Source organism: Nicotiana sylvestris, chromosome 1, assembly GCF_000393655.2.
Source record: "Nicotiana sylvestris chromosome 1, ASM39365v2, whole genome shotgun sequence".
Classification (NCBI taxonomy): Eukaryota; Viridiplantae; Streptophyta; class Magnoliopsida; order Solanales; family Solanaceae; genus Nicotiana; species Nicotiana sylvestris.
Window position 1 is genome coordinate 103055721 of NC_091057.1, and position 144179 is coordinate 103199899.

At 40.5% G+C, this 144179-nt stretch overlaps 1 protein-coding gene across 1 annotated transcript; it reads left to right on the plus strand.

The window, feature by feature from the left end:
* Window positions 1-21214: 21214 nt before the first annotated feature.
* On the plus strand, window positions 21215-22255 carry LOC138872656 (uncharacterized). Its single transcript, XM_070151004.1, has one exon. The coding sequence runs from the start codon at window positions 21215-21217 to the stop codon at window positions 22253-22255; it is 1041 nt and encodes a 346-aa protein (XP_070007105.1).
* Window positions 22256-144179: the final 121924 nt, after the last annotated feature.

The following is a 144179-nucleotide window of genomic DNA, read 5'->3' on the forward strand; positions in this document are numbered from 1 at the left end:
TATTTCCTAGAAATTGCTCATGTACTTGTGACACCGGGTTCTGGGATGATCACGGGATTTTTCAATAGTTAAATTTTGTAAAGACATCCTTATTTATCCAGCGGAGTTTATTATTTATTATTTATTGGTTTAAAGGAAATGATTTCAAAATAATTAAAATGAGAAACTGCTAGTAAATTGTGGTTGGCTTGCCTGGCAGTGGTGTTCGGCGCTGTCACGACCCTTAGTGGATTTTGGATCATGACAAATAATACTGCCGCAAATCCTGATACATCTTAGTGGCGCCCATATGAATATTGTACCGGGAGCTATGGGCCTCCTCTAAAATAAACTCTCGAAGCCCATACACATTAGGCACACAAACTCAACCCTGCAATCTCTAAACTTCATCATCTCCTAAGGTAACCTGCTTGGCACCTCCATGCTGCACCGTGTCTCGGAGGACACACAAATGAGGATCATCATACTGCCGATCTCGGATACGCTATAATAAATAAGAACGAGCGACTATGCGAGCCAACACACAGCTAGGCTTAGAAGCATCCAACCTCACGAACTGATTGGCCAAAGCCTGAACATCCAAAGCAAGCGGTCTCTCACTGACCGGAATATAAGCAAGACTGCCCATACTAGATAACTTCCTACTCAAAGCATCGGCCACCACATTGGCCTTTCCCGAATGATATAAGATGGTGATATCATATTCCTTTAATAGCTCCAACCACCTTCTCTGCTTCAAATTTATCTCCTTCTGCTCGAGCAAATACTGCAGACTCTTAAGATCCGTGAACACCTCACATGACACGCCATACAGATAATGCCTCCAAATATTCAACGCGTGAACAATGTCTGCTAACTCCAAATCATGAACCAGATATTTCTTCTCATGAATCTTCAACTGTCGTGAAGCATATGCAATCACTTTGCCATCCTGCATCAATACCGTACCAAGTACAATACGAGATGCATCACAATTAACTGTATAAGGCCCTGAACCTATGGGCAAAACCAACACCGGTGTCGTAGTCAAAGTTATCTTAAGCTTCTGAAAGCTCGCCTTACACTCGTCCGACCATTTGAACTGGGCACCCTTTTGGGTCAACCTGGTCATCGAGGCTGTGATAGATGAAAACCCCTCCACAAACCGACGATAGTAGCCTGGCAATCCCAAGAAACTCCCGATCTCTGTAGCTGATGCAGGTCTAGGCCAGTTATTGACTGCCTCAATCTTTTTGGGATCAACTTGAATACCTTCTGCTGATACAACTTGACCCAAGAATGCAACTGAGCTCAACCAAAACTTACACTTCGAAAACTTGGCATACAACTGACTATCCGTCAGAGTCTGAAGAATCACTCTATGATGCTGGTCATGCTCCTCCCGACTATGGGAATATATCAAAATATCATCAATGAAGACTATCACGAATGAATCCAAGCAAGGCCTAAACACTCGGTTCATCAAATCCATAAAAGTTGCTGGGCCATTTGTCAACCCGAATGACATTACCAATAACTCATAATGCCCGTACCGAGTGCGAAAATGGTCTTAGGGATATCTGATGTCCTAATCCTCAACTGATGGTAGCCAAATCTCAAGTCAATCTTCGAAAATACCTTGGCACCCAGAATCTGATCAAACAAATCATCAGTCCTCGTCAATGGATACTTATTCTTGATTGTAACCTTGTTCAACTGCCGGTAATCAATACACATTCTCATCGATCCGTCCTTCTTCTTAATAAACAACACCGGCGTGCCCCAAGGCAAAACACTAGGTCTAATGAGACCTTTTTTATCAAGTAAGTCTTGCAACTACTCTTTCAACTCTTTCAACTCAGGTGGGGCTATACGATACTGCGAGATAGAAATGGGTTGAGTGCCCGGAGCCAAATCAATGCAGAAGCCAATATCCCTGTCGGGTGGCATACCTGGCAAGTCTAAAGCAAATACCTCAGGAAACTCACGAACAACATGCACAAAATCAATAGAAGGAACCTCAACACTAGAATCACGAACATAGGCCAAATAAGTCAAACACCCCTTCTCAACCATATACTGAGCCTTTATATAAGAGACAAAACTACGGTAGAATGACCAAGAGTCCCTCTCCACTCTAAATGAGGTAAACCTGGCAAGGCTAAGGTTACAGTCTTGGTATGATAGTCCAAGATAGCGTGGTAAGGCGATAACCAGTCAATCCCCAACATGGCATCGAAATCAACCATGTCCAGAAGAAGCAAATCTACACGAGTCTCAAGACCCCCAATCATAACTATACAAGAACGATGGACTCGACCCACCACAATAGAATCACCCACTGTTGTAGACACATATACAGGAGCACTCAAAGAATCACTATGATAACTGCATCGGAAGACTCAGCCTCAGGTCTGGCTGGAAGAGTATAACATCGGGGCTGGGCCCACCACTCTGAACTACATCTCTAGGATGGCCTGCTGCTCTGGCCTCCACCTCTAGCGGCCTGAGTTCCACCTCTAATACCTCTACCTCTACCTCCACCTCTACCCCTACCTCTAACTGGCTGGGCGGGCTGTGGAACACTCGGTGCCTGAACCATGGCACGGGAAGCCTGATACTGAGAGCTGCTCGATGCTCGAGGGCAATACCTAGAAATGTGCCTCGGGTTGCCATAATTAAAACAAGCCCTCGGCTGCTGGGGCTGACGACCGTAAGAATTCTAAAGTGGCGGTGTAGTGATAGGAGCTGGTGGTGCACTGTAGGACTGTTGGTCAGAATACTGCATATGATAACCATGGCCACCTGAAGCACTGTGAGAAACCTGAAGTGCTGACTAAAAAGCCCTAGTAGGATGGCCTCTACCATACGAATCCCTGCCTCTAGACGAGGTACCACAGAATCTGCCTGAATAGCAAGGCCTCTTGTCAGACCCCTGACCACCGCCATGCGATAGAACCATCTCAACTCTCCTGGCCACATTGGTCGCCTTCTAAAAAGAAATTTCACTCCCTGTCTCCTTGGCCATTTAAAGTCGAATAGGCTGGATAAGTCCCTCAATGAAACTCCTCACCCTCTCTCTCTCTTGATGGGAAGTATGATAAGAGCATGACGGGCCAAGTCGATGAATCTAGTCTTATACTGAGTAATAGTCACAGAACTCTGCCGGAGACGCTTAAACTGCCTCTGATAGGCCTCTCTATGAGAGATAGGGAGAAACTTCTCTAGAAATAGCTGAGTAAACTGCTCCCAAGTCAAAGCTGGCAATCTAGTAGGTCTAGCCAAGCAATTATCTCTCCACCAAGTCTTGGCGGATCCCGACAAGTGAAAAGTAGCAAAATCGACCCCATTGGTCTCCACTATCCCCATGTTCCTAAGAACCTCATGACAGCTATCTAAATAATCATGGGGATCCTCAGAAGATGCACCGGTGAAAGTAGTAGTGAAGAGCTTGGTGAACCTATCCAATCTCCACCAAGCATTGGCAGACATAGTTGCTCCATCACCGGCCTGAGCTACCATGCCCGGCCGAACTTCTCCAACTGGCTGAGCTGCTGGAGGCTGAAACTAGGGAGCCATCTGCTCCGGAGTGCGAGTAGCAGGAGTTTAGGCTCCTCCTTCAGCCTGAGAGATGGCTGGTGCTACAGGAAGCAAGCCTGCCTAGGTGACACTCTCCATAAGGCCATTTAGACGGACCAGAGCATCCTGGAGTATGGGGGTAGCAAGAAACCCCTCTTGGTTCTGAGCAGGGCCCACCGAAACTGTCGGGGCTGGAACCTCATCATCAATGTCAACCCGAGGCTCCGTCGCTGGTGCTACTGCTCTAGGCTAAGCTCTGCCCCTACCTCGACGTCTAGATCGGCCTTAACCTTGCCCTCTACCCCTCATGGGAGCTGCTGCTGGGGGCTCGGGCTGCTGTTCAGCGGATGAGGAAGCACGTATTCTCACCATCTGCGAAAGAAAAGAGTAGAAATTTAATTAGCATTGAGAAACCAAGCAGCATGACAGGAAAGAATAAATGTGAAGTTTTCCTAACTCTGTAGCCTCTGGGGGATAAATACAGACATCTCTGCACCGATCCATCAGACTCTACTAAGCTTGTTTGTGAATTGTGAGACCTATGTAACCTAGAGCTCAAATACCAACTTGTCATGACTCGAATTTCCCGCCCTCGAGAGTCTTGATGGTGCCTACTAATATGAGCGAGGCAAGCCGATTGTTTGAACCAATTATGTTTTTACCCCTTTTATATTCTTTAACAATTATAAAACAATAACGTGTATATAACGAAATTTACAATAAGCGGAACAAAGCAATAAATTATCTGAATATGTATCTAATACAACTCTTTAAGCATAAACTACCCAGAACTGGTGTTGCAGTTTCATAGACGGTCTAAGAATACTACATACAAAGTTTGAAAGATAAAATATACACTGTTTCTAAAAAAATTAAAGGAAACAGGATAAAGGAAAGATAGGATATGACGCTAAGGCCCACGGACGTGTGCAGAACTACCTAGGGTCGCCTGTTGGACTGAAGGCAGCAACCTCACTGCGGTCCAAATGCTCCGATACTAGTATCTCCATACATTGCAGAGTGTAGTATCAGCACAACCGACCCCATGTGCTAGTAAGTGTCTAGCCTAACCTCGGCGAAGTAGTGATGAGGCTAGGATCAGACTACCAAATAAACATGTGCAGTTAAATCATATACATCGGAAAAATAAAAGCATTTAATTACATGGGGGAAAACATGCTTCGGGAAATAACATATAACAACAGAATATCAAGAGGAATATAAAGAAACCAAAATCCAATTACTAACAAGGATAAGGAAAACAAATACAGAAATTACTTTCATTTCACATCTTGTTGCAGGCGTGCAACCCGATCCAATTTAATGTATCTCGTTGTAGGCGTGCAACCCGATCCCATTTCATATATCTCGTTGCAGGCGTGCAACCTACTCCCATTTCATATATCTCGTTGCAGGCGTGCAACCCGCTCCCATTTCATATATCTCGTTGCAGGCGTGCAACCCGCTCCCATTTCATATATCTCGTTGCAGGCGTGCAACCCGCTCCCATTTCATATATCTCGTTGCAGGTGTGCAACCCACCCCCATTTCATATATCTTGTTGTAGGCGTGCAACCCGCTCCTATTTCATATATCTCATTGCAGGCATGCAACCCACTCCCATTTCATATATTTCTGTGGCGACGTGCCACCCAATCCAAGTTACAAATCAACAACAGTCACAAAAGAATCTCGGCAAGGGAACAAGAGCAATATAACAATATCTTGGCAAGGGAACAATAATATTTCAACAACTTCACGGCAAGGAAACAATAATATTAAAACAAACATCCGGCAAGGGAACAATAATATGATAATAACATCCCAACAAGGGAACAATAATGATAATAACATGTGAAGCGCAATAAACCACAACGGAATCATAACAATTATTATACAAGACTCACGGGCATGCTTGACACCGATATATAGATACTCGTCACCATGCCGATACATTGTACTCCACAATTAACATGTAGCAAATAAGACACGACTCCTAATCCCTCAAGCTAAGGTTAGACCAAACACTTACCTCGATGCCATGAACATAATTCAAGCCTCAACTATCGCTTTACATGTTGATTCCACCACCAACTCGCTCGTATCTAGCCACAAGTTACTTAATTACATCAATAAACGCTAAATGAATCAATGCCAATGCATGAAAATAAGTTTTCCAAAGTTTTACCTAAAAAGTCAAAAATCGCCCCGGTCCCACATGGTCAAAACCCGTGGTTCGAACCAAAACCCGATTACTCATTTCCCCATGAACCCAAATATATAATTTATTTTGAAATCAGACCTAAAATCGAGGTCCAAATCCCCAATTTTGGAAAACCTTAGGTTATACCCAGAACACCCAATTTTCTCCATAAATATTATTGATTTTGAGTTGAAATCATGTGAAAAGATATTATAGATTGAAGAAAAATAGTTCGGAATCATTTACAATTGATTAGGAAGAGAAGTTGCTTTTGAAAAAAATCGCCCTAGAGAGTTTATGTTATGAGAAGATGTGAAAAATAGTTGAAAATGCGTCTAAGTGTGAATTTATAGGTCTCTGATATCGCAATTGTGACCAGGGTTCGCAATTGTGAACCCTTCAGAAACTGGGACTTTTGCATTTTCGACCCAATCAACTTTCCGGTCATCTTCGCATTTGTGAGAGACCATTCGCAAATGCGAAATCGCATTTGCAAGACGACAGTCGCATCTGTGACTAAGGCTGCCTAGGTCCATTCTTCGCATTTGCGAAGCCTGCAGACCTGACAATACCAGTTGAAAACCTGCAATTTTCCCAAGTCCAATTCTACTCCGTGGCCTATCCAAAACTCACTCGATCCGTCGGGGCTCCAAACTAAACATGCATACCAACCTCAAAATATAATACGGACTTGCTCGTGCATTCAAATCACCCAAAATAATATCAACAACTATGAATTTAACATCAAAATCATGAAATTTCTTAAGAACTTCAAATTTTCCAATTTTCTCAAATACGATCCGATTCACGTCGTTTCAAGTCCGTTTCTTACCAAATTTCATAGACTTATCTTAAATCACATATAAGACCTGTACCGGGCTCCGGAACCAAAATACGGGTCTGATACCAATGGTTTCCAACATAAATTCTCTTCTTTACTTCATAATTAATTTAGCAAAATATTTTCTTTCAAAAATTCATTTCTCGGGATTGGGACCTCGGAATTTGATTTCGGGCATACGCCCAAGTCACATATTTTCCTACGGACCCTCCGGGACGGTCAAATCATGGGTCCGAGTCCGTTTACCCTAAATGTTAACTGAAATCAACTTAATTTATTTTAAAGTCAAAATTCATCATTTTTCACAGATTTTCACATATTGGCTTTCCGGCTACGCGCTCGGACTGTACACACAAATCGAGGTGACATAGAAAGAGGTTTCTAAGGCCTAGAAATGCAGAATTTTCTTTTAAAATAAGTGATGACTGGGTCATCATAAAAAAACTCTTTAATTTTTTTAATTCAAAGATAATAAAAAGATAAGATATTTTTGAACATTCGTAGAGAGTTTAAAATTATTATAATAGAATTTATATCATGGATAAACTCAAAAAATCGAAATCTTATAGAATATTTACATAATAATCGACCATATTTATTGTTTACTTTTTATAGCTAATATAAATAGATGATATACCGACAACATATGATTATACACATATTATATATGGATTATATATAAATTACATATCATTCAATTTTTTAATTTAAGTGGTAGGGTGAGTACCTATTTAGGCTGATTAGATAAAGCCAAAAGAAAAATATGAAATAACTTCAACCAAAGACTAAAAATGTAATTAAAGTTCATATGTAGACAATTTTTATAAAAACTCGTCCTTTTATAGTGAAATAAATTAATTTTTTGTAACAAAAGAAATAATGACATAAAAAAGTAAGATAAATGAACATTGAAAAAATGTTAGAAAGATCTGAAAACGTGAAATAAAAGATGACAACAAATTTCTTCTTATGTTTCATCTTTGTTCAGTATAAATTTTTTTAAGGTTAATCTCATCGATTTTAAATATTTTTTTTTACTCAAACACATAGATTATAAGATAAGGATATCTTAGAATATTTTTATAATTTACATTATATGTTATTTTTAAAAAATCACTATTACTAACAAGCTGATATGATAGTCGAATTTGAATTGGAATGCAATTTGAGTAGTTTGCATTGATGTTAAGCCAAGTATGATGTCGAAAATAAACTACTTGACAATTTTAAGACAATATATGCAATATTTTATAATAATAATAATAATAATCAACTAATTTAATATTTAATGATTCAAAGAACAATTTTTTTTGTATATATAGGGTATAAAAAATTTAAATTCTAGGGATAGAGATATCGATAAACTTAAAGTGGAGTCATACTGAAATAAATCCGGCCAAAGAATCATTTAAATTTTTAGATAGCCGATTAAAGTGAATTTTAAATTAAGGATAATATCTTCACTAGCATCATTATAAAGACAATCATTATTATAATATATATAAAGTTTTAGAAACTGAAATTTCAAAAAAGAAATATTTTTTGAAAGATAAAATCATACCAAATAAGTGTTCAAGTCGTAGTATAAGAGTCACGTCGTAACCAAAGAATCGTTTATATCGTGTCAACTTTTGTGCTTTGCCATAAATATGAGTTATTATTTCACTTTGTGGCTATTTTTAGGTTCCAATGACACCTATGAGAATAGTGCAAAAATAAAATTATTACTACGATAATTGAGAAAATGTTAGTGTTTTTTCATGTAGTGTTTCTTAATTAATATCTGACGATTATCTATAATTATTTAGAAGGTTTAAATTTTAAGGTTATTTACATATAATTCAAATAACTCAAATATTTAACATGGTTAATGTCAAATATCAAAATGGAATAAAAAGAATTCACTAGCTAAAGAATTTTTTATATTTTTAGATAGCCAACTAAAATGAGTTTTGAATTAAGAATAATATTTTCAATACATTATTATAAAAATAATTATTATTGAAAAATAATGTTTTAGAAACTGAAATTTTAAGAAAGAAATATTTTTTAAGAGATAGCAACACACTAAATAAGAGTTCAAGTAGTAGTTAAAGAGTTAAGTCTTATCCAATGAGTCATTCATAGTCTCAAAATATAATTATTTTGCAATAAATATGAGTTGTTCTTTTGCTTCCTAACTATTTTTAGGATTCAATGACACTGGCAAGGATGGTACCAAAAATGTCACGACCCGGCCTCAGGAGTCGTGATAGAGCCTACTAGTGAAAGCTAGGCAAGCCAACCAATTGAACTATTTACCGTATTTTCATTTTTAATCCGATAACAGTTTAGAGCCAACAATTAGATAATAACATAATTGAATAAGCGGAAGACTACAGTGTAAAGATTTAATAATACTGCCAATACAAATCCATAATAAATCTACCCAAGATTGGTATCACAACTTCACAAATTGTCTAGGAGTACTACAAACAAAGGTCTGAATGAAATAAATACTGTCATGACCCGGATTTCCCACCCTCGGGAGTCGTGATGGCGCCTACTCGTGAAATCTAGGCAAGCCGTGTAATATAGAATCACTAACTCTTTTATTTATCACTTTTAACAATTTAAATTAACATGTGATCAACAATGAAATATTAACGATAAATAAATACATGCGGAAGACTTAATCCGATAACATAGCCAAACCAGTACGACAATACCAACATACATCTCTACCCGGATCCGGTGTCACAATATCACGGACCAACTACGAATACTACATTCAAATGTCTTGAAACAAAAGTATAATTTGTCTCTGAAGTAAATGAAAACAGAATACATATAAAGATAGAAGAGAACGTCGGGCCTACGAACGCCTACAGGACTACCTCGGGATCTCTAACTGGACTGAAGGCACCCGCCCAATGCTACTGTCCAAAAGCTGCCGCTCCGTGATTTGCACATAGTGCAGACTGTAGTATCAGCACAACCGACCCCATGTGCTGGTAAGTGCCTGGCCTAACCCCGACGAAATAGTGACGAGGCTAGGACTAGACTACCAAATAAACATGTGCAGTTATATATGTGCTACGGAAAATAAAACAGGAATAAACAAGTAAAGATGGGAGGGGGTACATGCTGTGGGGGAATATCAATATCAACAGTAAATTAAGAGAAAGACATAAGGTTTAGAATTTACGGTAAAACAATAAGGAACTCGTAACCAATCCATTTTTCCCAAAACACAATAACCTACAATTTTTCCTAAGTTCAAAACCTTCAGAAACCCATCCAAAACTCACCCGATCCCTCGGGGCTCCAAACCAAACATGCATACTAACTCAAAAGTATCATATGAACTTATCCGTGTGTTCAAATAGCCAAAATAACCTCTTAAACAACGAACTTAGCATAGAAATCTAAGAAAAAATTCAAAACTTTCAAAGTATCAATTTTCACAACTATGGGTCCGAAACAACTCAAACGACTTCCGTTTCTTACCAAATTTTACAAACTTATCTTAAATCACATATAAGACCTGTACCGGGCTCCGGAACCAAAATACGAGCCCGATACCATCAAATTCTAAATGCATTTCATTTCCAAAACTCATAAATAATTCCTGTCACGACCCGGATTTTCCACCCTTAGGGGTCGTGATGGCACCTACTAGTGTGAGCGAGGCAAGCCAATCCTTTAAACTAATTACTTCATTACCCATTTGTTTCTTTTTTTTTAAAACATAAACAATAACACATAAACAACTGAAATTTAAATTAAGTAGAAGGAAACAATAAAATATCTTAAATCTGTATCTATTACAACTGCAGAAGCCTTAATCACCCAATCTAAGACTGCTAAATACAAGGTCTGAAAGTAAAAGACACACTATTTCTGAAGTAAAATATGAAACAAGATATAAAAGATAGAGGAGGTGTCAGGGCCTGCGGATGCCTGCAGGTCTACCTTGGATCTCCGCGTGGACTGAAGGTAGCCTCCAACTATAGTCCAAGAGCTTCTCCGGGATCTGCACATAGTGTAGAGTGTAGTATCAACACAACTGAACCCATGTGCTGGTAATTGCCCAGCCTAACCTCGGTGAAGTAGTGACAAGGTTAGGACCAGACTACCAAATAATCATGTGCAGTTATATAATATACAACGTAAAGTAAAGCAGAAATAAACAAGTAAATATGGTAGGAGGAAAACATGCTTCGGGGAATAACAGGTAAAAACAGAATATCAAGAGAATTATAAAGGAACCAAAAACAAAGGCAGATTTCACCTTTATTTTACATCTTGTTGCAGGTGTGCAACCCGATCCCATTTCATGTATCTCGTGGCAGGCGTGCCACCCGCTCTCATTTCATGTACCTCATGGCAGACGTGACACCCGCTCTTATTTCATTTATCTCGTGGCAGGCGTTCCACCCGCTCCGATTTCATTTATCTTGTGGCAGGCGTGCCACCCGTTTCCATTTCATTTATCTTGCGGCAGGCGTGCCACCCGCTCCCATTTCATGTATCTCGTGGCAGGCATTCCACCCGCTCCCATTTCATTTATCTCGTGGCAGGCATGTCACCCGCTCCCATTTCATTTATCTTGTGGCAAGCGTGGCACCTGCTCCCATTTAAGTTATCTTGTGGAAGGCATGCCACCCGCTCCCATTTCATTTATCTTGTGTCAGGCGTGCCTCCCTCTCCCATTTCAATTATCTTGTGGCAGGCGTGCCACCCGATCCCAGTTACAAATCAACAACAACCACAAAGAATCCCGGCTAGGTAACAAGAGCAATATTGCGACTTCCCAGCAAGGGAACATTGATATTTCGACAACATCCCGGCAAGAGAACAATAATATTTCAACAACATCCCGTCAAGGGAACAATAATATCAAACAAACATACCGGCAAGGGAACAATGATATCAAACAAACATCCCGTCAAGGGAACAATGATAATAATAACATGTGAAACACTATAAACCACAACGGAGTCATAACAATTATAATACAAGATTCACAGGCATGCTTGACCCTAACGTATAGATACTCGTCCCCATGCCTATACGTCGTACTCCACAATTAACACGTAACAAATAAGACACGAATCCTAATACCTCAAGCTAAGGTTAGACATAACACTTACCTCGATGCCACGAACACAATTCACGTTTCAATTATAGCTTTACCCTTTGATTCAACCACCAATTCGCTCGAATCTGGCCACAAGTTACTTAATTACATCAATAAACGCTAAATAAATCAACCCAATGCATGAAAATGAGTTTTTCAAAGTTTTACCCAAAAAGTCTAAAATCGCCCCCGGGCTCGCATGGTCAAAACTCGAGTTTCAAACCAAAACCCGATTCCCCATTACCCCATGAAACCAAATATTTATGTTTTTTTTAAATCGGACCTCAAATCGAGGTCCAAATCCCCAATTTTTGAAAAAACTTAGGTTCTACCCAAAACACCCAATTTCCCCCATGAAACTCATTGATTTTGAGTTGAAATCATGTTAGAAGATGTTAAGGATTGAAGAAAACTAGTTAAAAATGACTTACAATTGATTTGGAGAAGAAGAAGCCTTTGAAAAATCGCCTTAGAGTGTTTATGTTTTGAGAGGATATGAAAATGGGTTAAAAATTCGTCTAAGTATAAAAGTTGTAGGTTGCAGATGTGGGAATTGCTATGTTGGCAAATGCGAAGGTTGGGCCGCATTTACGACCTCCGACACAAAAGGAGAACTTCGCATTTGCGAAGCAGGCATCGCATTTGCGACTGGGCCTTCAAAATTTGCGAGCCAAGTGGTCGCATTTGCGATCAGGCTTGCCCAAGTCCTTTTTTTTCATTTGCGATGGAGGTCTCGCATTTGCAATCCAAGCTTCGCATTTGCGAAGCCTGCAGACTTGGGACCTCGAAATTTGATTTCGGGCATTTTCCCAAGTCCCATATTTTCCTACGGACCCTCTGAGACCGTCAAATTACGGGTCTGGGTCCGTTTACCCAAAATGTTGACTGAAGTCAAATTAATTCATTTTATAGTCAAAATTTATCATTTTTCATAGATATTCACATAATATCTTTCCGGCTACGCGCCCGGACTACGCACGCAAAAGGTCATCGCATTCTCCACCTCTAAAACAACTGTTCATCCTCGAACGAACATAAGAAGGAAGTACCTGTATTGGGGAAAAAATGGGGATAACAGCTCCGCATATCGAACTCGGACTCCCAGGTTGATGCCTCAACAAGCTGACCTCTCCACTGAACACGAACAGAAGGAAAACTGTTCGATCTCAACTGACGAACCTGTCGGTCTAGAATAGCTATAGGCTCCTCCTCATAAGACAAGTCCTTGTCCAACTGGACAGTGATGAAATATAACACGTGGGATGGATTGACGTGATACTTTCGAAGCATGGACACATGAAACACTGGATGCACGGCTGCTAAGCTCGGCGACAATGCAAGTCTATAAGCCACCTCTCCTACTTGATCAAGAATCTCAAACGGGCCAATGAACCTAGGGCTAAGCTTGCCCTTCTTCCCAAACCTCATCACGCCCTTCAAAGGAGACACTCGAAGCAATACCCGCTTACCGACTTGAATGCCAAATCACGAACCATGTGGTCGGCATAACTCTTTTGCCTGGACTGAGTTGTACGAAGCCTATCTTGAATAATCCTAACCTTGTCCAAGGCATCCTAAACCATATTCGTACCCAACAACCGAGCCTCTCCCGTCTCAAACCATCTAACTGGCGACCGACCCTACCTACCATACAAAGCCTCATACGGGGCCATCTGAATACTCGACTGGTAGCTGTTGTTGTAGGCATACTCTGCTAAAGGCAAAAACTGATCCCGTGAGCCTCCAAAGTCAATGACACAAGATCGGAGCATATCCTTCAAAATCTGAATGGTCCGCTCGGACTGCTCGTCCGTCTGAGAATGAAATGTTGTGCCCAACTCAACCCGTGTGCCCAACTCTCACTGAACTGCTCTCCAAAAAAGTGAGGTAAACTACGTACCTTGGTCCGAAATGATAGACACAGGCACACCATGAAGACGAACAATATCCCATATATAGATCTCAACTAACCTCTCAGAAGAATATGAGACTGCCACATGAATGAAATGTGCTGAGTTGGTCGGCCTATCAACAATAACCCACACTGCATCGAACTTTCTCTGAGTCCGTGGGAGTCCAAAAACAAAGTCCATATTGATACGCTCCCACTTCCACTCAGGAATCTCAATCACAAAGTCCATATTGGTACGCTCCCACTTCCACTCAGGAATCTCAATCTTCTAGAAAAAACCACCGGGCCTCTAATGCTTGTACTTAACCTGCTGACAATTCAAACACCGAGCCACATATCCAACGATATCCTTCTTCATTCTCCTCCACCAATAATGTTGCCGCAAATCCTGATACATCTTAGCGACACCCGGATGAATAGAGTATTGGGAACTATAGGCCTCCTCTAAAATCAACTCTCGATGCCCATCCATATTAAGCACACAAACTCGACCCTACAACCTCAAAACTCCATCATCACCTAAGGTAACCTGCTTGGCACTCTGCACCATGTCTCTAAGGACACACAAATGGGGATCATCATACTGCCGATTTCGGATCAGCTCCAATAATGAAAAACAAGCGACTGTGCAAGCTAACACATGGCTGGGCTCAGAAATATCCAACCTCACGAACCGATTGGCCAAAGCCTGAACATCCAAAGCAAGAAGTCTCTCACCGACTAGAATATAAGCAAGACTGCCCATACTGGCTGACATCCTACTCAAAGCATCGACCACCACGTTGGCCTTTCCCGGATGATATAAGATGGTGATATCATAGTCTTTCAACAATTCCAACCACCTTCTCTACCTCAAATTCAGCTCCTTTTTCTTGATCAAATACAAAAGACTCTTGTGATCCGTGAACACCTCACAAGCCATGCCATACAAATAATGCCTCCAAATGTTAAACGCATGAACAATGGCTTCCAACTCCAAATGATGAACCAGATAGTTCTTCTCATGAATCTTCAACTACCGCTAAGCATAGGCAATGACCTTGCCATCCTGCATCAACACTGCACCAAGTCCAATACGAGATGCATCACAATAGACCATATATAGCCCTGAACCTGTGGGAAAAACCAACACCGGTGCCATAGTCAGAGCTGTCTTGAGCTTCTGGAAGCTCGCCTTACACTTATTCGACCATCTGAACTGGGCACCATTCTGGGTCAACCTGGTCATCGGGGCTGCGATAGATGAAAACCCCTCTACGAACCAACAATAGTAGCCTTCCAATCCCAAGAAACTCCGAATCTCTGTAGCTGATGCTGGTCTAGGCCAGTTCTTGACTACCTCAATCTTCTTCGAATCAACTTGAATGCCCTCTACTAATACAACATGACCCAGGAATGCAACTGAAGTCAAATATAACTCAAACTTCAAGAACTTAGCATATAACTAACTATCCCACAAGGTTTGAAGAACCACTCTAAGATGCTACTCGTACTCCTCCCGGCTGCGGGAGTATATCAAAATATCATTGATGAAGACTATCACGAACGAATCCAAGTAAGGCCTGAACACTCGGTTCATCAAATCCATAAAAGTTGTTGGGGAATTTGTCACCCCGAATGACATCACCTAGAACTCATTATGCCCGTACCAAGTGCGGAAAGCGGTCTTAGGGACATCGGATGTCCTAATCCTCAACTGATGGTAGCCAGATCTCAAGTCAATCTTCGAAAATACCTTGGCAGCCTAAAGCTGATCAAATAAATCATCAATCCTCAGCAATGAATACTTATTCTTGATTGTAACATTATTCAGCTGGCGGTAATCAATACACATTCTCATCGATCCGTCTTTCTTCTTAACAAACAACACCGGCGCACCCCAAGGTGAAACACTAGGTCTAATGAAACCCTTCTCAAGCAAGTCTTGAAACTACACCTTCAACTTTTTCAACTCAGGCGGGGCTATACAATACAACAGGATAGAAATGGGCTGAGTGATCGAAGCCAAATCAATGCAAAAGTGAATATCCCTGTCGGGTGGCATACCTGACAGGTCTGAAGAGAATACCTCAGGAAACTCACGAACAACGGGCACAGAATCAATAGATGGGACCTCATTACTAGAATCATGACATAGGCCAAATAAGCCAAACACCCCTTCTCAACCATACGCTGAGCCTTCACATACGAAATAACACTGCGGGTAGAATGACCAGGAGTCCCTATCCACTCTAAACGAGGTAAACCCGGTGAGGCTAAGGTCACAGTCTTGGCATGACAGTCCAAGATAGCGTGGTAAGGTGATAACCAGTCCATCCCCAATATGACATCGAAATCAACCATGTCCAGAAGTAACAAATCTACGCGAGTCTCAAGACCCCCAATCACAACTATACATGAACGATGGACTAGATGTACCAAAATTCAATCACCTACCGGTGTAGACACATAAACAGGAGCACTCAAAGAGTCACTAGGCATGACCAGATACTATACAAAATAAGATGACACATATGAGTATGTAGACCTTGAATCAAATAACACTGAAACATCTCTATTGTGAGCATGTGATTTTTGCCCTATATATATTACTTCAACAAATTCAAAACAAAATAATTTCTTTCAGTGTTTGCAATTTTGTGGCATTTTCTATTAATTATTTGCTTTTGTCTGTGCACGTTTATTTTATTTAATTCATGAAAAATACAAAAATATATGTTCCATCTGCATTTAGGATTTAATTTTATATTTTTAGATTAATTAGTAAATTAGTTTGTTTATAAAAAATGAAAATCACAGAAAAATAATTTATTTTGCATTTTTACTTTTTAATTTTGAATTGTATAATTTTTCTTTTAATTTAGAATTTAATTAATTATTGTAAATACCATGATGAGTGATTAATCTAATTGGATAGGTTAATTTAGCTTAAAAATTATTATTAATTAATTTAGGTTTTATTTTAATTTTTCAAAGAAAAGAATTTTGAAGTTGAAAAAAAGAAAAGAAAGAAGTGAAAGAAAATCCAAATCTAGGCTAAAACCCATTTAATTGTCCCCAGCCCAAACGAAATTACCCAATACTTGGCCCAAACCCACGCCTTGACCCAGTCGGTGCCCCCCCAAACTAAACGACGTCGTTTCAATAAGTATCAATCTGAGATATTGATCTCCCCTTGATCAAACGGCTCAGAACTGAAGCCCCAGGGATATTTAACTGTCCGAAAACCTTTCCCCCCCCAGAATCCCTTCGGCTCACCACTTTCACCACAAACACCCTGAAATCCTAGCTAAGCTGCCCCCAAATGCCGGGCCTCCGGTGGCAGCGCGACCTCCAAACGCCACCCAAATTTACACCAAATACCCTCCTCAACTCCCTCAGTCCAAATCTACGAGCACTTTCCATCGATCAAGCCTAGGACGTCTCGAATCTTAGATTGGAAGAAAACCCTAGAGCCTTCCTTGTGTTCTCTGGGGCGGCGCCACCTTGGTCTGACCCCAAAATAACACCCTGGAACCCCTTTCGTCCCCTCATCCCAAATCTCCAGTGCGTTACCTTCGAATCATAGCCTAGCTCGTCAAATCTCAGATCAAAGACCAAAGTTCCATGAACCATAATCTTGCTCCCCTTGTCAGAGTTCAAGCATTTCTAGGCTGATAACGGTACAAAGTTTATGCCAGCCGACTTTTCTCCTTGAGAACGAGTGACTAGCATGGACTTTGATTCGTTTCGAAGCTCATCGGCCTCATGCAATACACAAAACCAACAAGTTTGTTAAACGATGCCTGTCTCTGATAGCTTTAGTATGTGTTTCTCTTTCTTTGTATCATTTTTTTTTCTAATTTCCTTTGAATTCTCATTAACATAGTTCATTGAGAATATAATTGTGATTAAATGCTCTTAAGTTGCCTGTTCACTGTTTATTTTGCTTGATTCATTTGTTTGGTTTTACCCGATTTTGGTTTATAAGGTTCGAATTATTGCTAAAATGATTAAATGTTTTTTTCTTTCTTTTTGGTTTAAATCATTTAAGTTCTCTGAGACTCGTTTGTTTTCCCTCCCTGCATTTTTCTTTCGTTTGACCTGAACATCCCGGGTCATTTGAGCTTCAATGCTCTTTGATTGATGGTCTGAAGTTGTAAGTTTGTGTTGTAGTATACATACCCATGGGTTTGGGCTGGGTCTTTGGATAACTTGACCTAATTTTGATTGCCTGAGGGTTAATACAGGGGTCAAGGGTCAATTTAGGGATTTGAGGTTTGAGGGAATCATTTTCTGTAAGCATAGAAGGTTCTAGAGGATAAGATGAGAGTTGAGGGTTTCAAATATTTTTTCTAAAAGGTTAAAAATGGTAAAAACAACTAAGAAAGAAGGGGTAGAGAGGGAATTGGTCAGTTGTACTAGGGCTGCCTTAGGCATGCCTATATATGATCTCTTTCCCTTTATTTCCAAGCAGCTTTTTAACACTCCAAAAATACTGAAAAGCAAAAACGGTTGAGTGACGTTATTCTGAAAATACATTGAAATTTTTGCTTCTTTTGGGGTGGGAATTAGATCTGAATCAGCTCCCTAATCTTGGGTTTCAACTGGAATTTAAAAGGCTTCAAATAACTCTGGTTTTATCTATGTAAAAATGGTTTAAAGAGCTGAAATTGTTGGATTTTTGGAAACTGTTTGATTTGGTTTTACTGCTGACCTCTGCTGCTATACCTGCTACCTTGGTTTTGCTTTAAGCTGATTCTCAAAGCTCTTCGTTTATCTTTGCTGTAACCAGGTACTTATTCGACCTCAAATGACATGTTTAAATGGAAATGAGAATGTTGATGATACCATGTTTTACAGCAGTCTATTTTTGATTATTTGGTTCTGTAATCATATAGTCCTATTAATTAACTTGTGGTTATTTACCTCTTCCAGATTTTGGTTTAGGCATTTGAACAAATTCATTGCATGTTATTATATTTTCATAGCTGATTCAAATGGCTGTAATACTCTACTAAAGCCACTATTTAGTTTCAATGTTGATTAGTAGTAGTTCAGACTTTAAGATGCATAAGATTGGTTGTTCTTTGAGCATGAAGTGTGCTATGTTGCAATACAGGAAAATCTCTTATTTGATTTAGGTGAAATCAACCCGTGTTTGCTTTCTTTTCAAGGTTTAGAGTTAGGCAGTTCCAAGTCCATTGTTACTAAATGAAGTCTTTCTGAAACTTTAAATTGTTTTCTTCTTGCTGAAAATTTGAATTGGTGACTTTCAATGATGAAACGACCTGCATATGAGCTATTGATAATCAGGAACTGTAACTTCATTTCAGCATGTATGATAGCATCAAGAATGTGTTTTGCATTGGCTCAAGGTCGTTGGTGTTTTTCAAACTCTAAATCTCCATAACAATGTAGTTTACTTCAAGTATTAGTTTTAAATCTTGAAATTGGGCTGCCATCGTTGGCCCGGTTGTGATCAATTTCCCCTTCTGCAATTAGATTATAAGTCTGGGCTTCATGAGTGAGCCTAGTTGTCTCTCGTGCTGGGCAGGTAGTAATGGGCAGCCAGTCTTTGGGCTTACAGCCAGCCTAGGCCTTTCAACAATCAAACATTGGTTTTGTCTATTACTAGCTCATTAGTTATTAAAGTTTAACTCAAACATTGTCTTAAAATAAGTAGAAATTCCCTTATGTCTTTTAATCAATTAATTACACTCATTAAATAGTTGAGGTGTGCTATATTAGCCAAACATATATTTTATGGCCCTCGAAATTAGAATCGAGGCGCACCATTTAGCGTATTTTCCATGGCCCTCGCAAAATTAATACGCGTAGTTGCTTTAGGCCGCTATTTTAATAATTTACCTTCCTAAAACTCGGGTGTGCATTTTATGTGACCCAAATCAAGTCTTAAAACATTGAATAAAATATGTTTAGGATTGCGGGTGCATTTCATGTGGCGCGATCCAAGGACATGTTTTAAATGATGTGCAATCTTCTTTAAAAATTAATTAAAAGCGGTTAAAAAGTGAATATTGGCACATAGGTTCATAATTGATTAAAATAAGATAGTTAAGCCAATTATAATAGTTGAGCGACCGTGCTAGAACCACGGAACTCGGGAATGCCTAACACCTTCTCTCGGGTTAACAGAATTCCTTACTCAGATTTCTAGTTCGCGGACTATTAAATATAGTCATTTTTTCCTCGATTCGGGTTTCAAAATCGGTGACTTGGGACACCATAAATTATCCCAAGTGGCGACTCTAAATCTTTAAATAAATACATCCCGTTTCGATTGTCCTTTACTTGGAAAAACTCCTTTGTATTTATACCCTTTACGGGGTGTAGTGAAAAAGGAGGTGTGACAGCTCTGGCGACTCTACTGGAGATCGAACCCAGAATCTCTAGTTCAGGGTTCAAGAATTCGAGCTGGGATGAATTGTTATAGTTGGCATTATCCATTATCTGAAATTGTTATATGATTTGGGCCTAATGTGCTAATTGATTGCTTTTACAGCTTTGATATTCCGTGAACTGTATATAAACTGTTGTGAAATCCCTCTTCTCTCTGAGTTAAATCATGAAGAAGTGTGCACTTCATGTGACTTCGTTTCTGTTAGAGTCATATTCCAAATTTAGAATGAGGTTCGGACAAGTTGCAAAGCCGGTGAAGCTTCTGTATTCCCGGTACGCTGCCCCCCTCGGCTCGAGCTGTCCGCTCGGGTAAGCTAGGTCTAGAATAATAAACCCAGGTTTTGAACCTAGTATAACAAGACCTCACGCCGGATCCCTGGTAGGAACGTTTGTTTGCATCATGTGCATTTTGGCTTTGGATACTCAACACAGGGGTTGGGTCTGTCTAGGACAGGTGCACCCGAAACTAAAAGACCATCTTGATGCATCCTACTTTCTACTTGTACATCTATGTGCTTCGGACTTGCATGCTGACCGATTTATGAATATTTGGAAAAGTTGAGGAAAATAGTAGTATGAGGGTTAAAGAGATTTAATCTCCTCTTCTAAAAAAAGAAGAAAGAAAAAGAAAAAAAAAAGAAGAAAAACCCAACGTCCAAACAGTGTCGAAACTCTACTGAATTTTTGAGAAAATAAAAACAAAAAAAAAGAGGAGAAACAAAGGTTGGCATTTTCAAAAATAGTTTTATTTGCCAATGAAATGGAAAAACAGTCGTTTTCAAATAAAAAGTAGCTTGTTTTATTTACCCAAACTACGCCAGTTTGATTCTCTCAGGGTATGAGATACGTAGGCAACCCCCATCGGGTCCAACTTCTTTTTTGCGAAAGTAGCCAAAAGAAAAAAATTTATTTTTAATAATTATGGTGATGTCGTTCTTGTCAAAAATAGTCGAATGTCCCTAAAAGGGCGCCAGAAGTCTGCTTTTGCAAGAACAACCACTTTTGTCGCTTTTAAAGGTTTTGGCTGGTTAGCTGACACGGCCTTAAAATCTTCGTTTTCGAAGTGCTGAAAGGTCGTGTTGGCAAGGCCGGATGTTTTGTGGAAATTTTGAAAATGGTCATTTCTCTTAAGTCAAAAGAGTCATGGTTTTCTTTTAATTACAATCACCTTAATAAATGTGCAGGATGAGCACAAATCAAAATGAACCTTTCTCAGTCCGTGAAGAGATCCCTCTGGAGCTACATACGTGGTGGCATGATTTGAGGGGCAACAGTAGGAAAGTTGTGACAAAAGAACTAGGCGGTCTTATTGGGCTTTTGAAGGTCAAGCCCAGAAAAGACGTGATTGAGGCCTTGATACCGTTTTGGGACCCAACACATAATGTGTTCCACTTCGCTGATTTCGAGTTAAATCCTACGCTAGAAGAGATAGTAGGCTATGCCGGTTTCGAAGGGAATATCAGAAGTCAATACCCGATAGCACCAAGAATAGTGACTTCCCACAAATTTTTGGATTTGTTAAGCATCAGTCGGGATATCCGATACGGAAATCTGGCTAAAGGATTTTGTACCTTCTACTTTCTGTATCGACGTTACGGGAATCGACGTGGCTTCGAAACACCAGATACCGGTCTTACTCATGTTGGAAATCAAGACAAGTGGGAAGCTCGAAGAGGATTAGCTTGCATAGTGACGTTCTTGGGTGTCTTGGTTTGCCCGAGAAAAGATGGGAACATAGAGATGGGGATAGTAGGGATAGACGACTTTATGTTGAAAAAGGCAAATGGGACTATAGTGCCGCTGATCTTGGCAAAAATTTACCGAGCTCTCACTCTCTGTCAAGAAGGAGCAAAGTTTTTTAAAGGGTGCAATATGCTGTTACAAATATGGATGGAGGAACACCTTTGCCACCGTCCCGGCTACTTGAATTGCGGTATAACTAGCCTTGAGTGCATTGAAAAACATGAAAAGAGAATAGAGGATTATGAGCTTCCAGATGGTACGGAAGCATGGCATACTCATTCGAGATCCTTGACCGCTAATAAGATCGAATGGACATTTGGGTGGCTCAAGGTCAACAAAGTAATCTATATGTCGGTTGAGGTGTGTTTGTTGCTGTTGATGGGTCTTCGGAGTATCCAGCATTATGCTCCACACAGAGTCTTGCGTCAGTTGGGCCGTTACCAGACCATCCCACACGACGAAGATTTGAGCTAGCAAGTCATTGAGTTAGATCCAAAAGTTGCCTTCATAAAAGAGAAAGTGCGCCGGATTTGGCATCAGTGCAGATTCTTAGGGCCTAATACTCAAGTACGAGACCTATCCAGAGGCGAGGTGGAGCCTAGTTACACTGCTTGGTATGGTAAAAGATCTCGAGTTCAATATGAACTTGACAGGCCCGCAAAGAGACCCCATGTCCAATGATTCACCAACGGAGCACAAGTGCAATGGGACTAGCTGACCAAAGAAAATGAGTACAGGGCTACCATAAGCAAATTGTAAAAGCAAGTCAGAGAACTTCAATTCGAGAATAGCCTGCAAGTCGCGGTGAATGAAGGAGAAAAGAAAAAGTTGATTAAAAAAAATGAGGCCCTTCGAGCTCAAATTCAGAAAATGATGGTAGTGGCAAAAAATCCATCCCGAAGCGACAGAGATGAAAAACTCATAGCTAACCTGAGGCAGAAAGTAAATGACTATAGTTTTGATTTGAATAAAGCAGAAAGTGAACTAGCCAAGGCTCGAAAGCAATTGTCTAAAAATGCAGATGAACGAGTATGCCTGGTTAAGCAGTTGAGAGAAAGGTACGACGATGAGGTCGCAGGGTTAAAGAAGAGGGTCATCGCCATGGAAAACAAAATTATCAAACAGGCAAAAGACTTCAAAGTTGAAAGGGAACATTGTTATACAACATTGGCAAAATTAGAAATAGATTTGCAACAACTTCAGGAGCAAAATCATGCGGCTGAGCAAACTTTGGAAGCCATGGCCCAGCAGATTGGGCATTTGTTACAAGAAAAGGGCGCCATAAGAGAGATAATTAGAAGCATTGCTAACTACATCGTTATGAAGTGCCAGATTTGTGAGGATATGACCCGCACTACCTTCATTGCAGCAGTAATGACATTTGTTAAACAGATAATGAACGACTTTGATTGACTTCAAAGGGAGCTTGCATATAGGCCCGTGGCGAGACCGAATGATGTCCCGCGGACACCAGGAGCATTGATGTATTCATGATTTTTTCGCTTGAGTCTGCATTTCTCTTTTGTTAAGCGTCTGTCAGGCATGTTAAGTTTTTCTTTCTGCTAGAGTCTGTCAAATTGTTTTCGAGTCTATATTTTCTTCTGTTGGAATATGATGTCTATTTTCGGAGTCTGTATTTCATCTTTGCATCGAAATCTGTTAATCTTTTGGAAGTTTCTATTTTTGAGTTTTGTAATGGAAGCATTTGTTTTTTTATGAAAACTGAAAATCCCAAAAATGTTTTATTTCGCTCTTATCTCAAAGAACTACATTTGGCCTGATTCATGCAGGGTCATGATACGTAGGCAATCTCCACAAGATTCGACCGTAACCAAAAAAAAAAGAAAAAGAAAATACGAGGAAAAACAAGACAATGAAAGAAAAAGAGAAAGGAGAGAGAGAGAAAAAAAAGAGAGTAAAGAAAAGAAAAGAGCGGAAAAAAAAGAAAGAAAAGAGATAAAATAAGAAATCAAGAGAGAGTAAAAACAAAGTGAGAACGGAGGAAAGATTGAAAGGAAGGGAACAAAAAAGAAAGAAAAAGGGGGAAGTTTGCAATTAAAAAGAAAGAAAAGATCGGGATGATGCATGCAACCGATCAAATACATAATAGAGACGGTTAACTGTTTAGGTGCATTCATGCCCAATGTGTGGTTGCCAATCTGTTAAAGCCTAATCGCTAACAAGGTTGTTGTTTGATGTATTAAGTCCAGGCAGGTGGTTAGTTGACTGGCATTCTGGCAACTCACTCATACAACACCCGATCGAAAGACAGGCTGAATATGGCCAACCAGGAACCGGAAACAAGTACTGTCGACCCATCGGAAGAAGTGGAAGAATTGGACGTTAATGCAATGAGCGAAGAAATGTATAAGCTGAAGCAGCAGATGGCTGAAATGTACCAAGCATGGGCGAAAGGGCATCCACCACCGGTTTATCCCGCCAACCCTACTTATATCCCACCATCAGCCTAACTCACAGAGCCTCCCACTGTGAACTCATCTCCAGCCTTTCCCCTCTACTAACAATGCCATGGCGCCACTTCCCATACTTCTCAAGTTCCACCACCCAAACAAGTCCCATACCCTCCCCCACAAATCGCACCTATTTTTGTGGTACCTCCACCTGCTATGTTACACCGATCTTCCAGTGAACCCCTGTTCCAAACTCACGACAACCAGTACTATCCCCCTTAACCCACCTTCAAAGTTCCAGAATCATATCCTTACACCCCTCATCTTGATCTCCGGGAAGAGATCGAGAAGCCACCCAAAAATCCCGAGCATGAAGAGATGATCAGAAAGGTCAAAAGCATAGAATAGTCATTCCGAGATATGAGAAGGTTGGGAGGTCAAGTAAGTGTGGCCTACAAGGATTAATGTCTGTTCCCAGATGTTCAGTTGCCAGTGGGGTTCAAAATGCCCAAGTTTGATCTATACAATGGGCATGGTGACCCGGTAGCACACTTAAAAGGATTCTATAGCAAGATGAGAGGAGCAGGTGGAAGAGATGAATTGTTGATGGCATATTTCAGCCAAAGTTTTAGTGGATCGACTTTAGAGTGGTATACCAGACAAGATCACATTAGGTGGTACACATGGGACAATTTGGCCCAAGCCTTCACCTACCATTTTCAGTTCAACCTCGAAATTATCCCAGATCGTCTGTCGTTGACAAATCTTAAGAAGAAGCCCGGTGAGAGCGTCAGGGAATATGGATTCCTTTGGAGAGAGCAAGCAGCGAGGGTTAACACTCCGATGAATGAAAGCGAGATGGTTGAATATTTCCTACAGGCTTTGGAACCCACGTATTTTGGTCACTTGGTGTCTGTTGTAGGTAATTCCTTTAATGAAGTAGTGAAAATGGGAGGCATGGTCAAAGAGGGACTCAAGTCCAACAAGATCATGAGTTATTCAGCAATCATGGCAACCACTCAGGCCATTTAAAACGGTACTGGGGGAGTGCTCGGGAAGAAGAAGGAGAAGGATGTTGCGACAATTGAGTCGGGAGCTTGGGTCAGATCCAGGAACCTTCCCCGTTACTACAACCAACCGCGACCCTATCCCCAAACTTACCCCCACACTTCATATAACCCACCACAACACTATTACCCGCCGCTAGATCCCCATTTTTCTGTCCATCATGCACAAACCTATACCCAGCCGCCCGCTCACTCACAATGGCATGCGCTAGCTCCACAAAACCCATACCAAGCTCCACAAAATAACTATCCACCCCCAAAGGCCTACAGAAATCCTCCTGGAACGGGTTTTTGACCCAAACAAGAATTTAATAATGAGAGGTTGCAGAAGCAAAAGACTTTCACTCCATTGGGAGAATCATATGCTAGTCTATTCCACAGACTGAGATAGTTGGGTATGTTTAATCCGATCGAGGTTAAATTGTCGAATCCCCATCCCAAAAATCTTGACCACTCGGTGAGTTGTAAGTATTGTTCAGTGGCCCCGGGACATGACACAATGAAATGCTGGAAATTGAAAACAACCATTCAAGAACTCATTGACACCAATCGGATTGAGGTCCAAGCTCCGGAGGCGCCCAATATCAATCAGAATCCCTTGCCAGCCAATCATGAAACAAATATGATTGAGATAGTGCATAGGGGAGGGGAGCCTAAAAAGCCTTCGCAAACCGTCATGATGATTCGGCTAGTGAAGCCAGGCCATTTGAAAAGTCAACCAGTAAGAAGTCTATGATCAAGTTGAACAGGGCAAATAATGAACCATCTATGGAGGTCAAGAAGGGGTCCTCAAGTGACGTTGCAGGAAAACATGAAAAAGCAAAAGTGGTTGTGCTAGGAGTGATGAATAAACCTGTGGTAATTGTGAAGGGCTCCCCATAGGTCCTATCATTATCAAACCAGTAACCCAATTACTAATAGTTAGCAGCAAGGCAATCCCATGGAATTATGAATGAGTGACAGTGACTTACAAGGGGAAATAGGTTAGAGAAGAAGTGTGTGAGACTCATGGTTTGACTCGATCGGGGAGATGCTTCGCCCCCGAAGAGTTGAGAAAAGCTAAGACCTCAAAAGATAATCCAGTATTGGTGAAGAAAACGGTGATTGAGGAAGAAGAAGAGGAATTTCTGAGAAAGATGAAAGTGCAAGACTATTCCATTGTGGAGCAGTTAAGGAAGACACCAACTCAGATCTCGCTCTTGTCATTATTGATCTATTCAGACGAACACCGTCGGGCTTTGATGGAGATCTTGAACGAAGCCCATGTCCTTGACAAAATCTCATTAAACCACTTGGAAAAGATAGCTAATAAGATATTTGAGGTAAACAAAGTCACTTTTTCTGATGATGAGTTTCCCGTGGAGGGTACCGAGCACAATAGAGCCCTCTATCTGACAGTGAAATGCGAAGATTTCATGGTTACTCGGGTACTGGTTGACAATGGGTCTAGCGCGAACATTTGTCCTCTCTCCACATTGACCAAGCTGAAAGTGGAGGATGAAAGAATTCACAAGAACAAAATTTGCATTCGGGGATTCGACAGTGGAGGGAAAGATTCAGTCGGGGACATAGTGCTTGAGCTCACAATAGGGCTAGTTGAATTTACCATGGAATTCCAAGTGCTCGATGTGGCTATTTCGTACAATCTACTGTTGGGATGACCCTGGATCCATGCTGCCAAAGCAGTCCCGTCTACTCTGCATCAAATGGTCAAGTTTGAATGAGATCGACAAGAAATTGTTGTACATGGTGAAGATAACTTGTGTGTGCCCAATGCTGCCATTGTTCCGTTCGTAGAGGTTGATGATGGCAAGGGACCATGGGTTTATCAAGTTTTCGACACAGTATCGGTAGAGAAAATTCCGGAAGGAAAGTGAGCTCCAACTCCTAAGATGGATACTGCATCAGTCATGGTAGCTGTTGAAATGTTGAAAAATGGTTTCGTACCGGGCAAGGGTTTGGGTGCAACTCTACAAGGTATTGTGCAACCAGTTTCTCTTCCAAAGAATCTGGATACTTTTGGTCTGCGGTTCAAGACTACCGTTACAGATGTGAGAAGATCTAGAAAAATGAAACAGAAAGCATGGGCATTGCCAAAGCCAATCCCACATCTGTCTAGATCATTCGTCATGCCGGGTATCAGAAAGCAACAGCTGTCAAAGGTTCCTGGATCACTGATTGGTGCCGATAAAGACTTGGAGAAGGGGTTCGAAAGGTTATTTGCCGAGGTTAACATGGTTCAGGCTGGGGAAGGGTCCAGCAGGGCAGATGTGCAATTTGTGGGACCACGTGCAAAAGTCAACAACTGGGAAGCTACTCATCTTCCTACCCGGAGGGAGTCTTGGTAGTTGGTTTTGATTTTCTTTTAGTTGTCTAGATTATTCCAGGGTCTGTAATTCAGATATTATGTTCCATCTAGTTGGATGTGTTAAAACCCTGTTATCTTTATATTCAATAAAGTGCAATTGTTCCTTTCCCTTCACTTCTTCTAATTTTATTTTTGTTTTCTTCTATTGTACAGTTCTTTTTATGTTGGTATTAATGACATGACATGCATGAGGAATCTTCGGCCTAGTTTCAAAAGCCAATCTAACTCTGAAATAATAATACAAGAAATTGAGTGTGATGACGAGTTGGAATTTGATGATAATGAGGCCTATGAAGAAATTAGTAAGGAACTAAGTCATTTTGAGGAAAATCCCAAACCTAATTTGAACGATACAGAAGCAGTTAATCTAGGGGACCAAGATAATGTCCATGAAACTACAATAAGTGTATATCTTGAACCTCTACTCAAGGAGGAGATAATTAAAGCACTATTCGAATACAAAGATGTTTTTGCATAGTCCTACGATGACATGCTGAGTCTGAGCACTAATTTAGTGGTTCACAAGTTGCCCACTGACCTGGCATTCCCTCCTGTCAAACAGAAGCTGAGAAAGTTCAAAACAGATATGAGTGTAAAGATCAAGGAAGAGGTCACCAAGCAGTTCGATGCCAAAGTCATTCGGGTCACCCCAGTATCCCACCTGGTTAGCCAATGTTGTGCCTCTACCAAAGAAGTATGGCAAGACCAGGGTGTGTGTTGACTATCGGGATCTCAACAAGGCGAGTTCAAAAGAAAATTTCCCATTACCGAATATCCATATCTTGATCGATAATTGTGCCAAACATGAGATTGGTTGTTTTGTGGATTGTTACACGGGTTATCATCAGATCTTAATGGATGAGGAAGATGCAAAAAAGATGGCATTCATCATGCCGTGGGAAACATATTGCTATCGGGTCATGCCATTTAGCTTGAAAAATGATAGGGAAACCTACATGAGGGCATTGACATCAATATTCCATGATATGATACACCAGGAAATTGAGGTGTACTTGGATGATGTGATCGTGAAGTCTAGAAAGCAGTCTGACCATGTCAGGGATCTGAAGAAGTTCTTGCGAAGGCTTCGTAGGTACAATCTCAAGCTTAATCTTGTAAAGTGTGCATTTGGGGTGCCGTATAGAAAGTTGTTGGGGTTCGTAGTCAGCCGCCGGGGCATCGAATTGGATCCATCGAAAGTCAAGGCCATCCAGGAATTGCCACCTCCGAGGAACAAGACCGAGGTGATTAGTTTGTTGGGGAGATTGAATTATATCAGCAGGTTCATCGCTTAGCTCACGACAACATGCGAGCCAATCTTCAAGCTATTAAAGAAAGACGATGCGGTCAAATGGATAGATGAATGTCAGGAGGCATTTGATAAGTTAAATGGGTATTTGTCAAATCCAACCATGTTGGTCCCGCCAAAACCAGGGCGACTTTTGATTCTATATTTGACAGTTTTGGACAATTCATTCGGTTGTGTATTGGGTGAACATGATATCACTGGCAGGAAGGAGCAGGCCATCTATTACCTCAGCAAAAAATTCACGTCATACGAGGTTAAGTATACTCATCTTGAAAGGACATGTTGCGCCCTAACCTGGGTGGCACAGAAGCTGAAACATTATTTGTCATCGTATACTACTTACCTCATATCTTGCTTGGATCCATTAAAATATATCTTTCAGAAGCCTATGCGCACAGGGAGGCTTGCAAAGTGGCATATCCTGCTCACAGAGTTTGATATTGTCTATGTGAATCGAACTGCAATAAAGGCACAGGACTTGGCGGACCATTTGGCCGAGAACCCGGTTGATGAAGATTATGAACCTTTGGAAACTTATTTCCCCGATGAAGAGGTGATGTACATTGATGAGTTGGAGCAAGTTGAGAAGTCGGGATGGAAACTTTTCTTTGATGGGGCTGCAAACATGAAGGGCGTGGGGATAGGAGCAGTACTTATTGCTGAAACAGGGAAGCACTACCCTGTTACGGCTCAGCTTTGTTTTTACTGTACCAACAACATGGCTGAGTACGAGGCATGTATTCTAGGTTTGAGGTTAGCTGTGGATATGGGTGTCTAGGAAGTCTTGGTCTTGGGTGACTCGGACCTCCTGGTGCACCAAATTCCGGGAGAATGGGAAACACGGGATTTGACACTCATACTATACAGACAATGTTTGCATGATCTCTATCAACGGTTTCAATCAATAGAATTCAGGCATATCCCAAGAATACATAATGAAGTCGCTGATGCTTTGGCTACTCTGGCGTCAATGTTACATCATCCAGATAAGGCTTATGTGGACCCTTTGTAGATTCAGGTCCGTGATCAGCATGTTTACTGTAATATGGTGGAAAAAGAACTTGATGGGGATCCATGGTTCCATGATATCAAAGAGTACCTCAGGATGGGGGTATATCCGGTACAGGATATAGGTGATCAGAAAAGAACAATTCGACGATTGGCAAGTGGATTTTTCTTCAGTGGAGGTGTATTGTATAAAAAAAAACTCCAGATTTGGGATTGCTCAAATGCATAGATGCCAAACAGGCCACAGTTATCATGACTGAGGTACACTCTAGAGTTTGTGGACCACATATGAGTGGGTACGTTCTGGCAAAGAAGATTCTCCGAGCAGGTTATTACTGGCTCACTATGGAGCGAGATTGCATTAGTTTTGTGCGCAAGTGCCATCAATGCCAGGTGCACGAAGATTTGATTCATTCCCCGCCATCTGAATTGCATACAATGTCGGCACCATGGCCCTTTGTTGCTTGGGGCATGGATGTCATTGGGACAATCGAGCTAGCAGCATCAAATGGACACAAGTTTATTCTGGTAGCCGTTGATTATTTTACCAAGTGGGTTGAAGCGAAAACTTTCAAATCTGTGACCAAGAAAGCAGTAGTCTATTTTGTGCATTCAAATATCATCTGTCGGTTTGGGATTCCGAAGGTTATCATCACGGACAATGGCACTAATCTCAACAGTCATCTGATGACAGAGACATGTCAGCAGTTTAAGATTATACATCGCAATTCCACCTAATACCGCCCTAAGGCAAATTGAGCAGTCGAGGCAGCCAACAAGAATTTAAAGAAGATACTTCAAAAAATGGTGGAAGGTTCTAGATAGTGGCATGAGAAGTTACCTTTCACATTGTTGGGTTATCACACTACTGTTCGCACTTTAGTAGGGGCCACTCCTTATTTGTTGGTGTATGGCATGGAGGCAGTAATACCCGCAGAAATTGAAATCCCATCCCTTCGGATTGTCGCTGAGGCAGAAATTGATGACGTTGAATGGGTCAAAACCCGACTGGAGTAATTAAGTCTGATTGATAAAAAGAGATTGGCAGCAGTATGTCACGGCCAATTGTACCAATAGAGAATGGCGAGAGCATATAACAAGAAGGTACATCCACGGAAGTTCGAAGTGGGTCAGGGGCCATTTGTCGTAACTAGAGTGTTGTTCAATGGCGCGTTATATTTGACAGATGTAGAAGGGAAATGTGTGAAAATGGCTATCAATTCCGATGCAGTCAAGAGATACTATGTATGATTTTTTTGTTTGATTGTACTTGTTTGTATTTGGCATATTTTGAAGATTGAAATAGCAAAGGCGTTTTGTTCTGCTATCTAAACACTTGATCCCTCGTCACCCCTTTTGAGCCTTATTTATTTTTTTTCTTACCCCTCTTTCGGAATCAGTAGAAAAGATCAGAAACAGAAGTGTAAAAGATAAGTAAAGGAAAAGGAGAAAAGAAAAGAATGAAAAGGGAGAGAAGAAAAATGAAAAGAAAAAAAAAGATAATAAAAGAAAAAACAGAAAGAAAAGAATGAAAAGAAAAAAAAAGAAAAGAAGAAAAACAACAAAAAGAGAAAAAGAAAGCAAAAAAAGAGAAAGAAAAGAAAGAGAAAAGAGAAAATCACAACAAGTAATTTCTATGACATGAACTACGTTCGACCTGATTTCTTTTAAGGATACATAGGTAGCCTCACGGTTCGGTCTCATCAAAATAAAAATTCAAAAGTCCCCAAGGAAGAAAACTGGGGCAAAAGTCGTGGTCGTTATGAGAAGTCTGATTCTGAAAGTTGTAATTTTAACCCATTTGAATTATTTTGAGCCTTTTATGCCTTTTCTTTCTAACCTTGTCCAAAATCCCACATTACGGTCCAAAGAAAGACCTTCTGATCAGTCTTTGAGAAATGCCAAGTCGAGCAGGTAAAGGTAATTCATGTCAGGGGCAACACTCTGGTTCAAGCAGGAAAAATAAATGAGAGAGTCTTATTAGTGAAAACCTTCACAAGCACCATAAGGCGACGAGAGTTGAGAGAAATAAAATGAGAGAGTCTTATTGGTGAAAACCCTCACGGGCACCTTGGTGAAAGTTAGTTGAAAAGTCAACAAGTGAGAAAGGACTGTTGGTGGAAAACTGTTTCAAGGCAGTGCAGGATGAACAAGGTCAAGGTTTGGGTAAAGTAATCAGGTCATGGAAATTCTGAGGCGACAAAGTACGGCAACTGAAAGTTGATTGGTTGGACAGATTGGGCCAATTAATCCGAAATGCATGTCATGATCATTTGTACCAGCTGGTCCACTCAGATAAGTTTCTTTTTCTTTTTCCCTTTGTAGAAGTTATCTGGTTTTGGATTCTTCTTATACTTAACCCGTAAAGTCATTACATTTCATTTTCTTTTGAGTTTATTTTTCTAAGAGGTTTTAATGTCAGTGTTGTCCCAAGTAAGTGGAAAAAAGTTTCAAAGCTCACTACCAACTCCCAAAATTGCAAATCACAATGTGGTCAGAGCATACTAAAGACAACATGATGTAGGGTGGGGTACAAGGAATCACCGGAAGTTTCATCGGTGGAATGATTTAGTAATGTCATGGGAGATGCAAAGGTTCAGATAAAGGGGTCAGAGGTGTGAAACAACAACACGGGTATAGAACACTCGGTTCGTCAAAGACCATGGGATTTGAAAGTCAGTCGGAAAGTCAAAGCGGTTCAAGGCCAGTTCGGGAAAGCCATTCGGAACAAAACAATGCAGTGGAAAGATCTCCAAAAAGAATGCCATCAACTAACCACCATTTTAAACTGACCAAATTTTCTTTGATTGAAACATGGGCAGATAATTCGTTTGTTTCGGAGAAACTCTCCGCAGGGGAAAGAGCAAGCATCAAAACAGGTTTGACCGTAAACTTTCAGGACCCTCCTGGAAAATAGGACCTAGTTTAAAGTTCAGAAATAGCATAATCTAGCATAAATGTATCCCAAGGTGATATAAGTTGGCTTAGAAGTTTGCTTGTTCGAGATAGGATTCAGTTAGGCGTTTCCAGGACCCTACTAAATAATGGAACTTAGCTTTAATATTTCAATTGGACAATAACATTTAGCGTAGGTTCTGCTGTAGGGTAGTATAATTCAGCCATGAAAGTTGTCACTCTTATGATAAAACTTGACTTTTGATTTCAGGACCCTCCTAGATAATGAGTAGTAGTTTAAAGATTCTCTTAGATAGCAAGATTTAGCAGAAGTCACACCTGTAGAAGATATAACTTAGATTTAAAATTGTCGTTTAGTTAAGAGTTGTCAAGACCCCCCTGCATAATAGGACCTAGCTTTCAAATTCTTAGTAATATTGGGTAATATGATTCAGTTTAACACTTACACCTGTGCCCAACCACCAACTGGGGTAGAAAAGTTTCTTTGTTTTGTCTATTTTGTTGAAGTCAGAAGCCCGCCTGGAGAGTAGGAAATAGTTTCAAATGCAGCAGTCAGAAGCCCGCCTAAAGAGCAGTGAATGCATTTCAATTTGAAGTCAGGAACCCGCCTGGAGATCAAGAAATACTTTCAAGCGTAGCAGTTAGGAGCCCGCCTGGAGAACAAGGGAGTACCATTTACGTTTTAGCTTTCAAATTCTTTGCTATGTTTATTTTGAAGTCAGAAGCCCGCCTGGAGAGCAGGGAGTACTTTCAAGTTGAAGTCAGGAGCCCGCCTGGAAAGCAGGGAATACTTTCGAGTTTAGCAGTCAGGAGCCCGCCTAGATAGCATGGGAATACACTCATGTTTTGAAGTCAGGAGTCCGCCTGGATAGCATGGGAATATATTCATGTTTCGAAGTCAGGAACCCGCCTGGATAGCATGGGATTACACATCGAGTTCAGCAGTCAGACATCTACCTGGAGAAAGGGAAACATCTCAATTTACAATTCAAGGCGGCAATGAAGGAATTTTACCGAGAGAATACAAGGGAATAAGGCAACAAGAGACACAAGATCAAGTTTGAATATCTATATAGGATTTTGTAAAGCATAGATCATAGTCTAGTTTAGCTTCTTTTATTTTTGACATGGTGTAATGAGGTGTTCAGTGAGCAGCAGCAGCCACAGCAACAGTGAAATCACAGCTCTATGGTAGTCCCAACTAACAGACATTCCCGAACTACACTGACCTGATTCCCTTTTAGCCAAGGATATGTAGGAAACCTCGGAAGCAGGGTGCGGTCAAATCTTTCAAAAAATGCTTCCTGCGGAGTATTCAAACGGGCAAAAATCGCTCGTATTCGCTCACTTATCTTTGCACAAAAACTCTTCGTATTTCCGGGCAAAGAGGGGCAGCTGTGATCACGTGATTTTTTCCTTATATGTATTACTCCAACAAATTCAAAATAAAATAATTTCTTTCAGTGTTTGCAATTTTGTTGGATTTCGTGGCATTATCTGTTAATTATTTGCATTTGCCTGTGCATGTTTAATTTATTTAATTCTTGAAAAAAAAACATATGTTGCATCTGCATTTAGGATTTAATTTTATATTTTTAGATTAATTAGTAAATTAGTTTGTTTATAAAAAATGAAAATCACAAAAAAATAATTCATTTTGCATTTTTACGTTTTAATTTTCAATTGTATAATTTTTATTTTAATTTAGGATTTAATTAATTATTATAAATACCATGATGAGTGATTAATCTAATTGGATAGGTTAATTTAGTTTAAAAATTATTATTAATTAATTTAGGTTTTATTTTAATTTTGCAAAGAAAAGAATTTTGAAGTTGAAAAAAGAAAAGAAAGAAGTGAAAGAAAATCCAAATGTGGGCTAAAACCCATTTAATTGTCCCCAGCCCAAACGAAATTACCCAATACCCGGCCCAAACCTACGCCTTGATCCGGTCGGTTTCCCCCCCCAAACTAAACGACGTCGTTTTAATAAGTATCAATCTGAGCCGTTGATCTCCCATTGATCAAACGGCTCAGAACTGAAGCGCCAGGGATATTTAACTGTCCGAAAACCCTTCTCCCCCCCCCCTAAGAATCCCTTCGGCTCACCACTTTCACCACAAACACCCCGAAACCCTAGATAAGCCGCCCCCAAATCCCCGGCCTCCGGTGGCAGTGCCACCTCCAAACACCACCCAAATTAACACCATATACCCTCCTCAACTCCCTCAGTCCAAATCTACGAGCACCTTCCATCGAACAAGCCCAGGATGTCTCGAATCTTAGATTGAAAGAAAACTCTAGCGCCGCCCTTATGTTCTCCGGTGGCAGTGCCACCTCGGTCCGACCCCAAAATAACACCTTGGAACCCCCTTCGTCCCCTCATCCCAAATCTCTAGCCCGTTACCTTCGAATCATAGCCTAGATCGTCAAATCTCATATCAAAGACCAAAGTTCTATAAACCCTAATCTTGCTCCCCATGTCAGAGTTCAAGCATTTCTGGGCCGATAATGGTTCGAAGTTTATGCCACCCAAATTTTCTCCTTGAGAACGAGTGACTAGCATAGACTTCGATTCGTTTCGAATCTCATCGGCCTCATGCAAGACCAAAAACCAGCAAGTCTGTTAAATGATGCCTGTCTCTGATAGCTTTAGTATGTGTTTCTCCTTCTTTATATCATTTTTTTTCTTATTTCGGTTGAATTCTCGTTAACATAGTTCATTGAGAATATAATTGTGATTAAATGCTCTTAAGTCGCCTGTTTAATATTTATTTTGCTTGATTCATTTGTTTGGCTTTACCCGATTTTGGTTTATAAGGTTCGAATTATTGCTAAATTGATTAAATATTTTTTTCTCTTTCTTTTTGGTTTAAATCATTTGAGTTCTCTGAGACTCATTTCTTTTCCCTCCCTGCATTTTTCTTTCGTTTGTCCTGAACATCCCAGATCATTTGAGCTTCAATGCTCTTTAATTGATGGTCTGAAGTTGTAAGTTTGGGCTGTAGTATACATACCCATGGGTTTGGGCTGGGTCTTGGGATAACTTGACCCAATTTTGGTTGCCTGAGGGTAATACATGGGTCAAGGGTTAATTTAGGGATTTGAGGTTTGAGGGAATCATTTTCTGTTAGCATAGAAGGTTCTAGAGGATTATATGAGAGCTGAGGGTTTCAGATATTTTTTCTAAAAGGTTAAAAAGGGTAAAAACAACTAAGAAAGAAGGGGTAGAGAGGGAATTGGTCAGCTGTACTAGGTCTTCCTTAGGCATGCCTATATATGATCTCTTTCCCTTCATTTCCGGGCAGCTTTTTAACACTCCAAAAATACTGAAAAGCAAAAACGACTGAGAGAAGTTATTCTGAAAATACATTGAAATTTCTGCATCTTTTGGGGTAGGAATTAGATCTGAATCTGCTCCCTAATCTTGGGTTTCAACTGGAATTTAAAAAAGCTTCAAATAACTTTGGTTTTATCTAGGTAAAAATTGTTTAAAGAGGTGAAATTGCTGGATTTTTGGAAACTGTTTGATTTGGTTTTACTGCTGACCTCTGCTGCTATGCCTGCTACCTTGGTGTTGCTTTAAGCTGATTCTCAAAGCTCTTTGTTTATCTTTGCTGTAACCAGGTACTCATTCGACCTCAAATGACATGTTGAAATGGAAATGAGAATGTTGATGAAACCATGTTTTACGGTAGTCTATTTTTGATTATTTGGTTCTGTAATCATGTAGTTTTGTTAATTAACTTGTGGTTATTTACCTCTTCCAGATTTTGGTTTAGGCATTTAAACAAATTCATTGCATGTTATTGTATTTTGATAGCTGATTCGAATGGCTATATTACTCTATTGAAGCCACTGTTTAGTTTCAATGTTCTTAGTAGAAGTTCTAACTTTAAGATGCATAAGATTGGTTGTTCTTTGAACATGAAGTGTGTTATGTTGCAATACAGGAAAATCTCTTATTTGATTTAGGTGAAATCAGCTTGTGTTTGCTTTTTTTTCAAGGTTTAGAGTTAGGCAATTCCAAGTCCATTGTTAATAAATGAAGTCTTTTTGAAACTTTAAATTGTTTTCTTCTTGCTGGAAATTTGAATTAGTGACTTTCAATGATGAAACGACATACATATGAGTTGTTGATAATCAGGAACTATAACTTCATTTCAGCAAGTGTGTTAGCATCAAGAATGTGTTTTGCATTGGCTCAAGGTTGTTGGTGTTTGTTCAAACTCTAAATCTCCATAAGAATGTAATTTACTTCAAATATTAGTTTTAAATCTTGAAATTGGGCTGCCATCGTTGGCCCAGTTGTGATCAATTTCCCCTTCTGCAATTAGATTATCAGTCTGGGCTTCATGAGTGAGCCCAGTTGTCTCTCGTGCTGGGCATGCAGTAATGGGCGGCCAGTCGTTGGGCTTACGGCCAGACTAGGCCTTTCAACAATCAACCATTGGTTTTGTCTATTACTAGCTCATTAGTTATTAAAGTTTAACTAAAACAGTGGCTTATAATAAGTAGAAATTCATTTATATCTTTTAATCAATTAATTACGCTCATTAAATAGTTGAGGTGTGCTATATTAACCAAACATACATTTTATGGCCCTCAAAAGAGTAGTCCAAACATCCTTTGAAATTAGAATCGAAGCGCACCATTTAGCAAATTTTCCATGGCCCTCGCAAAGTTAAAACGCGTAGTTGCTTTAGGCACGCAATTTTAATAATTTACCTTCCTAAAACTCGGGTGTGCATTTCATGTGACCCAAATCAAGTCTTAAAACATTGAATAAAATATGTTTAGGATTGCGGATGCATTTCATGTGTCAAGATCCAAAGACATGTTTTAAACGACGTGCAATCTTCTTTAAAAATTAATTAAAAGAGGTTAAAAAGTGAAAATCGGCACATAGGTTCATAATTGATTAAAATCAGATAGTTAATCCGATTATAATAGATGAGCGACCGTGCTAGAACCACGGAACTCGGGAATGCCTAACACCTTCTCCCGGGTTAATAGAATTCCTTAATCGGATTTCTGGTTCGCGGACTGTCAAATAGAGTCAATTTTTCCTCGATTTGGGTTTCAATACCGGTGACTTGAGACACCATAAATTATCCCAAGTGGCGACTCTGAATCTTTAAACAAACACATCCCGTTTCGATTGTCCTTTAATTGGAAAAACTCCTTTGTATTTATACCCTTTACGAGGTGTAGTGAAAAAGGAGGTATGACATCTATCACAAACAAAAATCATACCTGTGATAACTACATCGAAAGTCTCAGCCTCGGGCCTAGCTAGAAGAGCATAACATCGGGGCTAGGCCCCCCACTCTGAACTACATCTCTAGGACGGACTGCTGCTGGCTGGCCTCCACCTCAAGCAGCCTGAGCTCAACCTATAATACCTCTACCTCCACCTCTAGCACCTCTACCCCCACCTCTAGATGGTTGGGCAGGTTGCGGACCACTCAGTGCCTAAACTATGGAACGAGAACCCTGATGCTGAGGTGCTCGATGCTAGAAGGCAATAACTAGCAATGTGCCTCATGTCGCCACAAGTAAAACAAGCCCTCGGCTGCTAAGGCTGACAACCCTGGAAACTATGAAGTGGTGGTGCACTGATAGGAGCTGGTGGTGCAATATAGGACTGTTGATCAGAATACTACATCTGAGGACAAAGCCACCTGAAGTACCGTGAGAAACCTGAAGTGCTGACTGAAAAGGCCTAGGAGGATGGCCTCTACCATACGAATCCCTACCTCCAGATGAGTTACCACTGAATCAGCCTGAATGACGAGGCCTCTTGTCAGACCCCTGACCACCTCCCTACAACAAAACCATCTCCACTTTCCTGGCCACATTGGCCGCTTCCGGGAAAGATATCTCACTCCCAGTCGCAATAGCCATCTGAAGACGAATCGGCTGAATAAGTACATTAATGAACCTCCTCACCCTCTCTCTCTCTCTCTCAGTGGGAAGTATGACAAGAGCATGAAGAGCTAGGTCGATGAATCTGGTCTTATACTGGGTAACAGTCATGGAACCCTGCTGGAGATGCTCAAATTGTCTCCGATAGACCTCTCTATAAGTAATGGGGAGAAACTTCTACAGAAATAGCTGAGTAAATTGCTCCCAAGTCAAAGCTGGTGATCCGGCTAGTCTAGCCAAACAGTAATCTCTCCACCAAGTCTTGGTAGATCCAGACAAGCGAAAAGTAGCAAAATCGACCCCATTGGTCTCAACTATCCCCATGTTCCTAAGAACCTCATGACATCTTTCTAGAAAATCTTGGGTATCCTCAGAAGATGCACCACTGAATGTAGTAGTGAAGAGCTTGGTGAACCTGTCCAACTTTCACAAAGTATCGGCAAACATCGCTGCTCTATCATCGGTCTGAGATACCAAACCCGGTTGAACTGCTCCAACTGGCTGAACTACTGGAGTTTGAAACTGGGGAGCTACCTGCTCTGGAGTGCGAGTAGCAAGAGTTTGGGCTCCTCCTCCATCCTGAGAGATGGGTGGTGCTACAGGAAGCAAGCCTGCCTAGGCGATACTCTCCATAAGGCCCACTAGACGAACCAAAGCATCCTGAAGTACTGGGTAGCAATAAACCCCTCTAGGACATGGGCTGGACCCACCGGAACTGCTAGGGCTGGAACCTCATCATCAAAATTAACCTGAGGCTCCGATGTTGGTGTTGCTGCTCGGGGCTGAGCTATGCCCCTACCTCAGCCTCTAGCCCGGCCTCAGCCTCGCCCTCTTCCCATCGTGGGAGTTGTTGCTGGGGTCTCGGGCTGCTGGTCACTGGATGAGGAAGCGCATGTTCTCGCCATTTGCGAAAGAACAGAGTAGAAATTCAATTAGCATTGAGAAGCCAAACTGCACGATAGGAAAGAATAAATGTGAAGTTTTTTCCTAACTTTGTAGCCTCTGGGTGATAAATGCAGACGTCTCCGTACCGATCACTCAGACTCTACTAAGCTTGTTTGTGAATTGTGAGACCCATGTAACCTAGAGCTCTGAGACCAACTTGTCACGACCTAGATTTTTCACACTTGGGAGTCGTGATGGCACCTACTAGTGTGAGCTAGGAAAGCCAATCCTTTAAACTAATTACTTCATTACCCATTTATTTTTTTTTTTACAAACATAAGCGATAACGCATAAACAACTGAAATTTAAATTAAGCGGAAGGAAATAATAAAATATCTTAAATCTGTATCTATTACAACTACGGAAGCCTTAATCACCCAAAACCTGGTGTCATAGTACCACAGACCGTCTAAGACTGCTAAATACATGGTCTGAGAGTAAAATACACAGTGTTTCTGAAGCAAAAGATGAAACAGGAAATAAAAGATAGAGGAGACGTCAGAGCCTGCGGACGACTGCAGGTCTACCTTGGATACCTGCGTGGACTAAAGGTACCCTCCAACCACGGTCCAAGAGCTACTCCGAGGTCTGCACATAGTGCATAGTGTAGTATTAGCACAACCGATCCCATGTGCTGGTAAGTGCATAGCCTAACCTCGGCGAAGTAGTGACGATGCTAGGACCAGATTACCAAATAATCATGGGTAGTTATATAATATACAGTGGAAAGTAAAGCAAAAATAAAGAAGTAAAGATAAGGGGGGGAAAACATGCTTCGGGGAATAACAAGTAAAAGTAGAATATCAAGAGAATTATAAAGTAACCAAAAAACCAACTACTAACAAGGATAAGGAAAACAAAGGCAGATTTCACTTTCATTCCACATCTTGTTGAAGGCGTGCAACCCGATCCTATTTCATGTATCTCATGGCAGGCGTGCCACCTGCTCCCATTTTATGTATCTCGTGGCAGGCGTTCCACCTCCTCCCATTTCATTTATTTCGTGGCAGGCGTGCCACCAGCTCCCATTTCATTTATCTTGTGGCAGGCGTGCCACCCGCTTCCATTTTATTTATCTTGTGGCAGGCGTGCCACCTGCTCCCATTTCAGTTATCTTGTGGCAGGTGTGCCACCTGCTCCCATTTCATGTATCTCGTGGCAGGCGTGCCACCCACTCCCATTTCATTTATCTTATGGCAGACGTGCCATCCGCTCCCATTTTAGTTATCTTGTGGCAGGCAATCCACCCACTCCCATTTCATTTATCTTGTGGCAGGCATACCACCCGCTCCCATTTCATTTATCTTGTGGCAAGCGTGCCACCCACTCCTATTTTGGTTATCTTGTGGCAAGGGTACCACCTGCTCCCATTTCATTTATCTTGTGGCAGGCGTGCCACCCGCTCCCATTTCATTTATCTTGTGGAAGGCGTAACACCAGATCCCAGTTACAAATCAACAACAATCACAAAGAATCCCGGCAAGGAAACAAGAGCAATATAACGACTTCCCCGCAAGGGAACATTAATATTTCGACAACATCCCGGCAAGGGACAATAATATTTCAACAACATCCCGGCAAGGGAACAATAATATCAAACAAACATCCCAGCAAGGGAACAATGATATCAAACAAATATCCCGGCAAGGGAACAATGATAATAATAACATGTGAAGCGTAATAAACCACAACGGAGTCATAACAATTATAATACAAGACTCACAGGCATGCTTGACACCGACGTATAGATACTCGTCACCATGCCTATATATCGTACTCCACAATTAACACGTAACAAATAAGACACGACTCCTAATCCCTCAAGCTAAGGTTAGACCAAACACTTACCTCGATACCACGAACACAATTCACGTTTCAATTATAGCTTTACCCCTTGATTATACCACCAATTCGCTCGAATCTAGCCACAAGTTACTTAATTACATCAATAAACGCTAAATGAATCAACCCCAATGCATGAAAATGCATTTTCCAAAGTTTTACCCAAAAAGTCAAAAATCGCCCCCGGGTCCGCATGGTCAAAACCCGAGGTTCGAACCAAACCCCGATTACCCATTCCCCCACAAACCCAAAAATATAATTTTCTTGAAATTAGATCTCAAATCGAGGTCCGAATCCCCATTTTTTGAAAAAACATAGGTTCTACCCAAAACACCCAATTTCCCCCACAAATATCATTGATTTTGAGTTGAAATCATGTTAGAAGATGTTAAGGATTGAAGAAAACTAGTTAAAAACGACTTACAATTGATTTGGAAGAAGAAGCCTTTCAAAAATCTCCCTATAGTGTTTATGTTTTGAGAGGATATGAAAATGGGTTAAAAATTCGTCTAAGTATAAAAGTTGCAGGTCGCAGATATGGGAATTGCAAACCCTGACCTCTGCTAAGTTGGGAAATGCGAAAGGAATATTGCAATTGTGAGATGGGAAATGCAAAGGTTGGGCTGCATTTGCGACCTCAGGCACCAAAGGAGAACTTCGCATTTGCGACTGGGCCTTCCACATTTGCGAGCCAAGTGGTCGCATTTGCGATAAGGCCTGCCCAGGTCCTCTTTTCGCATTTGCGTTGGAGGTCTCGCATTTGCAAGCCATGGTTTGCATTTGTGAAACCTGCAGACCTGTGCACAACAGCTGAAACCTGCAATATTTCCAAGTCCAAAATACACTCTGTGACCTATCCAAAAGTCACCTGAGCCGTCGGGGATCCAAATCAAATATACACACAACCTCAAAAACATCCTACGGATTTATCCGTGTAATAAAATCAAGAAAATAACATCATGAACATCGAATTACACATCAAAATCAATGAAATTTCTCAAAACTTCTTTAAACATCAAATTTTGCATTTAAGGTCCAAATCACGTCAAATGGATTCCGTTTCTTACCAAACTTCACCGACAACACATATAAATCATATTGAACCTATACCGGGCTTCAGAGCCATAATACGGGCCCGATACCACAAGTTTCACATAATATTTCACATTCAAAAACCTTTATATTTTTTAGAAAATAATTTCTTTTAAAAATTCATTTCTCGGACTTGGGACCTCGGAATCCGATTTCAGGCATACGCCCAAGTCCCATATTTTCCTACGGACCCTACGGGACCGTCAAACTACGGGTCCGGGTCTATATTCCCAAAATGTTGACTGAAGTCAAGATAATTCATTGTATAGTCAAAATTTATCATTTTTCACAGATTTTCACATAATAGCTTTCCGGCTATGCACCGGACTGCGCATGCAAATCAAGGTGATGCTAAAAGAGGTTTTAAGGCCTCAGAACGCAGAATTTTCTTTTAAAACAAGTGATGACGGTCATCACAATTCGAGAAAATAATTATCTTTAAAAATGCTTTTCTCGGGCTTGGGACATTGGAATTCGATCCCGGGCATACGCCCAAGTCCCTTATTTTCCTACCGACCCTCTGGGATCGTCAAATCACGTGTCCGGGTCTGTTTACCCAAAATGTTAACCAAAATCAACTTAAATTCATTTTAAAGTCAAAATTCATCATTTTTCTTAGAGTACACATAATGGCTTTCTGGCTACGTGCCCGGACTGCGCACACAAATGAAGGTGGTGCTGAAAGAGGTTTTTAAGGCCTCGAAATGCAAAATTCATTTTAACTCAAGTGATGAACTTTTGGGTCATCACATTCTCCACCTCTAAAACAACCATTCGTCCTCGGACATACATAAAAAGTAAGTACTTGAGTCGGGGAAAAGATGGGGATAACGGCTCCGCATATCGGACTATGACTCCTAGGTCAATGCCTCAGCAGGCTGACCTCTCCACTGAACACGAACAGAAGGAAAGGTCTTCGATCTCAACTGACGAACCTGCTGGTCTAGAATAACTATCGGCTCCTCCTCATAAGACAAGTCCTTGTCCAACTGGACAATGCTGAAATCTAACACGTGGGATGGATCACCATGATACTTCCGAAGCATGGACACATGAAACACTAGATGCACAACTAATAAGCTCGGCGGCAACGTAAGTCTGTAAGCCACCTCTGCCACTCGATCAAGAATCTCAAACGAGCCGATGAACCTAGGGCTAAGCTTGCCCTTCTATTCAAATCTCATTACGCCCTTCATAGACGAGACACGACCATGAATGCCAAATATCGAATCTTACGGTCGGCATAACTCTTTTTCTTGGACTGCTGTACGAAGTCTATCCTGAATAATCTTGACCTTGTCTAAGGCACCCTAAACCAGATCCGTATCAAACAACCGAGCCTCCCTCGGCTCAAACCATCCAATCGTTGACCGATACCGCCTACCATACAATGTCTCATAAGGAACCATCTGGATACTCAACTGGTAGTTGTTGTTATGGGAAAACTCTGCTAGAAGCAAAAATTGATCCCACGAGCCTCAAAAGTCAATGACACAAGCTCGGAGCATATCCTCCAAAATCTGAATAGTCCGCTCGGACTACTCGTCCGTCTAAGGATGAAACGTTATGCTCAACTCAACCTGTGTGCCCAACTCTCGCTAAACTGCTCTCGATAAAGTGGAGATAAACTACATACCTCGTTCCAAAATGATAGACTCGGGCACACCATGAAGACAAACAATCTCCTGGATATAGATATCAGCTAACCTCTCCGAAGAGTAGGAAACTGCCACAGGAATGAAATGTGCTAACTGGTCATCCTATCAACAATAACCCACACTACATCGAACTTCCTCTGAGTTCGTGGGAGTACAACAACGAAGTCCATAGTGATATGCTCCCACTTCCACTTAGGAATCTCAATTTTTTGGAACAAACCACCAGGTCTCTAATGCTCGTACTTAACATGCTGGAAGTTTAAACACCGAGCCACATAAGCAACAATGTCCTTCTTCATCCTCCGCCACCAATAATGCTGCCGCAAATCTTGATACATCTTAGCAGCGCCCGGATGAATAGAGTACCGGGAACTATGGCCCTCCCCTAAAATCAACTCCCGGAGTCCATCCACATTAGGCACACAAACTCGACCCTTCAATCTCAAAACTCCATCATCTCCTAAGGTAACCTGCTTGGTTTCTCTGTGATGCACCGTGTCTCTAAGGATACACAAATAGGGATCATCATATTGCTGATCTCGGATACGCTCCAATAAAGATGAATGAGCGATCGTGCAAGCTAACACGTGACTAGGCTCAGAAATATCCAAACTCATGAACTGATTGGCCAAAGCCCGAACATCCAAAGCAAGCGGCCTCTCACCGACTGGAATATAAGCAGGACTGCCATACTAGCTGACATCCTACTCAAAGCATCGACCACCACATTGGCTTTTTCCGGATGATATAAGAGGGTGATATCATAGTCTTTTAACAACTCCAACCACCTTCTCTGCCTCAAATTCAACTCCATCTTCTTGAACAAGTATGGCAGACTTTTGTGATCCGTGAACACCTCACATGCCAGACCATACAAATAATGCCTCCAAATCTTCAACGCGTGAATAATGGCTACCAACTCCAAATCATGAACCAGATAGTTCTTCTTATGAATCTTCAACTGTCGCGAATCATAGGCAATGACCTTGCCATCCTGCATCAACACCACACCAAGTTTAATACGAGATGCATCACAATAAACTGTGTAAGGCCCTGAAGATGTGGGCAAAACCAACATTGGTGCCATGGTCAAAGCTGTCTTGAGCTTTTGAAAGCTCGCCTCACACTCGTCCGACCACCTGAACTGGGCACCCTTCTAGGTCAACCTGGTCATCGAGGCTGCAATAGACGAAAACCCCTTCACAAACCGACGATAGTAACCTGCCAACCCCAAGAAACTTCGAATATCTGTAGCTGATGTGGGTCTAGGCCAGTTCTTAACTACCTCTATCTTCTTCGGATCAACCTGAATACCCTCCGCTGATACAACATGACCCAATAATGCAACCGAACTTAACCAAAACTCACACTTCGAAAACTTGGCATACAACTAACTATCCCGCAAAGTCTGAATAACCACTCTAAGATGTTGCTTGTGCTCCTCTCGGTTGTGGAATAGATCAAAATATCATCAATGAAGACTATCACGAAAGAATCCAAATAAGGCCTGAAAACTCAGTTCAACAAATCCGTAAAAGCTGCTGGGGCATTTGTCAACCCGAATTACATTACCAAGAATTCATAATGCCCGTACCGAGTGCGGAAAGCTGTCTTAGAGATATCGGATGCCCTAATCCTCAACTGACGGTACTCAAATCTCAAGTCAATCTTCGAAAATACCTTGGCACCCTGAAGCTGATCAAACAAATCATCATTCCTAGGTTGTCGTGCCCCCTTTTTTCCTCTTCGCATCGTAAAATCAGGTTTATGACATTTAGGGTTTAAGACAACTCATTCCTTTTGGGAACTGAGTTTTGCATTTGAAGAATCGCCACCTAATGATTTAAGGTGCATTAGGACACATATAAGGTTCACTTCTAAGTTTGTTTGATGACCAAAGATAGGGTAAGGACTTGAAATTATCCCATGCGGAAGGTGTTAGGCACCCCTCGGGATCCACTAGTGTGGTTCCCGGCCAGACAGTTTTTTGTGAATTTGTGCAATTTAGCAAATAAACAAGTATAGGCTTAAATAGTAGGGGATTTAGTTTAAACATATAAGAATTTGAAAAGAAAAGCAACTATTAAAAGGCGTATTTTGAAAATGAAGTTACAACTCCACAAATACTTGAGAATATAAAAAGGGAGGGTGTCCTAGGTTTATTTATTATATGGATCAAATCAATGCGATACCCGGTATGACACTCCTCAAAAGAGGGGATACACGTGGTATTAGCGTACTGATCATCATATCCATATCTACCTGTCCCACCCTGTCAAGGTATTAAAGCGTGGATTGGCCTCGACCACTGTTGCATGCTATTACCCGTCCCACTCCTATCAATCCCAGAGGAACTTAGGACTACTATTTCTATAGGGGAGGGATATTAGGCTGACTTTTAGGTTTCAAAAGGTGAAAAAGCTAAGGTTACATACAAAAAAACATATAGGACTGCATATTAGGGGAAACATGTAAACAACTAAAAGGCTCATGTATACCTCCTCAAACAAAGCACATAAATTGCATGACTCAAACACAATTAGGGTCTGAATTTAAAGTGCTAAGGCAAGGAGAATTTTAATTGTTGATGCAGACTAGTTTATTACATAACTCAGATAAGAAGTCTGAATCAGGCCGGCCTGCTGGTCGTAGCAATTATTGATTAACAAAGGCCGGTTCAGGTTTTTATTCTAACTATTGGATAAGGCTTACCTAAGTATTTGGGTGAGATCCTAAAAACATGATATCTATTGCTGATTCAGAAGGTAGCAAAGCAGTAACAGTTCTACAACAAACGATTTAAGATCCTATAGACATGCTTTCTAAATCGCGTTGAATAAAAGGAGTAAGGCTGTTTAAAACTAATTCAGAACAATACGAGTTAGGCTGATTTTAAACTAGACTGGTTTCAGATTTTATAGACGTTGATATCTATTATTGCTACTTTAAATTCCTATTGACATGATATCTAGTCGAACGTGAAATGAGGCAGCCAGTATATACTTGAAATTCCTATAGGCATGATTTCTATAAAGTTACTGATATTAAAGATGTCGAATTGTAACCACTTAGATCCTAAGAGCATGGTGTCTAGTGTGGTAATAGACATGCAGAATTGAAGACAAACCCTATAGGCATGTTATCTAAATGTAGAGTTAGACATGCAGAATTTAAACAAGTCCTATAGACAGGTTCTCTAAATGCTGAGTTAAACATGCAGAAAATGGGTCCTAAAGGCATATTATCTAGATGTAGAACATGCAGAATTTTAAAGAATATAGATCTTATAGGTATGATATCTAAATGCAGAGTTAAACATGCAGAACAAAAGATCTTATAGGCATGACATCTAAATGCAGAGTTAAACATGCAGAATTTAAAATAACAGATCTTATAGGCATGATATCTAAATGTAGTGTTAAACATGTAGAATTTAAGACAACAGATCTTATAGTCATGATATCTATCCTTAAGCATGCACAATTACCCAGCCCTTTTTCACTAGCCAACCCTATGTTTATTACAAATTATTACAAACTGAATAATGAATTACACCAGAAAAGTGTAAAAGAAGAAGTTACAACAAGAGGAAGCCTGATTCTTGACTTTCTCTATGAGTTATGGAATAAACCACCTTAAATGCCATTTGTTCCAAAGCTTTTCTCAGACTAGAGTGTGTCAGAGTTCCCTAAGGGTATCAAGGGACCCCGGACAGTGCTTATACCCAAGTTTGCATACACAGATAGTGATGAGTGCAGTGTCGAAGGGCCAGCCATTATGTGTCCAGGTTTAGAGGGAGCTCATGGGTCCTAAGGTAAGGCTCACACAAGATCGGTAGAACCTAAGTCTAAGAGTATAGTGGTAGTGTAGAAGCAGAGATTTTGTTTAAAACTGGGTTGAAAATAGTAATGTGTAAGGGTAATTTGAAAACAGTAATAGTACACCTAACACTACATAGAATCAACAATTTTGTACAAAGGGGTCAGGGGTTTGGGAATACATTGCAGGAAGTGTATGACCCTAAGAGGGGTCAAGTTTGGACATGCACAGTAATAGTTGGTGTTGGCATGCCCATAAACTATCCAGAGAACACAACACATAGAGGGGATATGAAGCATATGACCCTAGGAAGGGTCAGGTTTGGGTTATGCGCAGCAATGTCTCATGTTGACATGCCCTCAAACCAACCAAAGAACACAAACACATAGGGGATATGGTGGTTTGGGATTCATAAGTCATAATAAATGACTGACAGAGTTCATACATAAGAAAAAATACATTAAATCAGGAGAGGAAGGGGCAGATTACAACATGCTTGGTAATGTAACTGGATTAAACACAAGTAGGAAACATGAAAGAGTGAAGAAAATAGTAAAGAAACATGTTATTGTTGATGCTGGAAGGTTAATTAGAACATACTAGTAAAGAGGCAAATGTAGAAAGAAAAGTAAGCAAATTTCCATAGCCTAGCCTTGGCTTTCAGCCGGCTAGACAAGGCAGCAACACAAGTAGTAATAGAGAAAAGAGAGAGAGAGCTTTGAGTGAAGTGTGTGTTCTGAACTCAAGTGGTTCGTGTGTTTGAAAGAAGAGAAAGTGCAGGGTATTTATAGCTTTTGAAAACGAGTGAGCAATAAGGTAACAAGTAAAATTTTAATACAAATATAGAAACAATAAACTGTCGGAATCAATTACACAAGTGACTCCCTTTAATTAAGGAGTCACTGTTTAACGAGTAATGACAGATTCAAAATAAGGAAAAAAGATCAATTTAGAGACAAACTGATTATTGCCATAAAATGAGTAGTAAAAGCATTGAGTAAGTAATCATGTCTAAGTACAGAAATATGCTTATTTTGGGAAAAGAATCAGTAAAGCAAAATAAGGAAAGGAATCAATTAAATTTAATAGGCGAGTGAAATTAGAGTTTATAAAAGAAATTTTTTTGAAATCAGTCACACGATTGAGATCAATCAAAGAAGAAACACGCTTTTACACTTTAGTATATAAATAATGTGAACAGGGTCATCAGACATGCGAGGCCAAGCACATTGGCAAAAGAGATAATCACAAGCATGCAGTAGTTGCATAAATAAGCTAGGGTTCAGTAGTAAGGCAAATATTCGAAGCATAGTAATCAAGTAGGTCAAGTGACATTGAATTCAATAGTGATGAAAACAGAGTATCAGAAACATAAAAAGGTCTCACAGTAGCAGGTGAGGAAACCTTTTGAAAAGTTAGGGCTTTTGACAAAAGTTGAGTTAGAAAGATAGTAAAAATCATAATCAGATGAGTCACATAAAGAAAAGAAAGTCTTAAACAAAAGCTTTCAGTCGAGTCAAGTACTTAAACAAACAACTTCAGCCCCAAAGACCTAGGGCTTTTAAACAGTAATCGAGTTTTAAAATTGTAACACAAATAAATCCAATAAGGACGAGGAACTTAATTAAACAAGTATACATTTAAACAAACATCTTTAGGATTCGAATGAGACCCAAAAGAAATTAGGGTTTTCAACATGCTGACTCAAGTAGAAGGAAAGCATAATAAATAGTTCGAACATAGTAAAGTCATAAAATAACATCGAGAATCAGAGAAAAGATTTTTTGAAATAACTTAAAGGAAAACCCTATTCAGAACAATGAAGAGTCGTTTTGAAAACAACGTTGAAGAACCTTCAAGAAAAACGCTTAAAAGCTCATGGTAAGCACAGATCTAAGGTAGATCTGAAAGAAATCGAAAGATCTTAGAGATTAGGGTTTCAGAAAACCCAAAAGAAAATGAGAAAGATCTCAAAAGTTAATGATCTAACCAGAAAAGTCAAGGACCCGCCTAGAAAGGCCATGAATGGCCAGGAAAGTCGTGGATGGTCGGGAGAAAGGCCATGAATACCAGTCGAGCAAGGACTGGACCAAACTCCTTCGAAGTCTGGTCGTGAAACCATAGAACCAAACATATAGGAGCCATGAAAGGCTAGTACAGGTCTCAAATGACCACGGAAGGCCATGGATTAGGTAGGTATCAGGGTGGATTAGGGTTTGGTTTAATGGCAGCAACTATGGTTTGTAGGAGTTTCAGAGAGATTTGAGAGAGGAGGAGGGATTCAAGGGTGGCGGTAAGTGAGAAATGAGATAGGTTTAGGGGTCGTTTGGGGTTAAAAAGGAAAGGGGGAACGAGAGCCGTTGATTTAAATGATCAACGGCTGGGATTAAAGGGGTTACTTGGGCAGTCCGAGTGGGGTCATTTAAAGCATAGCAGGAATAGTTCTACAACAAACGATTTGAGATGCTATAGACATGCTTTCTAAACCGCATTGAATAAAGAAGTAAGGTTGTTTAAAACTAATTTAGAACAATACGAGTTAGGCTGATTTTAAACTAGACTGGTTTTAGATTTTATAGACATTGATATCTATTATTGCTAATTTTAATTTCTATAGACATGATATCTAGTTGAACATGAAATAAGGCACGCAATATTTAATTGAAATTCCTATAGGCATGATTTCTATAAAAGGTACTAATTTTAATGATATCGAATTGTAACCACTTAGATCATAAGAGCATGGTGTCTAAGTGTGGTAATAAATATGCAGAATTGAAGACAAACCCTATAAGCATGTCATCTAAATGTAGAGTTAGACATGAAGAATTTAAACAAGTCCTATAGACCGGTTATCTAAATGCAGAGTTAAACATGCAGAAAGCAGGTCCTATAGGCATATTCTCTAGATATAGAACATGCAGAATTTTAAAGAAAATAGATCTTATAGGCATGATATTTAAATGCAGAGTTAAAAGTGCATAACAACAGATCTTATAGGCATGACATCTAAATGCAGAGTTAAACATGCAGAATTTAAAATAAAAGATCTTATAGGCATGATATCTAAATGCAAAGTTAAACATGTAGAATTTAAGACAACAGATCTTATAGGCATGATATCTACCCTTAAGCATGCACAATTACCCAGCCCTTTTTCACTAGCCAACCCCAATATTTATTACAAGCTGAATAATGAATTACAACAGAAAAGTGTAAAAGAAGAAGTTACAACCAGAGGAAGCCTGATTCTTGACTTCCTCTCTGAGTTATGGAATAAACCACCTCAAATGTCATTTGTTCCAAAGCCTTTCTCAGACTTGAGTGAGTCAAAGTTCCCTAAGGGTCTCAAGGGACCTCGGGCAGTGCTTACACCCTAGTTTGCATACCCAGATAGATATGAGTGTAGTATGGAAGGACCAGTATTTATGTGTCCAAGTTTTGGGTGTTTAACAGGCGAGCCGGGCCGGGCTAGTTAGTGAATTTTAGTACCCATACGGGTTATGGTCCGGGCTGGTTACGGGTTGGGGCATACCGGGTTTAACGGGTTTAGATTCATCTGGGTAAAAATTGATCCGTTAGGGTTACGGGTTGAGGGGGTCGGGCCGGGCCGGGTTTAGTATTTTTTTTAAAATTTTTTTTGTATAAATATTGTAAGATATATTAATATTTTGTATTAATATAAAGAATACAAGGAAGATGGAAAATCATTGCACTTATAAATTGCAAGTGCTACAATTATTTCAAAATTCAAACTTATAAATTAAAAGGTTTACATTTAACAACAGGTAAATTAACCAAAAAGAGTAAATTCAAAGGTTTTTACATTGCCTTAGTAAGTTCTTCATAATCAATATGAACTGAGTGACCTTCTTCTGGAGTGTTAAATTCGGATGGGATACCATATATTAATATATCTCCAAGTTCCTCATCTTCTAGGCTATCAACATCTTCACGTCCTTGATTTCTTCGTTCTGATCTAATCCAATCTCTGAAATATACTAAAACTTCCAAAGCATTGCTTCCCAATGAGTGACAGGTGTCTCTAAGTTGTTGTCTTGCTTGGCTAAATGCACTATCTGATGCAACAGTTGAAATTGGCACATTCAACACGTCCCGAGCCATAGCAAAAAGAACAGGAAATTGCTTTCCATTCTCATGCCACCATCCCAACGGTGAAAATTCCTTTGTGCAAGGCTCTTTTTGCTTCTGGAAGTAGAATTGAATTTCATCAATATTCCTGCTACTGGTTTGAGTGTTAGAAAATGTAGAAAAAATATTAAAACTATCAAGGCATTCTTCATCATCCACAGTAGCAGAAGTGGTACAGTGCATAGTGGGATTAACATTGCCAACATTAAGAGCATCATCATAAACTACATTTGCATAATAATTATATAATTATTGTAAATATTTATTTAGCTTGTTCATACAAGTATATAAATTTGGGGTTTCATTGGTCCAATCTCCATATAAGTATATAAAGCATTCATTAATTGGTGACAATCAGACATCTTAATAGAGAGATTTAAAACAACACCAATTAAGTAAATCGGAGGAATTGGAAAGAAATATTTTTTTAATCTTGCTAGCATTTTTTCAACGTCCCTATATTTTTCTTTCTTCTTAAATTCAAAGTGTAGAAAATAAATATGTACTAAAGCCATAGTATTAGTAGGCTAATATGCTCTAGAAAACTCAACAGTAGCTATATAAATTTATGTAAAAATTTAACAACATCATTAATGACCTCCCAAGTAGTAGTTGTTAACATACGGTTTGGATTAGTACAATGCGCATTAACAACTTCAGTTATTGGGAATCTATATTTGTAGCAACATTTTAAAAATAAATATATATAATTCCATCAAGTAACAATTTCGTCTGGCATGAATCTGGGTTTAAGGTTATACTGGACACACTTATTCTTAAATTCCTTTATTCTAGATTGCCTATTATTTCCTTGAATAACACCAACTGCTCTTCTAACATGAGTAATCTCAGTTGAAAATAAATCAAGGCCACTTTAACAATTAAATTATAAACATGACATGCACACCTAACATGAAACTTTTCATCAAGAGGTGGTTGCAAATGCAGTTTTAATATTAAATTGCGGCATTAATGTTAGAAGCATTATCAAAAGACATACCCAATACTTTTTACTTGAGATTATAAAATTCAACAACTTCATAAATAGTACTACTTATAAACACAACAGTATGACTCTGATCTTCATCATATTTAAAAGCGATAATACATTTATGCATACAAGTAGTATCATCTATACAATGACATGTAATTGTCAAATAATCATTTTCATTAATAGCATGGCCAATATCGGAAGTTAAAGAAACTCTACAAGGAAGGTGGCTAAACAAATAACATATGTATGTTTGATATTGTCCGTAAAGTCTAAAGATATCAGATCTACAAGTACTTCTAGGGATACCTTTAAATAAAGGATTGTAAATCTTTTGAATATACATAATAAGATATGATGAATAAGCAAAAGAAAAAAGGTAGATAATCCAAAGCAATCATTTTTGCTAACTCCTCACGATCCTTTAGTTTATCATATTTCACAAGACCTCCAGTAGTAGGGTTTAGAGTTGATTGATTTCCATCTCCATCAGATCCCTATTCTATAGGATGCTCAATTCTCATATGTCTACTAAGTGTCCTAGTCCCCCCTAATTGTCCTCTAGTCTTATTCTTAGAAGCATCATTACAATTTTTGCATTTAACTCTATCAGTACCTTCTATTTCCTCAAAAAATTTCCATATATGATTACTAGTCGGCGCCACAGGTGGTCTACTACTAGCACCACGGCCACCATCCCTGCTAGCAGCTCCAACACTACTAGGTGTAAGTGGTATCTCATCTTCCATTTCTAATTCATTATCGTCTATACCAAAAACTTCCTGCAATTGTTTATAATCTATATTATTATCAGGTAATGTTTCAGGAATATTTGGAGAAGTATTTAAATTACTACCAGATGCTGAAGCTGAAGTACTAGCTCTTTATTTATTTCCCCGATTAGTAACCTTGTTACAAACTCTTTTTGAGCATTACACATAATGTAAAAATTTAACTACTAGCAACAAATAAATATGCAAATAAAATAGTAAATATGAGAAAGAGTTGGAGGGAGTGCACCAAACTCGGCAATAAATTGAGCACTTGATGATTTCGCAACTCCAATGTTACCACGAAGAAACGTCATTTGTTCCAATTTTGAAGTTCAATTGTTCAAACTTCAATAATAAATATTACGATAAATTAAATTCCAAAAAAAAAGGAGCCAAATAGTTGATTGCACTTTAATAGGTGAAGAATGAAGATTGAAGAATGAGAGAATATGAGAATTGAGAGATGCGTGAAGAAATGAGGAAGAGGGGGGGAGGGAGGGGTTTCAAAGAGGGGTTAATTTAAAAATAAAATAAAATTGGGCTATTTGTGCAATTCAACCGTTGGGCAAAGGCCATTTTCTGAAATGGACCATTGCCAATGGTCAGATCTGGGCCTAGTTTTAAAATTTCGGGTAACTGGTATTTCAAATGTAAACGGTGCAACCCGCCAGTCGCCCTTAACCCAGCCCAACCCAGCCCCCTTCTACCAGTCTGGGCCGGTTCTGGTCTTAACTGGTCTAGGCCGGTCCGGAACCGGGCTGACCTGGCTCTTTTAACACCCTTAGTCCAAGTTCAGAGGGAGCTCATGGGTCCCAAGGTAAGGCTCATACAAGAGGTGTAGTACCTAAGTCTAAGAGTATAGTGGAAGAGCAGGAGCAGAGAATTTGTTTAAAACTGGATTGAGAATAGTAAGGTGTAAGGGTAATTTGAAAATAGTAATAGTAAAGCTAACACTACACAGAATCAGCATTTTTGTACAAAGTGGTCAGGGGTTTGGGAATACATTGCAGGGAGCGTATGACGCTAAGAGGGGTCAGGTTTGGACATGCACAGTAATAGCTGGTGCTGGCATGCCCATAAACCAGCCAGAGAACACAATACATAGAGGGGATATGAAGCATATGACCCTAGGGAGGGTCAGGTTTGGGTCATGCACAGCAATGTCTAATGCTGACATGCCCTCAAACCAACCAAAGAACACAAACACATAGGGGATATGGGGGTTTGGGATTCATAAGTCATAATTAATGACTAATAAAGTTCATACATAAGACAAATTACATTAATTCGAAAGAGGAAGGGGAAGATTACAACATGCTTGGTAATGTAAGTGGATTAAACTAAAGCAGGAAACAGGCAAGAGTGAAGGAAATAGTAAAGAAACATGTTGTTGTTGTTGATGCTGGAAGATTAATTAGAACATACCAGTAAAGAGGCAAATGCAGAAAGAAAAGTAAGCAAATTTCCACAGCCTAGCCTTGGCTTTCAGCCGGCTAGACAAGGCAGCAACACAAGTAGTAATAGAGAAAAGAGAGAGAGCTTTGAGTGAAGTGTGTGTTCTGAACTCAAGTGGTTCGTGTGTTTGAAAGAAGAGAAAGTGCAGGGTATTTATAGCTTCTGAAAACGAGTAAGCAGTAAGATAACAAGTAAAGTTTTAATACAAATACAGAAACAATCAACAGTCAGAATCAATTACAGAAGTGACTCCCTTTAATTAAGGAGTCACTGTTTAATGGGTAATGACAGTTTCAAAATAAGAAAAGAAGATCAATTTAGAGACAAACTGATTATTTCCATATAAGGAGTAGTAAAAGCATTGAGTAAGTAATCAAGTCTAAGTATAGAAATATGCTTATTTTGGGAAAAGATTCAGTAAGGCAAAATAAGGAAAGGAATCAATTAACTTTAACAGGCGAGTGAAATTAGAGTTCATACAAGAAAAGTTTTTGAAATCAGTCACACAATTGAGATCAATCAAAGAAAAACATGCTTCTGCACTTCAGTATATAAATAATGTGAACAGGGTCATCAGACATGAGAGGCCAAGCACATTGGCAAAAGAGATAATCACAAGCATGTAGTAGTGGCAGAAATAAGCTAGGGTTCAGTAGTAAAGCAAATATTCGAAGCATAGTAATCAAGTAGGCCAAGTCACATTGAATTCAATAGTGAAGAAAACAGAGTATCAGAAACATGCAAAGGTCTCAAAGTAGCAGGTGAGGAAACCTTTTCAAAAGTTAGGGTTTTCAACAAACGTTTAGTGAGAAAGATAGTAAAACCCAAAAGAAAACGAGAAAGATCTCGAAAGTTAACGATCTAACCAGAAAATGTCAAGGACCCGCCTTGAAAGGCCATGAAGGGCCATGAAAAGTCGTGGATGGTCGGAGAAAGGCCATGAACACCAGTCAAGCAAGGACTGGACCAAACTCCTACGAAGTCTGGTCGTGAAACCATAAAACCAAACACATAGGAGCCTTGGAAGGCTGGTACAGGTCTTAAATGACCACGGAAGGCCATGGATTAGGAAGGTATCAGGGTGGATTAGGGTTTGGTTTGATGGCGGCGGCTAGGGTTTGTAGGAGTTTCAGAGAGAGTTGAGAGAGAAGAGGGATTCAAGGGCGGCAGTAGGTGAGAAATGAGATAGGTTTAGGGGTTGTTTGGGGTTAAAAAGGAAAGGGGGAACGGGAGTCGTTGATCTAAATGATCAACAACTAGGATTAAAGGGATTAGGTGGGGAGTCCGAGTAAGGTCATTAAAATTGGGTTAGGGGGGCGGGTTCGGGTTGCAATTGGGTTGGGAAATTGGGTCTGGTTTGGGCTCAATTTCAGGCTATAATTGAAATGAAATTGGGCTATGATTTAAATAGCCACTTTTTCCTATTTAAAATTAAAAAAATAGTAAATTGATTTCTGGAAATAAATTAAAAGTACTAAAATGATTGATGACATATTATTATCAATTTAAAAATACGGGACTTCATTTTCATGAATATAAACCCAATTAAATATTAAAAGAGGCTAAAATTGCAATTATGCAATTTAGCCTTTAAAAATACTAAATACATTTGTAAAAATATGCAAAAATTGTCTTAGCTATATTTTAGCCTAAATGTGAAAGTCCAATAAATGAATTACCAAAAATAAAATATTAGAAATAATTATTGGGGTTTTATGGATAAAATAGGGAAATAAATTGATTTAAAAACCTTTAAAAATTAAGGAAAAAATACTAAAACATTTGGACATACTTATATATGCATACATATGCTATTTTGAAGGTATTTGCATATTGGAAAATATATAGGGAAAAATTGGGTATCAACATCGGCAACAGATACTTATTCTTAATTGTAACCTTGTTCAACTGCCGATAATCAATATACATTCTCATCGATATGTCCTTCTTCTTAGCAAACAACATCGGCGCACCCCAAGGTGAAACACTAGGTCTGATGAAACCTTTTTCAAGAAAGTCTTGCAACTGCTGCTTCAACTCTTTCAACTCAGGTGGGGCCATACGATAAGGCGGGATAGAAATGGGCTGAGTGCCCGTAGCCAAATCAATGCAGAAGTCAATATCCCTGTCAGGTGGAATACCCGGTAGGTCTGAAGGAAATACCTTAGGGAACTCACGAACAACATGCCTAGAATCAATATAAGGAACCTCGGCACTAGAATTATGAACATATGCCAAATAGGCCAAACACCCCTTCTCGACCATACGAGATGCCTTCATATAAGAGATAACACTAAAAGTAGAATGACAAGGAGTCCCTCTCCACTCTAAATGAGGTAAACCCGACAAGGCTAAGGTCACAGTCTTGGCATGACAGTTCAAGATAGTGTGGTAAGGTGATAACCGGTCCATTCGCAATATGACATCAAAATCAACCATATCCAGGAGTAATAAATCCACACGAGTCTCAAGACCCCCAATCACAACTATACATGAGCGATGGACTCGATATACCATAATAGAATAACCCATCGGTGTAGACACATATACAGGGACACTCAAGGATTCACTAGGCATGACCATATACGGTGTAAAATAAGATGACACATAGGAGTATGTAGACCCTGGATCAAATAAAACTGAAGCATCTCTGCCACAAACCAGAACAGTACCTGTGATAAATGCATCGGAAGCCTCAAGCCTGGCTAGAAGAGCATAACATCGGGGCTTAGGCCCCACCACCCTAGACTACATCTCTGGGACGGCCTGCAGCTGGCTGGCCTCTACCTCTAGCGGTCTGAGCTCTACCTCTAGCACCTTTACCTCCACCTCTAGCACCTCTACCCCCATCCCTAGCTGGCGGAGCAGGCGGCGGAACACCTGGTGCCTGAACCATAGCACGGGAACCCTGTTGCTACGACTGAGTACCCACCAATCTCGGACAAGACCTTCAGATATGAACATACTCACCACACTCAAAGCATCCACCTGAGTGTTGCGGCTAAGGAAACTGAGACTGACCCTAGAGACCTGAATGACCACCCTGAAAACTTTGGAGCGGAGGTGCACTGATAGGAGCTGGTGGTGCACTGTAGGGCTGTTGATCCGAATATTGCATATGAGAACCATGGCCACCTGAAGCGCCGTGAGAAACCTGAAGTGATGACTGAACGGGCCTAGGAAGATGGCCTCTACCATACGAATCCCTGCCTCCAGACAAGGCACCACTAAATTTGCCCGAATAACGAGGCCTCTTGTCAGACCCCTGACCACCTCCTTGCGACAGAACCATCTCCACTCTCCTGGCCACATTGGCCGGCTCCTGGAAAGAAATCTCACTTCCTGACTCCTTAGCCATCTGAAGGTGAATCGGCTGAATAAGTCCCTTAATAAACCTTCTTACCCTCTCTATCTCGGTGGGAAGTATGATAAGAGCATGACGGTCCAAGTCGATGAATCTGATCTCAGACTGAGTAACAGTCATAGAACCCTGCTGGACATGCTCAGACTGCCTCCGATAGATCTTTCTCTAAGTGATGGGGAGAAACTTCTCCAGAAATAGCTGAGTAAAGTTCTCCCAAGTCAAAGTTGGTGATCCGACTGGTCTAGCCAAGCAATAATCTCTCCATCATGTCTTGGCGGATCCAGACAAGCGAAAGGTAGCAAAGTTGACCCTATTGGTCTCCACTATCCCCATATTCCTAAGAACCTCATGACAACTGTATAGATAATCTTGGGGATCCTAAGAAGATGCACCGCTGAAAGTAGTAGTGAAGAGCTTGGTAAACTTGTCCAATCTCCACAAAGCATCGGCAGACATAGCTACTCCATCACCGGTCTAAGCTACCACACCCGGCTGAACTACTCTAACTGGATGAGCTGCTGGAGTTTGAAACTAGGGAGCCATCTGCTCCGGAGTGCGAGTATAAGGAGTCTAGGATCCTCCTCTATCCTGAGAGACGGCTGGGGCTACAGGAAGCAAGCCTGCCCGGGTGACACTCTCCATGTGGCCCACTAGATGGACCAGAGCATCCTAGAGTGCTGGGGTAGCAATAAACCCATCTAGGACCTAAGCTGGGTCCACCAGAACGATCTGGGCCGGAACCTCATCATCAAAGTCAACCTAAGGCTCCACCGCCGGTGCTGCTACTCTGGGATGAGCTTTGCCCCTACCTCGACCCCTAGTATGGTCGTTCCCTTGCCCTTGGCCCCTCGTATGAGCTACTGGTGGAGGCTCGAGCTACTGATTGGTGGATGATGAAGTGTGTGTTCTCGCCATCTGCAAAATAACCGAGTATAAATTCAATTAGCATTGGGAAACCAAACCGCATGATAAGAAAGAATAAATGTGAAGTTTTTCCTAACTCTGTAGCCTCTAGGGGATAAATACAGACGTCTCCGTACCAATCCCTCAGACTCTACTAAGCTTGTCCGTGAATTGTGAGACCTATGTAACCTAGAGCTCTGATACTAAGTTGTCACGGCCTGGATTTCCCACCCTCTTGAGTCGTGATAGCGCCTACTAGTGAAAGCTAGGCAAGCCGCGTAATATAGAATCACTAACCCTTTTATTTAGCCCTTTTAACAATTTAAATTAACATGCGATCAATAGTAAAATATTAATGATAAATAAATACATGCAGAAGACTTAATCTGATAACTTAGCCAAACCAATACGACAATACCAACATACATCTCTACCAGGAATCTGGTGTCACAATTTCACAGACCAACTACAAATACTACATACAAATGTCTGGAAAGAAAAGTACAATCAGTCTCTGAAGTAAATGAAAACATAATACATAGAAATATAGAAGAGAACGACGGACCTGCAGACGCATGCAGGACTACCTCGCGAACTCTAACTGGACAGAAGGCAGCCACCCAATGCTACGGTCCAAAAGTTGCCACTCCATGATCTGCACATAGTGCAAAGTGTAGTATCAGCACAACCGACCGCATATGCTGGTAAGTGACTAGCCTAACCCCGATAAAGTAGAGACGAGGCTAGGACCAGACTACTAAATAAACCTGTCCAGTTATATAATGTGCAGCGGAAAATAAAATATAAATAAACAAGTAAAGATGGGAGGGGGTACATGCTGCGGGGGAATATCAATATCAACAGTAAATTAAGAGAAAGTCATAAAGGCAATTTAGAATTTACAGCAAAACAATAAAGAACTCGTAATGAATCCATAAACATTCGTATTATCAATTGTTGTGGCGGGCAACCCAATCCCAACACATAATAACACTGTTGTGGTGTGCAAACCCGATCCATATCATTTATCACTATTGCGGTGTGCAACCTGATCCAATTATATTATAGTTGCAGCGTGCAACCCGACCCAATTATATCATTGTTGCGGCATGCAACCCGATCCAAATATAATATTATTGGGTTGTGCAACCCAATCCAAATATAATATTGTTGCGGTGCGCAACTCGATCCATATATACAGTTCGACACCATTCCCAACAAGAGTCCCGTCAAGGGATTAATAAAGAAACAACACTATCCCAATAAGGGAATCGACAGTATAAGTAAATACGTCCCGGCAAGGGAAAATCAACTATAACCAAACTTGTTCCAACATCTAACTACCTCAACCAGCACAAATACTCAATCATAAGTAATTTCCACGAGGATAATCATAATCCTTGTTCAACACAAAGAATCAAAGACATAGACATTCATAGTATTTATTTAGAAAACAACGATTTCAATTTAAGACTCACAGTCACGCTTGACACCAACGTATAGATACTCGTCACCATGCCTATACGTCGTACTAAACAAGTAACATGTAGCAAATAGGACACAACTCCTAATCCATCAAGTTAAGGTTAGACCAAACACTTACCTCGAACTCACACGTCCAACTCAAGCCTCAAACACCACTTTCCATTTTTTATTTGGCTCCAAATCAATTGTATCTAGACATAATCGACTTAATAACATCAATAAATGCTACACAATTCAATTCCAATGTTTAATTATAGATTTCCCATCATTCTTCCCAAAAAGTCAAAAATCCACCTCAGGACTGCTTGGTCAAAACACGAGGTTCAGACCAAAACCCGATCACTCATTCACCCACGAGCCTGAATATGTAATTAGTTTTGAAATCCTACCCCAAAATGAGGTCTAAATTCCAATTATACAAAAAGCCCTAACTCTACCCAAATCCCTAATTTTCTACCCTTAAAAACATGATTTAGGCCTAGAAATCTAATGGGTGTTAATGGAAATTGAAGAAAATGAGTCTAAGATTACATACCTATGAATTTGTGGCGAAGTTATCTTACAAAAATTGCCCAATTTGGAGTTTGGAGGAAGAAGTTATGACATTTTGGTGAAATCCCGAGTGTTCTGTTACTGTTTAAAAATCATTGGGCAGGCCTGTATCGCGTTCGCGATGGGTCAGGCCTAGGTGACCTTCGCGTTCGCGTTCGTGTCACGACCTGGATTCGCCCTCCGTGAACCATCGTGACGACACCTAGTCTCTACGACTAGGTAAGCCTAAATTGCGGAACAAAACCAAAATTTGCGGAAAGTAAAACAACTTTAAACAGTAATAAAGTAATAACACTATTTAAATGTGCTACTCAACATACACCATATTCAACTCTCAATACCAAAAAAAAAATTCAAGACCCGAAGACCCATGAATCACAAGCTAAGATCAATACTACATAGCTCAAACTCCGGAATGTCTAATAAAAACAGAAAAATACAGAAGAGCTAAATACTAAAAGCAGGAATAGAAAGGGACTTCACGGTTCGCGGACACGGCAGATGTACCTCGAAGTCTCTAGAGCGGTCGCCTCCTTAAGGATGGTAGGCCTGAATAGCGGTACCTGGATTTGCACATGAAAAACATGCGCAGACAGGGCATGAGTACACCACAGTGGTACTCAGTAAATGTCAAGCCTAACCTCGGTCGAATAGTGGCGAGGAAGGTTAGGACCCTATTGAGGTTAAATAAATACTAAGATGACAGGATAAGATAAATAGTACAATTAAGAATCTATAGTAAGAATCTACACATGATAACAAGGAGTACAATAACATAATAGAAATAAAGGCAAACACCAGGAAGTACCACTCATAACAAGGATGATAGCTGGGGATCTCTTTGTATCCCGAGGATCTCTTGGTATCCTCAATATAGGCTAGGAATCTCTTGGTATCCCGAGGATCTCTTGGTATCCACAATAAATGCTACAGATCTCTTGGTATCCTGAGGATCTCTTGGTATCCTCAATATATGCTAGGGATCTCTCGGTATCCCGAGGATCTCTTGGTATCCTCAATATACATGCCAAGGATCTCTTGGTATCCTGCACCTCAGTTCAGATCATAAATACGTACAGGGGATCTCCCGGGATGCCGCCCCGTAGTCCCAAAATAAAAAATACACAACTATACAAGAATACCCAATCAAGCAGAATTTTGTACCAAGTAAACAATTTATTCTAGCCTAACATGCTTCACGTAATGCAATTAAGGCATTTTAAGCAAATAGGCAATTAAGTCAACTAAACATGCTTTTCTAAACTAGCAACATGCTAAATTCGTAAGTAGAAAAAAACAGAAAAAGAACTCAATTGAAATACTTAAGGAAAAACCGAATTTTCAACAATTAGCTCAAGTACACATTCGTCACCTCATGTACAAGGCATTTCAATCAAATATATCATATCCTAAGGGGAAGGTCTCCCACACAAGGTTAGACAAGCCACTTACCTCGAACCGGCTCAAAATTAACCCGAAACCACGCTCTTGCCACGGGTACTCCACTCCGAATAACCCAAATCTATTTAACCCAATTGCATAATGTAAATAACACTTCAAGTAACTGATTCTACAATTAAATTCTAAGCTAATATGCGAAATTATATAAAATGACCCTCGGGCCCACGTCTTGGAATCGGGTAAAATTTATATTTCTAGAATCCTCGGACTCTCACGAGTTCAGTCATACCAAAAACATCAAAATCGGACTTCAAATGGTCCCTTAAATCATCACTCAAACGCCTCCAATTTGACAAGCCCTAAACCCCCAATTACCACTGATTTTCCTTAATTTTTCATGTTTAAGTTGATAAAAATCATTCCAATAACGAGTTTAGGGACCAAAGACCTTACCCCAATGAACTCCTCTGAAAATCTCTCTTGAAAAGTGCTCCCCAAGATTCTTCCTCTTTTGAAAAGATAAAAAATGGCTAAATTTCGCGAAGGCATGAACTTATATGTTCTGCCCAGCGATTTCCGCATTTGTGGCCCTGGGACCGCATCTGCGGTCCCGCTTCTACGGAGCCAAGGTCGCATCTACGACTTTTCATTTAATGGCCAATTTTCGCACCTGCGGTCTCCAACTCGCAGATGCAGTTCCGCTTATGCAGAAAATCTCCCGCATCTGCGGGAGGTCAATTTCTTTTTTGTGGCCTGTTAGACGCTTCTGCTGCGCCGCACCTGCGGAAACCAAACTGCAAGTGCGGTTATGACAGAACCAGCAACTGAAGCTGGAACTTAAATTCCAAAATCTTTCCGTCAACCATCTGAAATCATCCTGAGACCTCCGGGACCTCAACAAAAGGGACTAACAAGTCACAAATCACTACCCAAACTTGTACCAATCCTTAAAACAACATCGAAACCTCGAATTAACCATGAATTCAAGCCTAAAAACTCCAAAATTCTCAAAATATGCTTTCGATCAAAAAGTCTATCAAACCACGTCCGAATGACCTGAAATTTTGCACACATGTCACATTCAACATACGAAACTACTCCAACTTTCGGAATTCCATTCCGACCCTCGGATCAAAATCTCACTATCGGACCGAAACTTCAAAAATTCAATTTTTGGCATTTCAAGCCTAATTTAACTACGGACCTCCAAAACACAATCCGAACACGCCCCTAAGCTCGAAATTACTTAACGGAGCTAACAAAATTACCGAACACGTCAATTTTCCAACACTTAAGCTCTCATTTAGGGAGTAAGTGTACCAAAACTCTCCGAAACTCAACACCGAACATCCCGGAAAATTAAAATAGCATAATTAAACTTGGGGAAAGCAGTTAATAGGGGATCAGGGCATTAATTCTTAAGACGATCGGCCGGCTCGTCACATCCTCGTACATTTAAACATTCGTTCGTCCTCAAACGAGCATAGAGACATACCTGAAGTAGTGAAAAGATGAGGGTAACGGCCGCGCATATCCTGCTCGGTCTCCCAGGTCGCCTCCTCGACCGGCTAGCCCCGCCACTGAACCTTCACTGATGCAATGTTCTTTGACCTCAGCTTTCTAACTTACTTGTCCAATATTTCCACTAGCTCCTCAACATAGGATAGATCCTTGTCCAACTTGACTGAACTGAAATCCAACACGTGCGACGAATCACCATGATACCCCCGGAGCATCGAAACATGAAATACCGGGTGAACTCCTGCCAAGCTGGGAGGTAAGGCAAGCTCATAAGCAACCTCTACATGTCTCAATATCTCAAAAGGGCCAATAAACCTCAGACTTAACTTCATTTTCTTCCCAAATCTCATAACGACCTTCATAGACGAAATACGAAGCAGAACCCGCTCTCCAACCATATAGGAAACATCACGAACTTTCTGGTCCGCGTAACTCTTCTGTCTGGAGTGGGCTGTATGGAGTCTATCCTGAATCACCTTAACCTTCTCCAAAGCAACCTTAACCATGTCCGGGCCCAATAGTCTAGCCTCACCCGACTCAAACCACCCCACCGGAGATCTACACTGCCTACCATATAAAGCCTAATACGGTGCCATCTGAATGCTGGACCGATAACTATTGTTGTAAGCAAAATCTTCCAATATCAAGAACTGATCCCAAGACCCTCCAAACTCAATCACACACACGCGGAGCATATCCTCAAGAATCTGAATAGTGCACTCAGACTGTCCATCCGTCTGAGGGTGAAATGTTGTACTCAACTCCACCCGAGTACCTAACTCATACTGAACGACCCTCGAGAACCGTGATGTGAACTGAGTACCTCTATCTAAAATGATGGACACTCGAATACCATGCAGACGAACAATCTCCCGGATATAAATCTCCGCCAACCGCTCCAAAAAGTAAGTAGTACGCACAGGAATGAAATGAGTGGATTTGGTCAGCCGATCCACAATCACCCAAATAGCATCAAACTTCCTCAAAGTCCGTGGGAGCCCAAATACAAAGTCCATGGTGATCCACTCCCACTTCCACTCCAGAATCCCTATCTGCTGAAGCAACCCACTCGGTATCTGGTGCTCATACTTCACCTGTTGACAGTTGAGACACCAAGCTACGAATCCAACTATATCTTTCTTTATCCGCCTCCACCAATAGTGTTGTCTCAAATCTTGATACATCTTCATGACACCCGGATGGATGGAATACCATGAGCTTTGGGCCTCCTCTAGAATCAACTCTCGAAGCCCATCAACATTGGGTACACAAATCCGACCCTGCATCCTCAATACCCCATCATCACCAATAGTTACATCGCTTGCATCACCATGCTGACCCTTGTCTCCGAGGACAAGCAAATGGGGGTCATCATACTGCTGCTCCCTGATACGATCAAATAAGGAAGACCGAGAAACCACGCAAGCTAGAACCCAACTGGGCTCTGAAAGGTCCAATATCAAAAACTAGCTGGCTAAGGCCTGAACATCCATCGCCATATGCCTCTCCGATGCTAGTAAATATGTCAAACTCCCCAAACTCTCCATCCGGTGACTTAAGGCATCAGCCACTACATTGGCCTTGCCCGGGTGATACAAAATAGTGATATCATAGTCCTTCAGCAACTCTAACCACCTCCTTTAGAGCAAATTTAGATCATTTTGCTAGAACAAGTGTCGCAAGCTCCAATGGTCAGTATAAATCTCACAAGGAACCCCGTATAAATAATGGCGCCAAATGTTCAGGAATGAACTATGGCAGCTAACTCAAGGTCGTGAACAGGGTAGTTCTTCTCATGTATCTTCAACTGTTTGGATGTGTAGGTAATCACCCTAGCATTCTTCATCGATATTGCTCCTAGGCCAACCCTCGAGGCATAACAATAGACCGTATAAGACGTCAAACCTGTAGGCAATATCAAAATTGGGGCTGTGGTCAAAGCTGCTTGAGCTTCCGAAAGCTCGCCTCACACTACTCCGTCTATTGGAACAGAGCACCCTTCTTGGTCAACCTGGTCATGGGGCTGCAATCGATGAAAACACCTCCACAAAACGACAGTAGTAACCTGCCAAACCAAGGAAACTGCGAATCTCTGTAGCTGAGGATGGTTTGGGCCAACTCTGCACGGACTCTATTTTCTTCGGATACACTTGAATGCCCTCACTCGATACCATGTGGCCTAAGAATGGCACTGAATCCAACCAAAACTCACATTTCGAGAACTTAGCATATAACTTTTTCTCTCTCAGAGTCTGAAGTACAGTCCTCAAGTGCTACTCATGATCTTTCCGAATCCGGGAATACACCAGAATATCATCAATAAAGACAATGACGAACGAGTCAAGATACGGCCAGAACACACTATGCATCAAATGCATAAAGGCTACTAGGGCATTGGTCAGCCCAAATGACATAACAAGGAACTCGTAGTTACCATACCGAGTCCTGAAAGGAGTTTTCGTGATATCTGGCTCTCAAATCTTCAACTGATGGTAACCTGAGCGTAAATAAATCTTAGAAAACACTTGTGTACCCTGAAGCTGGTCAAACAGATCATTAATACGAGACAAAGGATAACGGTTATTCACTATAACCTTGTTCAACTGGCGATAATCAATACACATACGCATCAAACCATCCTTTTTCTTCACAAACAAGATAGGAGCACCCCAAGGTGATACACTGGGCCGAATAAAACCCTTATCAAGCAATTCCTGTAACTAATCCTTCAGCTCCTTCAACTTAGGAGGAGCCATACGATACGGGGCAATAGAAATGGGCTGAGTGCCCGGCAACAGATGAATGCCAAAATCAATATCTCTATCAGGCGGCATGCCTGGAAGATCAACTGGAAACACATTGGGAAAATCTCGTACTACTAGGACTGAATCAACTGAAGGGGTATTAATACTGACATCTCTCACATAAGATAAATACGCATCACACCCCTTCTTAACCACACGCTGAGCTTTAAGAAAAGAAATAACTCTACTGGGAGTGTGATCTAAAGTACCCCTACACTCAACACACAGTACACATGGCACATCCAGCTTCACGATTTTGGTGTGACAATCAAGAATAGCATAATGGGGTGACAACCAGTCCATGCCCAAGATAATATCGAAATCTACCATGTTGAGCAACAATAAATCGGCTCTGGTCTCGAAACCACTAAGAGCAACCAAACATGACCGATAAATGCGGTCCACAACAAGAGAATCTCTCACAGGAGTAGAAACATAAATAGGGGAACTCAAAGAATCCCGAGATACTCCCAAATGCAGAACAAAATAAGAAGACACATAAGAATAAGTGTAGCCTGGATCGAATAGAATCGATGCATCTCTGTGACAAACCAGTATAATACCTGTGATGACAGAATGAGAGGCAACAACCTTTGTACGGGCAAGAAGGGCATTGTATCGGGCCTAACCTGCCCTTCTAGGGCGACCTCGACCTCCACCTCTAGTTGACTGAGCAGGTGGGGTAGCAACTGAAGCCGTAACCATAGTCTGAAGAACCACTCTAACATGTTGTTCATGCTCCTCCCGGCTATTGGAATAGATCAAAAATCATCAATGAAGAGTATCACAAATGAATCCAATTAAGGCGTGAACACTCAGTTCATCAAATCCATAAAGGTTGCTATGGTATTTGTCAACCCGAATGACATCACCAAGAACTCATAATGCCCGTACCGAGTGCGGAAAGCTATCTTAGGGACATCAAATGCCCTAATCTTCAACTTATAGTAGCCAGATCTCAAGTCAATCTTCGAAATTACCTTGGTAGCCCTGACGCTGATCAAACAAATCATCAATCCTCGGCAATGGATACTTATTCTTGATTGTAACCTTGTTCAACTACCGGTAATCAATACACATCCTCATCGATCCATCCTTCTTCTTAACAAACAACATCGGTGCACCCCAAGGCGAAACACTCGGTTTAATGAAACCTTTCTCAAGCAAGTCTTGCAACTGCTCCTTCAACTCTTTTAACTCCGGCAGGGCCATACGATACGGCGGGATAGAAATGGGCTGAGTTCCTAGAGCCAAATCAATGCAAAAGTCCATATCCCTGTCAGGCGACATACCCGACAGGTCTGAAGGGAATACCTCAGGAAACTCACGAACAACGGGCACAAAATCAGTAGAAGGAACCTTAGCACTAGAATCAGGAACATAGGACAAATAGGCCAAACACACATTCTCGACCATACGTCAGCCTTCATATATGAGATAACACTACTGGTAGAATGACTAGGAGTCCCTCTCCACTCTAAACGAGGTAAACCCGGCAAGGCTAAGGTCACAGTCTTGGCATGACAGTCCAAGATAGCGTGATAAGGTGATAACCAGTCCATCCCTAATATGACATCGAAGTCGACCATGTCCAAAAGAAGCAAATCTACACGAGTCTTAAGACTCCTAATCACAACTATACATAAATGATGGACATGATCTACCATAATAGAATCACCCACCGGTGTAGACACATAAACAGGAGCACTCAAAGAATCACTAGGCATGACTAGATACGGTGCAAAATATGACGAAACATAGGAGTATGTAGATCCTGGATCAAATAAAACCGAAGCATCTCTACTACAAACCAGAACAGTTCCTGTACATCCACCTCTAATACCTATACCTCCACTTCTAGCACCTCTACCTCCACCTCTAATACCTCTACCTCCACCTCTAGTACCTTTACCTCCACCTCTAGCTGACTGAGCTGGCTGAACGAGTCCCTCAATAAACCTCCTTACTCTCTCTCTCTCTCTCTCTCTCTCGGTGGAAAGTATGATAAAAGCATGACGAGCCAAGTCGATGAATCCGGTCTCATACTGAGTAACAATTATAGAACCCTGCTAGAGAAGCTCAAACTGCCTCAGATAGATCTCTCTCTAAGTGATGGGGAGAAACATCTCCAGAAATAGCTGAGTAAACTGCTCCTAAGTCAAAGCTGGCGATTCGGCTGGTCTAGCCAAACAATAATCTCTCCACCAAGTCTTGGCGGATCCAGACAAGCGAAAAGTAGCAAAATTGACCCCATTGGTCTCTACTATCCCTATGTTCCTGAGAACCTCATGACAACTGCACAGATAATCTCGGGGATCCTTAGAAGATGCACCACTGAAAGTAGTAGTGAAGATCTTGGTGAAACATATCCAATCTCCGCAAAGCCTCCAAAGATGTAGTTAATCTAAACCTATCCAACCTCCGCAAAGCCTCCGAAGACGTAGTTGATCTATCATCGGTATGTGATGCTGTTCTGCTGAAGAAGTCGTATGTGACTTCGCCATTCGTGAAAGGACAAGAGTAGAGGTTTCAAATTAGCAGTGAGAGAACAAAATCACATGACAGAGAAGGATGGAAGTGAAACTTTTCCTAACTTTGTAGCCTTTGGGGGATAAGTACAGACGTCTCCATACCAATCCCTCAGACTCTACTAAGCTTGTCTGTGAATTGTGATACCTATGTAACCTAGAGCTCTGATACCAACTTGTCACGACCCGAATTTCCCACCCTTAGGAGTCATGATGGCACCTACTCGTGAAGACTGCATTGCAAAAATTTAATAATACTGCCAATACCAATCCATAACAAATCTACCCAAGGCTGGTGTCACAATTTCACAAACTGTCTAGGGGTACTACAAACAAAGGTATGAAAGAAATAAATACAACACTGTCTCTGGAAATACATGAAAGAAATGGGGATAGTAGATAGAAGGAGACACCAAGGCCCGGGGACGCCTGCAGGACTACTTCAGATCACCTGATGAACAAGAAAAAGCAATCTTATTGCGGTTCGAAATCTACAGCACTAGGATCTGCACAAAAGAGTGCAGAGTGTAGTATCAGTACAACCGACCCCATGTGCTAGTAAGTGCCTAGCCTAACCTCGGCGAAGTAGTGACAAGGTTAGTACCAGACTACCAATTAAACCTGTGCAGTTAAATCATATACAGCAGAAAAGAATAACAGTAATGTACAGTTAATTATGGGAAGGGGATAACATGCTGCGCGGACATCGACTAATAACAGAAGAACAACAAATAAATATGAGTATCACTATAGTTCAATTGAAAGTAGGAAGGGGGAATTATGTTGCGGGGTACAACAAGTATCAATAGAAACCAGCAATTAAATGTAGAGAAACCGTAACTCAGTTATCCATAAAATCAGGAAATCAAAGATAATTGCACGGCATCGCCCTTCGTGCTTTAACACTCTCTCACCAAAACAATACATGGCATCACCCTTCGTGCTTTAACACTCTCCCACCAAAACAATACATGGCATCACCCTTCATGTTTTACACTCTTCCTCACCCAAGCATCAATCACAAAGCAAATAGGGTAAGGGAATCTATAACATAAAAAAAATCAAGTAACAACAGAAAATTCATAAATAAACGTAAAGGACAACATAACTTTATTATCAACAAGAATCAGGAAAATCAAGGACAAGTACACGGCATCACCCTACGTGCTTTTACTCTAGTCCTCACCATAAGAACCAATATAAACTGCACGGCATCACCCTTCGTGCTTTTACTCTCATCCTCACCAAGAATTAATATAATCGACATAGAATTTTACATCATGCGGCACGGCATTATCCTTCATGCTTTACACTCTTCCTCACAAAATCATATACAACATCACCCTTCGTGCTTTATCACTCTTCCTCACCCAAACAACAATCACAAGAAATAAGGTCAAAGAAGCAAATAAAATTACGATAAAAATCCCGGTAAGGGAACAATAGTTCAACAATCAAGTCCCGGCAAGGTATCAACATCAAAAGAAACATAAACATCCCAGCATGGGAGATAACACTAAAAGCAACAGTATCTCGGCAAGGGAGGAAACATAATGATTCTCTTCTCTTTCTCACTTTTACTTCACAACTCACTTCACACTTGAGCCAATGCTCTAGAAGGGATCAATTACCATTTATACTTTCACATTTTATTATACAACTTGAGCCAACGCTCCTCAATGTTCAAATGTCACAATTACTTCCACAAACTTTGCCCAACAATAGAAATCATTATCAAAGCATGAATAATACAACGAAGTCATAATAATCACAATATAAGACTCATGGGCATGCTTGACACCAACGTATAGATACTCGTCACCATGCCTATATGTCGTACTCAACAAATACCACATAGTAGATAAGACTCGACTCCTAATCCCTCAAGCTAAGGTTAGACCAAACACTTACCTCGATGCCATGAACAAAATTCAAGTCTCTACTGTCACACCTCCTTTTTCCTACACTCGGTGGTATATAAGGGTGTTTTTCCAATTAAAGAACAATCGAAACAGGATTTATTTATATTAAGAAATTTAGAGTCGCCACTTGGGAGATTTATGGTGTCCCAAGTCACCGGTTCGAATCCCGAATCTAGGAAAAATATTGACTCTGTTTAACAGTACACGAACCAGAAATCTGGGTAAGGAATTTTGTTAACCCGGGAGAAGGTGTTAGGCATTCTCGAGTTCCGTGGTTCTAGCACGGTCGCTCAACTGTTGTATTCGGCTTAATTATCTGACTTAAAACATTTTGAACCTATGTGCAATCTTAACTTTAAACCTCTTTCATTTGAAAAAATTCAACGTCATATAAAATGCGTTTTTGGACCATTCCATATGAAATGCACCCACAATCTGAGACACGTTTTATTTAATATTGTTGAGATTTGGATTTGGGTTACATAAATGCGCACCCGAGTTTAGGAAGGTAAATTATTAAAGTAACGCGCCTAAAGCAACTAGGCGTTTGCAACTTTGCAAGGGCCATAAAAATTCGCTAAACGGCATGCCTCGATTTCTAAGGATAAACAATATTAATTAAAGAGGGCCATGCAATTGATATTTTTGTCCGGCATGGTGCACCTTGATTTATTTTAACCAAGAGTTTAAGAATTAACCCATGAGGGCTACAAATTATGATTCGTCTAATGTGGCTCGCCTCCAATTAATTTAGAGAACTTAATTAATTACGAAAGAAAATAAACCCCAGGAGTTCAACATATACTCAATGTTAAAGCCCGAACTGAATTTGCTATTAACAACCAAACAAACGAGGGAATTGGGCTAGCGAAACTCAGCAAGCCCAAAATATGATATTTTAATTTTTACAAGTCTCTTTAGATTCAAGCCCATGAGAGGAGCCCAGGCCTCAATGAAATCACGCCTATACTGGGCTCGCGGATCGAACTCACGCAGGCACGACCAACATTGAATTAATGCCAATTTTCAACAACACATATTTTATGCTAAAATGAATTACAGTTCAAGATAAACTACAATTAAAATTTGAATTAATCAATATTAACACACTATATGTATTAGCTAGGAAACTTTATCCATTATTCAACACTAACCATATTGAGAACTCAAAGCCTTATGCCTGACTACAAGAAATGTCGAGGTGAACAAGGACCCAGACTATTCTTTAACACATGTTAATTTTGGCATTAACAACCCACCCTACTGATGATAAAACCAGATGCATTTCACAATCAACCAAACATTACTTAATTTTAATAATGAACCACAGAGTTTCTAGCAACAATTCCAACGAGCAATTCATGTGATCAACCCTAAACATAAATGAAAGATGCAAGACTCAAACTATTAGCTCGAATAACAACAACACTCACTAAATTCCAATCATAATAGTCCCAACACACAAGTATTTGACAAGGAGTTCTTCTAATTTAGAATTAAAATAACAAAACCAAAGTTCAAGCATCTTCCTAAAATATACGACATAAGTCATGACTGAATACAATAATATCCAGGTAATCAGGCTAATTTAGACAAGAAAATACACGAACAAATCATTTAAAAAATAGAGGCCATTTTATTCACTATCTAAATCAACTACATGGCTTCCCTTTACATCTCATATGCTACTTAAATGCTGAAGCATACCTGGAAAATGAGAGGAAGTAAGAAATGTGAGATCAGTAGCCAAGCATCAGTAGTCACAGCTATAAAACAGTGCCCAGAACCAATCAAACAATAACCAAACAGCTAAATTTAGAACAGAGCTTTTAGAACCCCCAAATTCAAACCATTTCTCAACTAAAGTGCAGAATGTGAAGCTTTCAGAGATTTTAGCTCATGAAAAAGATTAAAAAGACCCACTTAATACAGAATTTGATCAATTATTATCAAGGAAAAGTGCTGGAAATCAGTGCAGTTTCAGAACTTCAGTCGTTTTTGGTTTTTTGGATTTTCTATCTCTTAAAGTCTCTGAGCTCTCCTTTCTCTATCTTTGTACTCTATCTCTCTGTATTCTTGAATATCCAGTCCATTTTTCAGTGTGTCTCTTAGTGTCTATAAATAATTGTTCAACTTAGTGCATTCACCACTATCAATTCAACTTTTCATTTCATAATTATCCACTAGTTTAGTGCTTTTAATTAATTCATTAATGCAATTTCTACCCTACCACTATTGAGAAGCTTCGTAAGTTTTAAATTATCACAATTATAATAAACGGTAAACAAAAGACTAAAACCTTCAACTGGATTGAAAAATCAAAATCAGTTGTTAGATTGATTAACGACATACATGAATATGAACTAAAGAAAACGGATGGACAATTCACAATTTTAAACCTAATTCAAAACTTAATTAAATTGTTGAATGACAAAGAAGAAGAAGAAGAAGAGGCAGTGGTGGAATAGGCATTAAAATAAAAAGAAATGATACCGGGAAACTCACCGACTAAGCTAGAAATCAACTTGGTACCCTGACTTTCCGATTTCATCGCCAAATAATGTTAGTCACTTGTTCTTTGTCAAAACAAGTGAGTAACATTATTTTGTGATAAAATCACATCAACCTCGAGTTTTAGGTTTGACTCTTGGAACTCGGATTTGGGATTTAAGATTCGAGGGGTTTAGAACGGATTTGAGGGAAAATACTTGGAGATGATGATTATAACTTTTGTTACAAATGTCCAAATTGTGATATCTTTACCTTTCTTGAAACTAGACACGAAGGGCTACAACTTTCGTTTTTGAGTTATCTCAAAATTCCTTGTATATCAAAAGATATGAGCTTCCGAAGTAGGACCAGCGGAATGTTCTTCACCGCTGCCGCACACCATTTTATGCGATCCGCACAACACCTACCACGGCCGCACTTCATTTTGTGTGGTCCGCACATCACATACCGTGGCCGCACTTCTTTTTGTGTGAACCGCGCGAGTGGGTTCCGAGGCCTGCAACCCTTCTGGACCTGCTACAACTATGATTTTCGGCCTAAAACACCCCGGAACTCCCGGAACATCAAATCAATTGTACCAACACATTCCATGACATCATTAAAACTTTTTCAAAACTTTGGGACACTTACAACAACATCAAATCACAAATTTAATATGGGATTCAAGCTGAAGAACTCCAAGAACTTTTAAATTATGTTTTCGATCAAAAAGTCTATCAAATCTAGTCCAAATGACCTGAAATTTTGCACACAAATCTCAAATGATAAAATGAAGCTACTGCAACTATCAGAATTCCATTCCAACCTCTATATCGAAATCTCACCTATCAATCAGGAAAGAGAGAAATCTCAATTTCGCTAATTCAAGCCTAAATTTTCTACGGATTTCCAACATGCATTCCTATCACGCTCCTAAGTTCCAAATAACCTAACGGAGCTAACCAAATCATAAAAATTAAAATCCGAGATCAAATACAAACAAGTCAAATCTTGGTCAAACCTTTCAAATTTTAAGCTTTCAACTGAGACAGTTCTTCCAAATTCATTCGATTAACCTGAAACCCAACACCAACGATTTACATAAGTCATAATATACCACACGGGGCAAGTCATGCCTGAAAACTGGAGAGAAAAGTGCAAAATCTCAAAACGGCCGGTCGGGTAGTTACATGAATTATCTAAGAAATAAAGAAATGAATTAATGTTTGAAAATATTATTATCGGGCCCATATTTTGGTTCCGATCCTGGTACAAACTTGTTATAGTATTTGAAAGATAACTTTGAAATTTGGTGGAAAACAAAGTTTATTTGACATGAGTTGGACTTCCGATTGAAGAGTTATGAACTTTGAGTATTCTTGATGAAAATGTTGAGTTTTGAGGTTTAATTCATGATTTTACATGTTATTTTGATGATGTTATCGCACGAATAGGTCCATATGATTTTTGAGTTAGTATGCATATTTGGTTTGGAGTCCCAAGGGCTCGGGTGAGTTTCGGGTAGGTTCCGGGGTGTCTTAGGCTTAAAACATGGCTACTGGAGGTTTAGAGAAGTACAAATCTCTGAACCTACTAGTGCGGTCCGCACTAGTTTTTGTGCTATCCGCACACAGTTGATTTTGTGCGGTTCGCACAGGTTCACTGGTCCAACTTCGAAAGCCTATATCTTTTGATCTACAAGGAATTTTGAGATGATTCAAAAATGACTTCGTGGCTAGTTTCCAGAAAGGAAAAGAAATCACAATTTGGACATCTGTAGAGAAAGTTATGGACAAAATACTAAAGCATGTCACTGCAGTCTGCACGGGGGTTATGCGTCCACAGTTGATTTTGTGCGGTCCGCACAGGGCGTCTGAGAGTAGTATATTTAGATGGGATTTTCAGTTATTTTTCATTTTTCAAAACCTAAAAAATATAAGAGGCGATTTTTCTAACAACCTTTCTTCTCCAAAACGTTGGAAAGTGATTACTAACTCATTTTCTTCACTCCTTCATATCTTTTAACATGATTTCAACTCAAATGAATGATTTACATAGGGTAAATTAGTTGTTTTGGGTAGAACCTAGGTTTTTCAAAAACTAGGAATTTGGACCTCGATTTGAGGTCCGATTTCAAAACAAATTATATATTTGGGTTCGTGGGGGAATGTGTAATTGATTTTTGGTTCGAACGTCGGGTTTTGAGCATGTGGGCCTGGGGGCGATTTTTGACTTTTTGGGTAAAACTTTAGAAAACTCATTTTCATGCATTGGGGATGATTCATTTAGCATCTATTGATGTAATTAAGTAACTTATGACTAGATACGAGCGAATTGGTGGCGGAATCAAGGGGTAAAGCTATTATTGAATCGTGAATTATGTTCGTGGTATCGAGGTAAGTGTTTGGTTTAACCTTAGCTTGAGGGATTAGGAGTTGAGTCCTATTTGCTATGTGGTAATTGTTGAGTATGACGTATAGGCATGGTGAAGAATATCTATACGTTGGTGTACAGCATGCCCGCGAGTCTTTATATTGTGATTATCATGACTTTGTTGTATCTTTCATGCCTTGGTGATGGTTTCTAACTGTTGTATAAAGTTTGTGGAAAGAATTGTGTCCTATGAACCTTGAGGAGCGTTGGATCAAGTTGTATAATGAATTGTGAAAGTATAAGTGACAATTGAACTTTTAAAGCATTGGCTCGAGTTGTGAATTGAATTGTGAAGGTATAAGTGATAATTGAACCTCTAGAGCATTGGCTCGAGTTGTGAAGTGAATTGTGAAGTAAAAGTGAGAAAGAGAAGAGATCATTATGTTGTCACCCTTGCCGGGCTATTGTTGATTTATTTGTTATCTCCCTTACCGGGATGTGGATGTTATTGATGTTGTTCCCTTGTCGGGATTCTTATTGCAATTTCCTTTATTTTTCCCTATTGTTTGTGATTGTTGTTTGGGCAAGGAAGAGAGTTAAAGCACGAAGGGTGATGCCGTGCATTATTTGTTTTGTGAGGAAATATTGTAAAGCACGAAGGGTGATGCCGTGCCACACGTTGTACCATTCTGTGCCAATTATATTGATTATATGGTGAGGAAAGAGAGTAAAAGCATGAAGGGTGATGTCGTGTATATTTTTATTATATGATTGCTATGGTGAGAACGAGAGTAAAAGCACGAATGGTGATACTGTGCATTTGTTAATTTCTGATTCTTTGTTGATATCCGAGTTATATTGTTTCTTTCATTACTTGATGTCTTTCTATTCGTAATTATCATCTCCCCACAGCATGCTCCCTCTCCCATATTGACTGGTTATTTGTGTATTTCTTTCCACTGTATACATATTTGAACTGCACAAGTTATTTGGTAGTCGTGTCCTAGCATCGTCACTACTTCACCGAGGTTAGGCTAGACACTTACCAGCACATGGGGACGGTTGTGCTGATACTACACTCTGCACTATGTGTAGATCCCAGAGTAGCTTTTGGACTATAGTGTCGAGGCTACCTTCAGTCCACGCAGAGATTCAAGGTAGACATGCAGGCATTCGCAGGCCCTGGGGTCTCCTCCACTCCTATTTCCTGTTTCATTTTCCTTTTATTCAGAAATAGTGTATTGTCATTTTCTTCAGACTTTGTATGTAGTAAATATTAGACCGTCTGTGACACTATGACACCAGGTTTTCGGTGCTTTAGGTTTTAAGAGTTATAATAGATGCAGATTTTAGATATTTAATTGTTATCTTCCGCTTAATTATTTAAAGTTCCGTTGTTTTCATATTATCGTCTTATATTGGTTTTAAAACAATAATTGAGTAATGAAATAAGTAGTTAAATGATTGGCTTGCCTAGCTCACATTAGTAGGTGCCATCACGACTCCCGAGGGTGGGAATCTGGGTCATGACAAGTTGGTATTAGAGCTCTAGGTTACGTGGGTCTCATAGTTCATAGACAAGCTTAGTAGAGTCTGAGGGATCGGTACAGAGACGTTTGTATTTATCCCCCAAAGGCTATAGAGTTAGGAACAACTTCACATTTATTCTCTCCTGTCGTGCGGTTTGGTTTCTTAATGCTAATTGAATTTCTACTCTATTCTTTCGCAGATGGCGAGAACACGCGCTTCCTCATACACTGACTAGCAACCCGAGCCCCTAGCAGTAGCTCCCAGGAGGGTCAGAGGGCGAGTCCGAGGCCGTGCTAGAGGCCGAGGTAGGGGCAAAGCTTAGCCTCAAGCAGCAACACCAGCGACAGAGCCTTAGGTTGACTTTGATAATGAGGTTCCGGCCCCAGCAGTTTCGGTGGGCCTAACTTAGGTCCTAAAGGGGTTTATTGCTACCCCAGTTCTTCAGGATGCTCTGGTGCGTCTTGTGGGCCTCATGGAGAGTGTAACCCAAGCAAGCTTGCTTCCTGTAGCACCAGTCGCCTCTCAGGATGGAGGAGGAGCCCAGACTCCTGCTACTAGCACTCCAGAGCAGGTACCTCCCCAGTTTCAGACTCCAGCGGTCCAGCTAGTTGGAGCAGTTCAGCTGGGTGTGGTAGCTCAGATTGACGATGGAGCAGCTATGTCTGCCGATGCTTTGTGGAGGTTGGATAGGTTCACCAAGCTCTTCACTACTACTTTCAGCGATGCATCTACTGAGGATCCCCAGGATTATCTAGACAGCTGTCACGAGGTTCTTAGGAACATGGGGATAGTTGAGACCAATGGGGTTGATTTTCCTACTTTTCGCTTATCTGAATCCGCCAATACTTGGTGGAGAGATTATTGCTTATCTAGTCTAGCCGGATCGCCAGTCTTGACTTGTGAGTAGTTTACGCAACTATTTCTAGAGAATTTTCTCCCCATCACTCAAAGAGAGGCCTATCGGAGGCAGTTTGAGCGCCTCCAACAAGGTTCTATGACTGTTACCCAGTATGAGACCAGATTCATCGACTTGGCTCATCATGCTCTTATCATACTTCCCACCAAGAGGGAAAGGGTGAGGAGGTCATTGATGGACTTATTCAGTCGATTTGTCTTCAGATGGCTAGGGAGGCAGGGAGTGAGATATCTTTCCAAGAGGCGACCAATGTGGCCAGGAGAGTAGAGATAGTTCTGTCGCAGGGAGGTGTTCATATGTCAGACATGACACCTCGTCATTCAGGCCGATTCAATGGTACCTCGTTTGGAGGTAGGGATTCATATGGTATAGGTCATCCTCCTAGGCCTTTTCAATCAGCACTTCAAGTTTCTCACGGTACGTTAGGTGGTCGTGGTCCTCAAATGTAGTATTCTGATCAGCAGTCTTACAATACACCACCTGCTCCTATCAGTGCACCGCCGCTTCAGAGTTTTCGGGGTGGTCATTCAGGTGTCAGGACCAGCAGTCTCAGCAGCCGAGGGCTTGATACACTTGTGGTGATATGGGTCACATTGCTAGGTATTGCCCTCGAGCACCGAGTAGCTCTCCGCATCAGGGTTCCTGTGCCATGGTTCAGGCACCTAGTGTCCCACAGCCCACCAGCCAGCTAGAGGTGGGGGTAGAGGTGCTAGAGGTTGAGGTAGATGTACTAGAGGTGGAGTTCAGGTCACTAGAGGTGGAGGCTAGCCAGCAGCAGGTCGTCCTAGAGATGTAGTTCAGGGTAGTGGGGCCCAGCCCTGATGTTATGCTTTTCCAACCAGGCTCGAGGCTGAGGCTTCAGATGCAGTTATTATAGGTACGGTTCTGGTTTGTGATAGAGATGCTTCAGTGTTATTTGATCCAGGGTCTACGTACTCGTATGTGTTATCTTATTTTGTACCGTATCTGGTTATGCATAGTGATTCCTTGAGTGATCATGTTTATGTGTCTACACCAGTGGGTAATTCTATTGTGGTAGATCGAGTCCGTCGTTCATGTATAGTTGTGATTGGGGGTCTTGAGACTCGTGTAGATTTATTGCTTGTAGACATGATCGATTTCTATGTTATATTGGGGATGGATTGGTTATCACCTTACCACACTATCTTGGACTGTCATGCCAAAACTGTGACCTTAGCCTTGCCGGGTTTGCCTCGTTTAGAGTGGAGAGGGACTCTTAGTCATTCTACCCGTAATGTTATCTCGTATGTGAAGGCTCGGCATATGGTTGAGAAGGGGTGTTTGGCCTATTTGGCATATGTTCATGATTCTAGTGTCGAGGTTCCTTCTATTGATTCTATGCCCGTTGTTCGTGGGTTTTCGGAGGTTTTCCCTTCAGAACTGACTGGTGTGCCGCCCGACAAGGATATTGACTTTTGTATTGATCTGGCTCCGGGCACTCAGCCCATTTCTATCCCACCGTATCGTATGGCCCCACTGGAGTTGAAAGAACAGTTGCAAGACTTGCTTGAGAAGGGTTTTATTAGACCTAATATTTCGCCTTGGGGTGCACCGGTGTTGTTTGTTAAGAAGAAGGACGGATCGATGAGGATGTGTATTTATTACCAGTAGTTGAACAAGGTTACAATCAAAAATAAGTATTTGTTGCCGAGGATTGATGATTTGTTTGATCAGCTTCAGGGTGCCAAAATATTTTTAAAGATTGACTTGAGATCTGGCTACCATTAGTTGAGTATTAGGGCATCTGATGTCCCTAAGAAAGCTTTTCGCACTCGGTACGGAAATTATGAGTTCCTGGTGATGTCATTCGGGTTGACAAATGCTCTAGCAGCTTTTATGGATTTGATGAACCGAGTGTTTAGGCCTTATTTGGATTCGTTCATGATAGTCTTCATTGATCATATTTTGATTTATTCCCGCAGCCGGGAGGAGCACAAACAACATCTTAGAGTGGTTCTTCAGACCTTGAGGGATAGTCAGTTATATACTAAGTTCTCAAAGTGTGAATTCCTTTTGAGTTCAGTTGCATTCTTGGGTCATGTTGTATCAGTAGAGGGTATTCAAGTTGATCCGAAGAAGATTGAGGTAGTCATGAACAGGCCTAGACCAGCGTCATCTACAAAGATTTGGAGTTTCTTAGAATTGGCATGCTACTATAGTCGGTTCGTGGAGAGTTTGTCATCTATCGCAGCCCTGAAGACCAGGTTGACCCAGAAGGGTGCCTAGTTCAGATGGTCATAGGAGTGTGTGGCGAGCTTTCAGAAGCTCAAGACAGCTCTGGCTACGGCACCGGTATTAGTATTGCCCATAGGTTCAGGGGCCTTATACAGTCTATTGTGATGCATCTCGTATTGGACTTGGTGCAGTGTTGATGCACGATGACAAGGTCATTGCCTATGCTTCGCGGCAGTTGAAGATTCATGAGAAGAACTATCCGGTTCATGATTTGGAGTTGGCAGCCATTGTTCACGCGTTTAAGATTTGGAGGCACTATCTGTATGGCGTGGCATGTGAGGTGTTCACGGATCACAAGAGTCTTCGATATTTATTCAAGGAAAAGTAGTTGAATTTGAGGTAGATGAGGTGGTTGGAGTTGTTGAAAGATTATGATATCACTATCTTATATCACCCAGGAAAGGATAATGTGGTGGCTGATGCTTTGAGTAGGAAGTCAGCCAGTATAGGCAGTCTTTCTTATGAGGTTGGATGTTTCTGAGCATAGTCATGTGTTAGCTTGCACAATCGCTCGCTCTTCATTATTGGATCATATCCGAGATCGGTAGTATTATGATAACCATTTGTGCGTCTTTAGAGACACGGTGCAACACAGAGGTGCCAAGAAGGTTACCATAGGTGATGATGAAGTTTTGAGATTGCAGGGTCGAGTTTGTGTGCCTAATGTGGATAAGATTCGAGAGTTGATTTTAGAGGAGGCCCATAGTTCCTGGTACTCTATTAATCCGAGCTCCGTGAAGATGTATCAGGATTTGCGGCAGCATTATTGGTGGCGGAGAATGAAGGAGGATATCGTTGCATATGTGGCTCAAAGTTTGAATTGTCAGCAGGTTAAGTACGAGCATCAGAGGCCCGACTGTTCATTTCAAAAGATTGAGATTCCTCAGTGGAAAAGGGAGCGTATCACCATGGACTTTGTTTTTGTCTCCCACGGACTCAGAGGAAGTTCAATACAGTGTGGGTTATTTTTGATAGGCTGACCAAGTCAGTGCATTTTATTCCTGTGGCAGTCTATTATTCTTCCGAGAGATCAGCTGAGATCTATATCCGGGAGATTGTTCGTCTTCATGGTGTGCCCGAGTCTATCATTTCGGATTGAGGTACGCAGTTTACCTCCCATTTCTGGAGAGCAGTTCAGCGAGAGTTGGGCATACGGATTTAGTTGAGCATAACGTTTCATCCTCAAACGGACGGGCAGTTCGAGCGGACCATTCAGATATTGGAGGATATGCTCTGAGCTTGTGTCATTGACTTTGGAGGCTTGTGGGAATAGTTTTTGCCTTTAGCAAAGTTTGCCAACAACAACAGATACCAATCGAGTATTTAGATGGCTCCGTATGAGGCTTTATATGGTAGGCGGTGTCGGTCTTTAGTTTGATGGTTTGAGCCGGGAGAGGCTCGATTGGTGGGTATAGATCAAGTTCAGGATGACTTGGAAAAGGTCAGGATCATTCAGGATAGGCTTCGTACAGCTTAGTCCAGGCAAAAGAGTTATGACGACCGCAAGGTTTGGGATTTGGCATTCATGATCGGTGAGCATGTATTGCTTTGAGTGTCGCCTATGAAGGGCGTGATGAGATTTTGGGAAGAAGGGAAAGATTAGCCCTAGGTTTATTAGCCCATTTGAGATTCTTGATCGAGTGGGAGAGGTGGCTTATAGACTTGCATTGCCGCCAAGCTTATCAACCGTGCATCCAGTGTTTCATGTGTCCATGCTTCAGAAATATCACGGCGATCCATCCCACGTGTTAGATTTCAGCATTGTCGAGTTGGACAAGGACTTGTCTTATGAGGAGGAGCCAGTAGTTATTCTAGACCAGCAGGTTAGTCAATTGAGATCGAAGAGTTTTCCTTCTGTTTGTGTTTAATGGAGAGGTCAGCCTCCTGAGGCATCGACCTGGGAGTCCGAGTCCGATATGCGGAGCCGTTATCCCCATCTTTTTCCCGACTCAGGTACTTCTTTCTTATGTCCATTCGAGGAAGAATAGTTGTTTTAGAGGTGGAGAATGTGAAGACCTTTGTGTTGCAAGTGAATTCAGTGTTTCGAGGCATAAAAACCTCCTTTTCCCCACCCTGATTTACGTGCGTGGTCCGGACCTATATCCGGAAAGCCTTCTATGTAAAAATATGAGAAATAGAAATTTTAGAGCTAAAAACTTGATTATGGTTGACTTTGGTCAACATTTTGAGCAAACGAACCCGGAACCATGTTTTGATGATCCCGGGAGGTCCGTAGTAAAATATGGGACTTAGACATATGCCCGAAAATAAATTCCGAGGTCCCAAGCCTTATAAATTAATTTTTGAAAGAAATTGTTTTACTGAATTGTCTAAGAAATAACGAAAAGAATTAATGTTTGAAAGTATTGTTATCTGGCCCTTATTTTGGTTCCGGAGCCTGATACAAACTTGTTATACAATTTGAAAGATAACTGTGAAATTTGGTGAAAACGGAGTTTATTTGACGTGAGTTGGACTTCCGATTGAAGAGTTATGAACATTGAGAGTTCTTGATAAAAATGTTGAGTTTTGAGGTTTAATTCATGATTTTACATGTTATTTTGATGATGTGATCGCACGAGTAGGTCCATATGATGTTTTTGAGTCAGTCTGCACATTTGGTTTGGAGTCCCGATGGCTCGGGTGAGTTTTGGGTAGGTTCCAGGGTGTCTTAGGCTTAAAACATGGCTACTGGAGGTTCAGAGAAGTACAAATCTCTGAACCTGCTAGTGTAGTTCGCACTAGTTTTTGTGTTGTCCGCAGTGGTGACTGTGCGGCCGCAGTTGATTTTGTGCGGTCCGCACAGGTTTACTGGTCTGACTTCGGAAGCCTATATCTTTTGATCTACATGAAATATTGAGATGATTCAAAACCGAAAGTTGTAGCCCTTCGTGTCTAGCGTCCAGAAAGGTAAAGAAATCACAATTTGGACATCTGTAGAGAAAGTTGTGGCCAAAATACTAAAGCATGTCACTGCAGTCCACACAGGGGCTGTGCGGCTACAGTTGATTTTGTGCGGTCCGCACAGGGCATTTGAGAGTAGTATATTTAGACGGGATTTTCAATTATTTTTCATTTTTCAAAACCCCAAAAACATAAGAGGCGATTTTTCAAACAACCTTTCTTCTCCAAAACATTGGTAAGTGATTTCTAACTCATTTTCTTCACTCCTTAATATCTTTTAACATGATTTCAACTCAAATAAATGATTTTCATGGGGGAAATTGGGTGTTTTGGTTAGAACCTAGGTTTTAAAAAAATTGGGGATTTGGACCCCGATTTCAGGTCCGATTTCAAAACAAATTATATATTTGGGTTCGTGGGGGAATGGGTAATCGAGTTTTGGTTCGAACCTCGGGTTTTGACCATGTGGGCCCGGGGGAGATTTTTGGCTTTTTGGGTAAAACTTTAGAAAACTCATTTTGATACATTGGGGTTGATTCATTTAGCGTTCATTGATGTAATTAAGTAACTTGTGACTAGATACGAGCGAATTGGTGGCGGAATCAAGGGGTAAAGCTATAATTGAATCGTGAATTGTGTTGGTGGTATCGAGGTAAGTGTTTGGTCTAACCTTAGCTTGAGGGATTAGGAGTTGAGTCCTATTTTCTATGTGGTAATTGTTGAGTACGACGTATAGGCATGGTGACGAGTATCTATACGTTGGTGTCTCGCATGCTTGCGAGTCTTTATATTGTGATTATCATGACTTTGTTGTATCTTTCATGCCCTGGTGATGGTTTCTAACTGTTGTATAAAGTTTGTGGAAATAATTGTTTCCTATGAACCTTGAGAAGCGTTGGCTCAAGTTGTATAACGAATTGTGAAAGTATAAGTGACAATTGAACTTTTAAAGCATTGGCTCGAGTTGTGAAATGAATTGTGAAGGTATAAGTGATAATTGGACCTCTAGAGCATTGGCTCGAGTTGTGAAGTGAATTGTGAAGTAAAAGTGAGAAAGAGAAGAGATCATTATATTGTCACCCTTACCGGGCTATTGTTGATTTATTTGTTATCTCCCTTGCCGGGATATGGATGTTATTGATGTTGTTCCCTTGCTGGGATTCTTATTGCAATTTCGTTTATTTCCTTGCCCTATTATTTGTGATTATTGTTTGGGTGAGGAAGAAAGTTAAAGCATGAAGGGTGATGCCGTGCGTTATTTGTTTTGTGAGGATTAGAGTAAAAACACGAAGGATGAAGCCGTGCATTTGTTGATTTTTGATTCTTTGTTGATATCCAAGTTATATTGTTTCTTTCATTACTTGATGTCTTTCTATTCGGAACTGTTATCTCCCCCACAACTTGCTCCCCCTCCCATATTTAGTGGTTATTTCTTTATTTCTTTTCGATCTATATATTTGAACTGCACAGGTTATTTGATAATCTGGTCCTAGCCTCGTCACTATTTCGCCGAGGTTAGGCTAGATACTTACCAGCACATGGGGTCGATTGTGCTGATACTACACTCTGCACTATGTGTAGATCCCAGAGAAGCTTTTGGACCGTAGTGTGGAGGTTACCTTCAGTCCACGCGGAGATCCAAGGTAGACCTGCAGGCATCCGCCGGCCTGGCGTCTCCTCTACTCCTATTTCCTGTTTCATTTTCCTTTTATTCAGAAACAATATATTGTCATTTTCTTCAGACTTTGTATGTAGTAAATCTTAGACCGTCTGTGACACCGTGACACCAGGTTTTGGGTACTTTAGATTTTAAGAGTTGTAATAGATGCAAATTTTAGATATTTAATTGTTATCTTCCACTTAATTATTTAAAGTTCCGCTGTTGTCATATTATCGTCTTATATTTTTTTAAAGCAATAAGTAGTTAACTGATTGGCTTGCCTAGCTCACATTAGTAGGCACCATCACGACTCCCGAGGTTGGAAAATTCGGGTCGTGAAAGTATAAGCTGAAACCCCTTCATTTAGATGTAGTCAAGCCAATATTGCTAGGGTATAATATTTTTTCGTTGAAGAATATTAGTTTTGAATCATTAGATTATGTGAAAGGTTTTTTTTCAAACTCAACTAGAGAGAAATTGATTTCTAATTGATAGTTTCTATAGCGACTTTTAAGTGTAACAAAGAGTATATATAGAAAAAATTGGTATGACGTGAAATATTTTTTTTAAATGTAAACAAATTATTTCAAAAAAACTCTTTAATTTTTTTAATTCAAAGATAATAAAAATATAAGATATTTTTGAACATTAGTAAAGAGTTTTAAAATTATTATAATAAAAGTTATATCAAGGATAAACTCTAAAAACCGAAATCTTATGGAATATTTACATAATATTCGGCCATATTTATTGTTTACTTTTTATAGATAATATAAAATAGATGATATACCGACAATACACGATTATACACATATTATATATGGATTATATATAAATTATACATCATTCAATTTTTTAATTTAAGTGGTTGGGTGAGCACCAATTTAGGTTGATTAGATAAAGCCAAAAGAAAAATATGAAATAACTTCAATCAAAGACTAAAAATATAATGAAAATTCAAATGTAGATAATTTTTATTAAAACTCATCCTTTTATAGTGAAATAAATTATTTTTTTTGTAACAAAAGAAATAATGACATAAGAAGTAAGATAAAAGAAAATAATCATTGATAAAAATGTTAGAAGATCTAAAAACGAGAAATAAAAGATGAAAACAAATTTCTTCGTATGTTTCATCTTTGTTCAGTATAAAAAATTTGAAAGTTAATCTCATCGATTTTAAATATTATTTTTTTCAACTCAAATACATAGATTATAAGATAAGGATATCTTAGAATATTTTTTTAATTTACATTATATGTCATTTTTTAAAAATCACTATTACTAACAAACTAATATGATATTCGAATTTGAATTGGAATGCAATTTGAATAGTTTGCATTAAGGTTAAGACAAGTATGATGTCGAAAATAAACTACTTGACAATTTTAAGATAATATATGCAATATTTTATAATAATAATAATCAACTAATTAAACTTTTAATGATTCAAAGATTTCTTTTTGTATATATAGGGTATTAAAAATTCAAATTCTGGGGCTAGAGATATCGATAAACTTAAAGTGGAGTCATACTGAAATAAATTTGGTCAAAGAATCATTTAAAATTTTAGATAGCCGATTAAAGTGAATTTGAAATTAAGGATAATATCTTCACTAGCATTATTATAAAGATAATCATTATTATAATATATATAAAGTTTTAGAAATTGAAATTTCAAAAAAGAAATATTTTTTTGAAAGATAAAATCATATCAAATAAGAGTTCAAGTCGTAGTATAAGAGTCACGTCGTAATCAAAGAATCATTTATATCGTATCAAACTTTGTGCCTTGACATAAATATGAGTTATTATTTCACTTTGTGGCTAATTTTAGGTTTCAATGACACCTATGAGAATAGTGCAAAAATAAATTTTTACTACGAGAATTGAAAAAATGTTAGTCTTTTTTAATTAATATCTTACGATTATCTATAATTATTTATAAGGTTTAAATATTAAAGTTATTTACATATAATTCAAATAACTCAAATATTTAACATGGTTAATGTTAAATATCAAAATGGAGTAAAAACAATTCACTAGCTAAAGAATTTTTTATATTTTTACATAGCCAACTAAAATGACTTTTGAATAAAGAATAATATTTTCAATTACATTATTATAAAAACAATAAATATTGAAAAATAATGTTTTAGAAACTGAAATTTTAAGAAAGAAATATTTTTTAAGAGATAGCAATACACTAAATAAGAGTTCAAGTAGTAGTAAAAGAGTTAAGTCTTATCCAAAGAGTCATTCATTGTCTCAACATTTAATTGTTTTGCCATAAATATGAGTTGTTATTTTGCTTCCTGACTATATTTAGGATTCAATGACACCGGCAAGAATGGTACCAAAAAAGAAAAATAGAAGAAATGGTTAATTTTTTCACGTAGTTAATATCCAATGATCATCTATATTTACTAAGAAAGTGTAAAGTTTAAGATTATTTACATACAATTCAAATAACTTAAATATTTTACATGATTAGTGTTTGCGCATCCGCGCGGGTACTAATACTAGTATATATTAAATCAAGAAAGTTACCATATATAATTGGCATTATGGTTAACCTAAGTGGCAAGCTAATAAATGTCAATAGTATATGATAACTTTATTCTAAATTTCACTATTTTAGTTAAATATTGTCACGGCCCTAACCTCGAACACGGTCGTGATGGCACCTCTCGTGAAGACAAGGCCTACCAGACCAAAGCATAACACCTCATTTAAATAGTTAAATACCATAAATATTTCTAAAACATGATATAATAACCATAATTTGCGGAAATAACGATAACAAAAGTAGAAACCATCCTGACATAGTCCAAACCAGGGTGTCACAAGTCATGAGCAACTAATAAATCCGAATACCAGTCTACTAGATATGAAATCCAATAAATAAGTTCAAGTGCATGAAAATAGTAAGATAAGGGAGGCACAGGGGCTGCGGACGCCAACAGCTACCTCGTAATCTGAAAACACTGCCTGGATTAGGAGGATCAGCACTCAAGAGCAGACTCTGCGATGCCTGAATCTGCACACATGGTGCAGGGAGTAATGTGAGTACTCCGACTCAGCGAGTAATAATCATAAATAATGGCTGAAAGAAAGAAAACACGTAAAGGCAAAAAGAAATTCTATATCAAACAGTAAAAATCACTTAAATCAGTAAATCAGTGAGGAAGTCAAATGAAATTCCTTTAAACCAAGTAAAACATGTAATTTAGCGGGTAGATAACAAGTAGAAATACGCTCCTCGGACAAAGTAATAATCGCTTAGAACAGTATCAGGCCCTCAGGCTCACTCTCAGTATAGTATCAGCCCCCCGGTCTCACTCTCAGTACAATATCAGCCCCTCGGGCTCACTCTCAAATCATGATGGGTACCTGCGCTCACTATGGGTGTGCAGACTCCGGAGGGACCCCTTACGGCCCAAGCGCTATATCAAGTGACCTCGTGGCATCATCTCTCGGCACTCGGCCTTACATCACTCGACACTTGGCCTCACATCACTCAAGCCACCTCGTGGCGTATAAAAGTATCTCAGGCCCTTGGCCTCATATCGCTCAGCATATCCTCACATATGGCCCTCGGCCACACTCAGTCCGAAAATCATTACAAGCCCCTCGGCATTAGTAAATCAGTTGTTCTCAGCCCAAAACATCTTTTAGAAACATCATTTAAGTTTCAAATATGAGTAAAAGTGGTTGAATTTGTAAACAGTAAATATCAACAGGACTGATTTCAAGTGATAAATCAATATAGTGAGGAAATAGAGATAAAAATCCCCGGAGGGTTCAAATAGTTGGCACGAAGCCCAAATATGGCTATCAGCCCAAATAATGATGATAACAAACAAGTTTTAGTCAAATACGTGGTAAAATCATCTATCGGGACGGACCAAATCACAATCCCCAATAGTAAACAACACCACGCTCATCATCAAGCGCGTGTCTCACCTCAATATAGCACTACGATGTGCAATCCGAGGTTTCAAACCCTCAAGACATCATTTACAATCATTACTTACCTCGAACCGGCTACAACTCTAGCTCGCGACGCCTTTGCCCCTCAAATTGGCCTCCACGCGCGTCGTATCTAACCAAAAGCAGAACGAATACGTCACAATATGCTAAGGGAACAAAGCCCAAGCGAAAACAATCGAAAAATATTTAAAAATCCCAAAATTAGCAAAACCCGAGCCCCGAGCCCACTTCTCAAAACTCGGAACTTTTCACATTGTTAGATTCCTTATAACCCCACGATTTCATACATATCAAAAGTTCTCCAATACGACCTCAAATGGTCCTTCAAATCCCAATTCAAAAGTTCAAAATTTTAAGCCCTAGTTCTTCCATTTTTAGCTTAAGTTCCAAGAATTTCTAGGTTTATTTCACAATAGAATCACGTTTTAGGTTCAAACATATTACCTCCAATCAATTCTCCTTGAATCCTTTTTTAATCACCCTCAAAACACTTTCAAAATGCTCAACTATGGAGGAAAAATGACTCAAAATCGTGGATGAAATAACTTATAAACTTTCTGCCCTGGTCTGTGACGACCCGACCCATCGTCTCATAGGTTACCGCTCCATTTTTCTCATTCTCAGCTTCTTTATGCTTTATTATCCGTATCTTATGTGATCGAGTTAGTTTGGAGTGGTTTTGATAAGACATGAAACACTTAGTCTCTTTTAAGAAGGCTTAAGTTGGAAAAGTCAACCAGATGTTGACTTATGAGTTAGAGGTATCGGATGTGAATTTTTATCCTTTGGTTAGCTCCGGGAGGTGATTTGTGACTTATGAGTGTGATCGGAAGTGGTTTTGGAGGTTCGGTGTAGAATTAGGCTTGAATTGGCGAAGTCAGTATTTTGGCGAATTCCGGTTGATAGGTGAGATTTTGATCGAAAGTGTATTTCGGAAGTTTTTGGAAACTTAGGCTTGAATTCGATGAGTTTTGGGTAATTTGATGTTGTTTGAGGTGTTTTAATGATTGGAACAAGTTTGAATGATGTTATGAGTTATGTTGGCATGTTTGGTCGGGGTCCCATGAGGCTCGGATATGTTTTGGAAGAGTTTTTGGAAGATTTTGGCGTTTCGATTAAGAGCATGTAATGATCCAAAGGTCCATTTTTAGTTCTAAAGATTGAAATTTGATTTTGAGACTTCCAGAATTTTGATAATGAATTATAGGAGTGATCTGGAACGTTTGGTCTAATTTCATCATGAGTTAATTGTTTAACGAGCGAAATGGTATTGAACTACGCAAATGAGCTCTGAATTGAGTTTCGACTGAAGGGCTATGTTCATATTATTATAGGAACAAAAATCATCGAATTCCGAGGTCCCAGGCCCGAAATATGAATTTTTGAGTAAAATTGCTTTCAGAAAATATTTAAGGAAAATGGAAATGAAATTTGATTAGAAAGTGATCGTATCGAGCCCGTATTTTGGTTTCGGCGCCCGGTACAGGTCTTATATATGGTTTAAGCACTTTCTGTAAAGTTTGGTTGAAAACGGACGTCATTTGACGTGTTTCGGACTTAAAATGGAAAATTTGATGTTTTATGAAATTTGAAAGAATTCTTGGATTTTAAAGCTTAATTCGTGGTATATGACGTTATTTTGGCGATTTGATCGCACGGTTAAGTTCGTAGGATGTTGTTGAGTTAGTGTATGTGTTTGGTTAGGAGCCCCGAGGGCTTGGGAGTGTTTTGTAGGTGTCTCAGAGTGATTTCGGACTTAGGAAAATTGCAGAAATAGTACCCCGTGAACAGTACCGTGAACAGTACCCCGTGTACAGTACACGCGTGAACAGTAGCCGAAAATTCTGGACAGTGTAGAAAAAGAGCAGTCCGATTTTCTTTCATTTTTTGGACTTTCAAGATCGGATTCTGGGCATGAGTGAGAAGTTAAGGGAATTCTTGGGGTAAGTGTTCTTGACTCTCTTATGATTATATTCCATGAATTAATCTTCATTTTTGGCTTTAGATTATTGATATTTGAAGAGAAATGGATGATTTTCTAAAATTTCCTAAAGATGAATTTTTAAGATTTGAAAGCCAATCCGATGTCGGATTTTGGTAAAATTTGTATGGTTAGACTCGTGGCGACACAAGAAATCCGGTGATGTTAATTTTCTGATTTTTCGAGACGTGGGCCCGGGGCTCGGGTTTTTGTCAAATTCGTGAATTTTGATATTTTTCGATTGCTTTCGATTGGGTATTGTCTCTTTAGCATAATGCGACATATTCGTTGTGATTTTGGGCAGATTCGTCGCACGAGGAGGGTAATTTGAGAGGCAAGGGCATAGCGAGCTAGACTTTGACCGTCTTGAGGTGAGTAATTGATGTAAATGATGTCCTGAGTGTTTGAAACACCGGAATTTCACATTGTAACACTATATTGAGGTGACTTGCACGCCGGATAATGGGCGTGGGGTAGAGCACCATTGGGGATTGATATCACTGTTTTCGCATATTTTGCATATCATTTGATCTCAGTCCAAGGTTTTAAATACTGTTTTGCAAACTCAACCATCTTTCTACGATTTGAAAACTTAAATGATATTTCTAAATGATATTTCGGGCTGAGAACTATTGTTTTACGAATGCCCAAGGGGCTTATGATGATTTTTGGACTGAGCATGGATCGGGTTGCGCGCCGCAGCAGTGTTACATTGATATTGAGGCAGAGCCTAGTTGATTACATTGATATTGAGGCCGAGAGATTGGTTGATTATATTGATATTGAGGCCGAGAGCCTGGGTGATTATACTGATATTGATATGAGGCCGAGGGCCTAGATTTGATGCCACAGATGGCTTGATATTGCGCTTGGGCTGTAGGAGCCCCTCCGGAGTCTGTACACAGCCCAGTGAGCGCCATCGACGATAAATAAATATGGATGGCTCGGGCTGCACTCCGCAGTGGGTATCGGAGGGTACCGTCATATGCATTGCATTACACTCATGCATTTATTCCTTATCTGTATTATCTGCCATAATAATTATGTGCTCTTATTTCATTGACTGGTTGCTTCACACTATTCTGAGCCTGAGGGGCTGATACTGTTCTGAGATATTGAGCCCGAGGGGCAAATTTCTACTTATTATTTTGATACTGAGCCCGAGGGGTAGATTTCTAATTATTATTTTGATATTGAGCCCGAGGGATAGATTTCTACTTGTTATTTTGATACTGAGCCTGAGAGGCAGATTTCTACTTGTTGTTTTGATATTGAGCTCGAGGGGCAGATTTCTACTTGTCATTTTACTGCCAAATTCCCTGTTTTACTAGTTTAAAAGAATTTTCACATGATATTTCACTGAATTGTTATTTTAAGTGATTTCAGTGCTTCTGTATAGAATGTTGTGTGCCTTAACGTGTTTTCTTACCTTCAGTCATTATTTATATTTATTACTCACTGGGTCGGAGTACTCACAATACTCCCTGCACCATGTGTGCAGGTACAGGTATTCCTGAGGCATAGAACGAGTTTTCTGCTGTTCAGTTTTCATTGGAGTTATCGAGGTAGCTGCATGATGTTCGCAGACCCGTTTTCTCCCTTATCTTCTGTTATTTATGATATCTTTAGATTTTGTTCCTAATTCCATACTTTGTAGAATTTTAGTAAACTCTATAATAGCTCATGACTTGTGACACCCCGGTTAGGGCTGAGTTGGGTTGGATTTCCGTATTTTATCTATACTTTCTGCTATTGGATATTATTAAACCATGTTTATACTATAATGGTGTTAATTAATTGTCTTAAAAGGATGAATTGGGTTCAATGGATGGCCTTGTCTTCATGAAAGGCGCCATCACGACCAGGTTCGGGAATTGGGTCGTGACATGGTCATACTTTCCTTCTACGCGAACGCGGTCAACCTCTCGCATTCGCGTAACACAAATTTACGTTGACCTACTTTTACCTTACGCGAACGCGACATACCAGTCGCGAACACGATGCCTCTTCCGCCTTGACCTTCGCGAATGCGAGACATCAGATGCGAACGCGAAGAGCAAATTCCATTGGACCCCAAATCTTTATACGCGAATGCCGAGAGCCTCATGCGAATGCGAAGCACAAACTCCTAGCCTTCAGCGAATGCGAAGTCTTAATTCTGGCCTTCCTCAAATTCTTCTATGTGAACGCGAGGCTCCGCTCGCAAATGCGAAGAGATATTTCTCTGCAACAGCTGGGCAAATTTTTCTACAACTTTCAAACTCCAAAATGGTTCGATTGACCATCCGAAACTCACCCGAAGCCCTCGGGACCTCAACCAAAAGCACCAACACATCCTAAAACCTCATTCAAACTTGTTTCAATCATCAAAACACCTCAAACAACACCAAATCCATCAATTCACATTGAATTCAAGCCTAAATTTTCTAAAAACGTCCGAAATACGCTTTCGATCAAAAACCCAACCAAACCACGTCTGAATGACCTGAAAATTTGCACACACATCGCAAATGACATAACGAAGCTACAACAACTCTCAAAATTCCATTCCGACCCTTGGATCAAAATCTAGCCTATTAACCGGAAATCGCCAAAATACTAACTTCACCAATTCAAGCCTAATTCTACATCGGACCTCCAAAACCAATTCCGATCACACTCCTAAGTCATAACTCACCTCCCGAAGCTAACCGAACCATCGGAACTCACATCCGAGCCCTCTAACACATAATTCAATACGCAGTTGACTTTTCCAACTTAAACCTTCTTAAAAGAGAATAAGTGTCTCATTTCTTACCAAATCCACTCTGAACGCAAACTACCCAACTCGCTCACATAAAACACGGATAATGAAGCATAATGAAGTAGAAATGGGGGAAACAGAGAGGTAATTCATGAGACGACTGGCCTGGTCATCACATCCTCCCCAACTTAAATAGACGTTTGTCCTCGAACGAGTTAAGAAACATACCTGAAGCCTCAAATAGGTAAGGATATCTGCTCTACATCTCCCGCTCAGTATCCCAGGTAGCCTCCTCCACGGGCTGACATCTCCACTGCACCTTTACTGAAGCTATATCATTTGACCTCAACTTTCAAAAATAGCTATTGGCTCCACATCAAAGGTCAAATCATCATCCAACTAAACCGTGTGTAAGTCCAAAACATGAGACAGGTCCCCAATATACTTCCGGAGCATAGAAACATAAAATACTGGATGCACTCTTGACAAGTTGGCTGGCAATGCAAGCTCATATGCCACCTCCCCGATCCTCCGAAGTACCTCAAAAGGCCCAATGAACCCGCAGACTCAACTTTCCTTTCTTCCCAAATCTCATAACACCCTTCATGGGCGAAACCTTCAGCAAGACCTTATCACCAACCATGTAGGACACATCTCGTACCTTCCGATCCGCATAACTCTTCTGTCACGACTGCGTTGTACGAAGCCTCTCCTAAATCACCTTCACCTTCTCTAAGGCATATTGAACCAAATCTGTCCCCAATAGCCTAGCCTTGCCGGGCTCGAACCAACTGATTGGAGATCTACACCGCCTCCCATACAAAGCCTCATATGGATCCATCATAATACTCGACTGGTAGATGTTGTTATAAGCAAACTCTGCAAGCGATAGAAATCTGTCCCTTGAACCTCCGAATTCCATAACACAAGCACGCAACATGTCCTCCAAAATCTGAATAGTACGCTCAGACTGCCCGTCCGTCTAAGGATGAAAAGCTGTGCTCAACTCCACCTGAGTACCCAACTCTCGCTGAACAGACTTCCAAAACTGGGAAGTAAACTGAGTGCCCCGATCTGAAATTATGGAAACTGGGACACCATGCAATCGAACAATCTCCCGAATATATATCTCTTCCAATCGCTATGAATAATAAGTAGTACGAAAGAAGTGTGCGGACTTGGTAAACCGATCCACAATCACCCAAATAGCATCAAACTTCTTCAAAGTCCCTGGAAATCCAACAACAAAGTCCATAATGATCCTCTCCCACTTCCACTCAGGAATAACCATCTGCTGAAGTAAGACAACCGGTCTCTGATGCTCATATTTCACTTGTTGACAATTGAGACACCGAGCTACAAATCCCACAATATCTTTCTTCATTCTTCTCCACCAATAGTGCTACCTCAAATTCTGGTACATCTTCACGACACCTAGATGAATAGAATACCGCAAGCTATGGGCCTCCTCCAGAATCAACTCTCTCAGCCCATCCACATTGGGCACACAAATCTGGACCTGCATCCTCAACACCCCATCATCACCAATGGTCACGTCTCTAGCATTATCATGATGCACCCTGTCCTTAAGGACAAGCAAATGCGGATGATCATATAGACGCTCTCTGATGCAATCATATAAGGAAGACCGAGAAACCACACACGCCAACACCCGATTAGACTCCGAAATATCCAACCTCACGAACTGATTGGCCAAGTCCTGAAGATCAACTACAAGAGGTCTCTCCCCAACTGGAATATATGCCAAACTCCCCATACTCACTACTTTTCGGCTCAAAGTATCGGCCATCACATTGGCCTTTCCCGGATGGTACAATATAGTGATATCATAATCCTTAAGCAACTCCAACCACCTCCGCTGCCTCAAATTAAGATCCTTTTGCTTAAACAAATGCTGAAGACTGCGATGATCGGTGAATACCTCACAAGATACACCATACAAATAATGCCTCCAAATATTCAATGCATGAACTATGGCAGTCAACTCCAAATTATGAACGAGGTAGTTCTTCTCATGGGGCTTCAACTAACGAGAAGCATAAGCAATAACTCTACCCTCCTACATTAATACATAACCAACACCAACTCTCGAAGCATCACAATACACGGTATATGAGCCTGAAGCTGATACCAAAACCAATACTAGAGTTGTGGTCAAAGTTGTCTTGAGCTTCTGAAACCTCTCCTCACACTCGTCCGACCATACAAATGAAACACCCTTCTGAGTCAACTTGGTTAAGGGAGATGCGATAGATGAGAATCCCTAAACAAACCGGCGATATTAGCCTGCCAAACCAAGAAAGCTACGAATCTCTGTGGCTGAAGATGGTCTGGGCCAACTCTGAACTGCCTCTATCTTCTTTGGATCAACCTGAATACCCTCACTGGATACCGTGTGCCCCAATAAAGCCACTGAACTGAGCCAAAACTCACACTTCTCGAAACTCTGTAATATAACTCTCAAATGATCCATGTGCTCCTCCTAACTATGCGAGTACACTAGAATATCATCAATGAATACAATAATGAACGAGTCCAGATAAGGCTGAAATACACTGTTCATCAAATGCATGAATGTTGTTAGGGCATTGGTTAGCTCGAAAGACATCACAAGGAACTTGTAATGACCATATCTGGTCCTGTAAGTTGTCTTAAGAATATTTGAATCCCTGATGTTTCAACTGGTGATAACCTGAATAAAGATCAATCTTGGAGAACACCCTCGCTCCCTGAAGCTGGTCAAATAAATCATCAATGCAAGGAAAATGATACTTGTTCTTAATTGTTGCCTTGTTCAATTGCATATAATCAATGAACATTCTCATGGTGCCATCCTTCTTCTTCACAAACAGGACTGGCGCGCCCCAAGGCAACACACTAGGCCGAGTGAACCCCTTATCTAGGAGTTCTTGAAGTTGTTCTTTCAATTCTTTCAACTTTGCTGGTGCCATACAATGTGGCGGAAGAGAAATGGGCTAAGTGTCCGGCAACAGGTCAATACCAAAATCAATATCCATGTCTAGTGGCTCGCCCGACAGGTCTGCAGGAAACACATCGGGAAAATCCCTCACAATTGGGACAGAATAAATACTGGGAGTCTCAGCTCTAACATCCCTCACAAACGCTAGATATGAAAGGCAACCCTTCCCAATCATATGCTGGGCCTTCAAGAAAGATATCACTCTACTAGGAACATAATCAGTCATACCACGCCACTCGATCTGCGGTACACACAGCATAGCCAAAGTGACTGTCTTAGCATGACAGTCCAGAAATAGCACAACACAGAGATAACCAATCCATGCCCAAAATGACATCAAAATCAACTATGCTCAATAGCAATATATCCACTGGGGTTTCCAGACCCCCAATAGTCACCACACATGACCGGTACACACGGTCTACAACAACAGTATCGCCCACCGGTGTAGATACATAAACAGGTAAAGTAAGAAACTCAAGAGGCGTACCCAAATAACGAGCAAAGTATGATGACACATAAGAAAAGGTGGAACCGAGATCAAATAATATAGTGGCATCTCTGTGGCAGATTGAAACAATACCTGTAATGATAACATCTGAAGCTATGGTATATGGCTTGCCTGGAAGTGCATAACAACAGGCCTGACCGTCCCCCGATCGACCTCCCCCTCTGGGGCGACCCTTGGCTGCCTGACCTCTACCTCTAACTGGCTGGGCGGGTAGTGAAGTAACTGGGGCAGAAGTCGAGGGCTGACCCTTCTACTCGGAGAACAAGCAACATGACGAGGACACTGCCTCCACACATGCCCAAACTCTCCACACTCAAAATAACTCCCAGTTGCTGGAGAAGGGGACTGAAGGGAACCCCCCGCACCGGAGTGACTAGCTGATGCACTCGGCATAGAAGAACCCTGAGCCGACGCGGCACGAGATGAACTCTAAGCTGGGAGGGAGCTGAGTGAAAGCAGGCCCTGCTGAGACCCATGAGAACCACGACCTGAAGATGCCCCACGATACTCTAGGCGTGCTGACTGAGCAGTCCTGAAAGAACGACCTCTACCATGCTGAAACTGCCCCCCTCGAAGGAGCACCACCATAACTTCCTGATCTTCGAGGCCTCTTGGCCTCCTTCTCCTCTCAATCCTGACGGCGAACTGTCTCAATCTCGCGAGCGATATCAACCACCTCCTCGAACGTAGCACCCAACACCCTCTCTCGAGTCATAAGAATATGGAGATGATAGTTAAGGCCATCAACAAATCTCCTGATCCTCTCATGATCTGTCGGAACCATCCAAACGGCACGATGAGCCAACTCAGAAAACCTCGACTCATATTGTGACACAGTCATATCCCCCTGTCGCAACCACTCAAACTGTCTACGCATCTCCTCTCTACGGGACTGCGGTAAATACTTCTCCAAGAAGATAGTGGAGAACTGTTGCCAAGTAAGGGGCGCCGCACCAACCGGCCTATCCTCTCATATGCCTCCCACCAAGTGAAGGAGGCCCCAAAAAGCTGAAAAGTAGTAAATTCCAAACCACTAGACTCAAGAATCCCTACTGTATGGAGCATCCGCTGACACTTATCTAGAAAGCTTTGGGTATCCTCACCCTCAATACCATTGAATGATGGAGGATGGAGTCTACCAATCCTCCCAAGATGACGCCGGCATAACTGGCACCGCAAACTCTTGAGCTGGTGCACCCGGCTGGGCTGGAGGTGCCCCCGGCATCTGAAGTCCCTGTACTTCCTACTCAGGTGTGCAAGCAGTAAGGGTATGATTGCCTCCCCTGGCTTGTGAAATAGTTGTTGCTGTAGTGGCTGAACTGCTTGAGCCAGGCTAGTGCAAACTGATAAGATCTGTGCCAAGGCCTCCTGAAGACTCAGAATCATGATGGCCACAACTAGGGCCTGAATTGGTGATGCTGGAGCATCCATAGCTGGAGCCTGATCCGGAGCTAGGGCAGCTGGTGGATCTACAGGTGCTGCCCTCGCTGCTCTGCCTCTGCCACAACTACGACCATGTCTACGGCCTCTAGTGGTCTCAACTTGTGGTACTGGTGGTTGTCCACCTCATCCGGTGCTCGCGTCCTTACCATTTGTGAGAGAATAGGATAACAGACGTTTAGTACTCGGACCACAAGTTCGCACCACAAGAATGTCAAAAATATGAAGTTTTTTCCTAAAGGTTCTGCAGCCTCTCGAGGATAAATACAGACGTCTCCGTACCAATCCGTGAGACTCTACTAAACCTGCTCATGACTCGTGAAGACAAGGCCAGCCAGACCAAAACAGAACAACTTATTTAAATAGTTAAATACCATAAATAGTTCTAAAACATGATATAATAACCATAATTTGCAGAAATAACGATAACAACAGTAGAAACCATCCCGACACATCCTAAACCGGGGTGTCACAAGTCATGAGAAACTAATAAATCCGGATACCAGTCTACTAGATATGAAATCCGATACAGAAGTTGAAGGACATGAAAATAGTAATATAAGGGAGGCACGGGGGCTACGGATGCCAACAACTACCTCGTAGTCTCTGAAAACACTGTCTGGACTAGGAGGATCAGCACTCAGGAGCGGACTCTACGATACCTGAATCTGCACACACGGTGCAGGGAGTAATGTGAGTACCCCAACTCAGTGAGTAATAATCATAAATAATGGCTGAAAGCAAAAAAAACACGTAAAGGCACAAAGCAATTCTATATCAAGCAGTAAAAAACACTTAAAGCAGTAAATCAGTGAGGAAATCAAATGAAATTCCTTCAAACCAAGTAAAACAGGTAATTTAGCAGGTAGATAACAAGTAGAAATACGCCCCTCAGGCACAGTAACAATCACTCAAAATAATATCAGCCACTCGAGCTCACTCTCAGTACAGTATCAGCCCATCGGGCTCACTCTCAATACAATATAAGCCCCTCGGGCTCACTCTCAAATCATGATGGGTACCCGCACACACTGTGGGTGTGCAGACTCCAGAGGGACCCCTTACAGCCCAAGTGCTATATCAAGCTACCTTGTGGCATCATCTCTCGGCACTCGGCCTCACATCACTCAAGCCATCTTATGGCGTATAAAAGTATATTAGGCCCTCGGCTTCATATCGCTCAGCATATCCTCAAATATGGACCTCGTCCACACTCAGTCCGAAAATCATCACAAGCCCCTCGGGCATTAGTAAATCAGTAGTTCTCAGCCCAAAACATCTTTTAGAAACATCATTTAAGTTTCAAATATGAGTAAAAGTGGTTGAGTTTGTAAACAATAAATATCAACAGGACTGAGTTCAAGTGATAAATCAATATAGTGAGGAAATAGTGATAAAAATCCCCGGAGGGTTCAAATAGTTGGCACGAAGCCCAAATATGGCAATCAGCCCAAATTATAATGATAACAAACAAGTTTTAGTCAAATACGCGGTAAAATCATCAATCGGGACGGACCAAATCACAATCCCCAATAGTAAACGACCCCACGCTCATCATCAAGCACGTGTCTCACTACATTATAGCATTACGATATGCAATCCGGGGTTTCAAACCCTTAGGACATCATTTACAATAATTACTCACCTCGAACCGGCTACAACTCTAGCTCGCGATGCCTTTGCCTCTCGAATTGGCCTCCACGCGGGTCAAATCTAACCAAAATCAGAACGAATACATCACAATATGCTAAGGGAACAAAGCCCAAGCGAAAACAATCGAAAAATATAAAAAAATCCCGAAATTAGCAAAAGCCGAGCCCCGGGCCCACTTCTCAAAACTCAGAAATTTTCACATCATTAGATTCCTTATCACCCCACGAGTTCATACATATCAAAAGTTCTCCAATCCGACCTCAAATGGTCCTTCAAATCCCAATTTAAAAGTTCAAAATCCCAAACCCTAGTTCTTACATTTTTAGCTTAAGTTCCAAGAATTTCTAAGTTGATTTCACAATAGAATCACGTTTTAGGTTCAAAAATCATACCTTCAATCAGTTCTCCTTGAATCCTTCTTTAATCACCCTAAAAAAGCTCTCAAAATGCTCAACTATGGAGGAAAAATGACTCAAAATCGCGGATGAAAGAACTTATAAACTTTCTCCCCAGGTCTGACTTTCCTTTTACGCGAACGCGGTCAACCTCTCGCGTTCGCGTAGCACAAATTTATGTTGACCAACTTTTACCTTACGTGAACGCGTCATGCCAGTCGCGAACACGATGCCTCTTCCGCCTTGACCTTCGCGAACACGAGATACCTGATGCGAACGTGAAGTGCAAATTCCACTGGACCCCAAATCCTTATACGCGAACGCGGAGAGCCTCATGCAAATGCGAAGCACAAACTCCTAGCCTTCCGCGAACGCGAGGCGCCTCTCGCGAACGCGAAGGCTTAATTCTGGCCTTCCTCAAATTCTTCAACGCGAACGCAAGGCTCCGTTCACGAACCTGAAGAGATAATTCTCTGCAACAGCTGGGCAGATTTTTCTCCAACTTTTAAATTCCAAAATGGTCCGATTGACCATCTGAAACTCACCCGAGGCCCCCGGAACCTCAACCAAAAGCCCAATACATCCGAAAAACTCATTCAAACTTGTTCCAATCATCAAAACACCTCAAACAACACCAAATCCATCAATTCACATTGAATTCAAGCCTAAGTTTTCTAAAAACTTCCGACATACGCTTTCGATCAAAAACCCAACCAAACCACGTCCTAATGACCTGAAATTTTACACACTTATAACAAATGACATAATGAAGCTATAACAACTCTCGTAATTCCATTCCGACCCTCGTATCAAAATCTCGCCTATCAACCGGAAATCACCAAAATACTAACTTTGCCAATTCAAACCTAATTCTACACCGGACCTCCAAAACCAATTCTGATCACACTCCTAAGTCATAACTCACCTTCCGAAGCTAACTGAACCATCAGAACTCACATCTGAGCTCTCTAACACATAAGTCAACGCCCGGTTGACTTTTCCAACTTAAACCTTCTTAAAAGAGACTAAGTGTCTCATTTCTTACCAAATCCACTCCGAACGCAAACTACCCAACTCGCTCACATAAAACACGGATAATGAAGCATATGAAGTAGAAATGGGGGAAACAGAGCGGTAATTCATGATACGACTGGCCGGGTCATCACAAATATATATTTATAAATGAATTTGAATTAAAAGATAATTTTTAATTTATAGATAAAGTTCTAAAATTCGAATTTAAATTAAAAATAATTATTTTATCATGTTTTCATATGCAATCATGTTAGGAACTTTATTTTATTTTTTCTAATTATTTAAATACTACTTCGCCTCTAGCAACAAAAAAAACTACTTCATATAACTATAAAACTCTTTCATATTTAAAATCCTATAAGTATAGTTCTTTGAAACACGGTATCTAGATTTGAATAAAACGAAATTCTTTTAAAATAAATGTAATATATATGGTACACGTCTATGTTTATCTAAATAACAAAAAAGAGTTTACAAAATCAAATAAAAGTTTACTTACTCTAACGACCCGACTGGTCATTTTGAGCTCTAGCACGTCGTTCAACAGTTTGAGGAAATGAGCAACTTCACTTCAGGTATTATGACTTGTGCGCACGGTCGGAATTGAATTCTGGGAAGTTCAAAGATGATTTAGAAAGAGAATTCTCATTTCGGAAGCTTTAAGTTGAAAGAATTGACTAAGGTTGGATTTTTGGGTAAACGCTCTCGAAATCGGGATTCGAAGGTTCCAGCATGTTCGTATGATGATTTCGGGCTTGGGCGTACGTCCGGACTATGTTTTGAAAGACCTGGGAACGTTTCGGGCCCATATTTTGGTTTCGGAATCTGGTACAGGTCTTATGTGTGATTTAAGGTAAGTCTGTGAATTTTGGTATGAAACAGACATTAAATGATATGAATCGGACCTTATTTGAGGAAATTGGGAAATTTAAAGTTCTTAAGAATTTCATGATTTTGATGCTAAATTCATAGTTGTTGATGTTATTTTAGTGATTTGAATGCACGAGCGAGTCCGTATGATATTTTTAGGTTGGTGTGCATGTTTGGTTTCGATCCCCGAGGGCTCGGGTGAGTTTTGGATAGGTCACGGTGTGGTATTTGGACATAGGAAAATTTTAGGTTTTTAGCTGGTATGATCAGGTTGCGAAGCCTGGCTCGCAAATGCGAGAATTTCATCACAAATGCGAACAAATGCCTGGTCAGGCCTGATCGCAAATGCAACCATTTGGCTCGCAAATGCGGAAGGCCCCAGTCGCAAATGCGACGCCTGCTTCGCAAATGCGAACCCCTCAGAAATAAGGGGTGGTCGTAAATGCGATAAATTTTTTCGCAAATGTGAAAGTCTCAGAATTCTGAAGGGTTCACAATTGTGAACCCTGATTGCAATTGCAACATCAGAGACCTGTAAATTCATGACTTAGATGCATTTCAACCATTTTTCACACTCTTTCAAAACCAAAACACTCTAGGGCCATTTTTCAAAGGCAATTTCTTCTCCAAATCAATTGTAAGTTATTTCTAACTAGTTTTCTTCAATCTTTAACATCTTTTCACATGATTTCAACTCAAAATCAATGATTTTCATGGGGAAAATTGGGTGTCTTGGGTAGAACTTATTTTTTTTCAAAAATTTGGGATTTGGACCTCGATTTGAGGTCCGATTTCAAAACAAATTATATATTTGAGTTCGTGGGGGAATGTGTAGTCAGGTTTTGGTTCGAACCTCAGGTTTTGACCATGTGGGCCTGGGGCAATTTTTGACTTTTTGGGTAAAACTTTGGAAAATTTATTTTCATGCATTAGAATTGATTCATTTAGCATTTATTGACGTAATTAAGTAACTTGTGGCTAGATATGAGCGATATGGTGGTGGAATCAAAAGGGAAATCGATTGTTGAGACTTGAATTGTGTTCGCGACATCGAGGTAAGTGTTTGGTCTAACCTTAGCTTGAGGAATTAGGAGTCGAGTCCTATTTTCTATGCGGTATTTGTCGAGTTAGACATATAGGCATAGTGACGAGTATCTAAACGTTGGTGTCAAGCATGCCCATGAGTCTTATATTGTGATTATTATGACTTCGTTGTATTATTCATGCTTTGATTATGATTTCTATTGTTGGGCAAAGTTTGTGGAAGTAATTGTGACATTTGAACATTGAGGAGTGTTGGCTCAAGTTGTACAATGAAATATGAAAGTATAAGTGGTAATTGAATCTTTTAAAGCATTGGCTCAAGTTGTGAAGTGAGTTGTGAAGTAAAAGTGAGATAAAAAAGAGAATTATTACCTGGCCTCCTTGCTGGGATATTGTTGCTTTTGATGTTATCTTCCTTGTCGGGATGTTGATGTTTCTTTTGATGTTGATCCCTTGCCGGGACTTGATTGTTGAGATATTGTTCCCTTGCCGGGATTCTTATTGCAATTTCATTTATTCCCTTGCCCTATTGTTTGTGATTGTTGTTTGGGTGAGGAAGAGTGTTAAACTACGAAGGGTGATGCCGTGTATTGTTTTGGTGAGAGAGTGTTAAAACAAGAAGGGTGATGCCGTGTATTGTTTTAGTGAGAGAGCGTTAAAGCACGAAGGGCGATACCGTGTATGATTTGTGAGGAAAGAGTGAAAATCATGAAGGGTGATGTCGTGCCGCACGATGTACCATTCCGTGCCGATTATATTGATTATATGGTGAGGACGAGAGTAAAAGCACGAAGGGTGATGCCGTGCACATTTCCATTATTTGATTGTTTCTGTGAGGACGAGAGTAAAGGCACGAAGGATGATGCCGTGCACATTTCCATTATTTGATTGTTTCTATGAGGACGAGAGTAAAGGCACGAAAGGTGATGACGTGCACTTATTGATTCCTGATTCTTCGTTGATATCTAAGATATGTTGTTTCTTTTAATTACCCGTTGTCTTTCTATTCTAAATTGATAGTTCCCTGCAGCATGTTACCCCTCCCATACTTGACTGTATATTACTGTTCTTCTTTTCCATTGTATTTAGTTAAATTACACAAGTTTATTTGGTAGTCTGGTCCTAGCCTCATCACTACTTCGTCGAGGTTAGGCTAGGCACTTACCAACACATGGGGTAGGTTGTGCTGATACTACACTCTCCACTGTCTGCAGATCCCGCGGCAGCAACTTTTGGACCATAGATTGGGTGGCTGCCTTCAGTCCACGCGGAGATCCAAGGTAGTCCTACAGGCGTCCGCAAGCCCTAACATCTCTCTCTATCCCTTTACTCTTGTTTCATTTACTTAGTTCAGAAACAATGTATATTTTATCTTTCAGACTTTGCATGTAGTATTCTTAGATCATCTGTGAAACTGTGACACCAGTTCTGGGTGGTCGAGGCCTAAATAGTTGTATTAGATACATATTTCAGATAGTTTGGGTATTTGTTCCGCTTAGTGTAATTTCCGCTGTCTACACGTTATTTCTTTATAATTGTTAAAGAATATAACATGGGTAAAAAGGTAATTTATTCAAACAGCTGGCTTGCCTAGCTCACATTAGTAGGCGCCATCACGACTCCCGAGGGTAGAAAATCCGGGTCGTGACAATCCGAGGGCCTCGCGTGGAATCCGGATGGTTAACAGATCAATTTTGGAAATTGGAAGAGGAAGTGCAACAGTTGTCTTCTGGTGTAGCCGCACCTGCAAGGCCTGGGCCGCAGGTGCGGAGCCGCAGAAGCGACTAGGAGAGCCGCAGATGCGATTTTGGGTTGGAAGTGTAAGGGCCACAAATGCAGTCATCTCGCCGCAGAAGAGGTACTACACCTGCGGGAGTCGAGGCACAGAAGTGGAAAGGGGAGCCCGGAGAGAAACCGTAGGTGCGGTAGAGGGGCTGCACCTGCGGAACCGCAGAAGCGGTCATGTGACCGCAGGTGCGAAATTGCTGGAAGCAGTAATGTTCTTTAAAAAATCGGGTGTCTTGACCATTTTCCTCCATTTAATCTTGTTTGGGAAATTTTTGGAGAGATTGGAGAGAGGGATTTCGTCATCAAACATTAGGTAATTTAATTTCACCCCTTGTAAGTTAAATACATGGTTTTGTTAGGTATTTTAGCATGAAATTGGTAGAAACTTGGGGTTGAGGGAAAACCTAGAAAATTGATATTCTTGGATTTTGTCCATGATTTTGGGTATGAAATTAGGAGAAAATCATATATTTGAGTTCGTGAGTTCATGGGTAAACTTTATCTTCGAGAAATTTCGGAATTCGGGCATGTGGGCCCGAGGGCAATCTTGGCAACCTTTCGATCGGGATTAGGATTTTTTATAAATTAGATTGTAATGAGTAATTGAGAATATAATAATGGATTTGCATATCTGTTGGCTAGTTTTGGAGCATTTAGCATCGATTCAAGTCTCCGAAAGGTCGTGGAATGCTGGTTGTGGATCTTTGGAGCGAGGTGAGTCTCCTTTCTAACTTGTAAAAGGGAATTGTCCCCATAGGTGAAATAATTAGTTAAGTGCTTCTATTTGTGGGGGGGCTACGTATGCACGAGGTGATGAGAGTCTGTGCACAGCTACTATTATATGTAAGTCCAGGTAGTCTAGGACCCAAAAGTATGCTATACTTGGAATATCTGTAATCTTGTTGGCAGTTGAATTGATTAAATCCTATCGAATCGGTAAATGAATTTAAAAAAAAAAGATTAAACTTCATTTTCTTAAAATGCTAAAAGAGAATTGGCTTTTATTTGGATAAACGTTCTCCGATAAATTCTTAATTTGTTGTTTGAGCATGTATGTCTATGTGTACTTGCGTCGCATGTATGATTCGCGAGCATGGTGATTGTTTATTTAAATTTGACAGTGTCGCATGTATGATTCACGATCGGGGTAATAGATGCATCTATGTTTCTTGTCGTTCGACCCTTGGCAATGCACATTTTACATTTATGTTAGATCGGGCTGTACGACCTCGACATGATATGCGCATGCTTGTATTGCTTGCCTGAGAATTTTAAATGTTGATAATTGCCCTTCCTGGCAAGAGATAAATTAATAAAGATAATGAAAAGTAAATCCTTGGAAATCCTTTATTAATTGAGAAGTTGTTTACCTGCTCTCCGGCCTTACGAGTTAAATTTTGCTTTATGAAATCCATGAGTTACTCACACTTTTACTATATTATCATTGGACTATTATTAAATGTCAAAGTCGACCTCTCGTCTCTACTTCTTCGAGATTAGATGGGATACTCATTGGGCACACGTTGTTTTCATACTCATACTACACTTGTTGTGCATTTTTGTTGCACAGGTTCATATGTGTCTAGTGGTTTAGTGGCATAGCGCCATGGTTGATATGGAGACATAGGTGAGCTGCATTTATCGAAATGACCCACATCCAGCAGAGTCCCCTTCAAAGTATTTTTCTGTGTTTTTCATTTGTGTCCACTTTGTATTCCGGACAGTTACTGTATTTTATTCCATTCCCTAGTAAATGCTCATGCACTTGTCACACCGGGTTTTGGGATGATTATGGGGTATCTTGTATTAACTTCTTAACATTCATACTTGTTTTGAAATGATTATCTTTTACTTATAAAATTGAAGGAAAATCATAGTTTTCAAAATTATTATAACGAGAATTTAATTAAGTATTTTGGTTGGCTTGCCTGACAGCGGTGTTCGGCGCCAGCATGACCCATTGTTGAATTTGTGTCGTGACAACATGGTATCAGAGCACTAGGTTCCCTTAAGTCTCACAAGTCATGAGCAAGTCTAGTAGAGTCTCTCAGATCGGTACGGAAACGTTTGTACTTATCTTTGAGAGGCTGTAGGACTGTTAGAAGCACCTCCCTTCTTGATTCCTCATCGCGCGGTTTGATTCCTTTGAGGCTTATGCCTTTGATTCTTTCCTACTCAAACTTATGTGATGTGAAGCGCTTATTAAAAATCGGGGACTGAGAAAATGTAATGGTACTATAGATGTGGTGCGGGATGTTCCTCCTTGCGTATTTGATCGCGCTATTGTCGTTGCCTTGCGGAAGGTCGTTCTGTCGTTTTAGCTTAGTTTCAGTATTACCTAAGGTTTTAAGATTTGCCATTAATTGTTATGGCGATTCGTGCATTGTTATCGGAAAATATTGATATAATGGTAGAGTGTTTATCTATACATTTAAGCAATGAATGACTTGGAAGGATGTCTACTCAATGCAAGATTCAGAGATTCAGAATTTTATTTCCCGGCGGAAGAGAGGCAATCGGGGTATAAATGATCAAGTTTGGTTTGATGGAGTAATGAGACTTGGTATTTTTGAGCATGGTGGAAATTTCATCTGTGACGTGGTATCGTCGTCCTCGATTGAATATTTTAGTTCGCCGGTGTTATGGTTTTCTTCAATTTGCCTTTGGGGCAGGATATTGTAAAATAATAATGTAGAGGCGACTATCAGAGATTGCGATGTGCGGTGGTTCAGGATTGAATCAGTATATCTAGTGTTGATGGCCCAAGAAACATGACCTCGGGGAGATTTAAAGTTGGTAGCAGTTCATTGGTTCAAGCGCTACGAAGATGGATTTTATTTAATGTAACAACTAAGCATCAAAGGATGAGGAAGGACATGTGGGGAGTGTCAGGCAGTGCTCAAAACTTCTAGAATGCCAGGTATAGGAAGCAAAGGTCGAGTAGTCGATTAAAGGGGTGATTTCCGCTAAAGTGGGAGAGTTGCGGAGTTGCATATGGACATTGCGGTAGGATGACTACGCACCTTAAGGAGAGTTTTGAATGATTTGGGAATTTTACTGATTGGTGATCGGGGTCTACGAATTTAAATTGAAGTATGGGCTATTATGCGACAGGAGATTTAATATAACGGAAAGGAGCTGCTCAAAATGAAGAAGGATACAACATAACTTTGAATTGGATAGATGTTGCCGCACATTTAATTGATGACCACGAAGGGTGTGTAGCTAGAGAGTGAGCTCAGACTCAGGATGGATTATGGATGTCGTAGTGATTGTATCTCGTGTAGCAACATTGGAAGATGTCGGCAAGTAAATTCCATAGGTGCGGTATCTCTAGTGAGCAGATTGGCGATCGCATGGTTGGCGAAGATTCTGCAAAGAATTCTATTGGTTATACAGCAAAAAAATTGGTCGTGCGAATGTGGTTGATGATTCAGAGTATAAAAAGGGGTTTTATAGAAAGATTCCTTGAATTTTGGCGGTTGATTGCGCAAGGTTATGTCAATAAGAGATAATGAATCCTACAGAATTCCAGAGTTGTGTGATAGTGGATTCAAGCTATGTGGGAGTGTCCCAACGCCTATGGTTGGATTTCATGGTCGTCCATTTGTGACATTTCTGGTTATTAGCATATTAGTGGGTTATTTTAGCTAAGAGAGAGTAACATAAGAGGAGATTTGAGCAAATGAATTGTTAAAGGTGTTCTATGGTTGGCCTTATTGGCTCATGTTCAGACGCGGGGAAGGATTCTGGATTTATGCCTTTTATAGATGCAGGATTCAAGGGAAGTGATTATGCCGGGTGCTTCGTCGAGAGGGTATTGATGTGCTAAAAGATTCAGGGAGTTGATTATATTCGGGGCCAAGTCAGAGCGGGTGGCTCTCAACAACGGTCCTAGTGGATTCAAAGGGGTAAAGTGTGGTGCCTAATGATTGCGAGCCTATAGGTACAGTTAAGAAGCAAGCTTTTGTAGAAACTTATGATAAGAGGCCCAGAACGTTCTATGATGTTTTCACTTGTAGTGTGACATTTGGGAGGAAAATGAGAAAAGACTTCGGATTCGTAGAGGGATTATCAGAATGGGTATACCAGTTGAGGATGTGAATATGTGCACAAGGAAGTTATGAGATGGTTCATGGGTTTGGAGACAATGTGGCCTCGTGGAATGGAGTTACTCAAGATGAGTGCAGATTTGGATTGGTAATGTAAGGAATGGAGCTATTATTATCTCTAAGCAAGTTAAGGATGAATTAGAAGAAGTTAGATTTGTTGGCTATGGTTGAATTAGCATAATGGTAGTGGTGATCAGTTTCTTCAGCGTGATTAAGTTATGCATGTGATTTGTGGCTGTACGTGTGAGGCTTGACGGCCGCCGTAATTGATTTTATTTGGAAGTATTCGAGTGTTATAGCATTGTTATGTATAGGAGGATCCCGGAGGGGTTAGGGTGGTTTAGACCACTACTTGGAGATTTGCATATTCTACGGTTATGAGAATTCACCTGCGTGTTGTGATGGTTCTCCTGAAATGAGTTAAGTAAAAAGTTTTTATATGATGTAGTGTTAATTTATTAGTGGTTCCGAAGTTATGATGAAAAATCGTGTTCTATCGTATATTGGCATGTTGGGTGCAGTGAGTGGTATGGAATTTGAAGTGAGGATCAAGGTTGTAGTTCAGTGTTGACAAGGATGTCACGAGCTTGGATGAGCAGGAAAGGAGTTGGGATGTTCAAAGTAAGCTAGTAATGTCCTCAGCGTCACCGGAGATCGGTGTTTTGTGAAAGAGGCTTTGCATCCTGGTTAAGGATTATTGATCGCTCTTCAGCGTTAGGGCAGCCATTGGTTTGGATGCACAAGCCTGTTATCTGTTACGGAAGGTTGTGGGAGCGTGCCCCACGGGAAGGTTGTATAAGTGTGGCATGTAGTCACTTGATTGATTGAAGAGTTAAACCAAGTATAAAGATTGTGGTGATGTCGTTAAACTGAGAACTGATTCCTGAAGGGCACTCGGTTTATTGGGTTGTGGACTGTGGAGGATTACTCCGGTTATGATGGTTGTTCTTGTGTGTTATGAGAAAAGGGTAGTTATTATGGACCTTTGAAAGGTTATTAGCTTAGTTCAGCGTGATCAGAATCAACTTGAGGTTTGTGGATGCATTTAAATGTGAATATGGGTTTTATATCAGGCCAGATGTATTCATTTCAGCAATGCGCTCCTTATGGATGAGTAGTCTGGGTGTTATTTTGTCGTCAGCTATTTCATGTAAATATTGTGACGTGTGAAGTTGTGAGACAGCTTGGTGAATTTCTTATGTGTTGAGGTTCCGCGTAGAGATAATGTTATATGAGCAGAATGGCTCTTGAGATTTAGATCGTATATCACACCTCAGTTGTGCTTGAGTTTTTAGCTTATAGCGCTATATGTCTCCTTATGGATGGTATAATGCACTTAGCGTGCTTGTGACCGACATTCAGTATTTTGTTGTAATGAGCAATCTGGCTCGGTATGTATCTCATTATGTGAATTTTATGGGTGGACTGGGTGGTACGCCGCCATGGGTATGTTGTTTGGATCGGGTTGCACGCCGCAACAGTGTGATATTGAGTACAGATTTCTATATCTATTTTTATGTGTTTTGATTCCTATCTTTCTGAGGAAAACTCTTATTAGTTGTGTGCCCGTGTCGCATGTATGATTCGCGAGCGGGGTGTTTGTTTAATTATGTTGACCACGCCGCATGTATTAGTTGCGACCGGGGTAATTGGATTTCCTTTTCAGAGTTCACTTTCCTTTTGTATCGCGTTCGAGCTGGTAGCCCATTGGCACATTGTGGCATTATATAAGACTTTTGGTCACGACGGGGTGGCTTATTTCCAGAGCATTTCGTGCTGGGTGAGACGAGATCATTGGATTTAGGATTAGTGCAATCTGATTATATGAAGTATATTAAGGAGCTAAGACCATTATTTTGTTCAGAATGAGATGATGGTTCTTGTTAGGAGTATAGACCCAATGATTTGTAGATTTAGCAATTGGTTATGAATTTCTACACATCTCTTCCATCGCGGCAGTATTGTAAGAGTTAGAGCAAGACCTTTGAATGTCATGAGGTGCAATAGGAGCATCAGATTCATGGAATTTCAAATAATTTGATCAGAGAATGTTATTGTGGTCCTGTGAGTAAAATGGTGCAAGGTGTGAATTCAGCTAAGGTATGCAGTCATGTTTTGGTGCTGCGTGTAGTTATTGATTCGGTGAGCGTATGTTGGAACAGGCCTTGTAGTGAATTTCAGATGTTGGAATTGGGCTCTAAGGCTTATTTGCCTAAGTGATAAAGGGTATCTTAAGATTGATCGAGCTAGGTTGCCCAGCTGAGTTGTGGTAGCACTGGTAGGTGCTCGAGGTGTTAAACAATGATTTTGGGCAACCCCAGCGTAGTTCTTAGCATGTTCGAGGACGAACGTATGTTTAAGTGGGAGAGAATGTAATGACCCGACCGGTTGTTTTGAGCTCTAGCACGTCGTTCAGCAGTTTGAGGCCATGAGCAGCTTCACTTCAGGTACTATGACTTGTGCGCACGGTCGGAATTGAATTGCGGGAAGTTCAGAGTTGATTTAGAAAGAGAATTCTCATTTCGAATGCTTTAAGTTGAAAGAATTGACTAAGGTTGGATTTTTGAGTAAACGACCTCGGAATCGGGATTTGAAGGTTCCAGCTGATTCATATGATGATTTCGGACTTGGGCGTATGTCCGGACTGGGTTTTGCAAGACCCGGGAACGTTTCGCTGCCTATTGTGGAAATTAGCATTTTTGGAAGCATCTCATAAGTTTGGATTGAAGTGAATTTCAGGGTTATCAATGTCCGTTTGAGATTACGAGTTCGGGAATAGCTTCGTATGGTGATTTTGGTATTGGGGGCGCGATCGGAAGTGAATTCGGAAGTCCGTAGGTCATTTTGGTGTCATTTGGCTAAATATAGAAATTTGAAGGTTTTTGAGAAGTTTGACCAGAAGTGGACTTTTTGATATCGGGGTCGGAATCCAATTTCGGAAGTTGGAGTAGGTCCGTAATGCCAAATATGACTTGTGTGCAAAATTTGAGGTCAATCGGACATGATTTGATAAGTTTCGTCATTGAATGTAGAAGTTTGAAATTCTAAAGTTCCTTAAGCTTAGATTGGGGGTCGATTCATGATTTTAGCATTGTTTGGTATGATTTGAGGCTTCGAGAAAGTCCATAATGTATTTTAGGACTGGTTGGCATGATTGGTTGGGGTTCCGGAAGCCTCGGGTGGATTCCGAATGATTAACAGATCAATTTTTCAAATTGGAAGAGGAAGTGTAGCAGCTGTCTTTTGGTGTAACCGCACCTGCGAGGCTTGGGCTGCAGGTGCGGAGCCGCATAAGTGGCTAGGAGAGCCGTATATGCAATTTTTGGATGGAAGTATAAGGACCGCAGATGCAGTCATCTCACCGTAGAGGCGTGACCGCAGCTACGGGAATCGAGGCGTAGAAGTGCAAAGGGGAGCCCAGAGAGAAACCGCAGGAGTGGTAGAGGGGCCGCACCTGTGAAACTGCAGAAGCAGTCGTGTGACCGCAGGTGCGGAATTGCTGGAAGCAGTAAGGTTCTTTAAAAATCGCGTGTCTTGGCCATTTTCCTCCATTTTTGTCACGACCCAAAATCCACTAAGGGTCGTGATGGCGCTGGACACCACTGTCTGGCAAGCCAACCACAATTTACTAGCAATTTCTCATTTTAATTATTTTGAAATCATTTCCTTTAAACAAATAAATAATAAATAATAAACTTCGTTGGATAAATGAGGATGTCTTTACAAAATTTAACTACTGAAAAATCCCGTGATCATCCCAGAACCCGATTTCACAAGTATTTGAGCAATTTCTAGGAAATAATGTAGTACAACAACCGTCCAAAATACAATATTGGACAGAAAGTAAATACAGTAATTTGAAAGAGACACTACTGGCTGCGGGTCGTCTCAAGAAGTGCAACTCAGCTAGGTATCTGTATCAATCGTGCCGCTACGCCCACTAGGCCACTAGAGATGCATGTGCGTGTGCAACAAAAATGCATAGCAAGTGTAGTATGAGTACGAAAACAACGTGTACCTAATGGGTAACCCGTCTAATTTCGAAGAAGTAGAGACGAGAGGTCGACTTTGACATTTCCTAGTGGTCCAATAATAATATAGTGAAAATGTGAGGAAATCATGGATTTTTATAAAGCAATTATAAACTCGTAAAACTAGATAGCAGGTAAACAACATCTCAAATAAATACGGATTTCCAAGGTTTACTTTTCATTATGCTTATCAACTATGTCTGGCCAAGGAAGGCAAATATTATCACATAACATTCTCAGGCAAGTAATACAAGTATGCGCATATCATGCCGAGGTCGTACAGCGCAATCCAACAATATTTATACTGTGCACTGCCGAGGGTCGAACGGCACGAACAATAGATGCATCTATTTAATCTACCGAGGCATTCGGCCTGTTCCAAAGGTAAACATACACAAACAGTCAATCAAGAAGTCAACATGGAACAATTATCCAAAGAAAAGCCAATTCTCTTTTAACAATTTAAGAAAATGAAGTTTAAATTCTTTTAGAAATTCATTTACTAATTCGATGTGATTTAAGCAATTCAGCTGTCATTAAGATTACAAATAGTCCAAGTATAGCATGCTTTTGGGTCCTAGACTACACGGAATTAAACATAATAGTAGCTACGCATGGACTCTCGTCACCTCGTGCATACGTAGCCCCCACAAATAGGAGTACATAACCAATTATTATCACCTATGTGGACAATTCCCTCTTACAAGTTTAGAAAGGAGACTCACTTCGCTCTGAAGCCTATATTCCGACTCAAGAACGCGCTCAAACCTCGAATTTGGAGCCGAGTGATCCAAAACTATTCAAATAGGGTAAGAACTAGTCAATACATGCTCAAAAGTTCATAGTGTAATTATTAAACCAATTTCCCAACCCTAAATGCAAGGTTCCTAAAGTTCATCCCCGGGCCCACGTGCCCGGATTCCGAAATTTTTCCAAGGAAGTTGTTCTCTATAACCCAAGGATCAATAATATATGATTTCTAATCCATTTCATAACAAATTTTGTGGTAAAATCTAAGTTTTATTAAAACCCTAGGTCTAGCTCTAACCCCTTGATTTCTCCAAATCTTTAGTTGTTAATCTAGCAAAACTCGAGTGTTAAACTTAGAGATAAGGGGGATGAACTTACCTCACAATGCTATGTGAAATACTTTCTCAAGAGCTCCAAAATCGCTCAATACCCGAGTGCCAAATGGTCAAAAATAGCTGGGGTTCGACTTAAATGAAGCTGACTACTTCTGCAGTTTCCGCATCTGCGGTTAGGGGACCGCAACTGTGAAGGGAGGCCGCATCTACGGAATTGGCTAAAATGGTTGGGACCGCTTCTGCGGTCTTGAAGACGCATCTGCGAAGCCACTTCTGCAGCTAAGGAGCAGCTTCTATGGTTTGGCCTGGCCATCTCTGGGCCACATCTGCGAGGCTACGACCGCTTCTGCGGTCTCGCACCTGTGGTCGACCAACCCCAAGTGCTGTTATGATAGAAGCAGATGCTTCAGCACTTCTCCAAATTCCATTTTCTCTCCATTAACCACCCAGAATCCACCCGAGGCCCCCGGGACCCCAACCAATCATACCGACCAGTCCCAAAACACATTATTGATTGCTCGAGGCATCAAATCATATCAAACCACGCTAAAAATATGAATCGACCTCCAATCTAAGCTTTATGAACTTTAGAATTTCAAACTTCTACTTTCGATGTTTAAACCTATCAAATCACGTCCGATTGACTTCAAATTTTGCGCACAAGTCATATTCGACATTACGGACCTACTCAAGCTTTCGAAAATGGATTCCGACCGCGATACTAAAAAGTCCACTTCCGGTCAAACTTCTCAAGAACCTTCAAATTTCTATCTTTAGCCAAATGACTCCAAAATGACCCACGGACCTTTGAATTCACTTCTGATCGCGCTCCCAACTCCAGAATCACCATACGGAGCTACTCCCAGACTCAGAATCCCAAATGGTCATCTATTACATCGAAATGCACTTCAACCCAAACTTATGAAATTCTTCCAAAATGCTAACTTCCACAATAATCGCCAAATCACTCTTGGGTCATCCAAAACTCGATCCGGACATACGCCGGAGTCCGAAATCATCATACGAACCTGCTGGAACCTTCAAATACCAATGTAGAGGTTGTTTACTCAAAAATCCAATCTTGGCTAAGTCTTTCAACTTAAAGCTTCGAAAATGAGAATTATCTTTCCAAATCAACTCCGAACTTCCCAGAAATCAATTCTGACCGTGCGCACAAGTCACAATACCTGAAGTGAAGCTGCTTATGGCTTCAAACTGCTGAACGACGCACTAGAGCTCAAAATGACCGGTCGGGTCGTTACATTCTTTCATACTTAAACATACGTTCGTCCTCAAACGTGCTAAGAACTACATTGGGGTTGCCCGAAATCACTGCGTAACACCTCGAGCACCTACTCGTGCTACCACAACTTAGCTAGGCACCCTAGCTCGATCAATCCGAAGATACCCTTTTTCACTTAGGCAAATAAGCCTTAGAGCCCAATTCCAAAATCCAGAATTCTCTGCCAGGCTTATTTCCAGCATACGCTAACTGTATAAATCACGCACGATGTACCAGAATATGACTGCATACCTTTGCTGGATTCACACCTTGTACTGCTTTATTCACAGAACCACAATAACATTCTCTAAGCATAATAATCGAAATTCCACGAACCTGATGCTCCCATTGCACCTCATGACATACATAGGTCTTTCTCTAACTCTTACAATACCGCCACGATGGAAGAGATGTGTATAAATTCATAACCAACTGCCGAATCAACAAATCATTAGGTCTATACTCCTGACAAGAACCATCACCTCATTCTGAACCAAATAATGGTCTTAGCTATTTAATATACTTCATATAGTCAGATTTCACTGATCCTAAATCCAATGATCTCGTCTCACCCAGTACGAACTACTCAGGCAATAAGCCACTCCGGACATGATCAAAAGTCTCATATGATGCCACAATATGTCAATAGGCTATGAACTCGAACATGACAAAAGGAAAACGAAATCTGGAAGGACCTACTCAACTCACGTACTAATATGGACTTTCCTTAAGAAAATGGGAAACAAGGCATACAAAAATAGCATATAGAAAACTGTACTCAACATCACACTATTGCGGCATGCAACCCGATCCAAATAACATACCCATGGCAGCGCCACACCCGATCAACACATAGAATTCACATAAGGAGATATACATCGATCTAAATTGCTCATTACAACAAAATACCGAATATCGATCACAAGCATGCTAATTGCATAATACCATCACTGGGGAGACATATAGTGCCATAGGCTACAAAACTCAAGAACAATTGAGGTGCCATATACGATCTAAATCTCGAGACACATCCTGCTCCTATAACATCATCTCTACGCGGAACCTCAACACATAAGAAATTCACCAAGCCGTCTTACAACTCATACAGCGCCATATATCATTTCATGAAATAGCTGACGACGAAATAGTACCCCGACTACTTGTCCAAAGGAGCGCATTTCTGAAATGAGCACATCTGGCCTGATATATATCCCATATTCACATTTAAATCCATCCACAGACCTCAAGTTGATTCTGATCAAACTGAACTAGTCTAATAACCTTTCGAAGGTTCATAATAACTCCCTTTTTCTCATAACACATGCGAACTACCATCATAACCGGGGCAATCCTCCACAATCCATAACCCAATAAGTCGAGTGTCCTCTAGGCATAAATTCTCAAATTAGTCATATTTTCGTACTTGGTTTAAATATTTAATCAATCAAGTGACTACATGTCACACTTATACAATCTTCCCATGAGATACGCTCCCACGACCTTCCGCACTAGATAAAGAGTTTGCACATCTATACCACCGGTCACACTAATATTGTAAAGCATATCAAGAATCCGTAACCAAAATGTAAGCCTCCGACACAAAATACCGATCTTAGGTAATGCTGAAGACAATAACAGCTTACTCCAAATATCCAAACCCCCTTCTTGCTCATCCGAGCTCGTGACATCCTTGTCAAATACAGAACCGCAAACTTGATCCTCACTTTCAAATTTCATACCGCTCACTGCACCTAACAAGCCAATATGCGATAATACAAGAATTTCATCATAACTCCTGAACCACTATTAGGGTAAAAACTTCATCACATAGAAACTTTTTACCTAACTCATTCCAAGAGAACCATAGCTACACGCGAGTGAATTCGCATAACCGTAGAACATTCAAATCCTCAAGTAGTGGTCTAAACCACCATGACCCTTCCGGGATCCGCCTACACATAACAAGGCCATAATACTTGAATACTTCCAAATAAAATCAATTATGGCGGCCGTCAAACCTCGCATGTACCGCCACAAATCACATGCATAACTTAATCACGCTGAAGGAACTGATCACCGACACCATTATGCCAATTCAACCATGGCTAATCAATCTAACTTCTTCTAATTCTTCCTTAATTTGCCTTAGAGATAATAATAGCTTCATTCCTTACATCACCAACCTAAATCTGCACTCATCTTGAGTAACCCCATTCCACGAGACCATATTATCTCCAAACCCATGAACCGTTTCATACCCTCCTTGCATGCACATTCGCATCTTTAACTGATACAACCGTTTTGATAATTCCTCTACGAATCCGAAGTCTTTTTCTCATTTCCTCCCAATGCCACACTGCAAGTTGAAAATATCATAGAACATTCCAAGCCTCTTATCATAATCTTTTACAAAAGCTTGATTCTTAACCATACTTATGGACTCGAAATCCTTAGGCACCACACTTTAACCTTTGAATCCCCTAAGACCGTTATTCACATGAACACCCATCTCCACGAAGCACCTGACTGAATCACTTCCCTTGTAAATCAGCTCTGTATGAAGCATAAATCCCAAATCTTCCCAAAGCCCGAACATGAGCCAATAAGGCCAACTATAGCACACCTTTAACAATTCCTTCACTCAAATTAATACTTATGTTCTTTCCCTTAGCTGAAATAACTCACCAATATGTTGGTAATCCTAAACCTTACAAATAGAAGACCATGCAATCCAACCGTAGACAGTGGGACACTCCCACTTAGCTTGAAGCCACTATTACACACCTCTGGAATTCACCAAGATTCTTTATCTCTTAGTGACATGACCTCGCGCAATTAAACTGCTAGATTCCTTGAAATCCTTCCATTAGCCCTTCATGAACACCCTAAATTTCCATCAACATGCACATATTCGACCTCTTACCCGAATGGCCAGTAAAATCCTTCGTAGAAGCTTTGCCAACCACGTGACCGCTAACCTACTCACAGGGAATAACACACCCATGGAAATCACTTCCCGACATCTTCCAATGTTGCTGCACGGGGTACAATCACTACGACATAAATAACCCATCCTAATTCTGAGCTCACTCTCTAGTTGCACAAGTCTATTCACCCCTCCTGGACATTAATTAAATATGCGGCAGCATCCTTTCAATTCAATGTTATGTTGTATCCTTCTTCATTTCAAGCAGATCCCTTCCGTTATATCAAATCTCTTGCTGCATAATATCCCACACTCCCAATTAAATTCGTAGGCCCCAATCTTCAATCTCTAAAATTCCCAAATCATTCCAAACTCTTCTTAAAGTGTGCGGTCATCCTACCACCAAGCCCCTATGCAACTCTGCCACTCTCCCACTTTGGCGGATCTCACCCCTTTAATCGACAACTCGACCTTTGCTTCTTATACCTGGCGTTTTAGAAATTTTAACCACCGCCTAACACTCCCCACATGTTCTTCCTCATCCTTTGCTGCTCAGATGTTGCCTCAACAAAATCTATCTTCGTAGAACTTGAACCCACAAATCGCTACTAACTTTAAACCTTTCTGGAGATCATCTTTCTCGAGCCGTCAGCATTAGAAACACTGGTTCAATCCTGAACCACCGCACCCCGCGATATCCAATAGTCGTTTCTCCATTATTATTTCACAATATCCTTCCCCAAGGGCGAATTGCAGAAGACCATAACACCGGCAAACATAACATATACAATCGAGGACGACAACACTACATCGTAGATAAAAATTCTAACACGCTCGAAATTACCAAGTCTCGTTACTCCATCACCCCAAATTTGGACATTCATAGGCCAATTGCTTTTCCTCTGCCCGAAATGAGATATCTAATCTCTGAATCATGCACTGAGTAGGCTTCGTTTCAAATCATTCACCGCCCCAACACATAGGCAAATATCCTACCATCAATTCAATACTATGAAATAACCAATCGTGAGCATCATAGCAATCTGTGAATAGCCTCAAAGCTCTCAGGAATACTGTTACTGAGCCAAAATGACGAGATATCCTTCCACAAGGCAACGACAATAGCCTAATCAACTATTCAGGGAGAAACATCTCGTACCACATTCGTTGTACCATTAAAATTCTTCAATTCTCGATTTATAACAAGCGGTTCGCGTCACGTAATATTGAGTAGGAAGGAAACAAGGCATAAGCCTCAATGAATCAAATCGCACGATGAGGAATCAAGAAGAGAAGTACTCCTAACAGCGTTGTAGTCTCCCGAAGATAAGTACAGACGTCTCCGTACTGATTCGCGAGACTCTACTAGACTTGATCATGACTCGTGAGACCTAAGGGAATCGAGTTCTCTGATACCATGTTGTCACGATCCAAAATCCACTAAGGGTCGTGATGGAACCGGACACCACTCCCAAGCAAGACAACCACAATTTACTAGAAATTTCTCATTTTAATTATTTTGAAATCATTTCCTTTAAACAAATAAATAATAAATAATAAACTCTACTAGATAAATGAGGATGTCTTTACAAAATTTAACTACTGAAAAATCCCGTGATCATCCCAGAACCCGGTGTCATAAGTACATGAGCAATTTATAGTAAATAATGTAGTACAATAACCGTACGAAATATAGTATTGGACAGAAAGTAAATACGGTAATTTGAAAAAGACACTGCTGGTTGTGGGTCATCTCGGGAAGTGCAGCTCACCTTAGTCTCCGTATCAACTATGTCGCTATGCCTACTAGGCCACTAGAGTTGCATGTGCCTGTGCTACAAAAATGCACAGCAAGTGTAGTATGTCTACAAAAACAACGTGTACTCAATGAGTATCCCGTCTAATCTCGAAGAAGTAGAGACGATAGGTCGACTTTGACATTTACTAGTGGTCCAATAATAATATAGTGAAAATGTGAGGAAATCATGGATTTTTATAAAGGAATTATAAACTCGTAAAACCAGATAGCAGGTAAACAACTTCTCAAATAAATACGGATTTCCAAGATTTACTTTTCATTATGCTTATCAACTATGTCGAGCCAGGGAAGACAAATATTATCACATAACATTCTCAGGCAAGCAATACAAGCATGTGCATATCATGTCGAGGTCGTACAACCCGATCCAACAATATTTAAATGGTGCACTGCCGAGGGTCGAACAACACGAACCATATATGCATCTATTTAATCTACCAAGGCGTTCGATCAGTTCCAAAGATAAACACACACAGACAGTCAATCAAGAAATCAACATGGAACAATTATCCAAAGAAAAGACAATTCTCTTTTAACAATTTAAGAAAATGAAGTTTAAATCCTTTTAGAAATTTGTTTACTAATTCGATGTGATTTAAGCAATTCAGTTGTCAATAAGATTACAAATACTCCAAGTATAACATGTTTTTGGGTCCTAGACTACCTGGACTTAAACATAATAGTAGCTACGCATGGACTCTCGTCATCTCGTGCGTACGTAGCCCCCACAAATAGGAGCACATAACCAATTATATCACCTATGGGGACAATTCCCTCTTACAAGGTTAGAAAGAAGACTCACCTCGCTCTGAAGCCTATATTCCGACTAAAGAACGCGCTCAAACCTCCAATTTGGAGCCGAACAATCCAAAACTATTCAAATAAGGTAATAACTAGCCAATAAATGCTCAAAAATTCATATTATAATTTTTAAACCAATTTCCCAACCCTAATCGCAAGGTTCCTAAGGATCAATAATATATGATTTCTAATCTATTTTATAACCAATTTCGTGGTAAAATCTAAGTTTTATTAAAACCCTATGTCTAGCTCTAACCCCTTGATTTCTCCAAATCTTTAGGAGTTAATCTACCAAAAACTCGAGTGTCAAACTTAGAGATAAGGGGGATGAACTTACCTCACGATGCTATGTGGAAATCCCTTCTCAAAAGCTCCAAAATCTCTCAATACCCGAGTGCCAAATGGTCAAAATTGGTTGGCTCGACTTAAATGAAGTTGACTGCTTCAGCAGTTTCCGCATCTGCGGTTAGGGGACCGCATTTGCGGAATTGGCTAAAAGGGCTGGGACCACTTCTGCGGTCATGAAGCCACTTCTGCTGCTAAGGAGCCGCTTCTGCGGTTTGGCCTGGCCAGCTCTGGGCAACATCTACGAGGCTACGACTGCTTCTGCGGTCTCTCACCTACGGTTGACCAACCATAGGCGCGGTTATGAAAGAAGCAGATGCTTCAACACTTCTCCAAATTCCATTTTCGTTCCGTTAACCACACGGAATCCACTTGAGGCCCCCAAGACCCCAACCAATCATACCAACCAGTCCAAAACACATTATGGACTTGCTCGAGGCCTCAAATCATATCAAACCATGCTAAAACCACGAATCGACCACCAATCCAAGCTTTATGAACTTTAGAATTTCAAACATATACTTTCAATATTTAAACCTATCAAATCACATCCGATTGACTTCAAATTTTGTACACAAGTCATATTCGACATTACAAACCTACTCCAACTTTCGGAATCGAATTTCGACACCGATATCAAAAAGGTCCACTTTCGGTCAAACTTCTCAAGAACCTTAAAATTTCTATCTTTAGCCAAATGTCTCAAAAATGACCCGCGGACCTCCGAATTCACTTCCGATCGCGCTCCCAACTCCAGAATCATCATATGGAGCTACTCCCATACTCGAAATCCCAAACGGACATCGATTACACCGAAATGCACTTCAACCCAAACTTATGAAATTCTTCCAAAATGCTAACTTCCACAATAGGCGCCAAATCGCTCCCGGGTCATACAAAACCCGATCCGGGCATACGCTGAAGTCCGAATCATCATAGGAACCTGCTGAAACCTTTGAATCCCAATTTCGGGGTCATTTACTCAAAAATCCAATATTAGCTAATTGTTTCAACTTAAAACATCTGAAATGAGAATTCACATTCCAAATCAACTCCGAACTTCCCAAAAATCAATTTCGACCGTGCGCACAAGTCATAATACCTGAAGTGAAGCTGCTCATGGCCTCAAACTGCTGAACGACACATTAGAGCTCAAAACGACTGGTCGGGTCGTTATAATTTTACTCTTGTTTGGGCGATTTTTGGAGAGCTTCGAGAGAGGGATTTTATCATCAAACATGAGGTAAGTTAATTTCACCCCTTGTGAGTTAAATACATGGTTTTGTTAGGGATTTGAGCAAGAAAATTGGTAGAAACTTGGGGTTAAGGGAAAACCTAGAAAATTGATATTCTTGGATTTTGACCACTATTTTGGGTATGATATTAGGAGAAAATCATATATTTCAGTTCGTGAGTTCATGGGTAAACTTTATCTTTGAGAAATTTTAAAATCCGGGCATGTGGGCCCGATGGAAATTTTGTCAACTTTTCGATCGGGATTGGGAATTTTTATAAATTTGATTGGAATGAGTAATTGAGCATATACTAATGGATTTGCATAATTGTTGGTTAGTTTGGAGCATTTAGCATCGATTCGAGTCTCCGGAAGGGCGTGGAATGCCGGTTGTGGATCTTTGGAGCGAAGTGAGTCTCCTTTCTAACTTTTTAAGAGAGAATTGTCCCCATGGGTGTAATAATTGGTTATGTGCTTCTATTTGTGGGGGGCTACGCACGCACGAGGTGACGAGAGTCTGTGCGTTGCTACTATTATATATAAGTCTGGGTAGTCTAGAACCCAAAAGCATGCTATACTAGGAATATCTGTAATTTTGTTGGCAGTTGAATTGCTTAAATCCTATCAAATCGGTAAATGAATTTTTAAAAAAAAGATTAAACTTCATTTTCTTAAATCGCTAAAAGAGAATTGGTTTTATTTGGATAAACTTTCCCCGATAAATTCTTAATTGGTTGTTTGAGCATGTAAGTCTATGTGTACGTGCATCACATGTATGATTCGCGAGCAAGGTGATTGTTTATTTAAATTTGACCGCATCGCATGTATGACTCACGAGCGGGATAATAGATTCATCTAGGGTTCATGCCGTTCGACCCTCCGCATTGCACATTTTACATTTATGTTGGATCGGGCAATATGACCTTGGCATGATATGCGCATGCTTGTATTGCTTGCCAGAGAATTTTAAATGTTGATAATTGCCCTTCCTTGGCAGACATAAATTAATAAAGATAATGAAAAGTAAATCCTTCGAAACCTTTTATTAATTGAGAAGTTCTTTACCTACTTTCCGGCCTTATGAATTAAATTTTGCTTTATGAAATCCATGAGTTCCTCACACTTTTGCTATATTATCATTGGACCATTAGTAAGTGTCGAAGTTGACCTCTCGTCTCTACTTCTTCGAGATTAGACGGGATACTCATTGGGTATATGTTGTATTCGTACTCATACTACACTTGCTATGCATTGTTGTTGCACAGGTTCATATGTGGCTAGTGGCTTAGTGGCATAGCGGCATGGTTGATACAGAGACTTAGGTGAGCTGCATTTATCGAGACGACCCGGCAGAGTCCCCTTCAGAGTATTTTTCTGTGTTTTTCATTTCTGCCCACTTTGTATTCCGGACAGTTACTGTATTTTATTCCATTCCCTAGTAAATGCTCATGCTCTTGTGACACCGGGTTCTAGGATGATTATGGGTATCTTGTATTAACTTCTTAACATTCATACTTGATTTGAAACGATTATCTTTTAGTGGTAAAATTGAAGGAAAATCATAGTTTTCAAAATTATTAAAACGAGAATTTAATTAAGTATTGGTTGGCTTGCCTGACAGCAGTATCTGGCGCCATCACGACTCGTAATGGAATTTGGGTCGTGACACTTACATATATTATAAAGTAAACATACATACTGGAGAAAGAAACATCACAAAATCAATCAATATTAAAAAAAAAAATTTCTTGAAGAATATTTATTTGAAGAGTCAATTTGCATAAATAGACATAAATAACAAAATTTTGTCTATACATTTGCTATCATTAATTTCAATTTAGCACATTCAAGGAATTGAAGGGTATAAGATGAAACCCCTTTATTTAGCTATAGTCAGGCCAATATTGTAAGGGTATAATATTTTTTCGTTGAAGAATATTAGTTTTGAATCATTAGATTATGTGAAAGGTTTTTTTTTCAAACTCAACAAGAGAGAAATTGGTTTCTAATTGATAGTTTTTATAGAGGTTTTTAAGTGTAACAAAGAGTATATATAAAACAAAAATTGATATAACGTGATTTTTTTTAAATGTAAACAAATTATTTCGAAAAAACTCTTTATTTTTTTTATTTCAAAGATAATAAAAAGATAAGATATTTTTGAACATTAGTAGAGAGTTTTAAAATTATTATAATAGAAGTTATATCATGGATAAACTCAAAAAAATGAAATCTTATGGAATATTTACATGATTTCCGACCATATTTATTGTTTACTTTTTATAGCTAATATAAATAGATGATATACCGATAACACCTATTTAGGCTGATCAGATAAAGCCAACAGAAAAATATGAAATAATTTCAACCAAAGACTAAAAATATTTATTAAAGTTTATGTAGACAATTTTTATTAAAACTCATCCTTTTTTAGTGAAATAAATTATTATTTTTTGTAAAAAAAGAAATAATGACATCAGAAAATAAGATAAAATAAAATAAATATTGAAAAAAAATGTTAGAAAGATCTAAAAACAAAAAATAAAAGATGATAACAAATTTTGTCGCGACCCGGATTTTTCACCCTCGGGGGTCGTGATGGCGCGTACTAGTAAAAGCTAGGCAAGCGGACCACTTACACCAATTACCATTTTCCCATTTTTAATTTCTTTAACAAGTGTGAATCGACAGTTATAAACAATGGAAATTTAAAGCGAGCGGAAGAAAACGATAAAACATTTGATTAAATATACGATACAACATCTTAAGCAAAATCTACCCAGAATTGGTGTCAGGCTTTATAGACAGTCTAGAATTTACAAACAAGGTTTGAAAGATAGCTAATACACTGTTTCTGAAATAAGTATATGAAACAGGATGAAGGGATAAAGGGAGACGCCTGCAGGACTACCTCGAAATCTCTAACTGGACTGAAGGCAACCACCCAAGATAAGGTCTGAATGTTGCTGCTCCGGAATCTGCACACAGTGCAGAGTGTAGTATCATCACAACCGACCCCATGTGCTAGTAAGTGCCTAGCCTAACCTCGGCGAAGTAGTGACGAGGCTAAGACCAGACTACCAAATAAACCCGTGTAGTTAAATCATATACAGCGGAAAAGAAGAACAACAATGTACAGTTAAGTATGGGAGGGGGTAACATGCTACGGGGAAACATTAATTAAGAATAGAAAGACAGCAGTTAAATACAAGGAACACCCTATCTCAATTATCAGCAAGAATCAGGGATCAAACAAGTGCACGTTATCACCCTTCGTGCTTTTACTCTCGTCCTCATCAAAAGAATCAATATAAATTTCACGGCATCACCCTTCGTGCTTTTACTCTCGTCCTCACCATATAATCAATATAATTGGCACGGAATTGTACATCGTGTGGCACAGCATCACCCTTCGTGATTTACACTCTTCCTTACAAAATTATACATGGTATCACCCTTCGTGCTTAAACACTCTTCCTCACCCAAACAACAATCAAAAACAATAAGGCAATGAAATAAGTAAGATTGAAATGAAATCCTGACAAGGGAATAATAGTTCAACAATCAAATCCCGACAAGGGAACAGTTTCAAAAGCATCAACATTCCGGAAAGGGAGATAGCATTAAAAGCAACAATATCCCGGCAAGGGAGACAATATAATAATTCTCTTTTTTTTTTGAATTTTAATTCACAACTCACTTCACGACTTGAGCCAATGATCTATAAAGTTCAAATGCCAATTATACTTCCACAAATTCATTGTACCACTTGAGCCAACGCTCTTCATACTCAAATACCACTATTTCCTCCACAAACTCTACTCAACAATAGAAATCATCATAAAAGGCATGAATAATAGAAACGGAGTCATAATAATCATAATACAAGACCCAGGGGCATGCTTGACACCAATGCATAGACACTTGTCGCCATGCCTATACGTCGTACTCAACAAATATCACATAGCACATAGGACTCGACTCCTAATCCCTCAAGCTAAGGTTAGACCAAATATTTACGTCGATGCCACGAACACACTTCAAGTCTCAACTATCACTTTACCTCTTGATTCCACCACCAATTCGCTCGTATCTAGCCATAAGTTACTTTATTACATCAATAAATACTAATTGAGTAAATTCTAATGCATGGAAATAAGTTTTCTAAAGTTTTCTCCAGAAAGTCAAAAATCGCCCCCATGCCCACATGGTCAAAACCCGAGGTTCAAACCAAAACCCGATTATCTATTCCCCCGCGAACCCAAATATATAATTTGGCTTGAAATCAGACCTCAAATCGAGGTCCAAATCCCCAAAATTTGAAAAACCTAGGTTCTACCCAAAACACCCAATTTCGCCCATAAAAACCATTGATTCTAGGATGAGATCTTGTAAAAAGACGTCAAGGAGTAAAGAAAATGAGTTAGAAATCACTTACTAATATTTTGGAGAAGAAAGGTTGTTTGAAAAATTGCCTCTTATGTTTTTGGAGTTTTGAAAAATGAAAAATAACTGAAAATCCCGTTTAAATATACCTTGGAAACTGGACACGAAGGGATACAACTTTCGTTTATGAATCATCTCAAAATTCCTTGTAGATCAAAAGATATGGGCTTCCGAAATCAGACCAGATAACCTGCAGATTCTTCCTCACCGCGGACCGCACAAAATCGAGTGCGGCTGCAAAGCCCGCCACCGCGGTCAACACAAAATCCTTTGTGGCCGCAAAGGCCCTTCCGCGGCAGAACAAAAACATTGCGGACCACACTGGCGGGTTCTGAGATCTGCAACTTCTCTAAACCTGCAACAGCTATGTTTTAAGCCTAAAACATCTTGGAACCTACCCAAAACTCACCCGAGACCTCGGGACTTCAAACCAAACATGCATACTAACTCAAAAACATCATATGGACCTACTCGTGCGATCACATCATCAAAATAACATGCAAACCATGAATTAAACCTCAAAACTCAACTTTTTTCATCAAAAACACTCAAAGTTCATAACTCTTCAACCGGAAGTCCAACTCACGTCAAATAAACTCCGTTTTTCACCAAATATCACAGTTATCTTTTAAATACTATATCAAGTTTGTACCGGGCTCCAAAACCAAAATATGGGCCCAATACCAATGGTTTCAAATATTAATTCTTTTCTTCATTTCTTAGATAATTCAGTAAATAGTTTCTTTCAAAAATTAATTTCTAAGGTGTGGGACCTCGGAATTCATTTTCGGGCATACACCCAAGTCCCATATTTTACTACGGACCTCCCAGGATCGTCGGAACATGGATCCGGGTCCGTTTGCTCAAAATGTTTACCAAAGTCAACCATAATCAAATTTTAACTCTAGAAATTTCTATTTCTCATATTTTCACAAAGAAGGCTTCCGGATATAGATCCAGACCACGCACGTAAGTCGAGGTGAGATAGAAAGTGGTTTTTAAGGCCTCGAGACACAGAGTTTATTTCTAAAACAGGTGATGACTTTTTGGGTTATCACATTCTCCCCCTCTAAAACAATCGTTTGTCCTCGAACGAATATATGAAGAAAGTACCTGAGTCGGGGATAAGATGGGGATAATAGATCCATATATAGGACTCGGACTCCCAGGTCGATGCCTCATCTGGATGACCTCTCCACTGAACAAGAACAGAAGGGAAACTCTTCAATCTCAACTGATGAACCTGCCGGTCTAGAATAGTTACCGGCTCCTCCTCATAGGACAAGTCCTTGTCCAACTGGACAGTGCTGAAGTCTAACAAATGGGATGGATTGCCGTGATACTTCCAAAGCATGGACACATGAAACACTGGATGCACGGCTGATAAGTTCGGCGGCAATGCAAGTCTGTAAGCCACCTCCCCCACTCCATCAAGAATCTCAAACGGGCCAATAAACCTAGGCTAAGCTTGCCCCTCTTCCCAAATCTCATCACGCCCTTCATAGGCGACACCCGAAGCAATACCTGCTCACAGACCATGAATGCCAAATCACGAACCTTACGGTCGGCATAACACTTTTGCCTGGACTGAGCTGTACGAATCCTATCCTGAATGATCCTGACCTTGTCCAAGGCATCCTGTACTAGATCCGTACCCAACAACCGAGCCTCTCCCGACTCAAACCATCCAACCGGTGACCGACACCACCTACCATACAAATCCTCACAAGGAGCCATCTAGATACTTGACTGGTAGTTGTTGTTGTAGGCAAACTCTGCTAAAGGCAAAAACTGATCCCACGAGCCTCCAAAGTCAATGACACAAGCTTGGAGCATATCCTCCAAAATCTGAATAGCACGCTCGGACTGCCCATCCGTCTAAGGATGAAATGCTATGGTCAACTCAACCTGTATGCCTAACTCTCGCTAAACTGCCCTCCAGAAATGTGAGGTAAACTGCGTACCTCGATCCGAAATGATAGACACGGGCACACCATGAAGACGAACAATCTCTCGGATATAGATCTCAGCTAACCTCTTGGAAAAATAGGAGACTACCACAGGAATGAAATGCGATGACTTGGTTAGCCATTCAATAATAACTTAGACTATATCGAACTTGCTCCGAGTCTATGGGAGTCCAACAATGAAATCCATAATGATCCACTCCCACTTCTACTTGGGAAGCTCAATCCTCTTAAACAAACCACCAGGCCTCTGATGCTCATACTTAACCTGCTAACAATTCAAACACCTAGATACATATGCAACAATATCCTTCTTCATCCTTCTCCACCAATAATGCTACCGCAAATCCTAATACATCTTCGCGGCGGCCGGATGAATTGTAACGACCCGACCGATCGTTTTGAGTTATAGTACGCCATTTAGTAGTTTGAGGCCATGAGCAGCTTCACTTCAGGTATTATGATTTTTTCACGTAGTCGGAATTGAATTCCAGGAAGTCCGGAGTTGATTTGGAAAGAGAATTATCATTTCGGAAGCTTTAAGTTGGAAGAATTAACTAAGATTGGATTTAAGAGTAAACAACCTTAGAATCGGGATCTAAAGGTTCCAGCAAGTTTGTATGATGATTTCATACTTGGGCGTATGCCCGGATCGGGGTTTGGATGACCCGGGAGCGTTTTGACGCATATTTTGGAAGTTAACAATTTGAAAGAAATTTCATAAGTTTGTCTTGAAGTGAATTTCAGTGTTATCGGTGTCCGCTTGGGCTTCTGAGTCTGGGAGTAGCTCCGTATGGTGATTCTGGAGTTGGGAGCGCGATCGGAATTGAATTTGGAGGTATGTAGGTCATTTTAAAGTCATTTGGCTAAAGATAGAAATTTGAAGGTTTTTGAGAAGTTTGACCGGAAGTAGACTTTTTAATATCGGGGTCGGAATCCGATTCCAGAGTTGGAGTAGGTCCGCAATGCCAAATGTGACTTGTGTGCAAAATTTGGGGTCAATCGGACGTGATTTTATAGGTTTAAACATCGAGAGTAGAAGTTTGAAGTTCTAAAGTTCATAAAGCTTGGATTGGAGGTCGATTCATGGTTTTAGCACTATTTGATATGATTTGAGGCCTCGAGCGAGTCCGTCACGTGTTTTGGGACTAGTTAGTATGATTGGTTGGGGTCCCGAGGGCCTCAGGTGGATTATGGGTGGTTAACAGATTAAAGACGGAATTTTTGGAAGGCTGAGGTTGCTGTCATAACCACACCTGCGAGAAATGGGCCGCAGGTGCAAAGCCGCAAAAGCATCCAGAAGAGCCGCAAATGCATTGGCTGATGAGAGCTAGGACCGCAGATGCGGGACCACACCAGCGGTGGAGAAGATGCAAAAGCGGAAAAGGGCAGCTTAGTGAGGAACCGCAGAAGCGGTATTTGAACCGCACCTGCGTAACCGCTAAAGAAGTCAAGAGACCGCATGTGCGGAAAGTGCTGGAGGTAGAGGATGTTTTAAAATCGGGGTTTTGGCCATTTTCCTCATATTTTCTTGGCTTGGGCGATTTTTGGAGAGTTTCAAGAGGGGATTTTCTTCATCAACGTTAAGGTAAGATAACCCCACCTTTCTTGACTTAAATATATTTTAATTATGTATGGATTTTAGCATGTAAATTGGTAGAAATTTGGGGGTTTGAGGGAAAATCTAGAAAATTGATATTCATGGAATTTGACCACGATTTTGGGTATGAAATTGAGAGTAAATTATATATTTGAGTTCGTGGGGATATGGGTAAAGTTTATCTTCGAACCATTTAGGAATCCGGGCACGTGGTCATTTGTCAACTTTTCGATCGGGGTTAGGAATTGTTATGAATTGGATTGTAATGAGTAATTGAACATATTTTAATGGATATGCATAATTATTGGCTAGTTTTGGAGCATTGTGCATCAATTCGAGTCTTCAGAAGAGCGTAGAATGCAGGTTATGGATCTTCGGAGCAAGGTGAGTCTCCTTTCTAACCTTGTAAGAAGGAATTGTCCCCATAGGTGAAATAATTGGTTACGTGCTCCTATTTGTGGGGGCTACGTACGCATGAGGTGACGAGAGTCTGTGTTTACCTACTATCATGCTATTGTCCGGGTAGTCTAGGACCCAAAAGCATGATTTACCTGGAAAAATTTGTAATCCTATTGACGGTATGAATTGCTTAAATCACATCGAATTAGTAAGTGAATTTCTAAAAGGAATAAACTTCATTTTCTTAAATTGTTAAAAGAGAACTGACTTTTATTTGGATAAATGTTATATATTCTTAATTGACTGCTTGAGCATGTATTTCTATGTGTACATGCATCGCATGTAGGAATCACGAGCAGGGTATTTGTTTATTTATGTTGACCGCATCGCAGGTATGATGCGCGAGCGGGGTAATAGATGCGTCTATGGTTCACGCCATTCGACCCTCGGCAGTGCACATTTTACATTTCTGTTGGATCGGGTCATACGACCTTGGCAAGATTTGCGCATGCTTGTAGTGTTTTCCTTGAGACTTATTGATATTGATATTTGCTCTCCCCGACTTGAGATATTTAAAAACTAATGGATTTTGAATCCGGAGACTTTTAATATAAAAAGGAACTTTCACCTGTTCGTGACATACTTTAAATTTCTATCATTCTTAATAAATCCATGATTATTTGCATTAATTATATATCATTATTTGGACAATTAGTAAGTGTCGAAGTCAACCATCTCATCTCTAATTCTTCGAGATTAGACGGGATACTCATTGGGTACACGTTGTTTTCATACTCATATTACACTTCTGTGCATTTTTGTTGCATAGGCACATGCGTCTCTAGTGGCCTACTGAGCATGACAGGATGGTTGACATGGAGACTTAGGTAAGCTGCACTTCTCGAGGCGACCCGCAGCCAGCAGAGTCTCTTTTAGTTTTCTGTATTTATTTTCTGTCCAATATTGTATTCCGAACGGTTGTTGTAGTAAATTATTTCTTAAAAATTGCTCATGTACTTGTGACACCGGGTTCTGGGATGTCTTTGGGTTTATTCAGGAAATTTTAAGAGTTGTTAAACATTTTATTATTTATTTAAAGGAATTTACGATGTATTGTTTTACACGTGTTAAAGAAGTATTTTCGGAAAATATTTAAACGAGAATTTAATTAAGTATTTTAGTTGGCTTTCCTGACAGCGGTGTCCGGTGCCATCATGACTCTTAATGGATTTTGGGTCGTGACAACATGGTATCAGAGCACTAAGTTCTCTTAGGTCTCACAAGTCATGAGCAAGTCTAGTAGAGTCTCGCGGATTGGTACGGAGACGTCTGTACATATCTTCGGGAGACTACAGGGCTGTTAGGAGAACTTCCCTTCTTGATTACTCATCATGCGATTTGATTCTTTGAGGCTTATGCTCTTGTTTCCTTCATACTCAATGTTACGCGACGCAAACCGCTGGTCAAATCGAGAATTTAAGGATTGTAATAGTGCTACGAGTGTGGCGCAGGGTGTTTCTCCCTGCAGGGTTGTTTGAGCTAATATCATCCCCTTGTGGAAGGATATTCTATTATTTCAGCCCAGTGGCAGTGCTTCTGAGAGCTCTGAGGCTAGGCACAAGTTTCCATGATACTTATTAACAATTGTTCCGTAGTATTGATATGATGGTAGAATGTTTGTCTACTTGTCATGGCAGTAAATGAATTGAAGAGAGGTTTACTCAGTGCATGATCTAGAGGTTCGGTATTTTATGCCAAGCAAGGGAAAAGCAATTGGCCTATAAATGTCCAGATTTGGAGTAATGGAGTAACGAGACTTGGTATTTTCGAGCGTGGTGGAATTTTCACCTGCGATGTAGTGTCGTCGTCCTTGATTGTATGTGTTTAGTTCGCCAGTGTTATGGTCTTCTACGATTCACCTTTGGGGTAAGATATTATGAAATGATATGGGAGAAACAACTGTTAGATATCGCGGGGTGCAGTGGTTCAGATCGAATCTGTGTTTCTAATGTTGATGGCTCGAGAAAGATTTTCTTCGAAAAAGTTTAAGGTTAGTAGCGATTTGAGGGTTCAAGTGCTGCGAAGATAGACATTATTTAAGGCAACAACTGAGCAGCGAAGGATGAGAAAGGACATGTGGGAAGTGTGTCAGGTGGTGGTTAAAATTTCTAGAAGGCCAGTTATAAGAAGCAAAGGTCGAGTAGTCGATTAAAGGTGTGAGTTCCGCCAAAGTGGGAGAGTGGCGGAGTTGCTTGTGGGCTTTGTGGTAGGATGACTACGCACCTTAAGGAGAGTTTGGAATGATTTGGGAATTTTACTGATTGGTGATCGGGGTCTACGGATTTAAATTGAAGTATGGGCTATTATGCGACAGGAGATTTAATATAACGGAAAAGAGCTGCTCAAAATGAAGAAGGATACAACATAACTTTGAATTGGATGGATGTTGCCGCACATTTAATTGATGACCACGAAGGGTGTGTAGCTAGAGAGTGAGCTCAGACTCAGGATGGGTTATGGATGTCGTAGTGATTGTATCTCGTGTAGCAGCATTGGAAGATGTCGGCACGTAAATTCCATAGGTGCGGTATCTATAGTGAGCAGATTGGCGATCGCATGGTTGGTGAAGATTTTGCAAAGAATTCTATTGGTTATACAACAAAAAATTTGGTCGTGCGAATGTGGTTGATGATTCAGAGTATAAAAAGGGGTTTTATAGAAAGATTCCTTGAATTTTGGCGGTTGATTGCGCAAGGTTATGTCAATAAGAGATAATGAATCCTAGAGAATTCCAGAGTTGTGTGATAGTGGATTCAAGCTATGTGGGAGAGTCCCAACGCCTATGGTTGGATTTCATAGTCGTCCATATGTGAGATTTCTGGTTATTAGCATATTAGTGGGTTATTTTAGCTAAGAGAGAGTAACATAAGAGGAGATTTGAGCAAATGAATTGTTAAAGGTGTTCTATGGTTGGACTTATTGTCTCACGTTCAGACGCGGGGAAGGATTCTAGATTTATGCCTTTTATAGATGCAGGCTTTAAGGGAAGTGATTCTGTCGGGTGCTTCGTCGAGAGGGTATTGATGTGCTAGAAGATTCAGGGAGTTGATTATATTCGGGGCCAAGTTAGAGCGGGTGGCTCTCAACAACGGTCCTAGTGGATTCAAAAGGGTAAAGTGTGGTGCCTAATGATTGCGAGCCTATAGGTACGGTTAAGAAGCAAGCTTTTGTAGAAACTTATGAGAAGAGGCCCAGAACGTTCTATGATGTTTTCACTTGTAGTGTGACATTTGGGAGGAAAATGAGAAAAGACTTCGGATTCGTAGAGGGATTATCAGAATGGGCATACCAGTTGAGGATGTGAATATGTGCACAAGGAAGTTATGAGATGGTTCATGGGTTTGGAGACAATGTGGCCTCGTAGAATGGAGTTACTCAAGATGAGTGTAGATTTGGATTGGTAATGTAAGGAATGGAGCTATTATTATCTCTAATCAAGTTAAGGATGAATTAGAAGAAGTTAGATTTGTTGGCTATGGTTGAATTAGCATAATGGTGGTGGTGATCTGTTTCTTCAGCGTGATTAAGTTATGCATGTGATTTGTGGCGGTACGTGTAAGGCTTGACGGCCGCCGTAATTGATTTTATTTGGAAGTATTCGAGTGTTATAGCATTGTTATGTATAGGAGGATCCCGGAGGGGTTAGGGTGGTTTAGACAACTACTTGGAGATTTGCATATTCTACGGTTATGAGAATTCACCTGCGTGTTGTGATGGTTCTCCTGAAATGAGTTAAGTAAAAAGTTTTTATATGATGTAGTGTTAATTTATTAGTGGTTCTGAAGTTATGATGAAAAATCGTGTTCTATCGTATATTGGCATGTTGGGTGTAGTGAGTGGTATGGAATTTGAAGTGAGTATCAAGGTTGTAGTTCGGTGTTGACAAGGATGTCACGAGCTCGGATGAGCAGGAAAGGAGTTGGGATGTTCAAAGTAAGCTAGTAATGTCCTCAGCGTCACTGGAGATCGGTGTTTTGTGAAAGATGCTTTGCATCCTGGTTAAGGATTATTGATCGCTCTTTAGCGTTAGTGCAACCATTGGTTTGAATGCACAAGCCTGTTATCTGTTACAGAAGGTTGTGGGAGCGTGCCCCACGGGAAGGTTGTATAAGTGTGGCATATAGTCACTTGATTGATTGAAGAGTTAAACCAAGTATAAAGATTGTGGTGATGTCGTTAATTTGAGAACTAATTCCTGAAGGGCACTCGGTTTATTGGGTTGTGGACTGTGGAGGATTACTCCGGTTATGATGGTTGTTCTTGTGTGATATGAGATAAGGGTAGTTATTATTGACCTTTGAAAGGTTATTAGCTTAGTTCAGCGTGATCAGAATCAACTTGAGGTTTGTGGATGCATTTAAATGTGAATATGGGTTTTATATCAGGCCAGATGTATTCATTTCATCAATGCGCTCCTTATGGATGAGTAGTCTGGGTATTATTTTGTCGTCAGCTATTTCATGTAATGATATATTGTGACGTGTGAAGTTGTGAGACAGCTTGGTGAATTTCTTATGTGTTGAGGTTCCGCGTAGAGATAATGTTATATGAGCAGAATGGCTCTTGAGATTTAGATCGTATATCACACCTCAGTTGTGCTTGAGTTTTTAGCTTATAGCGCTATATGTCTCCTTATGGATGGTATAATGCACTTAGCGTGCTTGTGACCGACATTCAGTATTTTGTTGTAATGAGCAATCTGGCTTGGTATGTATCTCCTTATGTGAATTTTATGGGTGGATTGGGTGGCACGCCACCATGGGTATGTTGTTTGGATCGGGTTGCACGCCGCAACAGTGTGATATTGAGTACAAATTTCTATATCTGTTTTTATGTGTTTTGATTCCTATCTTTCTGAGGAAAACTCTTATTAGTTGTGTGCCTGTGTCGCATGTATGATTCGCGAGCGGGGTGTTTGTTTAATTATGTTGACCACGTCGCATGTATTAGTTGCGAGCGGGGTAATTGGATTTCCTTTTCAGAGTTCACTTTCCTTTTGTATCGCGTTCGAGCTGGTAGCCCATTGTCACATTGTGGCATTATATGAGACTTTTGGTCACGACGGGGTGGCTTATTTCCAGAGCATTTCATACTGGGTGAGACGAGATCATTGGATTTAGGATTAGTGCAATCTGATTATATGAAGTATATTAAGGAGCTAAGACCATTATTTGGTTCAGAATGAGATGATGGTTCTTGTTAGGAGTATAGACCCAATGATTTGTAGATTTAGCAATTGGTTATGAATTTCTACACATCTCTTCCATCGCGGAAGTATTGTAAGAGTTAGAGCAAGACCTTTGAATGTCATGAGGTGCAATAGGAGCATCAAATTCGTGGAATTTCAAATAATTTGATCAGAGAATGTTATTGTGGTCCTGTGAGTAAAATGGTGCAAGGTGTGAATTCAGCTAAGGTATGCAGTCATGTTTTGGTGCTGCGTGTAGTTATTGATTCGGTAAGCGTATGTTGGAACAGGCCTGGTAGTGAATTTCAGATGTTGGAATTGGGCTCTAAGGCTTATTTGCCTAAGTGATAAAGGGTATCTTAAGATTGATCGAGCTAGGTTGCCCAGCTGAGTTGTGGTAGAACTGGTAGGTGCTCGAGGTGTTAAACAGTGATTTTGGGCAACCCCAGCGTAGTTCTTAGCATGTTCGAGGACGAACGTATGTTTAAGTGGGAGAGAATGTAACGACCTGACCGGTTGTTTTGAGCTCTAGCGCGTCGTTCAGCAGTTTGAGGCCATGAGCAGCTTCACTTCAGGTACTATGACTTGTGCGCACGGTTGGAATTGAATTGCGGGAAGTTCAGAGTTGATTTAGAAAGAGAATTCTCATTTCGAAAGCTTTAAGTTGAAAGAATTGACTAAGGTAGGATTTTTCAGTAAACGACCTCGGAATCGGGATTCGAAGGTTCCAGCTGATTCATATGATGATTTCGGACTTGGGCGTATGTCCGGACTGGGTTTTGCAAGACCCGGGAACGTTTCGGCGCCTATTGTGGAAGTTAGCATTTTTGGAAGAATCTCATAAGTTTAGATTGAAGTGAATTTCAGGGTTATCAATGTCCGTTTGAGATTCTGAGTTCGGGAATAGCTTCGTATGGTGATTCTGGTATTGGGGGCGCGATCGGAAGTGAATTCGGAGGTCCGTAGGTCATTTTGGTGTCATTTGGCTAAATATAGAAATTTGAAGGTTTTTGAGAAGTTTGACCAGAAGTGGACTTTTTGATATCGGGGTCAGAATCCAATTTCGGAAGTTGGAGTAGGTCCGTAATGCCAAATATGACTTGTGTTCAAAATTTGAGGTCAATCGGACATGATTTGATAAGTTTCGTCATCGAATGTAGAAGTTTGAAATTCTAAAGTTCCTTTAGCTTGGATTGGGGGTCGATTCATGATTTTAGCGTTGTTTGGTATGATTTGAGGCCTCGAGAAAGTCCATAATGTATTTTAGGACTGGTTGGTATGATTGGTTGGGGTTCCGGGGGCTCGGGTGGATTCCGAATGATTAACAGATCAATTTTTCAAATTGGAAGAGGAAGTGTAGCAGCTGTCTTCTGGTGTAACCGCACCTGCGAGGCTTGGGCCGCAGGTGCAGAGCCGCATAAGTGGCTAGGAGAGTCGTATATGCGATTTTTGGATGGAAGTATAAGGACCGCATATGCGGTCATCTCGCCATAGAGGCGTGACCGCAACTACGGGAATCGAGGCGTAGAAGTGCAAAGGGGAGCCCAGAGAGAAACCGCAGGAGTGGTAGAGGGTCCGCACCTGTGAAACTGCAGAAGCAGTCGTATGACCGAAGGTGCGGAATTGCTGGAAGCAGTAAGGTTCTTTAAAAATCGCGGGTCTTGGCCATTTTCCTCCATTTTTGTCACGACCCAAAATCCACTAAGGGTCGTGATGGCGCTGGACACCACTGTCTGGCAAGCCAACCACAATTTACTAGCAATTTCTCATTTTAATTATTTTGAAATCATTTCCTTTAAACAAATAAATAATAAATAATAAACTTCGTTGGATAAATGAGGATGTCTTTACAAAATTTAACTACTGAAAAATCCCGTGATCATCCCTGAACCCGATGTCACAAGTACATGAGCAATTTCTAGGAAATAATGTAGTACAACAACCGTCCAAAATACAATATTGGACAAAAAGTAAATACAGTAATTTGAAAGAGACACTACTGGCTGCGGGTCGTCTCAGGAAGTGAAACTCAGCTAGGTATCCGTATCAATCGTGCCGCTACGCCCACTAGGCCACTAGAGATGCATGTGCGTGTGCAACAAAAATGCACAGCAAGTGTAGTATGAGTACGAAAACAACGTGTACCTAATGAGTATCCCGTCTAATCTCGAAGAAGTAGAGACGAGAGGTCGACTTTGACATTTCCTAGTGGTCCAATAATAATATAGTGAAAATGTGAGGAAATCATGGATTTTTATAAAGCAATTATAAACTCGTAAAACCAGATAGCAGGTAAACAACATCTCAAATAAATACGGATTTCCAAGGTTTACTTTTCATTATGCTTATCAACTATGTCTGGCCAAGGAAGGCAAATATTATCACATAACATTCTCAGGCAAGTCATACAAGCATGCGCATATCATGCCGAGGTCGTACGGCGCAATCAACCAATATTTAAACTGTGCACTGCCGAGGGTCGAACGACACGAACAATAGATGCATCTTTTTAATCTACCGAGGCGTTCGGCCTGTTCCAAAGGTAAACACACACAAACAGTCAATCAAGAAGTCAACATGGAACAATTATCCAAAGAAAAGCCAATTCTCTTTTAACAATTTAAGAAAATGAAGATTAAATTCTTTTAGAAATTCATTTACTAATTCGATGTGATTTAAGCAATTCAGCTGTCATTAAGATTACAAATAGTCCAAGTATAGCATGCTTTTGGGTCCTAGACTACACGGACTTAAACATAATAGTAGCTACGCATGGACTCTCGTCACCTCGTGCATACGTAGCCCCCACAAATAGGAGTACATAACCAATTATATCACCTATGGGGACAATTCCCTCTTACAAGGTTAGAAAGGAGACTCACCTCGCTCCGAAGCCTATATTCCGACTCAAGAACGCGCACAAACCTCGAATTTGGAGCCGAGTGATCCAAAACTATTCAAATAGGGTAAGAACTAGTCAATACATGCTCAAATGTTCATAGTGTAATTATTAAACCAATTTCCCAACCCTAAATGCAAGGTTCCTAAAGTTCATCCCCGGGCCCACATGCCCGGATTCCGAAATTTTTCCAAGGAAGTTGTTCTCTATAACCCAAGGATCAATAATATATGATTTCTAATCCATTTCATAACAAATTTTGTGGTAAAATCTAAGTTTTATTAAAACCCTAGGTCTAGCTCTAACCCCTTGATTTCTCCAAATCTTTAGGTGTTAATCTAGCAAAACTCGAGTGTTAAACTTAGAGATAAGGGGGATGAACTTACCTCACAATGCTATGTGAAATACTTTCTCAAGAGCTCCAAAATCGCTCAATACCCGAGTGCCAAATGGTCAAAAATGGCTGGGGTTCGACTTAAATGAAGCTGACTACTTCTGCGGTTTTCGCATCTGCGGTTAGGGGACCGCAACTGTGAAGGGAGGCCGCATCTACGGAATTGGCTAAAAGGGTTGGGACCGCTTCTGCGGTCTTGAAGATGCATCTGCGAAGCCACTTCTGCACCTAAGGAGCAGCTTCTATGGTTTGGCCTGGCCAGCTCTGGGCCACATCTGCGAGGCTACGACCGCTTCTGCTGTCTCGCACCTGTGGTCGACCAACCGCAGGTGCTGTTATGATAGAAGCAGATGCTTCAGCACTTCTCCAAATTCCATTTTCTCTCCATTAACCACCGAGAATCCACCTGAGGCCCCCGGGACCCCAACCAATCATACCGACCAGTCCCAAAACACATTATGGATTGCTCGAGGCATCAAATCATATCAAACCATGCTAAAAATATGAATCGACCTCCAATCCAAGCTTTATGAACTTTAGAATTTCAAACTTCTACTTTCGATGTTTAAACCTACCAAATCACGTCCGATTGACTTCAAATTTTGCGCACAAGTCATATTCGACATTACGGACCTACTCAAGCTTTCGAAAATGGATTCCGACCGCGATACGAAAAAGTCCACTTCCGGTCAAACTTCTCAAGAACCTTCAAATTTCTATCTTTAGCCAAATGACTCCAAAATGACCCACGGACCTTTGAATTCACTTCCGATCGCGCTCCCAACTCCAGAATCACCATACGGAGCTACTCCCAGACTAAGAATCCCAAATGGTCATCTATTACATCGAAATGCACTTCAACCCAAACTTATGAAATTCTTCCAAAATGCTAACTTCCACAATAGTCGCCAAATCGCTCTTGGGTCATCCAAAACTCGATCCGGACATACGCCGGAGTCCGAAATCATCATACGAACCTGCTGGAACCTTCAAATACCAATGCAGAGGTCGTTTACTCAAAAATCCAATCTTGGCTAAGTCTTTCAACATAAAGCTTCGGAAATGAGAATTATCTTTCCAAATTAACTCCGAACTTTCCAGAAATCAATTCTGACCGTGCGCACAAGTCACAATACCTGAAGTGAAGCTACTTATGGCCTCAAACTGCTGAACGACGCACTAGAGCTTAAAATGACCGGTCGGGTCGTTACATTCTTTCATACTTAAACATACGTTCGTCCTCAAACATGCTAAGAACTACATTGGGGTTGCCCAAAATCACTGCGTAACACCTCAAGCACCTACTCGTGCTACCACAACTCAGCTAGGCACCCTAGCTCGATCAATCCGAAGATACCCTTTTTCACTTAGACAAATAAGCCTTAGAGCCCAATTCCAACATCCAGAATTCTCTGCCAAGCTTATTTCCAGCATACGCTAACCGTATAAATCACGCACGATGTACCAGAATATGACTACATACCTTTGCTGGATTCACACCTTGCACTGCTTTATTCACAGAACCACAATAACATTCTCTAAGCATAATAATCGAAATTCCACGAACCTGATGCTCCCATTGCACCTCATGACATACATAGGTCTTTCTCTAACTCTTACAATACCGCCACGACGGAAGAGATGTGTATAAATTCATAACCAACTGCCGAATCAACAAATCATTAGGTCTATACTCCTGACAAGAACCATCACCTCATTCTGAACCAAATAATGATCTTAGCTCCTTAATATACTTCATATAATCAGATTTCACTGATCCTAAATCCAATGATCTTGTCTCACCCAGTACGAACTACTCAGGCAATAAGCCACTACGGACATGATCAAAAGTCTCATATAATGCCACAATATGTCAATAGGCTATGAACTCGAACATGACAAAAGGAAAACGAAATCTGGAAGGAACTACTCAACTCACGTACTAATATGGACTTTCCTTTAGAAAATGGGAAACAAGGCATACAAAAATAGCATATAGAAAAATGTACTCAACATCACACTATTGCGGCATGCAACCCGATCCAAATAACATACCTATGGCAGCACCACACCCGATCAACACATAGAATTCACATAAGGAGATATACATCGAGCTAAATTGCTCATTACAACAAAATACCGAATATCGATCACAAGCACACTAATTGCATAATACCATCCTTGGGGAGACATATAGTGCCATAGGCTATAAAACTCAAGCACAATTGAGGTGCCATATACGATCTAAATCTCGAGAGACATCCTGCTCCTATAACATCATCTCTACGCGGAACCTCAACACATAAGAAATTCACCAAGCCGTCTTACAACTCATACAGAGCCATATATCATTTCATGAAATAGCTGACGACAAAATAGTACCCCGACTACTTGTCCAAAGGAGTGCATTGCTGAAATGAACACATCTGGCCTGATATATAGCCCATATTCACATTTAAATCCATCCACAGACCTCAAGTTGATTCTGATCAAACTGAACTAGTCTAATAACATTTCGAAGGTTCATAATAACTCCCTTTTTCTCATAACACATGCGAACTACCATCATAACCGGGGCAATCCTCCACAATCCATAACCCAATAAGTCGAGTGTCCTCTAGGCATAAATTCTCAAATTAGTGATATTACCACGATTTTCGTACTTGGTTTAAATATTTAATCAATCAAGTGACTACATGTCACACTTATACAATCTTCCCATGAGATACGCTCCCACGACCTTTCGCATTAGATAAAGAGTTTGCACATCTATACCATCGGTCACACTAATATTGTAAAGCATATCAAGAATCCGTAACCAAAATGTAAGCCTCCGACACAAAATACCGATCTTAGGTAATGCTGAAGACAATAACAGCTTACTCCAAATATCCAAACCCCCTTCTTGCTCATCCGAGCTCGTGACATCCTTGTCAAATACAGAACCGCAAACTTTATCCTCACTTTCAAATTTCATACCGCTCACTGCACCTAACAAGCCAATATGCGATAA

Coding starts and splice junctions, on each gene's coding strand:
- LOC138872656 (XM_070151004.1), top strand. CDS start 21,215: ATGTGCAGGATGAGCACAAATCAAAATGAACCTTTCTCAGTCCGTGAA.